Source organism: Triticum urartu, chromosome 5, assembly GCF_003073215.2.
Source record: "Triticum urartu cultivar G1812 chromosome 5, Tu2.1, whole genome shotgun sequence".
NCBI classification, from domain to species: domain Eukaryota; kingdom Viridiplantae; phylum Streptophyta; class Magnoliopsida; order Poales; family Poaceae; genus Triticum; species Triticum urartu.
The window spans coordinates 173,337,414-173,481,592 of NC_053026.1; positions in this window are offsets into that span (position 1 = coordinate 173,337,414).

A 144,179-nucleotide genomic window follows, 5' to 3' on the forward strand; every position below is an offset into this window, starting at 1 on the left:
ACCGATCGGTTTTCATCGGTTTTCGCTGGTTTATTAGTTTTGGTTTTTTTTTAAAAAAGATCGGTTACCCGGTTTTTTTTGCGAGCGTTCGTCGTTTTCCTTTTTCTCGGATTAAATCCGCGATTTTTCTGATCGCGATTCCTGATCCGATTTTCGTTTTGGTATAACTTTTCGCTCGTTTATCGGAATCAGGCGATTCAAGCGCCTAGAGTTTCGTCTCAAAACTCTCTATCCGTTTAATCAACTTAAACAAGATTTTGCTACTGTAAAATTTGCCCTAGATCCAGATTACTAGAACGAAGTTGTTTTCTTTCGCCGTTTGACTTTCGTTGCTTCGTTCGATTTGATTCTTTTTGCCAAATGGAGTTCTTAAGTTGAACCTTCTGGTTAGATCTCTTATTTGAGTTTTACATGTGCATTAGCTGAGTACTTATTGCATGCTCGTTTGTTTGTTTGCGATAGAGTATCCGGAGTGCGCCGCCTGTTACTTCGAATCGCTAGGTTTCCCGGATCATCAACAAGGCAAGTAACACTTTGATCATACCTTTTCTACTACCTAGTTTTATTGCATTAGATCAAACCTCTCACATTGCATGATTAGGATCTAATTAAATTGTGGGATGGGAAATAGATGAGGTAGTACCTATTACCAGTTTATTTTTCAAACCTTTGGGAGTTACTTCTACGTTTGCTTATCATGCCATGCTATGCTAGTAGACGTGGATTGGGTGAGTGAAATCCATGACAGATGTGAGATTGTTAATTAACGGTTTATCTAAGGTGGCAACTTAAACACACATCCGGGTGGATTGATGCACCTGGGTATTCTTGGACTTGCCTGTTTTCTTTTGGACCGCCACCCAGGCTCAAAGGGATCATGAGACTATTCATACTAGAAACTTCCGTGTGCAGCCACAAGCTATTATGGGCTCTAGCATAGTTGACTGAGTTGTGCGAACTCTTACAGTGGTAGACTAGAAGATGTAGGGGATGTACGTGGTACGGTCTACCCGATCGTAAGGTGCTAGCGCTTCTAAAAGACTATGTCTCAATCATCTGTCTTCTCAAACACCATGTAGTGCGACAAACCAAACGGAGGCAATCGAGTCTTGTGGGGAAAAGTGCGCAAACCTCTACAGAGTGTAATAAACTAATCATGGTTAGCTGTGTCCCCGATTATGGACATCTTGAGTATCTAGTACCTGGATTTTCATGTGAATCTCAACATGTTACTCTAAATTAATTTTGTTGGGTTATGTTTAATAACGATGCTTAATAGGGATTGAGAATGCTGTCAACCATTCTCAATGTTTAACAACTACCATGATAGTTAAATAAATTTATTCCTTTGAAGTAGGGAAAAATTGGCTTTACGCAAAAACTATAACCATAGAGCTTTCCACCAGCCAAATATGCATATAGTATAGCTGTTTCATTCCATTACTCTCTATGTGTTACATTGCCAACATATTCCATGTGCTGACCCGTTTCGGGCTGCAACGTTAATGTTGCATACTTTTCAGACGACGATTAAGGAGTTTTTAGGTCATGGTTCTATACTCAGTGATGCCGTTGGAGTTGATGGACTCATTTATCTTCCAAGCCTTCCGCTGTTATCGCTATTAGATGGCCTTAAGCCATATTTATTGTAATAAGTTCTCTTTTGAGACACTCGATGTAATAAGTGTGTGATTGCTATTCTGCTATAAATCCTCCGAGTACTGTGTGGTGTCAGCATTACTAATCCAGGGATGACACCCGAGCACAGAGATCAGACTGTTTGAGGTCTGGTCGCTACAGAGATGGTATCAGAGCACATGCTGACTGTAGGACACGACCACTAAGCTAAAAGCCATAGATCACTATTCACTCTCTTGTTTTCTGACTTCTCATATTTTCTACTCTTTAGTATGGCGGATGCAAGGAACAACTTCACACAACCGGATGAAGATACACCCTTTGGACGACACTTGAAGGAAGTCACTAGATACCTGAACATAGGAGTACCAAGCTTCACGGGAACCTACAACGGCACTTTACCTGAAGAAGAGCGCTGGATGATTCAAGTTCAAGTTCCAGGAAGGACGTTCATGCCAGTCACTGAGCCCATAGAGTTTTCTTTTGATGCACCAACTTGGAGTCTAGGAAAGAGCATGACAGCTCACATCGCCATGGGACGCATTGGAGAAGTCTACCGCAAGGATCTCAAGGATACTATCTACCAGATTTGTGGGCGCCGAGATGAACACTGGGAGATGATCAGCACCAGGAAGGATAGATCAATTGCAACTTTTATCCAGGAATTAAACCAACACATTCGACGCCAGGAGAACCAGATGTGTGCCGACATGACAGATCTGAAGAAGGCTAAGACTAGAATCAAGGAACTGGAGGAAGAACTCAAGGCTACACGTGAAGATTATGAAGAGGAAATTGAAGTATTGGTGGAGAAGAATGATGACCTGATCAAGAAGATTGGAATATTTATGGGAGGCCCGAAACCAGTAGATGAAGACGAAGAACCCAAGGAGATTAGCCCGGAAGACTACATTATCATCGACGGCACCGTCTCGGAACCAGACAGTAGCGATGATGACTATGTTGATGAAGCAGGAGCAGATATCATGGAGTCTGCAACCGAAGAATATTTCTAGTAGACCACCTCATCAGTAGTAGTAGTCCACCATGTAAATATAGTAGTCCGAGCACTTTTGCAATAGATAGATCGATTGTATGCCCTTGTTTGATTGATTGAAGTGAATTGTTTGCTTTTGCCTCATGTGCATATGGGTAGTGTTTTCTCTTTAGACCCCCTCTATTCTTATATCTCATCTTTTCTGAACCCACAGATGACTCCGAGACGTGACCCCGGGTTTGCTTTCCCACCGGAGCTCACCCAGTTGATCCAGCAGCAGAACACATTGATGTAGTTGCTAGTCCAGAATCAGAATCAGGGGAACAACAACAACAACAACCCACCACCACCACCACCTGTTGACCACTTAGCCCGTTTCCTTAGGCTGAATCCGCCGGTGTTTTCCAGTAGCACCGAGCCGATAGTAGCAGATGATTGGCTCCGCAAGACAGTTAGGGAGTTGACCACAGCAGGATGCACAGATGCAGAGAAGGTGAAGTTTGCCGCACATCAGTTAGAAGGACCCGCAGCATCATGGTGGGAGAATTTCACAGCCACCTTCCCAATCGACACTGTCACATGGGACCAGTTTCAGTAGGCTTTTCGTACTGCCCATGTTTCAGCAGGAGCTATGGCCATGAAGCGTGAGTTTCGTAACTTGCGCCAAGGAGGACGGACAGTTGGCCAGTATGTGGAGGAATTTAGTAAGTTAGCACGTTATGCCCCAGATGACGTCGCTACGGATGCAACTAAGCAAGAGAAGTTTCTGGAAGGACCGAATGATGAGTTGAGCATGCAGTTGATGGTAGCCACCTTCAACAACTACCAGGAGTTGGTTGATCATTCTCGTATGATTGAAGGGAAGCAACAGCAAATTGAAAATCACAAGAGGAAATATGGACAAGGAAAGTACAATTCAGGAGCTCAGCAGAAGCCACGTTTTACCCCTAGACCGGGAGGACATTTTCAGCATACCCATGGAGGAGGTAGCTCGCACAATCACAATGGCACCAAAAATGGTAATGGCAATGGAGGAAGCAACGGCCAGAACCGCACCAACCCCTCAACCCCAGCCAAAAAGGACTTGAGCCAAGTCACTTGCTATAAGTGTTAGAAGACCGGACATTATGCCAATGAATGTCCTGAAGGCCAAAATGGCAATGGAAGTTTTGGGAAGAAGCCGAACCCTTTCAACAGGGGACAGGTGAACCACGTTAGCGTGGAGGAGGTTGAAGCTCAGCCCGATGCAGTAATAGGTAAGTTTTTGGTTAAGTCATTTACTGCACTCGTTCTTTTTGATACTGGTGCATCGCATTCATACATCTCAAGGGGATTTGTGGATAAGTATAGCCTACCAACCCAAGCCCTTAGGTCACCCATGTTAGTAACCTCGCCCGGAGCAGAGTATGTGGCTAGTCTATGGTGTGATCGGTTACCATTAAGGATTGGTAACTATGTTTTTCCCTCAGACATAATAGTATTGGAATCTCAAGAATTGGATGTGATATTAGGCATGGATTGGTTATCAAAGTATGAAGGGAATATTGAATGTGCTAGTAAGTCAATTTTGCTTACCACCCCAGAAGGGAGAAGGATCAAGTATGTATCCTGACATGTGCCAAAGAGGACCCAGGTAAATTGCCTAACAGGAGTTGTGCAGGAGGAAGTACCAGTGGTAAGGGATTTCCCTGATGTATTTCCAGAAGAGTTGTCAGGCATGCCACCGGATAGATATATTGAGTTCTTGATTGAGCTATTGCCAGGCACAGGGCCAATATCAAAGAGACCATATAGGATGCCAGCAAAGGATTTGGTGGAAATTAAGAAGCAGATTAAGGAGTTACTGGATAAGGGATATATCCGCCCAAGTTCTTCACCTTGGTTATTGCCAGTACTTCTAGTGGAGAAGAAGGATGGATCGTTAATGATGGTTGTTGATTATCGAGGATTGAATGAAGTAACGATCAAGAATAAGTACCCATTACCAATGATAAACGATCTGTTTGATCGATTGCAAGGAGCTAAGGTATTTTCCAAGATCGATCTGCGATCAGGATACCACCAGTTGAAGATTCGAGAACAGGATATTCCGAAGACAGCTTTTACCACCAGGTATGGGCTGTATGAGTATACCGTTATGTCATTTGGTCTGACTAACGCACCTGCCTATTTTATGAACATGATGAACAAAGTGTTATGGAGTTTTTGGATAAGTTCGTCGTAGTGTTCATTGATGATATCCTAGTTTATTCGAAGAATGAAGAGGAGCATAAGGAGCATTTGCGTTTGGTACTTGGAAAGCTCAGAGAACATCAATTATATGCCAAGTTCGGCAAATGTGAGTTTTGGTTGAAGGAAGTAGGATTCCTTGGACATGTTATATCTGGTGAAGGTATAGCAGTAGATCCCGCTAAAGTTGAAACCGTGACCAAGTGGGAAGCCCCAACAACAGTTGGAGAGATCCGGAGTTTTCTTGGACTCGCAGGATACTACCGGAGATTTATTGAGAATTTCTCAAAGATTGCGAAGCCTATGACAGAGTTATTAAAGAAGGATACCAAGTTCATATGGAAAGAGGAGTGTGAGGCTAGTTTCCAGGAGTTGAAGAAACGTTTGGTTACCTCACCAGTGTTGATTTTGCCAGACCAGACCAAAGATTATGAGGTGTACTGCAATGCTTCACGTCGAGGACTTGGAGCAGTGCTTATGCAGGAAGGGAGAGTTGTTTCATATGCCTCAAGACAACTGAAGCCCCATGAGTTGAATTATGCTACGCATGATTTGGAGTTAGCAGCCGTAGTGCATGCCTTGAAAACATGGAGACATTTTCTCATTGGTAATCATTGTGAGGTGTACACGGATCATAAAAGTTTGAAGTACATTTTCACCCAGAAGGAATTGAATCTCAGACAAAGGAGATGGTTGGAGCTTATCAAAGATTATGATATGAAATTGCATTATCACCCCGGAAAGGCTAATGTAGTAGCTGACGCATTAAGCCGCAAGAGCCATGTCAATACATTAATGATGGGAGAAATACCCAAGGAGTTAGCAGAAAATCTTCGTGAACTATGTTTGGAAATAGTTTCGAGAGGCTATGTAGCAGCATTGGAGATTCAGTCAACTTTGATGGATAGAATCAGAGAAGCTCAGAAAGCTGACAAAGAGATTGCTGCTATAAAGGAGAAACTGAGCAAAGGAAAAGCTAAAGGATTTCGTGAGGATGAGCATGACACCCTATGGTTTGAAGACCGCGTATATGTGCCCAATGACCCGGAGACAGGAAGTTGATTTTGCAACAGGCACACGATTCACCATATTCAATTCATCCAGGAAATAGCAAGATGTATCTGGATTTGAAGGATATTTTCTGGTGGACCGGAATGAAGAAGGATATAGCGGAGTATGTAGCCGTTTGTGATGTATGTCAGAGAGTAAATGCAGTGCATCAGAAGCCAGCAGGATTGTTACAACCATTGCCGATACCCGAATGGAAGTGGGATAAGCTAGGCATGGATTTTATCATGAGATTTCCCAGGACTCATTCAGGCTATGACTCAATTTGGGTTGTAGTTGATCGATTGACGAAAGTAGCTCATTTCATCCCAGTAAAGACCACTTACACTAGTGCTAAGTTGGCAAAGATATACATGACCAGGATCGTATGTCTGCATGGAGTTCCAAGGAGTATCATATCAGATAGAGGAACCCAGTTTACCTCAAAGTTCTGGAAGCAGTTGCACGAAACTTTGGGTACCAGGATAGAATTCAGTACAGCTTTTCATCCATAGACAGATGGACAGACCGAGAGGGTAAATCAGATTTTGGAGGATATGCTGAGAGCTTGTGCGCTAGATTATGGATCTAGTTGGGACGACAATTTGCCATATGCAGAGTTCTCTTACAACAACAGTTACCAAACCAGTTTAAAGATGGCCCCTTTCGAAGCCTTGTACGGAAGGAGGTGTAGGACACTGTTGTCATGGGACGAAGTTGGAGACCACCAGTTGTTTGGACCTGACTTGATTAAGGAGTCTGAACAGAAGGTGAAATTGATTCGCGATAGGCTCAAGGTAGCCCAGTCCAGACAGAAAATTTATGCAGATTCTAAACGCAAGGAGACAGTATACGAAGTTGGAGATAGAGCTTATCTTCGAGTATCTCCACTTCGGGGAACAAAGCGTTTTGGAGTTAAAGGGAAGTTAGCACCACGCTTTGTAGGACCATATCGAGTTTTGGAACGTATGGGGGAAGTGGCCTACAAGCTGGAATTGCCCGAAGGATTGTCAGGAGTTCATGATGTGCTCCACGTTTCTCAGCTGAAGAAGTGTCATGCGGAGATGGCTGACATACCGTTGAGAGATACAGTGCCTTTGGAAACTATTCAGTTGGATAACGATTTGACCTACGAGGAGAAGCCAGTCAAGATTCTTGAGTTTGCCAACCGAGTTACTCGCAGCAAGGTTATCAAGTTTTGCAAAGTTCAGTGGAGCCACCACTCAGAGGATGAAGCCACCTGGGAGCGAGAGGAAGATTTGTTCAAGGACCACCCTCACCTATTTTCTAGCCAACCCGAATCTCTAGGGCGAGATTCATCTTAAGGGGGGCAGGTTTGTAACATCCCAAATTTTCAATTTGGAATGTTATACATTAGATCATCAATGCATATCATATTTTATTTGCATTTTGGTTGATCCTAGAAATTCTACGCAACTCAATGACCCACGGAGAGAGTTGGGGATTTCGTTCTTTTCATATTTGAGTCTTCTCAAATTTTGAGAAAAGGATCATTTGATTTTATTTATTTTATCATCAATTATTTCTATTACAAAAATATGAGAGAGGGAATAAAATGACTTTCCCAAAATAAAGAAATATTGAGGATTTAATAATAAAATCACATAGGATTTTATTCCGGAATTTTTCGGTGTTTTATTTGAATTTAGGAAAAAAGTGCGTTTTTCAAAATTGCATTTAGGTCCCAAATAAATGTTCACCTTGTGAGGCTTGATTTTAGAAGCCCGTGAAAATTTATTTCGGAATTTTTGGAGTCCGTTTAATATTTCTTTTTATTTTTCTTCCGAGCAGAATAATTTAAGAAAAAAACGAACCGACCTAACGGGCCGTGTCTGACTAGGAGTCTGGCCCGGCTAGGCAATATAAGCCGGCCCAGCCCCCCCCGGGAGGAAACCCTAGCCGCCAGCCCCACCCGCCCTCGATCCCCGCGCCGTCGCCCCACGCGCCGCCGCCGCCGCTATGCGCCGCCGCCGCCGCCCCGCCGAAGACGCCCGCTGGACGCCGTCGCCGCCGCCGAGGTTCGCCGCCGCCTTGTTTTCCGTGCCATCTTTTAAAAAAACAAAAACCGATCGGTTTTCGCCGGTTTTCGCCGGTTTATTAGTTTTGGTTTTTTTAAAAAGATTGGTTTTCCGGTTTTTTTGCGAGTGTTCGTCGTTTTCCTTTTTCTCGGATTAAATCCGCGATTTTTGTGATCGGGATTCCTGATCCGATTTTCGTTTTAGTATAACTTTTCGCTCGTTTATCGGAATCAGGCGATTCAAGCGCCTAGAGTTTCGTATCGAAACCCTCTATCCGTTTAACCAACTTAAACAAGATTTTGCTACTGTAAAATTTGCCCTAGATCCAGATTACTAGAACGAAGTTGTTTTCTTTCGCCGTTTGACTTTCCTTGCTTCGTTCGATTTGATTCTTTTTGCCAACCGGAGTTCTTAAGTTGAACCTTCTAGTTAGATCTCTTATTTGAGTTTTACCTGTGCATTAGATGAGTAATTATTGCATGCTCGTTTGTTTGTTTGCGGTAGAGTATCCGGAGTGCGCCGCCTGTTACTTCGAATCGCTAGGTTTCCCAGATTATCAGCAAGGCAAGTAACACTTTGATCATACCTTTTCTACTACGCAGTTTTATTGCATTAGATCAAACCTCTCACATTGCATGATTAGGATCTAATTAAATTGTGGGATGGGAAGTAGATGAGGTAGTACCTATTACCAGTTTATTTTTCAAACCTTTGGGAGTTACTTCTACGTTTGCTTATCATGCCATGCTATGCTAGTAGACGTGGATTGGGTGAGTGAAATCCATGACAGATGTGAGATTGTTAATTAATGGTTTATCTAAGGTGCCAACTTAAACACACATCTAGGTGGATTGAGGCACCTGGGTATTCCAGGACTTGCCTGTTTTCTTTTGGACCGCCACCCAGGCTCAAAGGGATCATGAGACTATTCATACTAGAAACTTCCGTGTGCAGCCACAAGCTATTATGGGCTCTAGCATAGTTGACTAAGTTGTGCGAACTCTTACAGTGATAGACTAGCAGATGTAGGGGATGTAGGTGGTACGGTCTACCCGATCGTAAGGTGCTAGCGCTTCTGAAAGACTATGTCTCGGTCATCCGTCTTCTCAAACACCATGTAGTGCGAGAAACCAAACAGAGGCGATCGAGTCGTGTGGGGAAAAGTGCACTAACCTCTGCAGAGTGTAATAAACTAATCATGGTTAGCCATGTCCCCGGTTATGGACATCTTGAGTATCTAGTACCTGGACTTTCATGTGAATCTCAACATGTTACTCTAAATTAATTTTGTTGGGTTATGTTTAATGACGATGCTTAATTGGGATTGAGAATGCTATCAACCATTCTCAATGTTTAACAACTACCATGATAGTTAAATAAATTTATTCCTTTGAAGTAGGGAAAAATTGGCTTTACGCAAAAACTGTAACCGTACAGCTTTCCACCAGCCAAATATGCATATAGTATAGCTGTTTCATTCCGTTACTCTCTATGTGTTACATTGCCATCATATTCCATGTGCTGGCCCGTTTCGGGCTGCAACATTAATGTTGCAGACTTTTCGGACGACGATTAAGGAGTTTTTAGGTCATGGTTCTATACTCAGTGATGCCATTGGAGTTGATGGACTCACTTATCTTCCAAGCCTTCCGCTGTTATTGCTATTAGATGGCCTTAAGCCATATTATTGTAATAAGTTCTCTTTTGAGACACTCGATGTAATAATTGTGTGATTGCTACTCTGCTATAAATCCTCCGAGTACTGTGTGGTGTCAGCATTACTGATCCAGGGATGACACCGGAGCACAGAGATCAGACTGTTTGAGGTCTGGTCGCTACAACATGTGATTTTTCAATCAACTTTGGTGCACGGGAGCATGTCCTTGTAGTTCAAATTTGAATTATGCACATTAAATGAACAGAAACTCAATTAATGTATAAAAAGGCCAAACGAACCCGGAATAATTCCAAAATTTAACAGGTCACTCATATAGTTCTATGTTGCCTCTGTAAAGAAAATCTGGTGGAAGGCAGCGTATATTAGAAATGCCATTAGACATTGTTATTTTCTTGTCAAACCTATTGACCATGTTACATGACAAAAATAAGAAGATTCTCACAAAGATAAGTTAATGGTCTCTAGCACAACACACCCCTCAAATAGGACTAAGAACCCTAGAATTCTTTGACAAAACTAAGCACCCTGAAATTCTTTGACAACTAAACTGCTGGCTATATGATGTTGGCCATATATATTGTACGTATATAATGTGAAGAAATTAGTGGTAGTACTATACCAACTAAAAGATGAAATGTATGAAATATAACAAGAAGAAACATAACATAGTTCTGCTAGGGGCTCAGCACAACACACCCCTCAAATAAAACTAAGCACACCTGAAATAAAACTAAGCAACTAATCTGGTAGACACTGCATCAGAACCACCATGAGCAACGACGCTGCCACCTTACTCGGACTCCTCATCCACGTCCTCGACTTCGTCCTTGTCCCTCTTCCTCTTGGTCGATACTTCTTTGCTTGAACCGCACACTTCCCTCTTGCTCTTCATCCAACCCTTGTAGATATTGAAACAAAGGTAGCCATCCATTGCAACATAGTGGATGTGGTCTATATCTAGTACATTCCACTCCCATGCATGATGAAACCTGAACAGAGGTTTCTTCTGTGTACCGTACGAAGGATGAACCATGGCTCCTGCCATGGTCAGCATTGAAGGCTGATCATAGGAGGGCACCAGCCGTTTCTTCTGGAGGTCGATGTTGGGGAACGTAGCAGAAATTCAAAATTTTCTACGCAACACCAAGATCAATCTATGGAGTAATCTAGCAATGAGGAAAGCGGAGTGCATCTACATACCCTTGTAGATCGCTAAGCGGAAGCGTTCAAGTGAACGGGGTTGATGGAGTCGTACTCATCGTGATTCAAATCACCGGAGATCCTAGTGCCGAACGGACGACACCTCCGCGTTCAACACACGTGCAGCCCAGTGACGTCTCCCATGCCTTGATCCAGCAAGGGGAGAGGGAGAGGTTGGGGAAGACTCCGTCCAGCAGCAACACGACGCGCGTGGTGGTGGAGGAGGAGCGTGGCAATCCTGCACGGCTTCGCCAAGCACCGTGGGAGAGGAGGAGGGAGAGAGGCAGGGCTGCGCCATGGAGAGGTCAAAACTCATCTGTTGGCAGCCCCAAAGTCCTCAAATATATATAGGGGAGAGGGAGGGGGGTGCGCCCCCTTTAGGGTTTTCACCCCAAGGGGTGCAGCAGCCCCAAACCCATCTAGGGTGGCGGCCAAGGGGGGGAGAGGGGGAAACTTGCCCCCCAAGCTAGGTGGAGGCGCCACCTCCCCAAACCCTAGGCGCCTTTGGCCCTTGTGGGGGGGCGCACCAGCCCACCTGGGGCTGGTCCCCTCCCATACTTGGCCCATGCAGCCCTCCGGGGCTGGTGGCCCCACTTGGTGGACCACCGGGACCCTCCCGGTGGTCCCGGTACATTACCGATAAAACCCGAAACTTTTCCGGCGACCAAAACAGGACTTCCCATATATAATTCTTTACCTCTGGACCATTTCGTAACTCCTCGTAACATCCGGGATCTCATCTGGGACTCCGAACAACACTCGTTAACCACATACAAACTTCCTTTATAACCCTAGCGTCATCGAACCTTAAGTGTGTAGACCCTATGGGTTCGGGAACCATGCAGACATGACTGAGACGTTCTCCGGTCAATAACCAATAGCGGGATCTGGATACCCATGTTGGTTCCCACATGTTCCACAATGATCTCATCGGATGAACCACGATGTCGAGGATTCGATCAATCCTGTTTGCAATTCCCTTTGTCTAGCGGTATTGTACTTGCCTGAGATTCGATCGTCGATATCCGATACCTTGTTCAATCTCGTTACCGGCAAGTCTCTTTACTCGTTCCGTAACAAATCATCCCGTGATCAACTCCTTGGTCACATTGCGCATATGATGATGTCCTACCGAGTGGGCCCAGAGATACCTCTCCGTCACACGGAGTGACAAATCCCAGTCTCGATTCGTGCCAACCCAACAGACACTTTTGGAGATACCCGTAGTGTACCTTTATAGCCACCCAGTTACGTTGTGACGTTTGGCACACCCAATGCATTCCTACGGTATCTGGGAGTTGCACAATCTCATGGTCTAAGGAAATGATACTTGTCATTAGAAAAGCTTTAGCATACGAACTACACGATCTTTGTGCTAGGCTTAGGATTGGGTCTTGTCCATCACATCATTCTCCTAATGATGTGATCCCGTTATCAACGACATCCAATGTCCATGGTCAGGAAACCGTAACCATCTATTGATCAACGAGCTAGTCAACTAGAGGCTTACTTGGGACATGGTGTTGTCTATGTATCCACACATGTATCTGAGTTTCCTACAATAAAATTCTAGCATGGATAATAAACGATTATCATGAACAAGGAAATATGATAATAACTAATTTATTATTGCCTCTAGGGCATATTTCCAACAGTCGAAGGGGTCACCTACAACGAGGCCTATCCGACCCAAGATTTCCTTGTCGTTCCTAAAGTCTACAATAATGAATTTGACTCGGCCGTCCTTGAGGAAATTCTTAAAATCTTAGCACTCAACATCAGCATGGCATATGTGGTAGACCAAGAATAATTCATGCATGCAAACCTGAATCATGGTAGGCTTCTTCTTGTCTGCCTCCTTTAGATTCTTCTCGCTTCCCAGGACTATGGTGTACTCGACATCTAGCACAGCGGCCCATTCATCATTTGAGTTTTCGAACATGAGTTTGAAGCGAGCAAGGCATTCTTTCACTATTGTGGAAGAACAGGTGTAGAATGATGTCGAACTCATCGCCGTGATGGTTCTAACCTTGTACTCGCCGCTGATCATGGAGATTTGGGACGCCATGGATTTGGGAGGAGGGTTAGGATTAGTGGAACTGTTGTAATGTGAAAGGCGGGACGACTAGGAGCGGTTTATCGATTGTAAAAATGTCGAGTGGGGGGCACGTGTGAATGGCAGGGTAGTGGCTTGCCTGGTGGACAAATGGATTCATGCATAGTACTATGGGGCGTAACTAGATGGCTTTTGATGTCATGTCATGCGTCGGGAAAATTACAGGTGATACGAAGCTTTCCATTCTCCCATGATACGGGCTTCCGAGAGCCCTTGGATCTAAGATCGAACGGTTGCATGGCGTGATTCTAGACCTGTGGGTGAATATCCAATCTGGAGGGTTATTCTGCAAATTTTCAACAACTTAGCATGCGACTATTCGATCTCAGATCCAAGGGCTGCCAGCAGCCCGTATCATGCTCGCGCCTACAAGGACTGTCGCCTCGCTCGCGCGGCTGCGCCCTTGGAGATTTAACACGGTGCGTTAGGCTATCTGATGTTGGCATGTAATACATAGTCATCACTTAGTTAGTCATACAACAAGGTTACCTATAAGGTTTGCTATAAGAATATTTTTTGTTTACTTCTCTCTATCTCTTTCTTCGTATTATTTATTCCATTTGCCAAGGAGTGAGCTCTTCCAATGAAATGGTGCTTAGATGAGGTGCTATGGGCATTAAATGGCTTAGCAACTCAAGTCCCCAATGCATAGGTGCGTAGTTTTTTGTTGCTAAGTTTGCTTCATCTAGGTACACGCGCTTATCACCATTTCTTCCAGGGGTCACCAAACTAGTCTGTCTCTTTTTAATTAACTTGCCACATCAGACTTTATGCCTATGTGGCAGGCTTAGCACTTGTAGGATCAAGTACAATAGTGGGGTATAAGCCCGCTTTACATGGCATTTTTGCATATCTGGGGGAAAGAGGCAAGGAAAAATTGGAGGAGTGGGCTCTCAAGCAAGAGCCAGCCTCTACATGGTGGAGCATCGGGAGAGGCACCTGTATGGAGGTGGTCAGGAATCAGGAGACTCAAGCCGATCATAGCGCTGCAGTTAAAATGATAATGGCAAGTCAAATCACCGGGCCCCACCTGTCCAACAGTAACTCACTGTCAAATCACACAACCCTACGTTTGCAGCAGCCTACTCCCTCATCTTCTTGCGTCTCTGTCAAACCGACTAGGCAGATGTGCCTCGCCTACCGCACGGGAAAAGCCCCGCCCTCGACTTTTAAATAGTACAGTATACTAATTTTGTATCCAATGATTGCGCCATGGAGAAAGTGTCAAGAAAATGGTGGTACACATGTATGGAGTATATAGCACGCCCATTGCGTTCGCGTCGCACCCCAGACAGTCGGTCGGTCTAGCACGCCGCTCTCCGAATGGAACACGCATCATATTGTGATTGCACACACATGTGGGACTGCAATTGTGAACCGACCATAGGGACACTCCCCGGCCCTGCAAGTCGGGTGAGTTAATAGAAGTAGTACATACGTTGCAACCTGGACGATCCCTGCAAGACACGGAAGATCAGTCCATCCATGCATGTGACCAGACTCCAGCAGACACGCCTGGATTGGCTACCGTCTACATATCATGCAGGCTGTGTTGTACATGGTTGTAGTTCTGGTGAGAAATCTAAAAAAAGTTTCTTGTCATCTCGCAAAATTAGGTGACATGTGCTTCGGATCACTGCGAGGGTTAAACAGCGACAACTGAGTTGGGCTAGTCATTGGGGGCACATGCACGAAGACTACTCAGCTGCCATCTAGGTCAAGCCGGCTGTGTTAATTAGGACATCTATCGACGGACCCCTTTTCTAAGAGTTTATCTTTAATTTGAGGCTGATCCTTGTCTAGTTTGTCCGTCGGGATTCATCTTGTCTCCTTTGGGCAGTGAGGTTATGATTTCTTGTCATGTGGCATATTTTTTGTGTTATATGTTATAATCCGGTGCTTCAGATCAAAATGACGACAACGACACCTCCGGGGCACGTGCATGAAGACTTCTTGACAGTAATTGCCAAGGTCAAGCCAGCTCCGGCCGGTAGAAAAAAGAAAACTAGTACTCCACTATATAGGCAGGAGCCTCCGCGCTTGCTTTCTAGTGTTGCTCTCTTCACACCGTCTCGTCCTCTCCAGATCTAAACACGACAGCCGTGGCCACACACTCTCTCTACTCACCGCTGGTCACAAATCCAGCTGGATCCTCTCCGCCGGGGAAGGTGAGAATGTGCAACGTTCACGCGGTTGTCCTTGGCGACATCTCTTACCCACTTCCGGCGCATCTCGATCAGCGTGCCTTGCCGTTCTCTCCCAGGCATCACTGGCGAGGGAGGGCCTCCCACCCCTTCTTCCTCGCTGTCGTAGTGTGGGCAGATCCGGCCTCCCGCCGCCCACCTAGCGACATCCCGGCGACCCTCAGGTATAACTTCCTTCGAAACCAGTCTTGATCTACTTCCCGAGCTCCTAACGTCGCTGCATTTGTATCTTTTACTATTTGTCAGCCCCCCTCATGTAGATAGGATCGATCGGTTTTTCAAAAACCACCTAATTTTTTACTGTTAACAGGTAAAACTAGTTCATGCACTCGAATCTAGTAGTACTTGGTTCAAATAAGGAAGAAAGGGGGTGAGGGTGGGGGAAGATTTGTTACCTGAATGTAGGACTTGGTCAAAAGAGGAAATAATGGGGGCGACAAGTAGTAGAGAATGGCTATCCAACTGGTCTCTAGGTCTAATACGGAAATAAAGGGAACGCAGTACAAACTCAATATAAACCCGATCTATTGGTTGAAAAAGGAAAGAAAGTGGGGACTGGGAGAAAAGTCAACAGAGTAAGTCCAGCACTAGATTTGCTAGCCTCACACAGTATAAGGTGGCTATATACCCAGCAAAAATGGGACCAACCCAAATATCCTCTTCTGATGTTTGTTGCCCCGAGCCGCTCTTATGTAATGCCACTGGTAAAATGTAGCAGTCGCACTGTTAAAAGTAAGGACACATTAAACCAATGTTGCTTTCCATGTAATGCCTCCAGTAATATGAATCAATGGCACTTTTTTTAATATCCTGCTAAATTTGCCATTAAGATAAGTTGCTTCTTTTCATTAGAGATGCAACTGTCCTGGTCCGCCTACTCTCCAGGAGCTTCACGACCAACCTTGATGTTCCTCAATTTTATTGCAACTAATGAAGAAGAAGCCCTGTGGGTTTCATTTTCTGATGGAAATGGAACCAGGGCTGGAGCCCTTTTCTTAAAAAAAGAAGAAGACGAAGCTGCTAGCTCATGGGACATTGCTTCATTTTAGGTGAACTGCACCAAAAGGTCCCATGAATTGAATCATCCATTTGGTGACTGGTGTCATCCCTTCTACGATGTCATTGACTGTAGATATGGTTCCCATCACGAGGTATGTTCCTTTTTGGTCTGACCGTTTGCCAAAGATCATGCATGTTGATCCTGCTCTTGTGCTACTGTTTTGGCACTGCCATGATAAAGCAGTAATGTTATTATTTTGCACCTTAATCTAGTGGCACTATTAATTTGAGGCAATGTTTTGGCACCGCTAGTGCCACTGTTTTTTATATATCGAAAGAGGGGCTTCCCTCCAATTTCATTAAATAAACCCAACCATAGAGAACCATTATCCGACAACATCGTAGTGTAAACGGGCAGTTATGCAACTACTACTAGAACAGACTGAGTACTAGGAGGAGACAAGTTCACCACATAAGCTAGGAAGGTAGGGGGATGCAGCACCAGCTCTACCAAGTTTCGATTACAACCCAAAGTCTACCATAGAAACATCAGGGGGAAGATAGGGACTGAAAGAGCCAGCTTCAGCATCCCAGTCTAAGCACCCCCAGCCTTCATCCTTGCGACGCACGGTACACCTCGTTTGCCACCTGCTCGACCCTAGTGTCACTGATAAAATGAAGTAATAATACAGTTAAAATAGAGCGAGTGTCCTCTCTATCATTTCATTTCCAATGTAGATAAAGAAAGTGCTTCTCTTTGTTAATTTATGTTTCATCAACTAGTCCCATTGTTAATGTTTAAGCATTTTTCCAAATCTGGGGTGCTTAATTTTAGTTGATGTGCACAAAAATAGAGATTTGAATGTCTCAATGCCCCTCCTTGTACTACCGCTGTACACTGATGTTCATCACTGGCAGAAGGTGTATAGGGGATACTTGGGTCGATTTCCAGTATGATGTAATATTTTCTTCTATTTATTAGTGTATGTTTCATCAACTAGTGCCACTATAATGTAATCAGACCTTTTCATTATCTCTGCAAACAGGGATATTCAGCTGCATTTTGGTGGAACTGCACAAATGTACGGATGGAACCGGCATATATGCAAAGTACGAGGTGCCAACTAAAAATTACCAACACCAACCCTGCTCCATCTAAGCATTGGCATCCACCACCATTAGTGGGATGTGCGGCGCTCACTATGGACGGATCTTTCTCCGCAGCAAATCCTCTAACCAAATACTAGTAGCTTAGACTTAAAAAATACTAGTAGCTTATATTGGTAGTTTTCTAGGGGTGTATTCTTTTCTGAAAGAAGCACCAATCTATTTTTCTTTATCTATACACAGTGTCACAACTTTGACCCAAAGGTCCAGAGCTATTTTAGGGTGATTGGCGTAGTACTCGGAGACAGATTGTAAGCATGATTTTTATTAGTTGTCACACTGATTGTAAGCATGAGCAAATGGAAGATTAGGTTAGTGCAAAGCTTACCTTAAACCCTACTAACACTGTTGAAATGAGGCGAGCATCGAGGGAACCATGGAGAATGGTGGGGAAGCGACGTCGCGCCATCCGGCCTCCTCTTGCGGTAGGAGAACGAATACTCCTATGGCTCCGGCTGGCTCTGCACCCTCACGAACGGCACACCGTACTCGATCGATTCGTTATCCTCTGGGTGCTCGACATTTGACCTGTATGCCCACCACCTCTTCCTGACTTTCACGTCGGGAGAATCTGTCCGCTCCATCGCCTAGAGGAGATACTTGATGAACTCGAAGGACTGCGACATGACTACGCCGAGGAGTACATCGCCGCCATCATCGCCATCATCTCGCTCTTTCGCATACATTGCCACATGGCCCTCACCGTCCTCGAAATCTCCCACTCATTGTAAAACCAAGTAAGGATCTCCTTCAACCTGGCTAACTTTGCTTGGTCACCGCCGGCGATCTGCCTGATTCGCTGCTGCATCCCCTCCATAGATGTCCTTCTGAGTGGTCCGTTGCTAGCTTTGGAAGATGGGAGGAGAGACGATGGTCTTGCAATAGAGAAGAGGGAGAGGCGAGACGGTGGTTTTGGAATGGAGATGATGGACATGAGAGGGGTGGTTTTGAAATGGGGAAGAGGGAGAGGCGAGACAGTGGTTTTGGAATGGAGATGATGGAGAGGAGAGGTTCCCCTGCCTTTCGGTCGCTGACAGGTGATTATGAGAGAAGAAACTGCAAGTTTCAGTTTCAGATAAGAAACTCCAAGTTCAGTTTCAGATAAGAAACTGCAACTTTCAGAGGCAGAGCATTTATATTAACACGGCCTTTTCAAACAGTGTTAACATCATGCTGGAAGTTTTATTCATGGTCGAAACTAGAACTACCAGCCAGTTAACATCATGCTGATCAACGTTCATGCATAGCACATCTTTATATGATGCACAGTCAAAAAGATATGCTATTTTCCAGATGCCCACACAATGTCGAGTGTACGAAAAACAGAGAAAACGAGGGACGAAGTTTTGGAAAGTGTTGGACGTGGTGTGCCTAGATGACAATTGGGACCCACGTGTCAATAAAGGCAGAGGCAAAAAATTTGGAGATATTTTCTATGCACAGGTGGAATCGAACCCGGGCGAAACAGCTGTCAGGTAGTGTCACTCGGCCACTAGGCTAGTTCAATTGTTTCGTTACTAATAAGGCATTTCCTCAGGTGGTCGGATCTTCTCCTGCGCCTTTGTGCGCTCGCCGCGATGCCGCTATCTGCCGTTGTGAACATGCTAAACAAAAGAGAGGAATCTGGAGAGGACAGTACGTGGAGAGGCAGACAGTCGGGACCCACCAGGTATATGGCCGTACGCAAGCAAGTGCCTCATCGAAAAAATACTTCCTCCTAATGCTATACTGATGTTGGGGCCCATGGGTTTGTCAACATAGTTACATTTTTTAGGTGCTTCAACGTAGTTACTATAGGAGATAAATTCACAACGAAGCCGGGGAGCTGGCAGGTATCATTTATCATCACTAGGGCAGCAAGTATCAGCTGGGTTTTGGGCTGCCTTGTCTAGGCTATCTTTTTTAGCATGTGCAGCCCACGACCTCGGATTGGAGGTCCATATGCCTGTTTGTATTTTCTTGAGGGCCGTCATGTATCAACCGGCCTATGGACCTCCCTTCCGAGGTTTTATTTTTCCTGTAACATCGGCAGCCCAATTTATGTATTTTTTTGAAGAAAACGCAGAGGTATGTTATATTTTTCTATATAAGAATAGGAACGCCTGGTCCAACTTATGTTCCCCTTCTAACTATCTTATATATATTTAAATTATTTTATATGTTATTATATATTATTGTTATTTTCATCATATATTTAATAGATACTTACATATGTAAGAAAACAATCTCCCACATCTAATTAACTTATAAAAATAATTTCTTAACAATAAAATCCTGGATTTTTTTTTGGCAACGAAAATCCTGGTGATTGTGTACAAAAGCTTGGTAAGATTTAAGGACCAATGTAATAATAAATCACATATTATTTATATATATATAATGAAATTCTCAGCCCCTGTTTATTTTTTGATAACATTGCTGCGCCCACCCCAACATTATAATTATAATAAGCCCAGCAAAATCGTGTATTTCGAGAAAGTGCAAATGGCCTATATTTTTTTAGCAAAAACATAAATGGGCCGCATGGACGCTACATTATTTGTTCACCCAGCCCAGCTAATTGACTATAATTCAAAAAAAAGATCAAATGGACTGTAAATTCTACCTCACAAAAAAAGACTATAAATTCTGAAAAATGGGTTGAATACGTGCCACATTTTTGGAGGCTGAATGTAACGCCCCGGATGTAACTTACCATATTTGTACACCAACTCTTGCCATTTTCGGCTCTAAGTTATGAGATTCGTGGTTGGGTTTTGTCTTCATTTTGCATTTTGTTCATGTCATGCATCTCAAATCATGTCATCATAAGCATCGCATTTGCATAGGTTTTCATCCCATGCATTCGAGCATTTTCCCCGTTGTCCGTTTTGCAATCCGACACTCCTACGTCCTCCGCGCCCCCTTTTGTCTCTTTTCGTGTGCGGGTGTTAGACTTTCTTGGCATGGACCAAGATTTGCCACGCGGCCTTGGTACTCCACCGGTAGGCTGCCTGTCAAGTTTCGTGCCATTTGGAGTCCATTTGATACTCCAACGGTTAATCAGGGAACCATAAAGGCCTTGTGTGTGTTGCAGCCCAAAAGCCCTCCAAAGTGACCGAAAATCCATCCAAGCCCCCTCCGTCCCCTCGGCCATTTGATCACGATCGCGTGGCCGAAAACCACACTCCATTTGGACTCTCTAACCTAGTCCCTCTCCATGTGCCCCTTCCAAAATTTTCACGTAGTCCAACCCTAACCTAGTCCCTCTCCGCCATCGGACACGTCCGGGCACAGCCGGACGCGTCCGCCGCCGCCGCCTGGCCAACCACGGGCTGCCACATGTCCTCCACGCCGCCCCCGTGCCGGCGGCCCGCGCAGGCCCGGGTCGGGCCCCCGAGGCCCGGTCGCCTCCACCGCCGCCTGCTCAGTGCCCGCGCGCCCGCGCCCGCGATGGCCGCCGCCAAGCTCGCCGGTGCGCCGTGCCCGCCGCCAACACTGGCCGCCATCGCCTCACCAGCCTCCTCCGCCATGCCCTCACCGTCCTCGTCTTCCACGCCGCGGTGCCGCCTCCACCAACACTGGCCCCGTCCTCCTTGTCGGATCCAGCTCCGACGAACGTCCTCCCCATCTCCGGCCACCGCTGCGCTCTTCGGCGAGTTCTCCGGCGGGATCCGCCGCCGCATCGGTCCCCGTGCTATAGTGAAACCCTAGATCTGGAGGTTGAAGTTTTGCCTAAGTCTTTTTCGTGTAACATTTTCAAGCACTATTCATCATGCCATAACTCTGTGCCCGTAGTTCCGTTTTTAGCATGCCATATATCAAATTGTTCATCTGTATGTGCTCTTTATTTTGTTCCATTGTGCCATGCTTGTTTGAGTCCATCTTGATGCCCAAATTGTTGATGCAAGAGTGCTATAAAATGTTAGGTGATGATTCTTAACAGATCATGTGCATTTGTCATTTTTGCCATGATTATTGTGTGATGCATATGAGCATGAGCTCTACATGTGTTTTGGGCTATGCCATGCCATCTTTACAGGGGTGTATGCCGTGTATTTTTGTGATCAATGTGGTGACTAGCACATGCATGCAAAGTAGCTCTCGTGATATTGCTGATTTCAGAGACTTAGAATTTCACTAAGCTTTGATCTGCTGTTATTTTTATGCTATGTATTCATGTTGCTACACAGAGATCCATGCTTCTTTTGAGTATGTTCAGTAAGGATAATTTGGACATATGGTTGTGATCTATCCGCCCATGCCCCTATTTGAATTTATGGAGTGCCCTAGCATGACTCAATCTTGCTCTACTTTTGCTATAAAATGTTCCTGGCAGGTTGTTTACGTGTTAATCAATTTTGCCAAGGTTGTTGTAGTTGATCCATGCATGCTATGATCTTGTTCTTGCCATGTTTAGCTTCGTGAACATGTCTTCTTGCTGGTAGTATGCTTATCTTGTCATGAAATGCCTTGTGTTGAGTGAATCAAGCTCACAAAATGCCTTCATAATTCTGTTGATGCCATGTCCAGTTTTCTGTTAAGTCTGAATCTGTTAACAAAACTTGCTATGTTTATATGGGTGCTATCACATCTTCTGATCCTTTTTGGCTTATGGTCAGTAAGGGACTTTTGTTATATGCTTTGAGTAGATTCATGCCATGTCTTTGTTTGATATGTTATGTTTCTTAAGCATGTTGTTATATTGCTCTAAACATTGCTTCCTGATGTTAATTCCTGACATCTTGCATTTTCACTATGTCTGTGATGCTGATATCTTTTGCCCATTTGCCATGCTTGTTTGTACCTGCTATTGTGTGATTTAGCCATAGCTCAGTGTTCATATTTTGTCAAGCATCTTGAGTAGATCACTGCCATGTGCTTTGTTGCTATGTTAGAGTGCAGTAGCTTAGTTTCTTGTTGCATTTTAGATGGCATCGTGCTGTTAATCGCAGAATTGTGTCATTCTTGTTTTGCTTGCCATTTGCAAACCGTGCATCCGATTCCGGTGATCTTTATATCGATTTTGACCGAAATCATCTCATGTTTACAGCAGCACACTTGGTTTGCCAAGTTGAGGCCTGTTACAATCTTTTCCTTCCGGAGCTCGCATATGCATTGCATATCACTTCACGCATGTCATGCCATGTTTTGCATCATGTTGCTTGCGCATTGCGCTGTGGTTGATCGTGTTTTCCTTTGCTTGTGTTCTTGCCTTGGGTAGAGCCGGAAGACGAGTTCGTGATCGATGAACCCATTGAGTACTCTTACGAGGATCAAGCTTACGTCAACTTGGAGAACTTTGCAGGTAAGATGACCATACCCTCGAAATCACTTCTATCTTTGCTTGCTAGTTGCTCGCTCTTTTGCTATGCCGCAATACCTACCACTTGCTATATCATGCCTCCCATATTGCCATGTCAAGCCTCTAACCCACCTTTCCTAGCAAACCATTGTTTGGCTATGTTACCGCTTTGCTCAGCCCCTCTTATAGCGTTGCTAGTTGCAGGTGAAGATGGCGTTTGTTCCTTGTTGGAACATGTTTATTTGTTGGGATATCATTATTATATCTTGTTTACTTTAATGCATATATATACTTGGTAAAGGGTGGAAGGCTCGGCCTTATTCCTGGTGTTTTGTTCCACTCTTGCCACCCTAGTCTCCGTCATACCGGTGTTATGTTCCTTAATTTTGCGTTCCTTATGCGGTTGGGTTATAATGGGAACCCCCTGAAGGTTCGCATTGAATAAAACTCCTCCAGCAAGGCCCAACCTCGGTTTTACCATTTGTCAGCTAAGCCTTTTTCCCTTGGGTTCTGTAGACTCAAGGGTCATCTTTATTTTAAACCCCCGGGTCACTGATCCTCTGAGTGTTGGTCCAACCTGTCAGCAGCCGGTAGCCACCAGGGGCAACTCTGGGTTGGCCTACCGGAATCTTGGACAATCCGGTGTGCCCTGAGAACGAGATATGTGCAGCTCCAATTGGGATTTGTCGGCACATTCGGGCGGCTTTGCTAGTCTTGTTTTACCATTTTTGAAATGTCTTGTAACTGGGATTCCGAGTCTGATCGGTTCGTCCTGGGAGAAGGAATATCCTTCGTTGACCGTGACATCTTGTGATGGGCTAAGTTGGGACACCCCTGCGAGGTTTTGAACTTTCTAAAGCCGTGCCCATGGCTATGGGCAGATGGGAATTTGTTAATATCCGGTTGTAGAAAACCTGACACTTAACTTGATTAAAATGAATCAACCGCGTGTGTAGCCGTGATGGTCTCTTTTCGGCGGAGTCCGGGAAGAGAACACGGCCTTGTGTTATGCTTGAACTTAAGTAGTTTCAGGATCACTTCTTGATCATGATAGCTTATCGACCGTGCTTTGCTTCTCTTCTCTCTATCATTTGCGTAAGTTAGCCACCATATATGCTAGTGCTTGCTGTAGATCCACCTCACTACCTTTTCCGACCGATAGGCTTAAATAGTCTTGATCGCGAGGGTGTGAGATTGCTGAGTCCCCATGACTCACAGATTACTTCAAAAACCTAATGCAGGTGCCGATGATGCCAGTACAGGGGACACGACCGAACTCAAGTGGGAGTTCGATGAAGATTCTGGCCGTTACTATGTGTCTTTTCCGGACGATCAGCAGAGGAGCCCAGTTGGGGCGATCGGGGATCTTTTGCATTAGGGGTTGTCTTTATTTATGTTGGTTCCATAGCCGGACCTTGATTGTATATGGATGATGTAATGCTATATTTACGTATTGTGTGAAGTGGCGATTGTAAGCCAAGTCTTTATCTCTTTCTTATTCAGTACATGGGAGGTGTAAAGACTACCCCTCTTGCGACATGCCTACTATGCGGTTATGCCTCTAAGTCGTGCTCCGACACGTGGGAGATATAGCCGCATCGTGGGTGTTACACTGAAATGTGGTCCAATAGGTCGTAGCCAATGCAAGTCATTGTCAACTTAGTCAACAAATGATTCTGACATCGTTAGCCGTTGGATTTACATCCAACGACCGGCATCCATCTTCAATCTCTCGTCTTCTTCCTCCAGCGCTACCGGGACCACCTGCTCCCGCCTCCACCCCTGCACACCTCCTGTTCTTCTCCACCGACAACTGAACCACACCGCACCAGAACCAGTTAACCCTCGTACACCTCTCCGTCTGCGACTCTACTCCCGCGTATTCCCATCTCCGGCTCATTGCTGTCTGGGGCCTCACCTCGTCCACCACCTTGGATGCGCTCGGCGCGGAGTGGTCAACGTGGTCAATGAACGAAACCATCGGAAGTAGACTGTGCGTGGAGAGGCTGACAGCTGGGTCCACGGCCGCACGCAAGGAAATGCCTCCTTATTACGCGCAAAATAATGATTCCTCCACCTGATAGATGGGACCCACCGGAAGGGCCTCTGTATTTCGTGAAAAACATTCCCACCGCTGACAGGTTGGACCCACCAGCTATATCTTTGCACGCAAGGAAGTGCCTCCTTATTATTCACACAAAAATGAATACCCCCCTGCTAGCTGGGACCCATAATAGTGGGAGGCTGACTTGTGGGCCAACTAAGTTGACGGGGACGGAGGGCTTTGTCAACTTAGTCAATATGAACGATTATATCTCCAGTGACCGTACGATGTCCATCCAACGGCCGTAGTGCTTCTTCAACCTCTGGTCTTCTTGCTCCAGCCGCCCAAAGCAGCGCCGGTCGTGCCTTGTGCTCCTGCCTCCCGTGGCCGGTTGCGATTCCGTGGAGGCCTCACCGCCCCCTACTACTCCCACCGCTGGCTAGGCCATCCCTCTACTCAGCCACACACCCTGTTATTCTGCGGCGACGGCAGCCTCACCCTGCAGCGAACAAGTGAACCCTCATACTCCTCTATGCGTGGGCATCCACTGCCGCGTCTTCCCTGGCTCCATGTCATCCCCTTCCTAGGCCTCACCGTCGTCCATCGCCCTGGTGCTCTCGGCGCAGCGTGGTCAATGTGGTCAAGGAACGACTTCCATCGGAAGAGTACTGTACACGGAGAGGCTGACAGCTGGGTCCACGGCAGCCGCAAGGAAGTGCCTCCTTATTACGCGGAAAATAATTATTCCTCCACCTGACAGCAGGGACCCACCGGACGGGCCACCGTATTTGGCGAAAAAAATGTTTCCCCCCTGACTACTGGGACCCACAGGACGGGCCACCGTATTTCATGAAAAAACGTTCCCCCCGCTATCAGCTCGGACCCACCGGAAGTGCCTCCTTATTACGCACAAAAAAATGAATACTCCCCCTGCTAGTTGGGACCCATCTTGGTGGGTGGCTGACTTGTGGGCCTACTAAGTTGACGGGGGTGGAGTGCTTTGTCAACTTAGTCAATATGAACGATTCTAGCTCCAGTGACCGTAGTGCTTCTTCAACCTCTAGTCTTCTTGCTGCAGCCGCCCAAAGCAGCGCCGGTCGTGACGCATACTCCTGCCTCCCGTGGCCGGCTGTGCTGCCGCAGAGGCCTCACCGCCCCTACTATTCCCACCACTGGCCAGGCCCTGTGGCGACGGCAGCCTCACACCATAGCCGAACCAGTGAACCCTCATACTCCTCTTCGCACGGACTACCACTGCCGCGTCTTCCCCGGCTCCGCGTCGTCCCCTTCCTAGGCCTTGCCGTCTTCCACTACCCTGGTGCTCTTGGCGCGGTATGGTCAACGTGGTCAAGGAACGGCTTCCATCAGACCTAGACTGTACGTGGAGAGGTTGACAGCTGGGTCCACGGCCGCCGCAAGGAAGTGCCTCCTTATTACGCGCAAAATAATTATTCCTCCACCTGACAGCGGGGACCCACCGAACGGGCCACCATATTTCGCGAAAAAATGTTTCCCCCTGACTGCTGGGACCGACCAGCTACATCTTCGCACGCAAGGAAGAGCGTCCGGCAAAAAAAAACGATCCGCCCCCCTGACTGCTGGGACCCACTAGCTACATCTTCACACGCAAGGAAGTGCCTGACAGTCGGGACCCACCTGGTCGAAGCATATGTAGCCTTGTCATTCTGGTCGCGAACGTGTACATACATACTGGTCGATGTAGAGGCACACACGTGTCATAGCAGAGGCACACACGTAGCATGTACACGTACATACAGCGGCCAGGGTGCAAGAAACTAATTACGACCATGTACGTACATACGGGCGGGGTCTCGAATGCCTACTCGCGTGTACGTACGGCCAGGGCTCGTGTAAATGGCTGGGTCAGAACAGAGAAACAGCGTCGTCGTCGTGTTCATGGGGAGCCAACCGGCTAGGTCGGAACGGAATGCGTCGTCGTGTTCATCAGGAGGGCTTGGACAGAACAGTCGATGGAAATGAGGCCTGGCATACCGCAGAACAGAGGAAACGACCTTGTGTTCGACCGGCCACGGTCGAAACAGGATCAGGTTCATCGGGAGGGGTTTGGCGTACCGCAAAACGGAGGAAACGGACCTCCAACGGTTGAAATTGGGGTCCTGTTGATCGGGAGAGGTGTGGCGTACCGCAAAACGGAGGAAACAGACTTGTGTTGGAGTGCTATGGTCGAAACGAGGGTCCTGTTCATTGGGAGGGGTGTGGCGTACCGCAAAACGGGAGTCCACGGGATACTGTTCATCTCCACCGTCGACCCTCCTCCAGCCTCCACAGGCTACTGTTCATCCACCGTCGACCTCCTCCAGCCTCCACCTACAACTGTTCATCCACGGGCTCCTGTTCATCCAGCCTCCACCGCGCTACTCCACCGGTGTCAGTGTACAAAAAGAGGGGTACACTTTTTGTACCCCTATAACTATGCACGGGCAGTCTGAGCCGCGGGCACCACCACACCAAGCAAGGCAAGGGAGGTGAGCCAGGGTAAGACCGAAGCTCAAGAGAACTGCGATGCCAAGACCAAGACCACAAAGAACTAAGAGGATGAAGCGGACTCCCCCGGCAAGATCCTTGCCGGGAGACAGTTCTAGCAGCCCCGGCAAGACCCTTGCTGCGGCGACTCATCCCGCGCCTACGGAGCAAATCACCCTTGAGTCCACTACCCCCAAAGGGCAAGGATTCGGGAGACATCCCCGTGGCGACATGCAGATCTTTGTGAAGACGTTCAAGACCGGATACGCACTAAGGAGACGACAACCCTTGGCGGGATCCCGGCCGAGGAAGACCACAAGGCCCCCGGCAAGCGCCTTGCCGGGGATGACAGCAGGCGCCTCGGCAAGGCCCTCGCTGAGGACACCCGCAGGTCCACAGTCAGGCCCACGCCGACTGGGCCTCCACCACCGCATGCATGCAGCTACCGACCCAACCAGCTGGGCAGGCAACTGCGTGACGGCATGCAGATCTTCGTGAAGACCCCCCACTGCGCCACCCCAGCTGCCTGCCTACCTACATGGCATCGCAAACGTCGCTGGCTAGTGCGCGTGTCGACACAAGAAGAAACGGCGACGACGGACGAGGCAGATCTCTCCCCCGTCCCCGATAAAGCAAGGACACCTAAGCAAGATGCATTAAATGCGCCTTGTCATGTAATGCGAGGGATAACCTCGCATCACTGTTCCCTTTCCACCTCCTGTGTGCCACTGTGGCCACCCCTTTTCCTATAAAAGGAGGCCCGAGGCGACCAGGAGAGGGATTCGGCTATTTGGAGCTCCTCACGCCCCATAGCTAGCTCAAGAACACATATACACAATCCACCAAAGCAGGAGTAGGGTTTTACGTATCCTTGCGGCCCGAACCTGGATAAACGAACCGTGTGCTACCTGCTTGATCCGCTCTTCTCACGACCCCATGCCCCGCTAACCGTAGTAGGGATTCTCGTGATCCCATAGGTGTCGTTCCCACTGACATCTTTGGCGCGCCAGGTAGGGGAAGCAGTTGTGAGAATCGGCTCTAGCAGTTAGTTCGGCGCTTCTTCATCATCATGGCGCCCAAGAAGAAGATGGCGGTGGCGGTTGGCCAGTCGGAAGCCGGAAAGCCCGTCCCGACACGGGCGAGCAGCGGACCGGTCGCAGAGAGGACCCTGGGCGCTGCTCGCGAACACCAACACCATCCCAGCAACCGGAGATTGGGAGGCGGCGATGTTTGTGTGCCTGGTAATGGGCCACATGTCGCCAAATCCAAAGGAGGAGCCAAGTACTTCGCGGGTGGAGCGGGGCCTTCCAAGGTCATCGCCGCCCCGCCCGAAGGCGACGCGAGGGCCTCCAAGACTCCCATGCCGGCGTCAACAGCACGCTCCTCCCAGGCAGCGCGCGATGAATGGCGTAATCACACCGAAGACCCCGGGCGTCGCCGCGAGAAGAGCCCCGAGCGTCACTCCCGGGATGTAGAAGACCTGCCCACTTGCCGAGGCGCTGGTGAAAGCGGCATGCGACCGTGGGGTCGTGATAGAGCTCCTTCTGACATGGTCAGAAGTCGAAGGGCGTCGCGATCCGTGCAGGTTTCGCTGCCGCCGACGCCAGTAGAGGCCCTGGCCCGCGCAGTTGCTCCTCGATTTTCCTCCCACTACGGGGAAACTCGATGAATGGAGAGCCACTATCCGAAGCCTTGTTGCGATGGCCAACAAAGACGAACCTTGTCCGATGAGGCCCCCAGGTCAACGCTCCGATGGAGTCCCGCGGACCACTGGCAGAAAAGCTGGCGGCGCCGCGACCATGGTGCATTCACCTCTTCCCCATCCGGTACCGCGGGTGCCGGCTCATCACGACGTCGCTGGCGACGCCATCTCCATAGCATCGTCTGACCCGCGGACCCACTGTGACCAGCGCCATGTTCTTTGGGAACGAGCCCATGAAGACGCTCGAACCACTATCGAGCACCGGCTCAGAGCGCGTCACCAGTCAGACATGACAGCAGGGCCTGCTGTGAACCACCCGGCCCTGGAGAGCCCTGGAGGCCTACCTTATGAGATAGGCTGTCCGGCTTTTACCTGTGAGCTGCGGCAGTTCTAGTGTCCCACTCACCACACCTTCAAACCTGACGTTGGCGAAAAGTACAGCGGCAAGACTCACTCGTCTAAGTTCCTCAGCATCTACACCATCGCAATGCAAGTCGCCGGAGCCCGCGATGATAAGGTGCTTGCGAATTACTTTCCATTGGCTCTTAAACCTAACGCCATGTCGTGGTTGATGCACTTGTCGGTAGACTCTATTTCCTCCTGGTCAGATTTGTGCCATGAGTTTTTGGGCGCCTTTATTGGGGGTCACCAAGCCCACGGCCAAGCAAGCGACCTACATGTCATTACCCAGAAGGGAGGTGAGAGTCTGCACAAGTATATACAGAGGTTCAGCTGGGTACAGTACAATATCCCTGATGTTCACCCTGCCGCCATCATCAGCGTGTTCCACCTGAACGTGCGTAACCGCAAGATGCGCGAAGAACTGGCGATGAACAAGGTGAAAGATGTGGCAGAACTCTATGTTCTTGCTGACAAATGTGCCCGGGCTGAAGAGGGAAGGAAGTACCCCGGCGAAGATGCCGGTGTGGAAACCGACTCCTCAGATGAGGATACTGCCGCCCCGGCGAAGAAAGGCCGGCGCCGCAACAGGAAGCGGAAAGGTAAAGTTGTGCTTGCTGTCGAGGGATCTGGCGACTCTGGCTCCGCCAAGAAAACCAAGGCAGATGACCCCGACAAGGAAATTGCCGGATGTGTCGCCTGCCGGGCCTTGGCGGCTACCGAGAAGCCAGGAAACTCCGACAAGCAATAATGCAAGATCCATCGCACCAAAGGCCATGATCTCCAGAACTGCCGAATGGTTGAGATCCTTGCTGAGAAGCAGAGGGCTGAATATGAGAGGCGAGACAAGGAGAAAGGCCAGGACGGTGCTGAGGGGTCCGGCAAGAAGCGTGACGGCCAGGCGGGCCGTCGCGGCAAAGATAAATAGCGGGAGAGGCCCGCCCGGGGCCGTGACAAAAAGCCAGAAGACGATGATCACGAAGAGGACGATGAGTCTAGTGACCAAGGATTTCAGAAAGCTACAGAGGCCATGTGCGTCCATGGTGGCGCCTCGCTGCATACCTCTCACTGCCAGCTTAAACAGTGGGCGCGTGAGATTACAGCGGCGGAACCGTCGTTTGATGCCCAAAGGCCGCTGAAGTGGTCCAGCACACCTATCATTTTTGACACTGAGGATCACCCTAATTGCACTACTGCAGTCGGGTGCTTGCCATTGTTGGTTTCACCAACAATACGCAACCTCAAGGTGACAAAGGTGCTAGTCGATGGCGGGGCCTGTCTGAACTTAATCTCGCCTGCCGTGATCGAGAAATTGCAGATTCCTGATGAAGACCTCGAAGAGACGGGCACATTTCAGGGTCAACCCGGGAAGAAGTCAACCTAAGGGAAAGGTCACGTTTCCTGTGACTTTTGGGAGCGATCTGAACTACAGGACAGAAAGGGTTGTGTTTGACGTTGCCAAGATCCCCTTGCCTTACAACGGGATCCTTGGCCGCCCAGCGCTGGCCAAGTTCATGGCGGCGTCACATTATGCATACAACACCCTGAAGATGCCGGGGCCTGTGACGATCATCACTGTCCCGTCGGACAAGAAGGATGCGCTAATTTGCGCTGACCAACTCTATCAACAAGCAGTTGCAGCAGCCGCCACTGCCAAGGCGCTTTCTCCTGCCGTTGGAGCCCCGGGAAGGCAAAAGAAGAAGACCGGTGAGACCTCAGGCACCCACTCCGGCAAGCGCACCTCTTCGGAGTGTAGCGCTCCCATCGAGGACGTGCCAGAGAGCTCCGTCGACAGAAACAAGAAGTCCAGGGCCAGACCGCCGGGAACCAAGAAGGTTTCTGTCAAGGAGGACGACACGGGAGGAGCTTTTACCGTAAGCTCCACCCTTGACGACAAATAGGAAGACGCGCTCATCGCCTTCCTGCGGGCGAATGACGATGTGTTTGGCTGGCAAGCATCCGACATCCCCGGCGTTCCCAGGAAGGTGATTGAGCACCACCTTGCTGTCTGTCCTCATGCGCGGCCCGTCAAGCAGAAGGTCAGAAAGCAAGCTTTGGAACGACAAGAGTTCATCACAGGGGAGATCCGGAAACTGGAAGGAGCGGGTTTGGTAAGAGGAGTGCTCCATCCAACGTGGTTGGCCAATCCGGTGGTAGTGCGCAAGGCAAATGGGAAGTGGAGGCTGTGTATTGATTACACATATATTAATAAGGCTTGTGCCAAAGACCCCTTCCCATTGCCGCACATCGACCAGATTGTTGACTCCACAGCTGGGTGTCATCTGTTGTCATTCCTCGATGCCTACTCCGGCTACCACCAGATCTTCATGGCAAGGGAAGATCAAGAGAAAACGACATTCATCACCCCATGTGGTACGTATTGGTTTATACGGATGCCTTTCGGGTTGAAGAGTGCTGGTTCAATGTTTGCAAGGGCGGTCCAGATTGGTTTTGAACCCCAGCTCCATAGAAATATGGAAGCCTATATGGATGATATAGTGGTCAAAACCAAGAACAGGGCAACCCTCATATCAGATTTACAAGAAACATTTGCAAACCTACGCAAGATCAATCTCAAGCTGAACCCTGAGAAGTGCGTCTTCGGCGTCCCGTCTGGAAAGCTTCTCGGGTTCTTTGTGTCACAGCGTGGGATAGAGGCCGATCCGGACAATATCAAAGCTATAGAGCGGATTGAAGCGCCCAAGTGAGTCAAGGATGTGCGTCGGCTTGCCGGTTGCATTGCCGCCATGAGCAGCTTCATCTCCAAGTCCGCCGAGCGCGCCCTTCCCTTTTTCAAGATTTTGAAAAAGGTGGGCCCGATGGAGTGGACACCAGAAGCCGAAGCAGCATTGCAAGATTTGAAGAGGTGCCTCTCCACCACGCCAATACTAGTTGCGCCTAGGCCACAAGAACAGTTGCTGCTGTACCTGGCGGCAACGAACCAGGTGGTCAGCGCCACACTAGTGGCGCAGAGAGAAATTGATGATGAGGTAATAGCAGCGACGGAGCCCGATGCCACCGATGCTGAGACGACGCAACCCGTTGGAGTGCCGCCAAGGAAGAAGATGATGCAGCACCCGGTCTACTTTGTTAGCTCCCTTCTGCAGGGGGCTAGATCAAGATACTCCAGTGTGCAGAAACTGCTCTTCGGCCTTCTTATGGCCTCGAGGAAGCTGCGTCACTACTTCCAGGCGCACGAAGTCACTGTCGTCACTCGCCTCCCTCTGCAACGGATATTGCACAATCCAGACACAACGGGAAGGATCGTAGAGTGGGCACTAGAACTGTCCAGCTTTGGCCTCAAGTTTGAGAGTACCTCGACGATTCAAAGCCGAGTCGTGGCGGAGTTCGTTGCAGAATGGACCGCGACGCCTGACGAAGAAGCCCAAGAGACTGCTCTCCCCGGCAAGGACGCAAGTTGCGACTGGATCATGTACTTTGACGGAGCTTTCTCCTTACAGGGCACCGGGGCTGGCGTACTGCTTGTCGCGCCCACCGGAGAGCACCTGAAGTACGTGATCCAGATGCACTTCCCCAGGGAGGTGTCAACAAACAATACGGCTGAGTATGAAGGGCTGCTTGCCGGTCTTAGGATCACGGCGGACATCGGAATCAAGAAACTCGTCGTCAAAGGCGACTCGCAACTTGTCGTTAAGCAAGTCAACAAGGATTACCAGAGCCCGTTGATGAAGGCCTACGTCGATGAAGTGAGAAAGCTGGAAGAGCGTTTTGACGGTATACAGGCAGAATACGTTCCCCGAGCGGAGAATGATATCGCCGATTACCTGTTAAAACGCGCTGCCCTCAAGCTACCTGTGGAACCAGGTACCTTTGTGCTTCAGCTAACTCAGCCATCCGTTGATCCATCAACAGAGCAAAAAAAGAGGAGGAAATCAGGGCCCGGCAAGTACTTTCCCGCCGAGCTCCCCGGAGCCGCCGGCAAGGATGTTGCCACAGATACTGAGCCCGCCACGGGACGGCCAGCTCCGGCGGAGCATCAAGCTCTTGCCGTCGAGACAGCCGCTCCTGTAGCGGAGGAAACACCTTTAGTCCTTGTCGTCGAGCCCTAGGCTCTAGCATGGGCACAGCATACCATCTGATTCCTCCAAATAGGGGACCTTCCTGAGGAGCAGGAAGAAGCAGAAAAAGTAGCCCGTCGCTCTACTATGTACCAGTTCGTCGATGACGTCCTGTACAGAAAGAGGCCGAACGGCATGAAATTGAAGTGTATCCCTCGAGAGGAAGGACTCGGGCTGTTGGTGGAGATACATGGAGGCATATGTGGATCCCACATCGGGTCAAGGGCCCTTGCCGGCAAAGCGTTTTGGCAAGGCTTCTTCTGGCCCACCGCCCTCCAGGATGCGACGACAATAGTCACCAGGTGTGAAGCATGTCAGTTCCATTCAAAGAAGCTTCATCAGCCAGCTCAAGCCCTTCAAACCATTCCTCTCTCCTGGCCCTTCTCGGTCTGGGGGCTCGACATACTGGGCCCTTTCCCCCGCGCTGCCGGGGGCTTTGAGTACTTGTATGTCACAATCGACAAGTTCACAAAGTGGCCAGCAGTGGAAGCAGTGAGGAAGGTCACAGCTCAGTCAGCCGTCAAATTCTTCAAGGGACTAGTGTGTCGTTTTGGTGTACCCAACAGGGTCATCACCGACAATGGTACACAGTTCACAAGCCGCACCTTCATGCAATATACCCAAGACCTCGACAGCAAAGTCTGTTTCGCTTCCGTTGCTCACCCATGAAGCAATGGTCAAGCTGAGAGGGCAAACGCTGAAGTACTGCGGGGATTAAGGACAAAGACCTTTGATAGGCTGCACAAGAGTGGAAGGCGCTGGATTGATGAATTACCGGCGGTTCTTTGGTCAATCAAAACGACACCAAATCGAGCCACCGGCCAGACACCCTTTGCCCTAGTATACGGGGCAGAAGCAGTTCTCCCCATTGAACTCATATACGGGTCACCTCGAGTACTCGCTTATGATGAGTTTGAGAAAGAGCAACTATGCCAAGGTGACGCAACGCTCCTTGAGGAAGATCGTCTTCGGGCGGCTATGAGAGCAGCGGCTACCAGCAAGCCTTGCGCTGCTACCATAGCCGCAAGGTTCAGGCCCGAAGCTTTGAGGAAGGCAACCTTGTTCTTCGGCATGTTCAATCGGCCAAAAATTCCAACAAGTTGACGCAGAAGTGGGAAGGCCCTTATCGGGTAATACGAGTCACCAGGCCCGGCGCAGTCCACCTGGAGACCGAAGATGCCGTTCCGGTGAGTAACTCCTGGAACATTGAGCATCTTTGAAAGTTTTACCCGTAAGGCGCAGCTTGCTGGGCCCCCCGGCAAGCCACCTTTTGTACAAGCATTGCCGATGATGCATGTAACCCTTTGTACAAAGCCAGGCGCAAACCCTGAGCATAAGTAAATGAAGCGCTGGCGCCCTGAGTTATACCATGCATGCTAGGTCGAGTCTCGTCCTTGGTCAGGGTTGATAGTGCTTAGCATCGACTAACCCCTAGCTTAGAGGTCGAGTGTGTGTCTCCTTGTCTTTCTGTCGTCTTCTTTGGTTCACAGGACACACGGATATCCGTGCTGAACCACTTGGAGAGGAAAAGGAGATGAACCGACTAGCATCTAGCCCCTGGCAAGCCAGTATTGCCGGGGGGCTGCAAGAGCAAAGATTCACCCACAGCAAACCAGGGTTGCCGGGGGCTGCAGCTTCAGATAAGTTCTTCATCCCTTATCATGCATTCCATTATGGACTGAGGTATGTGAAACCTCGTTTCCCCTAAGCTACCGTGCTCCCATAACTATAGGCCCTAGGGCTCGTTCCTGGGGCCAAGCTTGGTCGTAGTCGTGGCAGCGAAAGGATGAAACAAGGAGCCTGAACCCGCCTCATCCCTGCCTCCGCCAAAGGCGTGAGGAAGGTCGAGCGGAGTGGGGAGACGGCATGGCCTGTTGCCGGGCAAGGAAATGTTTATCTTGAAGATATCAAGGATTTACTCCTTGTCGTGGGTTCCACCCGCAAACAAATGACCCGGCAAGCATCCCTTTTTCATTAAAAACATTCCACTCAGGTATAGTCCATAGGGAATGAAAAACATGAATGATGGGATTACAAGTTTTAAATTCAACACAGGCCCGAAGGCTTACAAACTAAAAAGATATAAGGTGCCTGTAATGCCTTTCTTGTCCCTCTCCTCAGGAGGCAGGTCAAGGAGGCGAAAGAGACAAAAGGAGCGCCTAGGCGAGCTACGGGTGGCAGAAGACACCAAGAGAACATCTTGGTGGCCATCCAAAGGCTGGATGGTGATGGCGCCGCCAGAAGCAAAGCTCGAAGACGAGGCGGCAGGACGTTAGCACGCGTCGAAGGCGTCGGTGCCCGCGTACTCTGACTTGACGGCCTTGCCGCCCGCGCTCTTCCTCTTCCGCAGCCTCCCAACGCCAGCCACCCAAGGAGATGGCCCCGAGAAGTTGCAGCATCCGCCGACGACGCGGATGATGGGGTCGCCGGCGACGCGGATGATGGGGTCGCCGGTGCTGCACGGAGCGGCACCCGACACCTAATCGGACCCGTCATCCTGCCGCCTACTACCCTCGTCGTCGTTGCCGCTGTCCTCCTCGTCACTCCCGCCCGAGGACGAGTCTTCACTATCAGAATAGCTCTCCACGCAGCAACTTGCATGGGTCCCAAAGCACCCAAAGACCTTGACGGAGAGAAGGCCACCCTCCATCAGCTTAAAATGGAGAGTGAGCCCCTCCATCAAGTGGTGGATATGGGCAAACGTCTTCCATCCCCGACGGAGATACATCACGTGAGGGGCGGGGAAGTCGAGAGATGAATGCGACAGCGCGGAAGCCGGCGCAGCCTGACGAAGAACTCACAAGAGTCATCCCCAACATGGCCCTCCATTGGAGGAGGAGCTACTGGCGGAGGCGAGGCTGGAAAGCCACCCCGTCCTCCTCTTCCCCGAGTGCCCCGGCCTCGCCCCCTCCCCCTTCCCCTCGTGGCTTGCTCTGCCACCGCAGGCGCAGGAGAAGGAGGGGCGCGTTGTCGAGCGGCGACCCTCGCCGCCACTATTGAAGGACCGGGGTTCCCTTTCTCCATGAAGGATAGAAGGGAGGAGAAGAAGCTGAAGAAAGAAGAAGATGAAAGAATGCGGGATGACATCCCCCCTCCCGCTCTTCGTAAAGGATCGGGGTTGGGGCTTGGCCGCCCCGCTCAGCCGATCAAGACACGGGAGGCGCAGGGAGCCAGGGCCGACCCGCTGCCCCAACCAGCGACGACCCGGTTTCCCGCCTCCACCATTTGCCACCCCAAGTGCATGGGAGACACGTGGCGAACATGCAGAACCGAAGGGACGGGTGAGGCGGTCTCTCCCCACCCCGTGATCGTGGGAGTGGACGCCTTGAGGACCGCGCCTTGGCCCCATTCAGTAAATGGGCCACGCCTCCACGCCTCCCTCCGTTTATGGGGAAGGCGCGAACCGCCCCCCTTTACTACGAAGTGACGCATGCCTTCGGGAACCAACTCCACGCATGCCGCCCACGTCACATGCGCCTCCCCACGCCGCGCCACATGCAGGAATCGTGGGAAGTGCAGCACGTGAAGAATCTTACCACGGTAAAAACTGCCCCGCTTGCCCGCGCACCGTTTTTGGGCCTAGCCCAACAACGCGTTGTGCTTATGTATGGCCTAGGCCCGGGGGCTCCTGTCGATGTACAAAAAGAGGGGTACACTTTTTGTACCCCTATAATTGTGCACGGGCAGTCTGAGCCGCAGGCACCACCACACCAAGCAAGGCAAGGGAGGTGAGCCAGGGTAAGACCGAAGCTCAAGAGAACTGCGACACCAAGACCAAGACCACAAAGAACAAAGAGGACGAAGCGGACTCCCCCGGCAAGATCCTTGCCCGGAGACAGTTCTAGCAGCCCCGGCAAGACCCTTGCCGCAACGACTCGTCCCGCGCCTTCGGAGCGAATCACCCTTGAGTCCACTGCCCCCAAAGGGCAAGTATTCGGGAGACATCCCCGTGGCGACATGCAGATCTTTGTGAAGACGTTAAAGACCGGATACGCACTAAGGAGACGACAACCCTTGGCGGGATCCCGGCCGAGGAAGACCACAAGGACCCTGGCAAGCGCCTTGCCTGGGATGACAGCAGGCGCTTCGGCAAGGCCCTTGCCGAGGACACCCGCAGGGCCACTGTCGGGCCCACGCCGACTAAGCCTCCACCACCGCATGCATGCAGCTGCCGACCCAACCAGCTGGGAAGGCACCTGCGTGGCGGCATGCAGATCTTCGTGAAGACCCAACACTGCGCCACCTCAGCTGCCTGCCTACCTACATGGCATCGCAGGCGTCGCTGGCCAGGGCGCATGTCGACACAAGAAGGAGCAGCAACGACGGACGAGGGAGATCTCTCCCCCATCCCTGATAAAGCAAGGACACCTAAGCAAGACGCATTAAATGCGCCTTGTCATGTAATGCGAGGGATAACCTCTCATCACTGTTCCCTTTCCACCTCCTGTGTGCCACTGTGGCCACCCCTTTTCCTATAAAAGGAGGCCCATGGCGACCAGGATAGGGATTCGGCTATTTGGAGCTCCTCACGCCCCATAGCTAGCTCAAGAACAGAAATACACAATCCACCAAAGCAGGAGTAGGGTTTTACGCATCCTTGCGGCACAAACCTGGATAAACGAACCATGTGCTACCTGCTTGATCCGCTCTTCTCACGACCCCGCGCCCCGCTAACCGTAGTAGGGATTCTCGTGATCCCATAGGTGTCGTTCCCACCGACAACCGGCTACTGTTCAACCAACCCTCTCCACGGGCTCCTGTTCAACCACCCTCCACGGGCTACTGTTCATCCTACCCTCCACCGTTTATTGTTCATCCTGCCCTCCACGGGGTGGTCCTGGTCATCCATCCCTCCACGGGGTCCTGTTCATCCATCCCCAACCGGCTCGATCGATTGTGGTCCTGTTCATCCAGAGGCAACACCACGGGGTCCTATTCATCCACCCCTACCTGGAACTGTTCATCCAAACCCCCCCAGCAATGCTCACTATTCATCCATAGGCAGCATGGATCGGCTTCAGTTAGCAACAGTAGCGAAGGAATCGCTCGATCGGGTTCAGTTAACAGCCATCGATCGACCGCTCGGGTTTAGTAACGCGTAGGATGCAGTGCAATCGCTCGTGTTCAGTTAGAGTCCAACGCCTCGCTCGAGTTCAGTTAGAGCCCAACGCCTCGCACCCACGTGTGTGCGTGTACGAGAGAAACGCGCATCGCTCGGCCCCGACCACCCACCGTAACCGGGAACACTCTGATATTTTCCTCGCCCTCGCTTCTACCACGGTTTTTTCCGTCATGGACGGCCCAAAGAATGTCATGCAGCTGCGTCTCCGGATCGCCCAGGACGAAAAACCCATTTTCTATCATGATTTTTTGTCATAGAAGTAGGACCCCACCAAATCTATGATGATACCGTGTTTTGTCACAATTATTGTCATAGAAGTGTCATAAGTATGACAAAAAGATTTCGTTCGGCCCAAAATGTCACGGATGTGTCTTTTTTTTGTAGTGCCTCAACGGTCTCCTCGATCGTCGCCCCGAGTGTAGGGACCGGGGCTACGGCCATGGAGGTGGTAGAAGTGGAGGACGTTGGGACGACCGTGGTCTCCGCCACGAATGGCGCGACCAGCCTCGTGAGGATCGCTGGCAAGGCCAGCCTCGCGAGGGCGCCTAGAGAGACCAGTCTCGTGAGGACCGACCTCGGGGCAATGCTGGCCTCCCTCAGCTGCCACCACTGCCAGGAAGGAACGACTACCACCACCCGGATGAGGGGGCTGTCGGCTTCCAAGATCCTTGTGCCATCGCCTGCATCTTGGGTGGCGCTCAGGCCCCAGCCTCCCAGCGCATCTTCAAGCAGTTCGCTCCTGAGGTGAATGCGGCCTTCCCCAGGCTCGAGGACACATGTCTGCTCAGGTGGTCCAAGTGCACCATCACCTTCAACTCGTCCGACCAGCTCAAGTGTGCGGCAACTGTCAGCGCCTTCCCGATGCTTCGCTCGCCCGTCATCAGCAATGTCCTTGTCACCAAGATCCTCATCGATGGTGGTGCGGGGCTCAATGTTCTTTCCATCGAGACGTCCAACCACCTCCAAGTGCCATATGATCAGTTGCAGCCCACCAAGACCTTCTCAGGAGTGACCGACGACTCCACCACCACGATAGTTTAGATCTGCCTCTCAGTCACCTTTGGCCAACACGACAACTACCGCACCGAGCTCATCGACTTTGAGGTTGCTCACATCTACCTCCCGTACGACACCATCCTTGGATATCCGGCCCTGGCCAAATTCATGGCGATGACCCATCATGGCTACAACATCCTCAAGATGTTAGGGAACTGCTACATCATCACGATCGCCTGCGAGGAGAAGGACGCGATGTGCACTCTCGTGCACGCCTGCCAGGCTGCAGCGGTCAAAGACCCAGACAACGAAGGCCCTGCCTACCCTCATGAGACTATACCCAAGAAGAAGAAGCAGCTGCTCTAGCAAGAGCCTCAGGAGAGCGGAGTCTCCAGCAGCACCACCTCAGATCTGCTCCCGTGGACGGGGCGCCTCCCTCTCGTGCAGAGGAAGGCGTGCCCAATGCCCTCCTCGGGCTAGGCTCGGGGGCTCTCTTCTAGAGGGCCTTTGAATTAGCCAACGTCACGAGGGAGGCGCTCGGGCACCACATGGAGGCGCACTTCCCCCAGAAGGGCACGAGGCACGGGGCGCCAGTTGCTCAGGAGTTCATCACCAAGGTGACCAGGGAGCTTCAGGAAGCGAGAGCCATGCGCGGTGACCATCGCTCACCACCTGGCGCGGCTCCTTGTCCCGGCGAGGACAATGAGTTGCGCGTCTGCGTCAACATCCCAGGGCTCAACAGAGCCACATCCCATGAGCGCTTCTGTCCTTCGCACACTATTCGGTGTGAAGGCCCGCCTCATAGCTACGTTCTAATGCCTTTTGGCTTGCTGAACGTGGCTGCCACCTTCCAGCATCGCCTGTGAAGCATCATTGCTGCTCAGGAGGCCAAGCACCACACGGTCCTGGTGGAGATGGCGATGGTCCTTCACGAGCCTCCCGAGCCTCCAGAGGTTCAGGACCCTGGCGGCTCGTGAGGAGCAACCTCTTGAGCACGCATCTACAGCTACTTCGACATCTCTTCAGCAATGGTGCCAGGTGACATTTTCCAGTTTGCTCTGTTGGGGGCACCGCTCGGGCCACATCATCCCCACACCGCGTGGGCCTGTCCCTATGGCATGTATATTTCTTGCATCTTCTAGTCATTCTTGTGGGAGGCTCCCCTCGGGCTGCATCATCCCCAGGTCGCATGGGTCTGTCCCTGCAGCATGTGTCGTTCTTGAATTTATCTGAACTAGCTTTACCTCCTCCCATAGGTTGACTTATGATTATCGCCTGCTCACCTGATTGATTATTATCCTTCGCGGCCTCCTGCATTGCTGACCAGCCTCCTGCTCATCCCACAATGGGGGCTACACATGCTGGCACGACGCTTATGCTCGGGTCCATCCCTGCTACGCTAGCAAATCTGCGAGATCGAACTCTGGCTCGTCGCCTGCCCCGCGCACGTTACCTCACCAGGCCTTCCGTGCCTTCATCCTCTTGCGGAAGTATCAGCGGTAGGATAGCACGCGCGATTATGGGTTATACTCTCCCCCGGACTAACTCGCGGGAATCTACAAAGCTTAACTATGGGTGGCCCCCACCGGCTGTCTCATTTCTGTGTGATTTGCTTGCGCATTAAAGGGGGTGTCGGTGTCAAAACCGGCGGATCTTGGGTAGGGGTTCCCGAACTGTGCGTCTAAGGCGGATGGTAACAGGAGGCAGGGGACACGATGTTTACCCAGGTTCGGGCCCTCTTGATGGAGGTAATACCCTACGTCCTGCTTGATTGTTTTTGATGATATGAGTATTACAAGAGTTGATCTACCACGAGATCGTAGAGGCTAAACCATAGAAGCTAGCCTATGGTATGATTGTATGTTGTCCTACGGACTAAAACCCTCTGGTGTATATAGACACCGGAGGGGGCTAGGGTTAAACAAGGTTGGTTACGAGGGAGGAGATCTACATATCCGTATTGCCTAGCTTGCCTTCCACGCCAAGGAGAGTTCCATCCGGACATGGGACGAAGTCTTCAATCTTGTATCTTCATAGTCCAACAGTCCGGCCAAAGGATATAGTCCGGCTGTCTAGAGACCCCGTAACCCAGGACTCCCTCAGTAGCCCCTGAACCAGGCTTCAATGACGATGAGTCCGGCACGCAGTATTGTCTTCGGCATTGCAAGGCGGGTTCCTCCTCCGAATACTCCATAGAAGATTTCGAGCACCAGAATAGTGTCCGGTTCTGCAAAACAAGTTCCACATACTACCGCAGAGAGAATAATATTTCCACAAATCTAATCTGCTGACACGTTTTGACAACATGCCATCACGCCATGGCCCGGTCATTATTTGAACCGTTTTTCTCAACCAGCACTGCACATATCACGAGGTGGTTTTCTTGACACATCTTGTCAAAGCATAGATCATGTTCCCCTTATTATGGGATTGTCATCAATACGGACATGGGTAACCCAACCGCGCCATCAATTACCAGGCAAGTGGGGAGGCACATCGCCTCCTCCGCCCTTATAAAGGGATGAAGATTCACTCTTTTCACCCACGCCTTCTTCCTCCTTGCTTACCCATTCCCGCACACTCGAGCTCTAGCGCCCAAGCTCGTGTTCTTCTTCTCAAACCACTCCAAGCATGCCCGGAGCAGGAGGCAAGTGGATGGTCTCCTCTGTCATGGAGGAGAACATCAAAAAGTTACGGGAAGCCGGATATCTGGCCGCAGATATCACGCACCGACTGCCAGATGCGGGGCAGATCATCCCAATGCCAAAACCCCATGAGAGGGTAGTTTTTCTTACCCGTTTTGCCCGTGGAATGGGATTTCCCCTCCACCCGGTTACCCGTTCTGACATGAGTGATCCAATATGCGATCCATACTGGACGGAGCCGGAGTACTTCTTTTAAATGGTTTTTTCCACTGACTGGATTTAGAGCCTTTGAATCCGGCATTGACTGTCGTATCCTCGGTGTTATCGTCGTTATTACGGTGCTTTGGTCTGTTACGACGTTGTCTGCCGTTGGCATCTTTGGTATCCGAAGTGCCCGGATTCCTTGATGAGTTATTGCTGGGAGCTAGCCAGCTATCCTCACCCGCCTAAAAGCGGGTCATGAGTGTCGTGAGGGCTGCCATAGACTTCGGCTTCTCCTGGCCAACGTGGCGGGCAAGCCACTCGTCACGGATGTTGTGCTTGAATGCCGCGAGGGCCTCTGCGTCCGGACAGTCGACAATTTGGTTTTTCTTAGTCAGGAACCGAGTCCAGAATTGTCTGGCCAATTCCCCTGGCTGCTGAGTTATATGTCTCAAGTCATCAGCATCCGGTGGTCGCACATAAGTGCCCTGGAAGTTGTCCAGGAATGCGTCTTCCAGATCCTCCCAACTGCCGACAGAGTCTGCTGGCAAGCTATTCAGCCAATGCCGAGTTGGTCCTTTGAGTTTTAGTGGGAGGTACTTGATGGCATGTAGATCATCACCGCGAGCCATGTGGATGTGAAGGAGGAAATCCTCAATCCATACAGCGTGATCTGTTGTACCATCTTATGATTCGATATTTACGGGTTTGAAACCCTCTGGGAATTCGTGATCCATAACTTCATCAGTGAAGCATAGGGGGTGTGCGGCGCCTCTGTGCCGGGATATATCCCGACGCAGTTCATATGAGTCTTGTCTGCTGTATTCGGCCCGACTGGATTTGCTTTTGGCGTATCCGGTGCAACGATCATCGTCCCATGTTGGCGCACGTGCCCGTGACCCGTATATTGACCTTGCAAGATTTGCCTTACTGTCCAATACGTCTCGCAGGTCTCGTGTGGTGCCCCGAGCCTTGGTATTTTGGATTGAGTGGCGGCGGGGTGCAGGCTGAACTTCAGGCTGAAACGGCTCTTTGGCTCAGCCACGCAGTGGCCGGTCAGCCGCATTGCACACTGGTGCATGAGGTTTCAATGCTTCCTCCTCGAGGTGAGGTAGCAACCTGCGTTTTGGGTAACTCTTGGAGGGGCGCTCGAGTTCGTATTCCTCGGCCGCAAGGACTTCGGTCCATTTGTCTGCTAGCGAGTCTTGATCAGCTTGAAGCTGTTGTTGCTTTTTCTTCGGGCTATTTGCTGTGGCCATAAGACGGCGCTTGAAGCGCTCCTATGCAACGGAGTCCTCAGGCACGATAAATTCTTCGTCGCCGAGGCTCGCCTCGTCTTCGGAGAGAGGCATGTAATTGTCCTCCTCTGGTTCTCCATCTGCTGCCTGCTCTGGAGGGCTGGCTTGTTCATCCTCCGGCTCTACATCATGCTGGAGGGGATTGTGGTTGTCTTCGGCGCTATCCGGAGTGTTATTATCTCCTGTGCCGATATCACTACTTTTGCTGTGGCGGGTCTTAGAGCGGCGCTGCTAACCTCGGTGCTTGGGTTGCTTCTTGGAGTGGTCATCCTCTGCTGTCTTGTCTCCATTGCCTTCTTTCGGGGGTGTCCACCATGTATATATCATATGATGAGGTAGCGGCCCAGCGCCTTGTGGGCGGTGCTTCCTGCTCGTCTCCTGGATCATCGTCCATACCGTCTATGTCTTCGGAGTCAAAGTTGAGCATGTCGGTTAAATCGTCGACAGTAGTTACTAAGTGGATGGTGGGTGGGCAGCGAATTTCTTCATCATCCGCATCCCATTTTAGCCGGTCATAGTTCGTCCAAGGTTCTCCTGATAGGGAGAGATACTTTAATGAATTTAGCACATCGCCGGAAGGTGAGTGCTGAAAGATATCCGCGGAGGTGAACTCCATGATCGGCGCCTAGTCGGATTCGACTGGCACGGATGTAAGTGGCTCGGAGTCTGTGTCCGGAGATGAATCCAGGGGTTCGGCGACACGGCTCTATCGCCACTGAGAGCGCGACCTTCATGGCGGGGTCTATCCCTCCGCTCTCGGATGGCGCGATTTCCTTCGGATTAACGGCTGGAGTAGTTGCAGATGCGATCTCCCGAATATTGTCTAACGGCAGAGTTACGTCATGCTCGTCGTGACTATGCGGCACACCTGACATTGGCTCGAATCCATTGAAGATTAAGTCTCCGCGGATGTCAGTAGTGTAGTTTAAGTTTCCGAACCTGACTTGATGGCCAGGGGTGTAGCTCTCGATCTGCTCCAGGTGGCCAAGCGAATTGGCCCACTGTGCGAAGCCGCCGAATACGAAGACCTTTCCGGGGAGGAAAACCTCACCCTCGACCGCATCGTTACCGATGATCGAAGGAGCCATCAAACCTTATGGCGACGGCACAGTGGAACTCTCAACGAAAGCACCTATGTTAGTGTGAAAACCGCCGGATCTCGGGTAGGGGGTCCCAAACTGTGCGTCTAAGGCAGATGGTAACAGGAGGCAGGGGACACGATGTTTACCCAGGTTCGGGCCCTCTTAATGGAGGTAATACCCTACGTCATGCTTGATTGTTCCTGATATGAGTATTACAAGAGTTGATCTACCACGAGATCGTAGAGGCTAAACCCTCGAAGCTAGCCTATGGTATGATTGTATGTTATCCTACGGACTAAAACCCTCCGGTTTATATAGACACCGGAGGGGGCTAGGGTTACACAAGGTCTATTACAAGGGAGGAGATCTACATATCCGTATTGCCTAGCTTGCCATCCATTCCAAGGAGAATTCCATCCGGACATGGGATAAAGTCTTCAATCTTGTATCTTCATAGTCCAATAGTCCGGCCAAAGGATATAGTCTAGGTGCCCGGAGACCCCCTAACCCAGGACTCCCTCAAGGGGGCTCCCGAGCATCGTGCTTCGGGAGATCTTATTGACTCTCTAGCCCTCACCCCTTGGCCTTGACCACGGCATCGCGACCTGGCACACCAGCGGCTACTGAGCCTCGCTCGAGTGTCAGGACCCGAGGATGCAAAGCATTCAGATGAGCGATGAAAGGGAAGACCGGCATGGACCTACCTAGTAGCATCGCCGCTGAAGCATGAATCGGGTGTTGCACAAGGAATCAACACAGGCTTGCCAAAGATAAGTCACCCATGCATAGTGAAGTGAATCTCTCCGTCCGGAGTCCTTTGCTCTCATAAACTCGCTCTGGCAGTGCTGCTTTCCTTTACGGCCTCCAGGAAGCTGCTTGCACGCCAAAGGGGACCTCTTGAGCATCACTCCTCGGGAGCTCTTACTGGACCTCGGGCCGCTCACCTCCTGGCCTTGACCACGGCATCATGACCTAGCATACCAGCAACGGCTGAAGCCAGCCTGGGGACTGGGACCTGACGGCATAGAGCGCTAAAGCTACCGCAAGAACGAAAAGGGGGAGTGATGCCACAGCGAGACACGCAACCGCAATCTCATCTTAAGAACATTAAACATTGGAACAAAAGCATTACATGTTTTTTACGTACCCTCACGGGGTTCGTTTCGATACCTCTTAGGGAACAAAAGGAGAACAACTTCAAGAATCCTCGACCACGGGCACTGCCGCCGATGCCATCATCAACAGTGGGCCACGTGAGGCCGAGGCCAACCCCATCCAGATCACCATTGACACCGGGCGGAGATTGCTGCCATGTTCCAGGCAGGGCGAGAGCTTGGGGGCACGTAGCTATCGTCGCTTGACTCCGGAGACTCGCTAGGCTCGGGAGAGTCGATGGAGCTGCTGCCGGAGGAGCTGTCGGTAGGACCAACGGCAGGCCCTGCGGTCTCCTCTAGGGCAGCACTCCAGGAGGCGACCTTCCTCATCGAAGACCTTGAAGAGCAGTGTGGAGGCGTCATCATAATCAAAATGGATGGCGAGGGGCCCCTCCACTTGGCAGGCACGGGCGACCTCGCCCCATCCACGAGTCATGAAGATCTTGCCAGGGGAGACGACCTCAACCTCTGCCCCCGTGGCCAGACTACATCACCCGGCGTGCTGCATCCATAGCTCAAGCGGCCCCCTCGGCGGCATCTCTTCAGCGAAGAACTGCGGGAACTAGATCCACATGTGCGGTGGCATCGCCGCCCACATCACGAACTCACGCAAAGAGCCTTCGGCGTGGGTTGGCAGGTCGGTCGGCCGTGCAGCCCCAGCCTGATCCCCATGGCTGCGGCTCGCACGGTGTGGAGCACTGCCGCCTTCTCCCGAGCCTTGCACCCGGGCATACAGAGGAAGTGGGAAGCCAGGTGGTGGCCACTCGAACCAGGGCCGCATCACTTCCTGCCTCTCCTCGATGTCGTGGGGACACCTGGACCTCTTCTTTCGCAGGATCAGTGCAGGCTCCCTGAGGGGGGCTTTCCTTTTTCTGCTATGGAAAACCTCCTAAATGGCACCATGTATGCTACAGCATGTTAGCAAGACGGAGGGACCAGGAAGAAGAAGAAGCCGACTACGAGAAGACAGAGATAAGGTCTCATCAAGTCGAACAGTTATCGAGGCAGCATGGGGAAGCGGAGGCACCCACGCCCCATTGAACACCATGCGTCGACCAAGACCGCAAGCGGTTGAGGCCCGCAGGGACTCTGGCCGGAACGCTTATCCTAGCTCGCAAACAAGGAATCCACGACAAACAAGCAATCAAATCTAGCATAACCTGCAAACTGGCATGACACGCCATGTCAATGCATTGAATGTACTTGCAAGCTCACGGCAACCAAAGCAATCAAGACAAACAATAGCATGGCATTTAAAGGTTTCTTGGCAATGATGAACATCATACTATTAGAACAACATGGCATGTACAGCATGATACAACTAGAACAATATGAGCATGGGATGAACATATGAACATGATGATACTAGCATGCAACATGATAACGCTATCATGCACCAACTTACTCTGCTCGGGTTACGTCATAACCATTGCATACATCACTTACCTTCACGAACATCACACGATCATCTCAAGATCCAATCAAGCTTGGTATTACAATACCATAGTAATCATGAATGACCATAACGAGCTTGACCTTACCCCTTCACTCTCGCATAACATCACAAATATCCAACAACTTGGTATCCTCGGTACCACTGTGATCATCTCATGATCACAACCAACCTCTTTCTCATCATCGAACCAGGTTTGTTATTAAGCACATTATTATTATTACTGTTGACCCATAGTGTGACCAACTACGAACTGGACCCTTATCAGTGGGCGCGGCTATCGATAGATTTAACACACAATTTGCAAAGGTTAGCACACTATACCCACACCACGGAACACATGGACTCTCACTCCCATTCGGGTGGACCAATGGTGTTCCGACAAAACCGATCTACTGCCATGACACTCTCCCGGCAACTCCGAACAACTCCCCTTTGGGATAAGTCATGGGTGGCCCCGTGCCTACCAAAGGCATCAACGGCCAACATTGTGGCAAAACAATAAATGGTCCCAAACTGGGACATGAGCTCAAAACCAACCATGGGCACACAAGGCTTATGCCATCCTACCCGGCCAAGGTAGCGCCCACACATAACCTTCCCTCATTGGAGGCACCGGCGAGAGGCATGACAATAGACCCAGTTAGGACCTTCCCATAAAAGGTAAATTTGGCTACACTGGTTAGCTCGGTGTGGTGGCACCATGACTCAGCCAATAGTTGTTCAAGTTCATTTAGGCCCGGTTAAACTTGAATGCAAATGATGCTGAGTCATACAATATAACATGATGCAACTATAATGCACGAGCATGATATCAACATAAGCATGGAGGTGCAACAAAAACATCGAGCATAACAACAACAATACATCATATATCCACATGTACATGGCATACGGATGAGCATGAATATCACAAGTATAATAGTACTCATAGCATAACATGACTACTAGCATCGGAAATAACCATCATGCAAGAACATAACAGCAATACTACCAGGTAAGCATATAACCAGCTAGATGCAAAGGAAACATGCATGACCACGGTAATCGGTAACAGGCGATAGTCATGCATCAAAGAACATGACCAACACCAACAGGTACTGCTATCGAGCATGTCATATGAAAGTAATACTAGCATGATAACTAGATGCATCAAAGCCTGAAGGTGAACATGGAACTATAAGCAGTACCGAAACAACGATAACAGTTGCAGACAAACAAGCAGAGATTTGTTAAATATTCAAGTTGAAAACGATGGCTACTGCATGCAATCATGTGAGTGGTTGTCATGGCTTGCCTGGGGTGACAGAGACTCTGAGAACAAGTGCGGTGAAACCGTGGAACAAAGCGTTGGACCATTCTCTCCCGGAGGGGCTGATTAGAGGCATGGGCATAATGGTCATTTTCATTGTGGGACCACCTAGTGAAATTGTTACCAATAGAAAGATCTTGATGAGATGAAGAAGTGAGCGTTGGTTTCAGCTCAATCAGAGTTACGGCCGCGAAGTTATGACGTGTAAAAGATCAGGGACCAATCTATGAATATTTTCATTACCAACAGGTCCCTGGCGGTTGAAACAGAAAGCACCTACGGCCTGAATACATTTTCTGCAAACAGAAACGTATTTTGAGCCGAGGCGCAAAGTGAATATGCTTTCAGAACTGGGAAAACGTATTTTCGATAAAAGATGAAGGAAATATGCTTTCATATACTGAAAATGCATTTCAAGAAAACGTTCCACTTATCCGAGTGGATAAGGTGGTGGCTCACTTACAGGTGGGGTCCGTTGGAGGGGGGCCCGCCTAGCTAGCAGGCAAGGCATCGTCTTCCTCCTCCCCTCGCTCATGTTCTTCCCCCGAGCAGAATAGAGGAGGAGAACAGAGGAGCGGGGGCGAGGGGGCCAGCCTGCTTCGACCGTCTCCCGCTCGGCCGAGGCCACCGGCGGGTGCAATGGCGCCTAGTGCACTAATACAGAGGAAGGGTGGACGCCGGGGAGGCACATGAAGGAGGGGAGAGGCGGCGCCATGGGAGGGCAGAGGCGGCGGTGGTGGTGATGGTCCCCGGTGAAGCGGGCAGCTCCATCGAGAGATGAGGGGGTGGGGTGGATCGCCAGGAGGTGAGGAAGCTAGTGGAGGTGTTGGGAGGAGGAGAGGAGGCTCGGTTTGGTCGAAACTAAGCCAAGGCCGAGGCGGCCATGGAGGACAGAGGCGAACTTCAGCGAGATGTGGCGACCCTAGTGACCAAATGAGGCGAGGGAGAGATGGGTGAGGTGCGGGAGAGGCCAGGCATGCCTTATATAGGCGCGAGGAAGGCTCTGGAGCGTCACAAGCAAGCGTCAACAGGTCTATAATGGTGGACAGTGGCTAGGCATGGCACGGACATGACTCTAGCAACGCAGTTATGGCGAAACAGGGGGGCCCGAGCACGGGGTGATGAAGTCGAGCATGGGGAAGCTCATGGACAATGTTTGAGGTCGAGATGAGGAGGGAGATGATGGGAATAGCGGCCAGAATGAGCCAGAGCACGAGTTTGCCATGACGCAAGCTTGATCACCGTGTGCACTGGAGCAAATGGCTCGTTTTGGCTGGAACGACCATGTCCACTAGATAGTCCTTAGTGCCCTTATTCAAAATGAAGAGAGAAATCGGTCCAGGGGCAAAGAAGAGATTGGCACCTAGCTCCCAAACTTTGCAACAACAAGGTGTTTGTGCTAAGGTAAGGAAGATATAGGAGGGCATAGACTCGGGGCTTTGGCATGGTGTGATCAAACACTAAGATAATCACCTCTGCAAGTTTGCAGCTCATTGGGATGAAGATTCATGGTACCTGCTGTAGAAACCACCCTAATGGCCAGAGTTAGAGATGATGATGTTGCACTGACATGAAGATTCAAGTTGAGCTGAAATTGGGCATGGCCCAAGGATTTGATGATATCAAGATGCACAAAACGTTTTAGGCCATTTGGACGAACCAAAGTGGTACTTGCTTCACAATACTTTATTCTAACCAGAAACTTGGCAACTTTGCACAAGGAAAATGGATTAATAAATAGAGCCAACTTTTAGTGGAGATAGTTTATATAGATAGGAGAATGTCCAGTTAAATGTTCATCTTAATTGAAGCAAGATAAAATATGGTTTCTTCACAAACTGAAAATCTAACCAGAAACTAAGATTTGGGGCTGGGCTGACATAGATGAGTTACATGAGCTCATATTTGGTGGAGAGTCATGATTCGATCATATGAAGGACCTTGCAAAATTTCAAATCATTTGTATGTGCCTAGCTAGTACTTCCTTCACAATGACTTCCCTTAGACAAGAACTTTGAAAAATTGCCCAGGAATATTCACTAGGAAAATTAAGCTGAATTTTGGCATTAGCCAATGATATGGACATGAAAATGTTTCCAAAAAGTTTGGGCTCAATTGGACAAAGGTAAATGGCAACTGCTTCACAAACTGCCATTCAAGACAGAATAGGAAAGGAATTAATTTAGCATGATGAAGAACATGGCAAATGAAATATTTTGCCACATTTGAGGAATATATTACGCAAACAATTTATGACTATTATTTAGGAATTTTAGGAGTGATGGAAATATAGGTTGCTTCACAACCTAGGGCAAATTGGGTTATTCCTTTAATAGAGAAAAGGAATATTCCCAAGGAAAAGAATAGTGGGGTTGGTCCAAGATGGAAACGGCAAGGTCTAGGAAGAGTTTTGGGGATTACAAGCCACTCTTGGAAGAAAGAAGAGGTCATCTTCTTCAGTTTCCAGACCACATAGCCACGGAAAAATAAAACTCAAGCAAAAATATCAGAAAATGAAAAGAGAAAGAAACGGCCAAAAATCAGGCTATGACAACTCTTTCCCCCTTAAAGAAATCTTGTCCTCGAGATTTCGTTGCTCAGGGAACAAGTATGCATATACTGACTTAAGGAAACCGTTTCCAACTCGGGTATCTTTTTTTCCTTTATTGATTGTTCCCACTGAAATCTTCATATGACTTGACTGTCTATCTCTGGGGTGGTTTGCTTCACTGTATCCACATTCTGACAGATCTTACCTTACCTGTCATGATTACACTAGCTCCAATTCTTTTCCGATCTGTTGACTTAGCTGAGATCACCATCACTGAAATATATGCCCGCCTCACAAGTCCAAGAGTGTTTTTCGATGGATGTGTCATCCAGCACTGACAATCTTCCATGAATTTGTGAACAGATTATTCCTGGTGGACACCCAACCTTTTTACTCCTTGCATTTGGTTTCTCAACTAACTGTAGGTCCTCCAGGTTCAAAATAGTAAGGTGGGTCATAACCATTCTCCTGACGGATTATGACTTCTCGCATGAGTTTCTGAATCATCTTGACTTCAACTGTCTTGAGTGTCAGATCGGTACCAAATATTTGACTATCTCCTATCGTGGCCATCATAAAGGGGTATGGCCTTATATGATAGTATCCACAAACTTGGCTGACGGTGGTTCTGGCAGAAGAATTTTTTTCACGACAAGCTATCCTTTGATGATTCTCATAAGTGAGGGCACATGCTTCAAGACTGTTATTCATGCTTCTGATTATTCATTTTGTCGGTATGTCCATGGGTATAGTAGGTTGTGTGGTCCTTTACCATGGATGACGGGGTCAGACTATTTAATGGCCCCTTGGTTTGACTTGATAGACTCAAATATTTGATACTGACAAATCAGAGCACATTTTATTGACTGAGCGGGTTGTCTGGATATGGGGTCCTTATGAAAATTGAGTAGACCCCTTTGGTGAATATTCATTGTGATCAATACTGACTCAGACTGTCCGAGGTATCTACACCATGTGGCTCATGCAACAATTTTTATACCTACATCACCGGTCTTGCTCCTTCATTATTGTTTTCCTGGGTTGGATCCTTTGCTGAAAGAGCTTGGTCATATTGCTTCTTCGTGTGACCATTGGTACGGTCGGGTGCAATATTCTGGCAGGAGTACTTTTATCCTCATCTCCTGACATGGTAGCATCATTCAAAGTGCAGGTTCATCTCCTCTCGAGTTCTGATCGTAGGGAAATGATCATCCGAACCTATTGTCATCAACTTTCGTAGTCCTTTGTCCCATAGAGCTGTATATCTGGCAACCTCCTTTTAAGAATACTCCCGTGGTTGTTAGATTCAACATTGTTCGAGTGACTTGCAAGATCTTGGTTGTATGCTCACAATGAAAGCATGTATAGTTGAGCATTTGGTTTTTGAGGGAGACACTTGTGTCCAAACTGGCTCATGTTCCTGACCAAACTGTTGTGCATCTGATTTCTGAGGTGCACTGCCATGTGCGGTCAATTCACAGTGTAATATCTTTCACCAATGCCGTACTGAGGATGATTGAATGGCTTATGCTGGAAACCATCGACAGTATCTTGCTGAGGAAGACTTGGCATTGTGTTGCAGAAGCTTCCCCCCTTAAAGACATGCTGTGGAAAGACTCGGTACCTTATGCCGGAAGCTTTTGCGATTTCCTATCGAAGAAGACATGGTGTCTTGCATGGGAAGTCGTCCATATACCGTACTGAGGAAGATAGAGGAATCCTGCAGTGGAAGCTTCTTTGGTAGCTTGTGAGGAAAGACTAGTTGCATTAAACCAGAAGCTTCTCATTGTGATATGCAGACCTATTACCACATATACATACCATCTTAATAATTCTACTATTGATTACTGGTAAGAAATGAGGTTTGATGTGCTATCCTTCTTTCTGAGCATTACACACATCGCACATTCTCTCTTGCATCCAGGTATGTCGTTATTCAAAATCATCCTCATTGAAGAATCAAACCTTGCATCTAAACCATACCACTGACCGATGATATACTGTCGATCTTGCACACCATTTATCTCCTTGCTGATTTGATCATTACTGCTATGAGGAGTGCATACTGAGGTAGACTCGATTTTCAGTACTATTTTGAGAAGGGAACACTAATGCAAACTTGATTATCAGCATCAAGATCAGATATTCCCCAATTCACTGTAGTCGGCTGAGAATTCCATTCTGTTTAGCTGAGTTTCCAAATACTTGAATTCCTTGTTCATTTTTCGAGTCAGTGTCGTCGGTTGGCCAGCAACTTTAATAAGGGAAAAATATATAACACCGAAGGCCCAAAGAAAGAAGCAAAAGAAACGATGAAAATAAAAGCACACAAGCATACAAATAATAAAAATAATTAATCAAGCAACATCACATATTACTGCTACTCACAACAATTATATGCATGCACACCTAAGCACACAAATCTCACGAAAGCTCTGGGATTATGATCTAATATGTTGTGGCGGTGTGCACGAAAGTGAATCCACATGTGGAAGGAGTTGATGTAACCAAGGCTACACCAAGCGTTGGTTGAACACCGGTTGCACTGGATGGATAAAAAGGAGAGGATGGACATGGTGGTCATGGGGAAAAACACGGAGGTCACGACCACATCATCATCAAGCGTACGGAAGGGAACCACACACGTCCAAAGAATGAGAGGACAGAGTAGGGTGGCGTTGGAAACCTAGACTCGCTGGTATTGCCCTTTTGTAATAAGCAAGATTAGTAAGGGTTGCAAAAAGGGGCAAGATGGAAGGCACAATTCGGGATAGAGACGAGTCTACCACCGAAATGATATGGGGCATTACTCTGCTGGGACAGAGGTGACGCCAAACACTAAAGAGCAGGTATGCAAAAAAGAAAGGTGCAGGCAGTGGATCAAAACCGATACCACCTACACTCACAAGATCACTATCAACGACCAGATAATAATCTATATGCATGCTATGCAACAAACAAATGCAGCAATCAAGTGCAACAAACCAACTGGTCTCCGTACTACCGTTTTCTAACGCTCGCACGGGCTAGGGCATCCTACAGCCAGACCTGCTCTGATACAAAGCATGTGACACCCCGGCTCAAAGAAACCGGAACTCCCCGTATTCCAGCCCAGAGGTCGAGGAGAAGTCTTCCGAAATACGGCACTACTTAGCATAGAACTAATCAACTCTTTACTACAATCTATGTGGATAGAAGGGTTACATTGGTATGGCGAAACTACGCCTGCCACGGTTGCTCCATGCAAGCAGCAGAACAACACGATGCAGCGGACATACTCTAGTAGAGGAACAACGACGATGGTGATGAACTCCACTCCACAGCGACTCTGGTTGGAACGCTTATCCTAGCTCACGAACAAGGAATCCACGACAAACAAGCAATCACATCCGGCATGACCGGCAAACTGGCATGATACGCCAGGTCAGTAAATTGAATGTACTTGCAAGCTCACAGCAACCAAAGCAATCAAGACAAACAACATCTTGGCATTTACATGTTTCTTAGCAATGATGAACATCATACTATCAGAACAACATGGCATGTACAACATGATACAGCTAGAACAATATGAGCATGGCCTGAACATATGAACATGATGATACTAGCATGCAACATGATAACGCTATCATGCACCAAATTACTCTGCTCGGGTTACCTCGTAACCATTGCATACATCACTTACTATCACGGACATCACACGATCATCTCAGGATCCAATCAAGCTGGGTATTACAATACCATAGTAAGCATTAATGATCACAAGGAGCTTCACCTTAACCCTTGACTCTCGCATAACACCATAAATATCCAACAACTCAGTATCCTCGATACCACGGCGATCATCTCACAATCACAATCAACCTCTTTATCATCATCAAACTAGGTTTGTTATTAAGCACGTTATTATTATTATTATTATTGTTGTTGTTGTTGTTGTTGTTGTTGTTATTATTGACCCATAGTGTGACCAACTATGAACTGGGCCCTTATCCGCGGGCGCGGCTATCGATAGATTAACACATACTCTGCAGAGGTTAGCACACTGTACCCACACCATGGAACCCATGGCCTCGCACTCCCATTCGGGTGGACCAATGGCGTTCCAACAAAACCGATCTACTACCATGACACTCTCCCGGCCACTCGGACCAACTCCCCTTTGAGCTAAGTCATGGGTGGCCCCGTGCCTACCAAAGGTATCAATGGCCACCGTCGTGCCAAAACAATAAACAGTCCCAAACAGGGACATGAGCTCAAAACCAACCATGGGCACACAAGGCTTATGCTGTCCTACCCGGCCAAGGTAGCGCCCGCGCATAACCTTCCCTCTTTGGAGGCACCAGCGAGAGGCATGAGAATAGACCAAGTTAGGACTTTCCCATAAAAGGTAAATGTGGCTGCATTGGTTAGCTCGATGTGGTGGCACCATGACTCAGCCAACAGTTGTCCAAGATCATTTAGGTCTGGTTAAACTTGAATGAAAATGATGCTGAGTCATACAATATAACATGATGCAATTATAAATCATGAGCATGATATCAATATAAGCATGGAGGTGCAACAAAATCATCAAGCATAACAACAACAATACATCATATATCCGCATGAACATGGCATACTGACGAGCATGAATATCACAAGTATAACACTACTCATAGCATAACATGACTACTAGCATTGGAAATAACCATCATGCAAGAACATAACCGCAATACTACTAGGTAAGCATATAACCAGCTAGAAGCAAAGGAAACATGCATAATGACGATACTCAATAACATGCGATAGTCATGCATCGAAGAACATGACCAACACCAACAGGTACTGCTACCGAGCATGTCATATGAAAGTAATACTAGCATGATTACCAGATGCATCAAAGCCTGAAGGTGAACATGGAACAATAAATAGTACCGAAACAACGATAACAGTTGTAGACAAACAAACAGAGATTTGTTAAATATTCAAGTTGAAAACCATGGGTTCTGCATGCAATCATGCAAGTCGTTGTCGTGGCTTGCCTGGGGGTGATAGAGACTCCGGGAAGAAGTGCAGTGAAGCCGCGGAACGAAACATCGGACGGTTCTCTCTCGGAGTGGCTGATTAGAGGCAAGGGCAAAATGGTCATTTTCACTATGGGACCACCTAGTGAACATCTTACCAACAGAAATATCTCGACGAGACGAAGAAGAGAGCATTGGTTTCACCTCAATCGGAGTTACGGTCGCAAAGTTATGAGGTTAGAAGATCAGGGACTAATTTGTGAATATTTTCATCACCAACGGGTCCCTGGCGGCTGAAACAGAAAGTGCCTTCGGGCTGATTACGTTTTCTGCACAGAGAAACATATTTTGAGCCGAAGTGCAAACTGAATACGCTTTCAGAACTAGGAAAACATATTTTCGATAAAAAGAGGATGGAAATACACTTTCATATACCGAAAACGCATTTCAAGAAAACATTTCCACTTATCCGAGTGGATAAGGTGATGGCTCACTTACAGGTGGGGTTCGTTGGAGGTGGGACCACCTGGCCAGCTGGCAGGGTGTCGTCTTCCTCCTCCCCTTACTCTTTTTCTTCCCGAGCGGAACAGAGGAGCAGGGGCGAGGGGGTTGGCCGGCTTCGGCCGTGTCCCGCCCGGCCGAGGCCACAAGCGGGTGTAGCGGCGCCTGGCGCACCCATACAGAGGAAGGGCGGCATACGAGGAGGCACGGGAATGAGGGGAGAGGCGGCGCCATGGGAGGAGAGAGGTGGCGGTGGTGGTGATGGTTCTCGATGAAACGAGCGGCTCTAGCAAGAGATGAGGGGGTGGGCGGCTCGCTAGGAGGTGAGGAAGCTAGTGGAGGTGTTGGGAGGAGGAGAGGAGGCTCGGTTTGGTTGGAACCAAGCCGAGGCCGAGGCAGCCATGGAGGACAGAGGCGAACTCCGGCGAGATATGGCGATCCAGGTGACCAAATGAGGTGATGGAGAGATGGGTGAGGCATGGGAGAGGTTGGGCACGCCTTATATAGCCGCGGGGAAGGCTCTCGAGCATCACAAGCAAGCTTCAACAGGTCTCTAATGGTGGACAGTGGCTGGGCATGGCACGGGCACGACTCTAGCGACACATGTATGGTGAAACAGGAGGGGGCCTGAGCACGAGATTACGAAGTCAAGCACAGGGAAGCTCCTGGACAAGGTTTGAGGTCGAGACAAGGAGGGAGATGACGATAACAGCGGCCGGAACGAGCCAGAGCGCGAGTTTGCTATGACGCAAGTTTGATCACTGTGTGCACTGGACCAAATGGCTCGTTTTGCCCAGAACGATCATGTCCATTAGATAGTCCTTAGTGCCCTTAGTCGAAATGAAGAAAGAAATCGGTCCAGGGGCAAAGAAGAGATTGGCACCTACCTCCAAAACTTTGCAACAGCAAGGTTTTTGTGCTGAGGTGAGGAAGATACAAGAGGGCATAGCCTCGGGGCTTTCGCATGGTGTGATCAAACACTAAGATAATCACCTCTACAAATTTGCAGCTCATTAGGATGAAAATTCATGGTACTTGCTGTAGAAACATTTCAAGCCATTCAGATGAACCAAAATTGGGCATGGCCAGAGTTAGAGATGATGAAGTTGCACTCACATGAAGATTCAAGTTGATCTGAAATTGGGCATGGCCCAAGGATTTGATGATATGAAGATGCTCAAAACGTTTCAAGCCATTCGGATGAACCAAAATGGTACTTGCTTCACAATGCTTTATTCTGACCAGAAACTTGGAAAATTTGCACAAGGCAAATGGATTAATAAATTGAGCCAAATTTTGGTGGAGGCAATTTATATAGATAGGAGAATGTCCTAGTAAAGGTTCAGCTTAATTGAAGCAAGATAAAATATGGTTGCTTCACAAACTAAAAATTGGACCAGAAACTAACATTTGGGGCTGGGCTCACATAGATGAGTTACAAGAGCTTATGTTTTGTGCAGGGTCGTGATTTTATCATATGAAAGACCTTGCAAAATTTCAACTCATTTGGATATGCCTAGATAGTACATCCTTCACAATGACTTCCCTCAGACAGGAACTTTGAAAAATTGCTCAGGAATATTCACTAGGCAAATTAAGTTAATATTTTGGCATTAGCCAATGATATGGACATGAAAAGGTCTCCAAAATTTTGGGCTCAATTGGGCAAAGGTAAATGGCACATGCTTCACAAACTTCCATTCAGGACAGAAGAGGAAAGGAATTAATTGAGCATGATGAAGAACATCACAAATGAAATATCTTGCCACATTTGAGGAAGATATGACCCAAACAATTTATGAGAATTATTTGGGAATTTTAGGAGTGGTGTAAATATAGGTTGCTTCACAACCTAGGGCAATGTCGTGGTATTTCTCATGGGGGGCTTGCGAGTCGACAGATGCCACAAGGGCTTAGTGTGTGGGTAAGACTGCTGCTGATAGGCCCGGGAGCGGGTATGCGAGTAGCACGCGGTGGTTTACCCAGGCTTCGGAGCTCTCCGTAGAGATAATACTCCTACCGCTGCATTGTCTGAGTGTATCTGGTATATATGGTACAGAGTTGCTCCTGGAGCTGTATCTGAGATTAGTGCCAAGGGCATCTGATCTCGTATATGCATGCGCATGGCCGGCTCTAGTGTCCAAGTATGGCCGTGGCTCTTGGCCATGTGTGGCCTTGTGGCCAAAATGGATGTGGCGCGTGTGAGTGTGGGGGTGTGTGCTCATCTTGGATGGATGGATGCTCATATATATAGTGTGGCTAGCTTATCATCTAAGCTAAGTGGTGGCATGGGCAAGGCATGGTGGGGTGTCATGCTTGTCCCTTGTGTCACTTCATAAATAGTGCCAGGGGACAAGTGACACTATACATGATCACTGAGATGACGCGTGAATAGTGCTCGGGTACATCCGTCTCGTCGGTGTCTTGTCGGTGCCGGGTCGGGCTACAGTCGGCAGCCAGCTGGTTGGCGCAGTCGGCAGCCGGCAGGCAGACTGAGGGGCTTTGCTAGCCCTGATGTCTTGAAATATCGTCTTGCCGTCTTCGGGGTATCCGTGTCCAATTACTCCGACAGTAGCCCCCAAGCCTCCGGGCAACTTGGCAAAGTTGGGCGGAGGTTTTTTGGCGAGTGTTCATGGAAATGATCATAAAAAAGACAAAGTTAGTCCACGCAGAATATATCATAATGCTTGCTTTTAGCATTGCAAGTTTTATGCGGAGGGTGCCGACTCGGTTTCGTCCGAGCCCCCTTACATCTTTTTCATGTTCCCTCCACGCTCTTGCTTGCCGGACAGCCGCTCTGCAGTCTGTGGCTGAGAGTGGGCCGCGAAGTGGAGTGTACAGTACTCAGAGTCTGGGAGCAGATTCAACCGAGTAGATACTTGTAAAGGAAACGGTCGGGTCGCCCGAACGTTTTTCTTCCCAGGCGTTTTCGCGTGGGTGGCCTCCAGCGTTCATCTTGCTAGTCGGACAGCCGCTCTGCGGTCTGTGACTAAGAGTGGGCCTTTGGTACCGCGCACGGTACTAAGCCGTCTGCGGGAACTAACGTCTCAGGCCAAGCGGCCAGCCCCCGGGCCAACTCTGGCTGGCGCCGGGCGAACAGTGATGCTACTGTCATAAAAAATGCGGAGATAGCACCCGAGCATCGCTCAGGGTTATCCGTGCTTGCGTGATGCAAAAATATGCGGGCGAGGAGCTCACATTGATTTTCGTGTAGTCGCGGTCGTCGAAAATAGCCGGCGCGACTCGGCGCTCGCGGAGCGCGTCGGCGCACCCGCTGGGTGAAGCCTTCGAGCCTCCGAGTGCTCCAAGGGGGGTCCCGGCCGGTCAGGCTCGACCGGCCAAGCGGCGAGGCGTCTTGCAATGGCCCTTTATTCTTCTCTTCTACCGGCTACTGGGAGCTGGACAAAACTCTTCTCTTGTCTGCAATCTTCCGTGGGGGCGCGCCAGCGCACCCACTGGGTGTAGCCCCCGAGATTCGGGCCGACTACTGAGCAGTCGGGCCGGATCTCCCGGCAACTACTTTGTCTTCTTCCTCGCGGGGGCGCGTCAGCGCACCCGCTGGGTGTAGCCCCCGAGATCTGGGCCGAGTGCTGAGCAGTCGGGCCGGATCTCCCGGCAACTACTTTGTCTTCTTCGCGTGGGCGCATCAGCGCACCCGCTGGGTGTAGCCCCCGAGATTCGGGCCGACTGCTGAGCAGTCGGGCCGGATCTCCCGGCAACTACTTTCTCTTCTTCTTTTTCTTCTTCAGCCGGCTGGACAGGCGGACTCCGACACAGCAGTCGGGATTTTTGCAGTCGGCCTAGGCAGCCAGCGGTTGGACGCACATCTGGCAGTCGGACGCACATTTCTTTCTTGTGCTTCGTTTCTCGGACGTCCACTATTTTTTTAGCCGGCTTTTCTTCTCGTTTCTTTCTAACCGGCTTCACACGGGGAGCCGGACCCTTCTTTCTCTCTTTTTTCTTTTTTTGATGGGGAGCCGGCCTTGACTTTTCTAGCTAGCCCGTACACGCGCAGCTGCCTCCACCTCTTTTCATCAAGCCAGCCTTGTCTTTCTCTTCCAACCGGCTTTGAGTAGTCAGACACAGCTCTTCATTTTATTTTTTATTTTGCACAACCGGCGCATTGTGTTTACCCAGCCGGCTCTTTCTTTCTTTTCTCCCCTTCCCTGAGCAGTCGGCAGGAGCGGGGCGGCAGCAGCCAGCGTCCGGGTCGCGGCAGAAGCCAGCAGGCCGGGAAGCGGGCGGAAGCCGGCTGCTGGTAGAAGCAGCAAGCCGGCAGGCGCGGGGGCCGGATCCGGTGTGGGAGGCCAGCAGCCGGCGGGCGCGGAGGCCAGAGCTGGGCGCGGCGCAGGCATAATTAGACGGGCCGGGTGCTGGAGAGGCTGGCGACAAGGTGGCGACGCGAGGCGCGCAGGGCAGGAGGCGGCTTGTAGCAGCGGCCGGCTGGGGGCGATGCAGGGTGGGCGCAGCCAGCGGAGCTGGAAGGCCACCAAGCGCGGGACTCGGTGTCCTGGTGCGGGAGCGGAGCAGCCGGCGGGGGAGGCAGCCGGTGCGGCGCGTGGCGGACATGGCCGGGGCCAGGAGATGGGCAGTCGGCCGCGGGGCGAGCAACGTGGGCTAGCGCGGGGCCCGACCATGGGTCGGGCGCGCGACACGGGCGAAGCCGGCGCGCAGGGGCGGCTGGAGTGGCGCAGAAGAGCGCGCGAGAGTGCCTGTGGCGGCGAGGAGGCAGAGGCGGGTTGCGGAGGCGGTCGGGTTGCGGAGGCGCACGCGGAGATGACAGAGGAGGCCGGGCGAGTGGGCGGAGCCGGAGGAGGCCGGACCCGGCAGCCGGCGCCTGGGAGGCGTCGAACCGGACGGGAGCAGGGACGCCGCGGGAGGAGGCCCAGCGCGCGGGACGCAGGCGTGGAGTAGCAGCCCGGCCCTGCACATGGGCGCAGCAGTCCAGTCATGCTGGGGACGGAGCAAGCGGCCGCCGCTGCTGCTCAAAGCTCGAGCATTGTCTGGGCATAGTCTGAGTAATATCTGACTATTGTCTGTCTCGTGTATGAGAATGGTCTGGGTAGTATCTGTGTAGTGTATGGCCAATGGTTTGACCATTGGTGACTAGCATCTAGCTAGCAAGCATAGATGATATATGGAGGAGTGAGCGTGTGTTTTGGCCGGAGCAAGCCGCAACGCGGAGGGAAGCAAACGCGAGCAGCGCGTGGATGGCCACGGCTGACCGAAACGAAGCCCGCGCGCGGCGCGCGCGTGGACTGACGGCCGACGTTGCGGTGGTGATGACGAAGGCGCGGCCGACGGCGAGGACGCGCCGCCCCTCGCGGCCATTCCGAGGGTGTGTCGATGTCGAGCCCCAGACCGCTATCAGAGAGACGGCGCGACGCCGCAGTGGTGAAGACGAAGAGGCCGACGGCGAGGACGCGCAACCCCTCGCGGCCGCTCCGGGGGTGGGTCAATGTCGAGCCCCCGAGCGCTACCGGAGAGACGGCGCGACGCCGCGGCGGAGGCGATGAAGAAAAAAGGGTCCCGCCCGGACAGCGAAACCAGCAGCAGCGTGGTAGCATAGTAGTAGTACCGCCCCATGGTGGGCGCCAACTGTCGTGGTATTTCTCACGGGGGGCTTGCGAGTCGACAGATGCCACAAGGGCTTAGTGTGTGGGTAAGACTGCTGCTGATAGGCCCGGGAGCGGGTATCCGAGTAGCACGCGGTGGTTTACCCAGCTTCGGAGCTCTCCGTAGAGATAATACTCCTACTGCTGCATGTCTGAGTGTATCTGGTATATCTGGTACAGAGTTTCTCCTGGAGCTGTATCTGAGATCAGTGCCAAGGGCATCTGATCTCGTATATGCATGCGCATGGCCGGCTCTAGTGGCCAAGTATGGCCGTGGCTCTTGGCCGTGAGTGGCCTTGTGGCCAAAATGGATGTGGCGCGTGTGAGTGTGGGGGTGTGTGCTCATCCTGGATGGATGGATGGATGCTCATATATATAGTGTGGCTAGCTTATCATCTAAGCTAAGTGGTGGCATGGGCAAGGCATGGTGGGGTGTCATGCTTGTCCCCTGTGTCACTTCATAAATAGTGGCACGGGACAAGTGACACTATACGTGATGACTGAGATGACGCGTGAATAGTGCTCGGGTACATCTATCTCGTCGGTGTCTTGTCGGTGCCGGGTCGGGCTGCAGTCGGCAGCCGGCTGGTTGGCGCAGTCGGCAGCCGGCAGGTTGGCGCAGTCGGCAACCGGCTGGTTGGCGTAGTCGGCAGCCGGCAGGCAGACTGAGGGGCTTTGTTAGCCCCGATGTCTTGAAATATCATCTTGCCGACTTCGGGGTATCCGTGTCCAATTACTCCGACAAGCAAATTGGGTTATTCTTTAATAGGAAAAAGGAATATTCCCAATGAAAAGAATATTGGGGTTGGTCTAAGATGGAGATGGCAAGGTCTAGGAAGAGTTTTGAGGATGATAAGCCACTCTGGAAAGAAAGAAGAGGTCATCTTCTTCATTTTCCAGACCACGTAGCCACGAAGAAAGAAAACTCAAGCAAAAATTTCAGAAAATCAAAAGAAAAAGAAAGGGCCAAAAACCAGGCTGTGATAGTGTGGCTCCATCGACGGCCCGGTATGGCCCAGTTTCAGCATCAATGACCCAAGACCCTCGCGAGGAGCCAAGCCTCATGAGGCAGATGACACCAAGACCTCCCTGGGGGGGCCTCACTAGGCTGGCTCCTGAGGAGCGGAGATATCAAGGCAAGGTGCACCTCACGAGGTTCATGTGACGTGAGCCATGACGACCAAGGCCAGGCGGGCACCAGCAGGCACAGTGTACCAGTTTCCTCTTTGGTGCCAAGGAGGAAAGCACAGGCGTGGAGTCCTGAGGCATCAAGCAAAGGTTTCCATATTGGTGCAACGAGACCAAGACAGCCCGTACGACAAGACGGAGGTCATCGCGGAGCCCACTGCAGCGTCACTATCAGAGCCTTTCCAGGTGAAGATTATTTTGTCTGAATAACTTGTACTACTTGTCCCCCTTTGAATTTGGTCGTTGTGGGATCCCTTCCCGCCTACATCTGGGAAGAGTTCCAAGGCCACTATAAATAGGACTTAGCCACCACAATAGAAGGGGAGATCGGTTCCACCCTGACCACCTCACTAGCTCATCGATCTCAAGAACACCTGACCTCCTGAGTGAAGGAAATATGCTCTAGAGGCAATAATAAAGTTGTTATTTATATTTCCTTATATCATGATAAATGTTTATTATTCATGCTAGAATTGTATTAACCGGAAACTTAGTACATGTGTGAATCCATACAGAAACAGAGTGTCCCTAGTATGCCTCTACTTGACTAGCTCGTTAATCAAAGATGGTTAAGTTTCCTAGCCATGGACATGTGTTGTTATTTGATGAACTGGATCACATCATTAGAGAATGATGTGATGGACTAGACCCATCCACTAGCTTAGCACTATGATCATTTAGTTTATTGCTATTGCTTTCTTCATGACATATACATGTTCCTATGACTATGAGATTATGAAACTCCCGAATACTGGAGGAAAACCTTGTGTGCTATCAAACGTCACAATGTAACTGGGTGATTATAAAGATTCTCTACAAGTGTCACCGATGGTGTTTGCTGAGTTGGCATAGATCGAGATTAGGATTTTTCACTCTGTGTGTCGGAGAGGTATCTCTGGGCCCTCTCGGTAATGCACATCACATATGCCTTGCAAGCAATGAGACTAATGAGTTAGTTGCAGGATGATGCATTACGTAACGAGTAAAGAGACTTGTCGGTAACGAGATTGAACTAGGTATGATGATACCGACGATCGAATCTCGGGCAAGTAACATACCGATGACAAAGGGAACAACATATGTTGGTATGTGGTTTGACCGATAAAGATCTTCGTAGAATATGTAGGAACCAATATGAGCATCCAGGTTCTGCTATTGGTTATTGACCAGAGATGTGTCTTGGTCATGTCTACATAGTTCTCGAACCCGTAGGGTCCACACGCTTATCGTTCGATGACGATATGTATTACGAGTTATGTGAGTTGATGTACCAAAGGTTGTTCGGAGTCTCGGATGTGATCACGGACATGACGAGGAGTCTCGTAATGGTCGAGAGATAAAGATTCATATATAGGAAGGCTACATTAGGACACCGGAATCATTCGGGTCATTTCGGATAAGTTTTGGAGTACTGGGGGTTACCGGAACCCCCTCCTGGAAGTTATTGGGCCTTATGGGCCTAGTGGTGGAAGATAGGAGGCAGGCCAAGAGGTGGCGCGCGCCCTCTCTAGCCCAAACCTAATTGGACTAGGGTTAGGCCCCCCTCCTTTCCTTCTCTTCTTCCTCTCCTTCCTTCTTCTCATACTTGGACTAGGATAGGGGGAAACCTACTCCTACTAGGAGTAGGAATCCCACCCTTGGGCGCGCCCCTTGAGGCCGGCCCTCCTCCTCCTCCCCTCCTTTATATACGGGGGAGGGGGCACCCCATAGATGCACAAGTTGACCTTTAGCCGTGTGCGGTGCCCCCTCCACAGATTTCCACCTCGGTCATATTGTCATAGTGCTTAGGCGAAGCCCTGCGTTGGTAACTTCATCATCACCGTAAACACGCCGTCATGCTGACGGAACTCACCCTCGGCCTTAGCTGGATCGAGAGTACGAGGGACGTCACCGAGCTGAACATGTGCAGATCACGGAGGTGCCATGCATTCGGTACTTGATCGGTTGGATCGTGAAGACGTTCGAGTACATCAACCGCGTTACTAAACGCTTCCGCTTTCGGTCTACAAGGGTACGTAGACACACTCTCCCCTCTCATTGCGATGCATCTCCTAGATAGATATTGCGTGATTGTAGGAATTTTTTTGAAATACTGTGTTCCCCAACAGTGGCATCCGAGCCAGGTCTATGCGTAGATGTTATATGCATGAGTAGAACACAAAGAGTTGTGGGCGATAATAGTCATACTTCTTACCAGCATGTCGTACTTTGATTCGGCGGTATTGTCGGATGAAGCGGCCCAGACCGACATTACATGACCGCGTTCATGAGACTGGTTCTACCGACGTGCTTCGCACACAGGTGGCTAGTGGGTGTCTATTTCTCCAGCTTTAGTTGAATCGAGTGTGACTACGCCCAGTCCTTGTTGAAGGTTAAAACGGCACACTTGACGATAAATCGTTGTGGTTTTGATGCGTAGATAAGAACGGTTCTTGCTAGAAGCCCGTAGCAGCCATGTAAAACTTGGAACAACAAAGTAGAGGACGTCTAACTTGTTTTTGCAGGGCATGTTGTGATGTGATATGGTCAAGACAGGGATTATATGAATTGTTGTATGAGATGATCATGTTTTGTACAGTTATCAGCAACTGGCAGGAGCCATATGGTTGTCGCTTTACTGTATGAAATGCAATCTCCATGTAATTGTTTTACTTTATCACTAAGCAGTAGCGATAGTCGTAGAAGAAATTGTTGGCGAGATGACAACGATGCTACGATGGTGATCAAGGCGTCAAGCCAGTGAAGATGGTGATCATGACGGTGCTTTGGATATGGAGATCGAAGGCACAAGATGGTGATGGCCATATCATATCACTTATATTGATTGCATGTGATATTTATCCTTTATGCATCTTATTTTGCTTAGTACGACGGTAGCATTAAAAGATGATCTCTCACTAAATTTCAATGTATAAATGTTCTCCCCGAGTATGCACCGTTGCTACAGTTTGTCGTACCGAGACACCAAGTGATGATCGGGTGTGATAAGCTCTATGTTCACATACAACGGGTGCAAGCTAGTTTTGCACAAGGAAAATACTCAAGTTAAACTTGACGAGCCTAGCATATGCAAATATGGCCTCGGAACACTGATACCGAAAGGTCGAGCGTGAATCATATAGTAGATATGGTCAACATAGTGATGTTCACCATTGAAAACTACTCCATCTCACGTGATGATCGGACATGGTTTAGTTGATATGGATCACGTGATCACTTAGATGATTAGAGGGATGTCTATGTAAGTGGGTGTTCTTAAGTAATATGATTAATTGAACTTTAATTTATCATGAACTTAGTACCTGATAGTATTTTGCATGTCTACGTTGTTGTAGATAAATGGCTCGTGCTACTGTTACATTGAATTCTAATGTGTTCCTATAGAATGCTAAGTTGAAAGATGATGATAGCAACTACACGGACTAGGTCCGTAACTTGAGGATTATCCTCATTGCTGCACAGAAGAATTATGTCCTGGAAGCACCTCTAAGTGTACCACCCGCGCCAGCAACTGCAGACATTGTGAATGCCTGGCAAACGCGTGTTGATGACTACTCGATATTTCAGTGTGCCATGCTTTATGGCTTAGAATCTGGACTTCAACGACCTTTTGAGCGTCATGAAACATATGAGATGTTCCAGGAGTTGGTGTTAATATTTCAAGAAAATGCCCGAATTCATAGATATGAAGTCTCCAATAAGTTCTATAGCTGCAAGATGGAGGAGAATAGTTCTGTCAGTGAACATATACTCAGAATGTCTGGGTAACACAACCACTTGACTCAACTGGGAGTTAATCTTCCTGATGATAGTGTCATTGACAGAGTTGTTCAATCACTGCCACCAAGCTACAAAAGCTTCAAGATGAACTATAATATGCAAGGGATGGATAAGACAATTCCCGAACTCTTCGCGATGCTAAAAGCTGCGGAGGTAGAAATCAAGAAGGAGCATCAAGTGTTGATGGTTAACAAGACCACTAGTTCCAAGAAAAAGGGCAAAGGGAAGAAGGGGAACTTCAAGAAGAACGGCAAGCCAGTTGCTGATCAAGTGAAGAAGCCCAAATCTGGACCTAAGCCTGAGACTGAGTGCTTCTACTACAAAGGGACTGGTCACTGGAAGCGGAACTGCCCGAAGTATTTGGCGAATAAGAAGGATGGCAAAGTGAAAGGTATATCTGATATACATGTTATTGATGTGTACCTTACAAATGCTCACAGTAGCGCCTGGGTATTTGATACTGGTTTTGTTGCTCATATTTGCAACTCGAAACAGGGGCTACAGATTAACCGAAGATTGGCTAAGGACGAGGTGACGATGCGTGTGGGAAATGGTTCCAAAGTTGATGTGATCGCGGTCGGCACGCTACCTCTACATCTACCTTCGGGGTTAGTATTAGACATGAATAATTGTTATTTGGTGCCAGCGTTAAGCATGAACATTATATCTGGATCTTGTTTGATGCGAGACAGTTATTCATTTAAATCAGAGAATAATGGTTGTTCTATTTACATGAGTAATATCTTTTATGGTCATGCACCCTTATTGAGTGGTCTATTTTTATTGAATATCGATAGTAGTGATACACATATTCATAGTATTGAAGCCAAAAGATATAAGTTTAATAATGATAGTGAAACTTATTTGTGGCACTGCCATTTAGGTCATATTGGTGTAAAGCGCATGAAGAAACTCCATGCTGATGTGCTTTTGGAATCACTTGATGCTTGCGAACCATGCCTCATGGGCAAAATGACTAAGACTTTGTTCTCCGGAATAATGGAACGAGCAACAGACATATTGGAAATAATACATACTGATGTATGCGGTCCGTTGAGCGTTGATGCTCGTCGGGGGTATCGTTATTTTCTGACCTTCACAGATGATTTGAGCAGATATAGATATGTCTTTGATGACCCACAAGTATAGGGTATCTATCCTAGTCCTTTCTATATGTAAGAGTGTCGAACCCAACGAGGAGCAGAAGGAAATGATAAGCAGTTTTCCGTAAGGTATTCTGTGCAAGCACTGAAATTATTGGTAACATATTGTTTTCTGATAAGGTAATTAGTAATGGATAACAAGTAATAAAAGTAAATAAGGTGCACCAAGATGGCCCAGTCCTTTTTGTAGCAAAGGACAAGCCTGGACAAACTCTTATACAAAGAAAAATGCTCCCGAGGACACATGGGAATTATCGTCAAGCTAGTTTTCATCATGCTCATATGATTCACGTTCGTTACTTTAATAATTTGATATGTGGGTGGACCAGTGCTTGGGTACTGCCCTTACTTGGACAAGAATCCCACTTATGATTAACCCCTCTTGCAAGCATCCGCAACTACAAAAGAAGTATTAAGGTAAACCTAACAATAGCATGAAACATATGGATCCAAATCAGCCCCTTACCAAGAAACACATAAACTAGGGTTTAAGCTTCTGTCACTCTAGCAACCCATCATCTACTTATTACTTCCCAATGGCTTCCCCTAGGCCCAAACAATGGTGAACTTTCATGTAGTCGATGTTCACATGACACCACTAGAGGAAAGACAACATACATCTCATCAAAATATCGAACGAATACCAAATTCACATGACTACTTATAGCAAGACTTCTCCCATGTCCCCTGGAACAAACGTAACTACTCACAAATCATATTCATGTTCATAATCAGAGGGGTACTAATATGCATAAAGGATCTGAACATATGATGTTCAACCAAGTAAACCAACTAGCATCAACTACAAGGAGTAATCAACACTACTAGCAACCCACAGGTACCAATGTGAGGTTTTGGGACAAAGAGATGAACTAGGGTTTGAGATGAGATGGTGCTGGTGAAGATGTTGATGGAGATTGACCCCCTCCCAATGAGAGGATCGATGGTGATGATTTCCCCCTCCCGGAAGGATGTTTCCCCAGCAGAACAACTCCATCGGAGCCCTAGATTGGTTCCGCCTCGTGGCGGCGGTGTTTCGTCCCAAGAGCTTGCTTATGATTTTTTCCAATGCGAAAGACTTCAAATGGCAAAAGATGGGCACCGGAGGCCTGCTAGGGAGCCCACGAGACAGGGGGGCGCGCCCCCCACCCTCGTGGATGGTGGGTGGCCCCCCTCTAGTGCTTTCTTCGCCCAATCTTTTTTATATATTCTGAAACTAACTCCCGTGGAGTTTTAGGACATTTGGAGTTGTGCAGAATAGGTCTCTAATAGTTGCTCTTTTTCCAGTCCAGAATTCCAACTGTCGGCATTCCCCCACTTCATGTAAACCTTGTAAAATAAGAGAGAATAGGCATGAGTATTGTGACATAATGTGTAATAACAGCCCATAATGCAATAAATATTGATATAAAAGCATGATGCAAAATGGATGTATTAACTCCCACAAGCTTAGATCTCGCTTATCCTCAAGCGGAAGCCGATATCGAAAAATATGTCCACATGTTTAGAGATAGAGGTGTCGATAAAATAAAATACCGACATGAGGGCATCATGATAATTCTTATAACATCAACATATATATATTGCCATATGCTTTCTTATGCCAAAGTAATAATTCATTCACAATTTCAAGTATGAATCAGAAACTTCATTGAAAACTAACAAACGATAATCTCAGTCATTGAAGCAATTGCAATTTATCATAACATCGAAAAGAGTCAATATGAGAGCTTTTCAGCAAGTCCACATACTCAACTATCATTTAGTCTTTCACAATTGCTAACACTCATGCAATACTTATGGGTATGAAGTTTTATCGGACACAGAGAAAGATAGGGGCTTATAGTCTTGCCTCCTGACCTTTTACCTCAAGGGTAATGTCAACAATAATAGTTTATGAAAAATCACATCCAATTAGCTATATATATCAGGATCTTTCCAACACACAGTGCTTGTAAAAGGATAAAATGTAAAAAGGAAAGGTGAAGATCACCATGACTCTTGTATGAAGTATAAGAAAAGAATAAAAGATAGGCCCTTCGCAGAGGGAAGCAAAGGTTCTCATGTGTTTTTATGGTTGGATGGACAAAATATTAATGCAAAAGAATGTCACTTCATATTGCCACTTGTGATATGGACCTTTACTATGCAGTCTGTCACTTTTATTTCTTCCACGTCACAAGATCGTATAAAGCTTATTTTCTCCACACTAATAAATCATACATATTTAGAGAGCAATTTTTATTGCTTGCAACAATGACAACTTACTTGTAGGATCTTACTCAATCCATAGGTAGATATGGTGGACTCTCATGGCAAAACTGTGTTTAAGGATATTTGGAAGCACAAGTAGTATCTCTACTTGGTGCAAACAGTTTGGCTAGCATGAGGAGGAAAGGCAAGCTCAACATGTTGGATGATCCATGACAATATAATTTATTTTGGATGTAAGAAAGCATAACCCATTACATTGTCTTCCTTGTCCAGCATCAACTTTTTAGCATCTCATATTTTAATGAGTTCTCTCAATCATAAAAGATGTCCAGGATAGTATATTTATATGTGAAAACCTCTCTTTCTTTATTACTTCCTATTAATTACAATGATGACCAAAACTATGTTTGTCAACTCTCAACAACTTTTATTCATCATACTCTTTATATGTGAAGTCATTACTCTCCGTAAGATCCATATGATCTCTTTATTTCTTTTTATTCTTACTCTTATTCCCTCAAGACCATAGCAAGATAACCAAGCCCTTGACTCAAAACTAATATTTATTATATATATAGCTCAAGGACTCGATTACATAGAAGGATCATAAAGCAACACTCAAAACTAAATCATACTAAAATTTTATTCTACTAGATCAAGATATTAGGAAAAGGATCAAACTAAGAAAAATGGTAAAGATAAAAGTGTGATGGTGATACGATACCGGGGCACTCCTCCAAGCTTGGCAGTTGCCAAGGGGAGTGCCCATACCCATGTGTTTATGTCTCTTTCTTCGGAGGTGGTGATGTGATATTCTTGGCGATGATGCCCCTCAGGATACGAGTCTCTTCCTCGAGCTTATTGACTTGCTGCTTGAGGTCCATTATTTCCTTACAGAGCTTGCCCGTGGTGTCTAAAGCTCCTTTCACCCATGGATGTTGCATACCTGCGGGAGAACAAGTAACACTCTTTTTCATATTTTCATAAGAAAGAAATCTAACATTGGAGGGGATGACCAAGTTTGGAATAGTTGAGCTCTGTAGTTCCCCCATTGTGAATCCAGCTCAGAAACGGGAAGTAACTTCTTGATCCTCTTCCATGGCATCTATCCTTTTCAAGTCGGTCTCCATCTCTTCCTACATTGATGGCCCAAAGTGGTCAGCATCACTGTTTGCTCCTGGTCCCGTTATCGGATGAGACACCCGGCTCCACCCGACTGACTCTTGAGAATACATCTTGGTCTATATCTGCACAGAACAGCTCGAAACAAAAATAGAGGATAATTGCGTGGTACGGTGGTCAAAACCTTCGGGAGATTATATAATGTTTTTTTACCGATTGAAAGAAGTATCGTGCAACAGAACGGAGTCCGGAGGGCACACGAGGTGCCCACGAGGCAGGGGGCGTCCTCCACCCTCGTGGACGCCTCGTGTCCTTTCCGGACTGCTTCTTATTTTCCTATTTTCTTAAATATTCCAAAACGGAGAAAATTGCTATTAGAACTGTTTTGGAGTCGGTTTACTTACCATACCACATACCTCTTCCTTTTCGGGGGCTGAAACGTTCTGGAAGGTGTCCCTTATATACTCCTCTGGGGTTATGGTTTCAATAACATTAGTTTGAACATTTATAGGATTACGTGAGATACAATGTTTGATTCTTTGACCATTCACCACCCTCGGATTTGTGCCTTCGAAGTTGTTGATTTTTATGGCACCGGAACTATAAACCTCCTCGATAACATAAGGACCTTCCCATTTAGAGAGGAGTTTTCCTGCAAAAAATCTTAAACAAGAGTTGTATAACAATACATAATCACCTACATTAAACTCACGTTTTTGTATCCTTTGGTCATGCCATCTTTTAACTTTTTCCTAAAACAGTTTGGCATTCTCATAAGCCTGGGTTCTCCACTCATCAAGTGAGCTAATGTCAAATAGCCTCTTCTCACCAGCAAGTTTGAAGTCATAGTTGAGCTCTTTAATGGCCCAATATGCCTTATTTTCTAGTCCGAGAGGTAAGTGACATGCTTTACCATAAACCATTTTATATGGAGACATACCCATATGATTTTTATATGTAGTTCTATAAGCCCATAATGCATCATCAAGATTCTTGGACCAATTATTTCTAGATCTATTAACAATCTTTTGCAAAATTAATTTAAGCTCTCTATTACTCAGTTCTACTTAACCACTGGTCTGTGGATGATATGGCGATGCAATTCTATGATTAACACCATACTTAGCAAGCATTTTACGAAAAGCACCATGAATAAAATGTGAACCACCATTAGTCATTAAATATATAGGGACTCCAAACCTCGGAAAAATAACTTCTTCAAGCATCTTAATAGAGGTGTTATGATCAGCACTACTAGCTGGAATAGCTTCTACCCACTTAGTAACATAATCAACAACAACTAAAATATGTGTATACCCATTAGAGGAAGGAAACGGTCCCATATAATCAAAGCCCCAAACATCAAATGGTTCAATAACAAGTGAATAATTCATAGGAATTTCTTGACGTCTACTAATATTACCAATTCTTTGACATTCATCATAGGACAAGACAAACTTATAGGCGTCTTTGAAGAGAGTAGGCCAATAAAAACCAGATTGCAATACCTTATGTGCAGTTCTATCTCCAGCTTGGTGTCTTCCATAAGCCTCGGAGTGACACTTGCGTAGGATTTGTTCCTGCTCATGCTCAGATACACATCGTCTAATAACACCATCTACTCCTTCTTTATAAAGGTGTGGGTCATCCCATAAGTAATGTCTTAAATCATAGAAAAACTTTTTGTTTTGCTGATATGTGAAACTAGGTGGTATAAATTTAGCAACAATGTAATGGCATAATCAGCATAGCATGGAGCAGTACGAGAAGCATTTATGACAACTAATTGTTCATTAGGAAAGCTATCATCAATAGGTAGTGGGTCATCAAGCACATTCTCTAACCTAGACAAGTTGTCTGCAATGGGGTTCTCAGCTGTTTTTCTATCAATAATATGCAAATCAAATTCTTGTAGTAGGAGAACCCATCAAATAAGTCTAGGTTTAGCATCTTTCTTTTCCATAAGATATTTAATAGCAGCATGATCAGTGTGAACAGTTACTTTAGAATCAACAATATATGGTCTGAACTTATCACAAGCAAATACAACTGCTAAGAATTCCTTTTCAGTAGTAGCATAATTTCTCTAGGAACTGTCTAGAGTTTTACTAGCATATTGGATAACATTTAATTTCTTATCAACTCTTTGTCCTACAATAGCACCTACAGCATAATCACTAGCATCACACATAATTTCAAAGGGTAAATTCCAATCAGGCGGCTGAACAATAGGTGCAGAAATCAAGCCTTTCTTATGTATTTCAAATGCTTCTACACAATCATCATCAAAGACAAAAAGAACATCTTTTTTGTAAGAGATTAGTCAGAGGCCTAGAAATTTTTGAGAAGTCCTTAATGAAGCTCCTATAAAAACCGGCATGACCAACGAAACTTCTTATACCTTTAATATCTTTAGGACACGGCATCTTTTCAATAGCATCAACTTTAGCTTTATCAACTTCAATACCTCTTTCAGAAATTTTATGCCCCAAGACAATGCCTTCATTAACCATAAAGTGGCACTTCTCCCAATTCAAGACAAGATTAGTTTCTTCACATCTCTGCAAAACTCAACATTCATGAAAATCATCCATGAAAATATCAACATTCTTTTCACAAAAGTCAGAGAATATAGCAGTCATGCATCTTTGAAAGGTAGCAGGAGCATTAGATAAACCAAAAGGCATATGTCTACAAGAAAAGGTACCGAAAGGGCATGTAAAAGTGGTCTTTTCCTGATCCTCTTTTGACACGAGTATTTGAGAGAAACTAGAATAACCGTCTAGAAAGCAAAAATGTGTATGTTTGGATAATCTTTCTAGCATTTGATCAATGAAAGGTAGAGGGTAATGATCCTTTTTAGTCGCTTTATTTAATTTGCGGAAGTCAATTACCATTCTATAACCTGTAACAATTCTTTGTGGAATCAATTCATCTTTATCATTTGGAACAATAGTAATACCCCCTTTCTTAGGGACACAATGGACATGACTTACCCACTGACTATCAGCAACAGGATAAATTATACCTGCCTCCAGAAGCTTTAGTATTTCTTTTCTTACCTCTTCTTTCATCTTAGGATTTAACCGTCGTTGGTGATCAACAACCGGTTTAGCATCTTTTTCCAATTTAATTTTGTGCTGGAATAGAGTGGGACTAATGCCCTTAAGATCATCAAGTGTATATCCAATAGCAGCACAGTGCTTCCTCAGAGTTTGCAATAATTTCTCTTCTTCCTTCTCTGAAAGGTTAGCACTAATAATAACAGGATATATCTTCTTTTCATCAAGATAAGCATATTTAAGAGTATCAAGTAATGGTTTAAGCTCAAACATGGGATCACCCTTGGGTGGAGGAGGATCCCCTAGAATTGCGACAATCAAGTTATGTTTCAAAATAGGTCCCTATTTGAGGAATACTTCATCTATTTCTCTTCTTTCATTCATAAACATATCATTTTCATGGTCTAGCAAATATTCTTCTAAAGGATCATTAGAAGGCACGTCAATAGAAGCAAGACCAATAATTTCATCTTTACTAGGCAATTCTTTATCATGGGGTTTTCTACGAAATTTAGAAAAATTAAAATCATGCGACATATCCCATAAACCAACAGAAAAAATTATCCTTTTTGCAATTTATCTTAGCATTAACAGTATTCAAGAAGGGCCTACCAAATATAATGGGACAAAAGTCATCTTGTGGTGAACCAAGAACAAGAAAATCAGCAGGATATTTAAATTTCCAACAAAAGACTTCAACATCTCTAAAAATCCCAACTGGTGAAATAGTATCTCTATTGGCAAGCCTAATTGTAACATCAATACCTTCTAACTTAGCAGGTGCAATATCATGCATAATTTCTTCGTATAAAGAATGAGGTATTGCGCTCACAATAGAACCCATATCTCCTATTTTAACAGAAATAATAGGCATGCCTACAATAGGTCTATGTTTATTTTTAGTATCGGGTCTAGCAATTCTAGCAGCTTCATCACAAAAGTAAATAACATGCCCATCAATATTATCAACCAATAGATCTTTAACTATAGCAATACTAGGTTGAACTTTAATTTGCTCAGAGGGTGTAGGTGTTCTAGTACTACTCTTACGAAACATAGTTGAAACTTTAGCATGATCCTTTATTCTAGAAGGGAATGGTGGTTTCTCAATATAAGCGGTAGGCACAATAGGATCAACATTATAAGTGATAGTCTTTTCTTCAACTTTAATAGGTTCAACTACTTTTACTTCAATGGGAGGATGACATTTAATCTACTTCTCCTTAGGTAGATCAACATGAGTAGCAAATGATTCATAGAAAGAAGCTACTATCTTAGAGTCAAGTCCATATTTAGTGATAAATTCACTGAAGGCATCGGTATCCATAAAAGATTTAACACAATCAAACTTAGGTTTTATACCTGACTCCTTACCTTCATTGAGTTCCCAATCTTCAGAGTTGAGTTTAATTATTTCCAATAAATCCCATTTGAATTCAATAGTCTTAATCATAAAAGATCCAGTAGAAGAAGTATCGAGCATGGAGCGATTATTGAGACAAAGCCGACCATAAATTTTTTGAATAATAATTTCTCTTGAGAGCTCATGATTGGAGCATGAATAGAACATTGAGTTAAGCCTCCCCCAAGATTGAGTGATGCTTTCTCCTTTGAGAGGCCAATATATATATATATAATTACAATCACGATGAACTAGATGCATAGGATAAAACTTCTGATGAAATTCCAATTTCAATCGGTTGTAGTTCCATGATACAATATTATCACATAGCCTAAACCATGTCAATGCCTTTCCCTTCAAATATAAAGGGAATACCTTCTTCTTGATTACATCCTAGGGCATACCTGCAAGCTTAAATAATCCAGAAACTTCGTCCACATAGATTAGGTGCAAATCGGGATGCAATGTTCTATCTCTTGTAAAAGGATTAGCTAGCAGTTTCTCTATCATAACCGAAGGAATTTCAAAGTAAACATTTTTAGTAGGTTCAATAGGTTGAGGGGAAACTCTTTTCTCTATTGGTCGGAGTGAAGATACCCGAACAAGCCCCTCAAAGGATTACTTTCCATAGTAACAAATGACAGTAAATTCCAGCACACTATATAATTTTTTCCTTACCATATTCCACCTACCAAAGGTGCTTCAATCCTTGGCAACGGCCGCCGGAAAAGAGTCTTGATGACCCACAAGTATAGGGGATCTATCTAGTCCTTCCGATAAGTAAGAGTGTCGAACCCAAATAGGAGCAGAAGGGAATGATAAGCAGTTTTCAATAAGGTATTCTCTGCAAGCACTGAAATTATCGGTAACAGATAGTTTTTTGATAAGGTAATTTGTGATGGGTAACAAGAAATAAAAGTAAATAAGGTGCAGCAAGATGGCCCAATCCTTTTTGTAGAAAAGGACAATCCTGGACGAACTCTTATATAAGGAAAACGCTCCCGAGGACACATGGGAATTATCGTCAAGCTAGTTTTCATCACGCTCATATGATTCGCGTTCGGTACTTTGATAATTTGATATGTGGGTGGACCGGTGCTTGGGTACTGCCCTTACTTGGACAAGCATCCCACTTATGATTAACCCCTCTTGCAAGCATCCGCAACTACAAAAAAGTATTAAGGTAAACCTAACCATAGCATGAAACATATGGATCCAAATCAGCCCCTTACGAAGCAACGCATAAACTAGGGTTTAAACTTCTATCACTCTAGCAACCAATCATCTACTTATTACTTCCCAATGCCTTCCCCTAGGCCCAAAAATGGTGAAGTGTCATGTAGTCGACGTTCACATGACACCACTAGAGGAAGACAGCATACATCTCATCAAAATATCGAACGAATACCAAATTCACATGACTACTTATAGCAAGACTTCTCCCATGTCCTCAGGAACAAACGTAACTACTCACAAACATATTCATGTTCATAATCAGAGGGGTATTAATATGCATAAAGGTCTGAACATATGATCTTCCACCAAGTAAACCAACTAGCATCAACTACAAGGAGTAATCAACACTACTAGCAACCCACAGGTACCAATCTGAGGTTTTGGGACAAGGATTGGATACAAGAGATGAACTAGGGTTTGAGAATGAGATGTTGCTGGTGAAGATGTTGATGGAGATTGACCCCCTCCCAATGAGAGGATCGATGGTGATGATTTCCCCCTCCCGGAGGGATGTTTCCCCGGTAGAACAGCTCCGCCGGAGCCCTAGATTGGTTCCGCCAATGTTCCGCCTCATGGGGCGGTGTTTCGTCCCGAGAGCTTGCTTATGACTTTTTGCGGGCCGAAAGACTTCATATAGCAAAAGATGGGCACCGGAGGCCTGCCAGGGGGCCCATGAGACAGGGGGCGCGCCCCCCACCCTTGTGGATGGTGGGTGGGCCCCCTCTGGTGCTTTCTTCGCCCAATATTTTTTATATATTTTGAAACTGACTCCCGTGGAGTTTCAGGACTTTTGGAGTTGTGCGGAATAGGTCTTTAATATTTGCTCCTTTTCCAGCCCAGAATCCCAGTTGCCGGCATTCTCCCTCTTCATGTAAACCTTGTAAAATAAGAGAGAATAGGCATAAGTATTGTGACATAATGTGTAATAACTTCCCATAATGCAATAAACATCGATATAAAAGCATGATGCAAAATGGATGTATCAGTCTTCTTGATGAAACATAAATTTAAAACATTTGAGAAGTTAAAAGAATTTCAGAGTGAAGTGGAAAATCATTATAACAAGAAAATTAAGTTTCTATGATCTGATCGTGTAGGTGAATATTTGAGTTATGAGTTTGGTATTCATTTGAAACAATGCGGAATATCTTCGCAACTCACGCCACCTGGAACACCACAGCGTAATTGTGTGTCCAAACGTCGTAACCGCACTTTATTAGATATGGTGCAATCTATGATGTCTCTTACTGATTTACCGCTATCATTTTGGGGTTATGCTTTAGAGACGGCTGCATTCACGTTAAATAGGGCACCATCAAAATCCATTGAGACGACACCATATGAACTGTGGTTTGGCAAGAAACCCAAGTTGTCATTTCTTAAAGTTTGGGGCTGCGATGCTTATGTGAAAAAGCTTCAACCTGATAAGTTCGAACCCAAATCGGAGAAATGTGTCTTCATAGGATACCCAAAGGAAACAGTTGGGTACACCTTCTATCACAGATCCGAAGGCAAGATATTTGTTGCCAAAGAATGGATCCTTTCTAGAGAAGTAGTTTCTCTTGAAAGAAGTGAGTGGGAGGAAACTAGAAACTTGATGAGGTAAGTGTACCTTCTCCCTTATTGGAAAGTAGTCCATCACAGAAATCAGTTCAAGTGATTCCTACACCAATTAGTGAGGAAGTTACTCATGTTGATCATGAAACTTCTGATCAAGTTTCTACCAAACCTCGTAGGTCAACCAGAGCAAGATCTGCACCACTGTGGTACGGTAATCCTGTTCTGGAGATCATGTTACTTGACCATGACAAACCTACGAACTATGAGGAAGCGATGATGAGCCCTGATTCTGCAAAATGTCTTGAAGCCATGAAATCTGAGATGGGATCCATGTATGAGAACGAAGTGTGGACTTTGGTTGACTTGCCTGATGATTGGCAAGCCATAGAGAATAAATCGATCTTCAAGAAGAAGACTAACGCTGACGGTAATGTTACTATCTACAAAGCTCGACTTGTTGAGAAAGGTTTTCGACAAGTTCAAGGAGTTGACTACGATGAGACCTTCTCAACCGTAGTGATGCCTAAGTCTGTCCGAATCACATAATCAATTACCGCATTTTATGATTATGAAATTTGGCAAATGGATGTCAAAACTGCATTCCTTAATGGATATCTTGAAGAAGAGTTGTATATGATGCAACTTGAAGGTTTTGTCGATCCAAAAGGTGCTAACAAAGTGTGCAAGCTCCAGCGATCATTTATGGACTAGTGCAAGCATCTCGGAGTTGGAATATACACTTTGATAGTGTGATAAAAGCATATGGTTTTATACAGAATTTTGGAGAAGCATGTATTTACAAGAAAGTGAGTGGGAGCTCTGTAGCATTTCTGATATTATATGTGGATGACATATTGTTAATCAGAAATGATACTGAATTTCTGCATAGCATAAAAGGATACTTGATTAAGAATTTTTCAATGAAAGACCTCGGTGAAGCTGCTTATATATTGGGCATCAAGATTTATACAGATAGATCAAGACACTTAATTGGACTTTCACAAAGCACATACCTTGATAAAGTTTTGAAGAAGTTCAAAATGTCTCAAGCAAAGAAAGGGTTCTTGCCTGGGTTACAAGGTGTGAAGTTGAGTCAGACTCAATGCCCGACCAATGCAGAAGATAGAGAGAAAATGAAAGTCATTCCCTATGCTTCAGCCATAGGTTCTATCATGTATGCAATGCTGTGTACCAGACCTGATGTGTGCCTTGCTATTAGTTTAGCAGGGAGGTACCAAACTAATCCAGGAGTGGATCACTTGACAGCGGTCAAGAACATCCTGAAATACCTGAAAAGGACTAAGGATATGTTTCTCGTTTATGGAGGTGACAAAGAGCTCGTCGTAAATGGTTATGTTGATGCAAGCTTTGCCACTTATACGAGTGACTCTAAGTCACAAACCGTATACTTATTTTTATTAAATGGTGGAGCTGTCAGTTGGTGCAGTTCTATGTAGAGCGTCATGGCAGGATCTACGTGTGAAGCGGAATACATAGCTGCTTCAGAAGCAGCAAATGAAGGAGTCTGGATGAAGGAGTTCATATCCGATCTAGGTGTAATACCTAGTGCATCAGGTCCAATGAAAATCTTTTGTGAAAATACTGGTGCAGTTGCCTTGGCAAAGGAATCCAGATTTCACAAGAGAACCAAGCACATAAAGAGACGCTTCAATTCCATCCGCGATCAAGTCAAGGAGGGAGACATAGTGATTTGGAAGATACATACGGATCTGAATGTTGCAGACCCGTTGACTAAGCCTCTCTCATGAGCAAAACATGATCAGCACCAAGACTCCATGGGTGTTAGAATCATTACTGTGTAATCTAGATTATTGACTCTAGTGCAAGTGGGAGACTGAAGGAAGTATGCCCTAGAGGCAATAATAAAGTTGTTATTTATATTTCCTTATATCATGATAAATGTTTATTAGTCATGCTATAATTGTATTAGCCGGAAACTTAGTACATGTGTGAATACATAGACAAACAGAGGGTCCCTAGTATGCCTCTACTTAACTAGCTCGTTAATCAAAGATGGTTAAGTTTCCTAGCCATGGACATGTGTTGTCATTTGATGAACGAGATCACATCATTAGAGAATGATGTGATGGACTAGACCGATCCCTTAGCTTAGCACTATGATTGTTTAGTTTATTGCTATTTCTTTCTTCATGACTTCTACATGTTCTTAAGACTATGAGATTATGCAACTCCCGAATACCGGAGGAACACCTTGTGTGCTATAAAACGTCACAACACAACTGGGTGATTATAAGGATGCTCCACAGGTGTCTCCGATGGTGTTTGTTGAGTTGGCTTAGATTGAGATTAGGATTTGTCACTCCGTGTATCGGAGAGGTATCTCTGGGCCCTCTCGGTAATGCACATCACTATAAGCCTTGCAAGCAATGTGGCTAATGAGTTAGTTGCGGGATGATGCATTACAGAATGAGTAAAAAGACTTGCCGGTAATGAGAATGAACTAGGTATGATGATACCGACGATCGAATATCGGGCAAGTAACTAAAGGAAATATGCCCTAGAGGCAATAATAAAGTCGTAATTTATATTTCCTTATATCATTATAAATGTTTGTTATTCATGCTAGAATTGTATTAGCCGGAAACTTAGTACATGTGTTAATACATACACAAACAGAGTGTCACTAGTTTGCCTCTACTTGACTAGCTCGTTGAATCAATGATGGTTATGTTTCCTAACCATAGACATGAGTTGTTATTTGATTAATGGGATCACATCATTAGAGAATGATGTGATTGACATGACCCATCCATTAGCTTAGCACGATGATCGTTTAGTTTGTTGCTATTGCTTTCTTCATGACTTATACATGTTCATATGACTATGAGATTATGCAACTCCCGAGTACCGGAGGAACACTTAGTGAGCTACCAAACGTCACTACATAACTGGGTGATTATAAAGGAGCTCTACAGGTGTCTCCGATGGTGGTTGTTGAGTTGGCATAGATCGAGATTAGCATTTGTCACTCCGATTGTCGGAGAGGTATCTCAGGGCCCTCTCGGTAATGCACATCACTATAAGCCTTGCAAGAATTGTGACTAATGAGTTAGTTGTGGGATGATGCATTACAGAACAAGTAAAGAGACTTGCCAGTAACGAGATTGAACTACGTATGAGGATACCGACGATCGAATCTCGGGCAAGTAACATACCGATGACAAAGGGAACAACGTATGTTGTTATGCGGTTTGACCAATAAAGATCTTCGTACACAAACCGATATTACTTGTACGTGTAACATCCCAAAATTCTAAATTTTGGAATGTTATAATAAATAGATAGATTTGATTGATTGTTTGATTGATTGTCTGAAAGTGAGTGAAATTCGAAACTTTTTGAAAGGTAAATGAGAGGGAATAAAAGGACTTTCCCAAACTTTTATTTTTGCATTTTGCTCTCCATGAATTCAAATTCTTTTCACCACAAAACCCTGGAGAGAAGATGACATGACTTCTTCCATTTATTTAAATGACAAGGGGTGTTGAAAATATTTGAATTTCATTTGGAAAATATTTCCAATTCTGAAACTTTATGCAACTCAATGATTTTCATGAGAGAAGATAAAATGACTTCTTCAAAGTATAAGGAATATGAGTTGGGAGTTTCAAAGAACTCAAATCTAAAATCCATTTGAAATTATTTTTTTAATTTGGGTTATTTGAGTTTTATTCAAATTATTTTTCTCCAAAAATAAAATATATGGAAATTAGGGTAACATGATTCCCTACAATAGAAAATTGGATAAAAAATTAATTTGAAATCATTTTGGTATTTTAAAAATGTTTTTTTGTTGGATTTTAATAGACCAGTAGCACTCTTTGATTTATCTGAATTTGTGTGGATTTTATTTGAAGTTACAAAAATGTTCATGTTGTAGATATTCTTTTTCTGAAAATTTTGATATATTATATGCCTATATAATATATTTTTTTTGCTTTTATTATTTTTAATTTTCTGGAAAATGTTAAAAAAAACTCTCCCCGCCGCCGACTGGGCCGGCCCAAGGCCAACCACAGCCGCGGCCCAGCACACTAGCGCGCCCCGCTCGTCTCCGACTCCCGCAGGGGAGCGCCGCTGCCGGAGTCCGGTCGGACTCCGCGTCCTCCTCGCCTGACCCCTCCTCCACGCCAGCTCCTCCCCCCCCCCTTAAATAACGAGGCCCCGGGCCCCGTTCCTCTCCTCCCCGCTGCTCGCAGCCGCGCCTCGCGCCGCATCTCTCGCCGCCGGCGAGATCCGCCGAGCTCCGCCCGAGGCCGCCTCTGTCGCCGCAGACGACCACCGCCGTCACCACCACCGCACCCGCCACCCAGCGTCGCCCCTCCCCGTCCACTCCTCCCTCGCCGTAGGCCACCAGAGCTGCCGCTCCGGTCAAGCCCGAGCCGCCGCCGCCATCTTCTCGGACACCGACGAACGCCGCCGCCGCCGTCGGGTTTTCTTCCCCCGAACAGGTAATAACCGCCCCTGTTCGCCGGTTTTGTCTAGGGTTTTTTGTTCTTTGGTTTTCCGTTTAAAAACCGGTTTTTCTTTTAAAACTAGTTACTTAGTAAACGTTCGCTGGTTAGGTATAGAAAACGAACATTCGCCTTTTAGTTTTTTTTTCTTTTTCTGTAATTTCGGCCAGGGACCTGGATGTGAATACTTTATTTACAGAATAGTCCATGTTCTTCAAACAAGCACAATTTCTTACCCGTTTATCCAAATCCAACGAAACCAACGCTCACGTCTTCGTTATGATCTCCTCTATCCAGTAATCCAACTCAAACATGTTTTTGAAAAGTTTAAAATTTGAATTAGATCAGATTTGAATTCAAACTTCGTTTGATCATAACTTGAGTTTCGTAGCTCCGTTTGAGTTGATTCTTTTTGCAAATCGAAGCTCTTGACCTAAACTTTCTGATAAGGCCAAATTCATATAATTTTGGTACTGTTAGAAATTGTTTTTTGTTGCAAGAGCTATTTGCTTGGTTTTGATGTTTCTGAATCATCTTCTTCGTTCTTTCTGATCTTTTGAGTGATTGCTTATATGTGGTTACTATTGCTTGCTTACCATAGATTGACCGGAGTGTGACGAGTAGAGCTATCAAGAGTTTTGAGTGCGAATCATCTTCATCAACATTGCAGGCAAGTTCACACTTTGATCGTATCCCCTTCCATACCCAGTCTTTATGCATTAGCTTCACCCTCAAACATTGCATGAGTAGGATTGATAACATGTGGGTATTGGGAAGTAGTTGATGAGGTAGGAACCTATTGCCCTGCATTCAAACCTTGGGAGTTACTTTTATGTTATGCTTACATGGCCATGCTATGCTCGTAGACGTGGATTGGGTTTTGAGAGTATCCATGACAGATGTGAGATTTAATTAATGGTTTACTTAAGGTGGCAACTTAAACACACATCTGGGTGGATTGAGGCACCTGGTTATTCTAGGATTGCCTGTCTAGGCACCTGGGTAATCCAGGACTTGCCTGTTTTCTTTTGGACCGCCACCCAGGGTCAAAGGGATCATGAGATTATTCATACTAGAAACTTCCGTGTGCAGCCACAAGCCATTATGGGCTCTGGCATAGTTGATTAAGTCGTGCGAACTCTTACAGGGTAGACTAGCAGATGTAGGGGAAAGTAGGTGTACAGGTCTATCCATCGTAAGGTGCTAGCTCTTCTGAAAGACTATGTCTCGGTCATCCGTTTCTCAAACACCATGTAGTGCGAGAAATCAAACGGAGGCGATCGAGTCTTGTGGCGAAAAGTGCGCAAACCTCTGCAGAGTGTATAAACTAATCATGATTAGCCGTGTCCCCGGTTATGGACATCTTGAGTATCTAGTTCTTGGATTATCCTGGTGATCTCATCACGTTACTTTAAATGAATATTGTTAAGTTTTAATGATGATGCTTAATTGGGATTGAGAATGCTGTCAACCATTCTCAATGTTCAACAACCACCATGATAGTTAATTAAAATGTATTCCTTTGCAGTAGGGAAAAATTGGCTTTTCGCAAAAACCTTATAACCATAGAGCTTTTCCACCAGCCAAATATGCATGTAGTGATAGCCTTTATTCATCATTCTGTATGGTGTGAATTTGCCAGTACATTCAATGTACTAACCCTCTGTGGCTGCAACGTCTCATGTTGCAGGATTATCATACGACGAGTAAGTGATACGTTAGGGTTACGATTTCTACACTCAACTTTGCCGTTGGTGTTGATGGGAATCCACAACCTTGTTACTTCCGCTATTTTGGATTTGAGGTAATAGTATTTACGTTACTTTTACATGTGATTTACCTCTGTTATAAATCCTCGAGTAATGTGTGTGTCAGCATACCGATCCAGGGATGACACTTACGCACAGAGACTTGACCCATTCGAGTCGGATCGCTACAGTACGCTTACGCGAGACTGGTTCTACTAACGTGCTTCGCACACAGGTGGCTAGTGGGTGTCTGTTTCTCCAGCTTTAGATGAATCGGATTCAATGAATAGGGTTCTTTCTGAAGATCAAAAGCAATCACTATACTGCGTTGTGGTTTTTGATGCGTAGGTAAGAACGGTTCTTGCTCAGCCCATAGCAGCCACATAAAACTTGCACCAACAAAGTAGAGGACGTCTAACTTGTTTTTGCAGGGCATGTTGTGATGTGATATGGTCAAGACATGATGCTAAATTTTTGTAGCGACCAGACCTCAAACGGTCCAATCTCTGTGCTCCGGTGTCATCCCTGGATCAGTAATGCTGACACCACACAGTACTTGACGGATTTATAGCAGAGTAGCAATCACACACTTATTACATCAAGTGTCTCAAAAAAGAACTTATTACAATAAATATGGCTTAAGGCCATCTAATAATGATAACAGCGGAAGGCTTGGAAGATAAGTGAGTCCATCAACTCCAACGGCATCACCGAGTATAAAGGTGTGGGTCATCCCATAAGTAATGTCTTAAATCATAGAAAAACTTTTTGTTTTGCTGATATGTGAAACTAGGTGGTATAAATTTAGCAACAATGTAATTGGCATAATCAGCATACCCTGGAGCAGTACGAGAAGCATTTATGACAACTAATTGTCCATTAGGAAAGCTATCATCAATAGGTAGTGGGTCATCAAGCACATTCTCTAACCTAGACAAGTTGTCTGCAATGGGGTTCTCAGCTGTTTTTCTATCAATAATATGCAAATCAAATTCTTGTAGTAGGAGAACCCATCTAATAAGTCTAGGTTTAGCATCTTTCTTTTCCATAAGATATTTAATAGCAGCATGATCAGTGTGAACAGTTACTTTAGACTCAACAATATATGGTCTGAACTTATCACAAGCAAATACAACTGCTAAGAATTCCTTTTCAGTAGTAGCATAATTTCTCTAGGCACTGTCTAGAGTTTTACTAGCATATTGGATAACATTTAATTTCTTATCAACTCTTTGTCCTACAATAGCACCTACAGCATAATCACTAGCATCACACATAATTTCAAAGGGTAAATTCCAATCAAGCGGCTGAACAATTGGTGCAGAAATCAAGCCTTTCTTATGTATTTCAAATGCTTCTACACAATCATCATCAAAGACAAAAAGAACATCTTTTTTGTAAGAGATTAGTCAGAGGCCTAGAAATTTTTGAGAAGTCCTTAATGAAGCTCCTATAAAAACCGGCATTACCAACGGAACTTCTTATACCTTTAATATCTTTAGGACACGGCATCTTTTCAATAGCATCAACTTTAGCTTTATCAACCTCAATACCTCTTTCAGAAATTTTATGCCCCAAGACAATGCCTTCATTAACCATAAAGTGGCACTTCTCCTAATTCAAGACAAGATTAGTTTCTTCACATCTCTGCAAAACTCGATCAAAGTTACCTAAGCAATCATCCAAAGAAGTTGCATATACAGAAAAATCATCCATGAAAATCTCAACAATCTTTTCACAAAAGTCAGAGAATATAGCAGTCATGCATCTTTGAAAGGTAGCAGGCACATTACATAAACCAAACGGCATATGTCTACAAGAAAAGGTACCGAAAGGGCATGTAAAAGTGGACTTTTCCTGATCCTCTTTTGACACGAGTATTTGAGAGAAACTAGAATAACCGTCTAGAAAGCAAAAATGTGTATGTTTGGATAGTCTTTCTAGCATTTGATCAATGAAAGGTAGATGGTAATGATCCTTTTTAGTAGCTTTATTTAATTTGAGGAAGTCAATTACCATTCTATAACCTGTAACAATTCTTTGTGGGATCAATTCATCTTTATCATTTGGAACAAGAGTAATACCTCCTTTCTTAGGGACACAATGGACATGACTTACCCACTGACTATCAGCAACAGGATAAATTATACCTGTCTCCAGAAGCTTTAGTATTTCTTTTCTTACCTCTTCTTTCATCTTAGGATTTAACCGTCGTTGGTGATCAACAACCGGTTTAGCATCTTTTTCCAATTTAATTTTGTGCTGGAATAGTGTGGGACTAATGCCCTTAAGATCATCAACTGTATATCCAATAGCAACACAGTGCTTGTTCAGAGTTTGCAATAATTTCTCTTCTTCCTTCTCTGAAAGGTTAGCACTAATAATAACAGGATATATCTTGTTTTCATCAAGATAAGCATATTTAAGAGTATCAGGTAATGTTTTAAGCTCCAACATGGGATCACCCTTGGGTGGAGGAGGATCCCCTAGAATTTCGACAGGCAAGTTATGTTTCAAAATAGGTCCCTATTTGAGGAATACTTCATCTATTTCTCTTCTTTCATTCATAAACATATCATTTTCATGGTCTAGCAAATATTGTTCTAAAGGATCATTAGGAGGCACGTCAATAGAAGCAAGACCAATAATTTCATCTTTACTAGGAAATTCTTTATCATGGGGTTTTCTACGAAATCTAGAAAAATTAAAATCATGCGACATATCCCATAAACCAACAGAAAAAATTATCCATTTTATAATTTATCTTAGCATTAACAGTATTCAAGAAGGGTCTACCAAATATAATGGGAAAAAAGTCATCTTGTGGTGAACCAAAAACAAGAAAATCAGCAGGATATTTAACTTTCCAACAGAAGACTTCAACATCTCTAAAAATCCCAACTGGTGAAATAGTATCTCTATTGGCAAGCTTAATTGTAACATCAATACCTTCTAACTTAGCAGGTGCAATATCATGCATAATTTCTTTGTATAAAGAATGAGGTATTGCGCTCAGACTAGCACCCATATCACATAAGCCATGATAGAAATGATCTCCTATTTTAACAGAAATAACAGGCATGCCTACAATAGGTCTATGTTTATTTTTAGTATCGGGTCTAGCAATTCTAGCAGCTTCATCACAAAAGTAAATAACATGCCCATCAATATTATCAACCAAGAGATCTTTAACTATAGCAATACTAGGTTCAACTTTAATTTTCTCAGAGGGTGTAGGTGTTCTAGTACTACTCTTACGAAACATAGTTGAAACTTTAGCATGATCCTTTATTCTAGAAGGGAATGGTGGTTTCTCAATATAAGCGGTAGGAACAATAGGATCAACATTATAAGTGATAGTCTTTTCTTCAACTTTAATAGGTTCAACTACTTTTACTTCAATGGGAGGATGACATTTAATCTACTTCTCCTTAGGTAGATCAACATGAGTAGCAAATGATTCACAGAAAGAAGCTACTATCTTAGAGTCAAGTCCATATTTAGTGCTAAATTCACTGAAGGCATCGGTATCCATAAAAGATATAACACAATCAAACTTAGGTTTTATACCTGACTCCTTACCTTCATCGAGTTCCCAATCTTCAGAGTTGAGTTTAATTATTTCCAATAAATCCCATTTGAATTCAATAGTCTTAATCATAAAAGATCCAGTACAAGAAGTATCGAGCATGGAGCGATTATTGAGACAAAGGCGAGCATAAATTTTTTGAATAATAATTTCTCTTGAGAGCTCATGATTGGGGCATGAATAGAACATTGAGTTAAGCCTCCCCCAAGATTGAGTGATGCTTTCTCCTTTGCGAGGCCAATATATATATATATATATAATTACAATCACGATGAACTAGATGCATAGGATAAAACTTCTGATGAAATTCCAATTTCAATCGGTTGTAGTTCCATGATACAATATTATCACATAGCCTAAACCATGCCAATGCCTTTCCCTTCAAATATAAAGGGAAGACCTTCTTCTTGATTACATCCTCAGGCATACCTGCAAGCTTAAATAATCCAGAAACTTCGTCCAAATAGATTAGGTGCAAATCGGGATGCAATGTTCTATCTCTTGTAAAAGGATTAGCTTGCAGTTTCTCTATCATAACCGAAGGAATTTCAAAGTAAACATTTTTAGTAGGTTCAATAGGTTGAGGGGAAACTCTTTTCTCTATTGGTCGGAGTGAAGATACCCGAACAAGCCCCTCAAAGGATTACTTTCCATAGTAACAAATGACAGTAAATTCCAGCACACTATATAATTTTTTCCTTACCATATTCCACCTACCAAAGGTGCTTCAATCCTTGGCAACGGCCGCCGGAAAAGAGTCTTGATGACCACAAGTATAGGGGAATCTATTCTTAGTCCTTCCGATAAGTAAGAGTGGTCGAACCCAAATAGGAGCAGAAGGGAATGATAAGCAGTTTTCACATAAGGTATTCTCTGCAAGCACTGAAATTATCGGTAACATATGTTTTGTGATAAGGTAATTTGTAATGGTACAAAGAAATAAAAGTAAATAAGGTGCAGCAAGATGGCCCAATCCTTTTTGTAGAAAAGGACAAGCCTGGACAACTCTTATATAAAGGAAACGCTCCCGAGGACACATGGGAATTATCGTCAAGCTAGTTTTCATCACGCTCATATGATTCGCGTTCGGTACTTTGATAATTTGATATGTGGGTGGACCGGTGCTTGGGTACTGCCCTTACTTGGACAAGCATCCCACTTATGATTAACCCTCTTGCAAGCATCCGCAACTACAAAAAAGTATTAAGGTCAACCTAACCATAGCATGAAACATATGGATCCAAATCAGCCCCTTACGAAGCAACGCATAAACTAGGGTTTACTTCTATCACTCTAGCAACCAATCATCTACTTATTACTTCCCAATTGCCTTCCCCTAGGCCCAAAAAATTGGTGAAGTGTCATGTAGTCGAATGTTCACATGACACCACTAGAGGAAAGACAGCAATACATCTCATCAAAATATCTACAAATTCACATGAACTTACTTAATAGCAAGACCTTCTCCATGTCCTCAGGAACAAACGAAACTACTCACAAATCATATTCATGTTCATAATAAGAGGGGTATTAATATGCATAAAGGATCTGAACATATGATCTTCCACCAAGTAAACCAACTAGCATCAACTACAAGGAGTAATCAACACTACTAGCAACCCACAGGTACCAATCTGAGGTTTTGGGACAAGGATTGGATACAAGAGATGAACTAGGGTTTGAGAATGAGATGTTGCTGGTGAAGATGTTGATGGAGATTGACCCCCTCCCAATGAGAGGATCGATGGTGATGATTTCCCCCTCCCGGAGGGATGTTTCCCCGGTAGAACAGCTCCGCCGGAGCCCTAGATTGGTTCCGCCAATGTTCCGCCTCATGGGGCGGTGTTTCGTCCCGAGAGCTTGCTTATGACTTTTTGCGGGCCGAAAGACTTCATATAGCAAAAGATGGGCACCGGAGGCCTGCCAGGGGGCCCATGAGACAGGGGGCGCGCCCCCCACCCTTGTGGATGGTGGGTGGGCCCCCTCTGGTGCTTTCTTCGCCCAATATTTTTTATATATTTTGAAACTGACTCCCGTGGAGTTTCAGGACTTTTGGAGTTGTGCGGAATAGGTCTTTAATATTTGCTCCTTTTCCAGCCCAGAATCCCAGTTGCCGGCATTCTCCCTCTTCATGTAAACCTTGTAAAATAAGAGAGAATAGGCATAAGTATTGTGACATAATGTGTAATAACTTCCCATAATGCAATAAACATCGATATAAAAGCATGATGCAAAATGGATGTATCAGTCTTCTTGATGAAACATAAATTTAAAACATTTGAGAAGTTAAAAGAATTTCAGAGTGAAGTGGAAAATCATTATAACAAGAAAATTAAGTTTCTATGATCTGATCGTGTAGGTGAATATTTGAGTTATGAGTTTGGTATTCATTTGAAACAATGCGGAATATCTTCGCAACTCACGCCACCTGGAACACCACAGCGTAATTGTGTGTCCAAACGTCGTAACCGCACTTTATTAGATATGGTGCAATCTATGATGTCTCTTACTGATTTACCGCTATCATTTTGGGGTTATGCTTTAGAGACGGCTGCATTCACGTTAAATAGGGCACCATCAAAATCCATTGAGACGACACCATATGAACTGTGGTTTGGCAAGAAACCCAAGTTGTCATTTCTTAAAGTTTGGGGCTGCGATGCTTATGTGAAAAAGCTTCAACCTGATAAGTTCGAACCCAAATCGGAGAAATGTGTCTTCATAGGATACCCAAAGGAAACAGTTGGGTACACCTTCTATCACAGATCCGAAGGCAAGATATTTGTTGCCAAAGAATGGATCCTTTCTAGAGAAGTAGTTTCTCTTGAAAGAAGTGAGTGGGAGGAAACTAGAAACTTGATGAGGTAAGTGTACCTTCTCCCTTATTGGAAAGTAGTCCATCACAGAAATCAGTTCAAGTGATTCCTACACCAATTAGTGAGGAAGTTACTCATGTTGATCATGAAACTTCTGATCAAGTTTCTACCAAACCTCGTAGGTCAACCAGAGCAAGATCTGCACCACTGTGGTACGGTAATCCTGTTCTGGAGATCATGTTACTTGACCATGACAAACCTACGAACTATGAGGAAGCGATGATGAGCCCTGATTCTGCAAAATGTCTTGAAGCCATGAAATCTGAGATGGGATCCATGTATGAGAACGAAGTGTGGACTTTGGTTGACTTGCCTGATGATTGGCAAGCCATAGAGAATAAATCGATCTTCAAGAAGAAGACTAACGCTGACGGTAATGTTACTATCTACAAAGCTCGACTTGTTGAGAAAGGTTTTCGACAAGTTCAAGGAGTTGACTACGATGAGACCTTCTCAACCGTAGTGATGCCTAAGTCTGTCCGAATCACATAATCAATTACCGCATTTTATGATTATGAAATTTGGCAAATGGATGTCAAAACTGCATTCCTTAATGGATATCTTGAAGAAGAGTTGTATATGATGCAACTTGAAGGTTTTGTCGATCCAAAAGGTGCTAACAAAGTGTGCAAGCTCCAGCGATCATTTATGGACTAGTGCAAGCATCTCGGAGTTGGAATATACACTTTGATAGTGTGATAAAAGCATATGGTTTTATACAGAATTTTGGAGAAGCATGTATTTACAAGAAAGTGAGTGGGAGCTCTGTAGCATTTCTGATATTATATGTGGATGACATATTGTTAATCAGAAATGATACTGAATTTCTGCATAGCATAAAAGGATACTTGATTAAGAATTTTTCAATGAAAGACCTCGGTGAAGCTGCTTATATATTGGGCATCAAGATTTATACAGATAGATCAAGACACTTAATTGGACTTTCACAAAGCACATACCTTGATAAAGTTTTGAAGAAGTTCAAAATGTCTCAAGCAAAGAAAGGGTTCTTGCCTGGGTTACAAGGTGTGAAGTTGAGTCAGACTCAATGCCCGACCAATGCAGAAGATAGAGAGAAAATGAAAGTCATTCCCTATGCTTCAGCCATAGGTTCTATCATGTATGCAATGCTGTGTACCAGACCTGATGTGTGCCTTGCTATTAGTTTAGCAGGGAGGTACCAAACTAATCCAGGAGTGGATCACTTGACAGCGGTCAAGAACATCCTGAAATACCTGAAAAGGACTAAGGATATGTTTCTCGTTTATGGAGGTGACAAAGAGCTCGTCGTAAATGGTTATGTTGATGCAAGCTTTGCCACTTATACGAGTGACTCTAAGTCACAAACCGTATACTTATTTTTATTAAATGGTGGAGCTGTCAGTTGGTGCAGTTCTATGTAGAGCGTCATGGCAGGATCTACGTGTGAAGCGGAATACATAGCTGCTTCAGAAGCAGCAAATGAAGGAGTCTGGATGAAGGAGTTCATATCCGATCTAGGTGTAATACCTAGTGCATCAGGTCCAATGAAAATCTTTTGTGACAATACTGGTGCAGTTGCCTTGGCAAAGGAATCCAGATTTCACAAGAGAACCAAGCACATCAAGAGACGCTTCAATTCCATCCGCGATCAAGTCAAGGAGGGAGACATAGTGATTTGGAAGATACATACGGATCTGAATGTTGCAGACCCGTTGACTAAGCCTCTCTCATGAGCAAAACATGATCAGCACCAAGACTCCATGGGTGTTAGAATCATTACTGTGTAATCTAGATTATTAACTCTAGTGCAACTGGGAGACTGAAGGAAGTATGCCCTAGAGGCAATAATAAAGTTGTTATTTATATTTCCTTATATCATGATAAATGTTTATTAGTCATGCTATAATTGTATTAGCCAGAAACTTAGTACATGTGTGAATACATAGACAAACAGAGTGTCCCTAGTATGCCTCTACTTAACTAGCTCGTTAATCAAAGATGGTTAAGTTTCCTAGCCATGGACATGTGTTGTCATTTGATGAACGAGATCACATCATTAGAGAATGATGTGATGGACTAGACCGATCCTTTAGCTTAGCACTATGATCGTTTAGTTTATTGCTATTGCTTTCTTCATGACTTCTACATGTTCTTATGACTATGAGATTATGCAACTCCCGAATACCGGAGGAACACCTTGTGTGCTATAAAACGTCACAACACAACTGGGTGATTATAAAGATGCTCCACAGGTGTCTCCGATGGTGTTTGTTGAGTTGGCATAGATTGAGATTAGGATTTGTCACTCCGTGTATCGGAGAGGTATCTCTGGGCCCTCTCGGTAATGCACATCACTATAAGCCTTGCAAGCAATGTGGCTAATGAGTTAGTTGCGGGATGATGCATTACAGAACGAGTAAAGGGACTTGCCGGTAATGAGAATGAACTAGGTATGATGATACCGACGATCGAATATCAGGCAAGTAACTAAAGGAAATATGCCCTAGAGGCAATAATAAAGTCGTAATTTATATTTCCTTATATCATTATAAATGTTTGTTATTCATGCTAGAATTGTAATAACCGGAAACTTAGTACATGTGTCAATACATACACAAACAGAGTGTCACTAGTTTGCCTCTACTTGACTAGCTCGTTGAATCAATGATGGTTATGTTTCCTAACCATAGACATGAGTTGTTATTTGATTAATGGGATCACATCATTAGAGAATGATGTGATTGACATGACCCATCCATTAGCTTAGCATGATGATCGTTTAGTTTGTTGCTATTGCTTTCTTCATGACTTATACATGTTCATATGACTATGAGATTATGCAACTCCCGAGTACCGGAGGAACACTTAGTGAGCTACCAAACGTCACTACGTAATTGGGTGATTATAAAGGTGCTCTACAGGTGTCTCCGATGGTGCTTGTTGAGTTGGAATAGATCGAGATTAGGATTTGTCACTCCGATTGTCGGAGAGGTATCTCAGGGCCTTCTCGGTAATGCACATCACTATAAGCCTTGCAAGCATTGTGACTAATGAGTTAGTTGTGGGATGATGCATTACAGAACGAGTAAAGAGACTTGCCGGTAACGAGATTGAACTACGTATGAGGATACCGACGATCGAATCTCGGGCAAGTAACATACCAATGACAAAGGGAACAACGTATCTTGTTATGCGGTTTGACCAATAAAGATCTTTGTACACAAACCGATATTACTTGTACGCTTACGCGAGACTGGTTCTACTGACGTGCTTCGCACACAGGTGGCTAGTGGGTGTCTGTTTCTCTAGCTTTAGTTGAATCGGATTCAATGAATAGGGTTCTTTCTGAAGATCAAAATCAATCACTATATTGCGTTGTGGTTTTTGATGCGTAGGTAAGAACGGTTCTTGCTCAGCCCATAGCAGCCACATAAAACTTGCACCAACAAAGTAGAGGACGTCTAACTTCTTTTTGCAGGGCATGTTGTGATGTGATATGGTCAAGACATGATGCTAAATTTTTGTAGCGACCAGACCTCAAACGGTCCAATCTCTGTGCTCCGGTGTCATCCCTGGATCAGTAATGCTGACACCACACAGTACTTGACGGATTTATAGCAGAGTAGCAATCACACACTTATTACATCGAGTGTCTCAAAAAAGAACTTATTACAATAAATATGGCTTAAGGCCATCTAATAACGATTACAGCGGAAGGCTTGGAAGATAAGTGAGTCCATCAACTCCAACGGCATCACTGAGTATAACGGTGTGGGTCATCCCATAAGTAATGTCTTAAATCATAGAAAAACTTTTTGTTTTGCTGATATGTGAAACTAGGTGATATAAATTTAGCAACAATGTAATTGGCATAATCATCATACCATGGAGCAGTACGAGAAGCATTTATGACAACTAATTGTTCAATAGGAAAGCTATCATCAATAGGTAGTGGGACATCAAGCACATTCTCTAACCTAGACAAGTTGTTTGCAATGGGGTTCTCAGCTGTTTTTCTATCAATAATATGCAAATCAAATTCTTGTAGTAGGAGAACCCATCTAATAAGTCTAGGTTTAGCATCTTTCTTTTCCATAAGATATTTAATAGCAGCATGATCAGTGTGAACAGTTACTTTAGACTCAACAATATATGGTCTGAACTTATCACAAGCAAATACAACTGCTAAGAATTCCTTTTCTGTAGTAGCATAATTTCTCTAGGCACTCTCTAGAGTTTTACTAGCATACTGGATGACATTTAATTTCTTATCAACTCTTTGTCCTACAATAGCACCTACAGCATAATCACTAGCATCACACATAATTTCGAAGGGTAAATTCCAATCAGGCGGCTGAACAATAGGTGCAGAAATCAAGCCTTTCTTATGTATTTCAAACGCTTCTACACAATCATCATCAAAGACAAAAAGAACATCTTTTTTGTAAGAGATTAGTCAGAGGCCTAGAAATTTTTGAGAAGTCCTTAGTGAAGCTCCTATAAAAACTGGCATGACCAACGGAACTTCTTATACCTTTAATATCTTTAGGACATGGCATCTTTTCAATAGCATCAACTTTAGCTTTATCAACCTCAATACCTCTTTCAAAAATTTTATGCCCCAAGACAATGCCTTCATTAACCATAAAGTGGCACTTCTCCCAATTCAAGACAAGATTAGATTCTTCATATCTCTGCAAAACTCAATCAAGGTTACCTAAGCAATCATCCAAAGAAGTTGCATATATAGAAAAATCATCCATGAAAATCTCAACAATCTTTTCACAAAAGTCAGAGAATATAGCAGTCATGCATCTTTGAAAGGTAGCAGGCGCATTACATAAACCAAAAGGCATATGTCTACAAGAAAAGGTACCGAAAGGGCATGTAAAAGTGGTCTTTTCCTGATCCTCTTTTGACACGAGTATTTGAGAGAAACTAGAATAACCGTCTAGAAAGCAAAAATGTGTATGTTTGGATAGTCTTTCTAGCATTTGATCAATGAAAGGTAGAGGGTAATGATCCTTTTTAGTAGCTTTATTTAATTTGCGGAAGTCAATTACCATTCTATAACCTGTAACAATTCTTTGTGGGATCAATTCATCTTTATCATTTGGAACAAGAGTAATACCTCCTTTCTTAGGGACACAATGGACATGACTTACCCACTGACTATCAGCAACAGGATAAATTATACCTGCCTCCAGAAGCTTTAGTATTTCTTTTCTTACCTCTTCTTTCATCTTAGGATTTAACCATCGTTGGTGATCAACAACCGGTTTAGCATCTTTTTCCAATTTAATTTTGTGCTGGAATAGAGTGGGACTAATGCCCTTAAGATCATCAACTGTATATCCAATAGCAGCACAGTGCTTCTTCAGAGTTTGCAATAATTTCTCTTCTTCCTTCTCTGAAAGGTTAGCACTAATAATAACAGGATATATCTTCTTTTCATCAAGATAAGCATATTTAAGAGTATCAGGTAAAGGTTTAAGCTCAAACATGGGATCACCCTTGGGTGGAGGAGGATCCCCTAGAATTTCAACAGGCAAGTTATGTTTCAAAATAGGTCCCTATTTGAGGAATACTTCATCTATTTCTCTTCTTTCATTCATAAACATATCATTTTCATGGTCTAGCAAATATTGTTCTAAAGGATCATTAGGAGGCACGTCAATAGAAGCAAGACCAATAATTTCATCTTTACTAGGCAATTCTTTATCATGGGGTTTTCTACGAAATTTAGAAAAATTAAAATCATGCGATATATCCCCTAAACCAACAGAAAAAATTATCCTTTTTGCAATTTATCTTAGCATTAACAGTATTCAAGAAGGGTCTACCAAATATAATGGGACAAAAGTCATCTTGTGGTGAACCAAGAACAAGAAAATCAGCAGGATATTTAACTTTCCAACAAAAGACTTCAACATCTCTAAAAATCCCAACTGGTGAAATAGTATCTCTATTGGCAAGCTTAATTGTAACATCAATACCTTCTAACTTAGCATGTGCAATATCATGCATAATTTCTTCGTATAAAGAATGAGGTATTGCGCTCACACTAGCACCCATATCACATAAGCCATGATAGAAATGATCTCCTATTTTAACAGAAATAACAGGCATGCCTACAATAGGTCTATGTTTATTTTTAGTATCGGGTCTAGCAATTCTAGCAGCTTCATCACAAAAGTAAATAACATGCCCATCAATATTATCAACCAAGAGATCTTTAACTATAGCAATACTAGGTTCAACTTTAATTTTCTCAGAGGGTGTAGGTGTTCTAGTACTACTCTTACGAAACATAGTTGAAACTTTAGCATGATGCTTTATTCTAGAAGGGAATGGTGGTTTCTCAATATAAGCGGTAGGCACAATAGGATCAACATTATAAGTGATAGTCTATTCTTCAAATTTAATAGGTTCAACTACTTTTACTTCAATGGGAGGATGACATTTAATCTACTTCTCCTTAGGTAGATCAACATGAGTAGAAATCATTCACAGAAAGAAGCTACTATCTTACAGTCAAGTCCATATTTAGTGCTAAATTCACTGAAGGCATCGGTATCCATAAAAGATATAACACAATCAAACTTAGGTTTTATACCTGACTCCTTACCTTCATCGAGTTCCCAATCTTCAGAGTTGAGTTTAAGTATTTCCAATAAATCCCATTTGAATTCAATAGTCTTAATCATAAAAGATCCAGTACAAGAAGTATCGAGCATGGAGCGATTATTGAGACAAAGCCGAGCATAAATTTTTTGAATAATAATTTCTCTTGAGAGCTCATGATTGGGGCATGAATAGAGCATTGAGTTAAGCCTCCCCCAAGATTGAGTGATGCTTTCTCCTTTGCGAGGCCAATATATATATATATATAATTACAATCACGATGAACTAGATGCATAGGATAAAACTTCTGATGAAATTCCAATTTCAATCGGTTGTAGTTCCATGATACAATATTATCACATAGCCTAAACCATGTCAATGCCTTTCCCTTCAAAGATAAAGGGAAGACCTTCTTCTTGATTACATCCTCGAGCATACCTGCAAGCTTAAATAATCTAGAAACTTCGTCCACATAGATTAGGTGCAAATCAGGATGCAATGTTCTATCTCTTGTAGAAGAATTAGCTAGCAGTTTCTCTATCATAACAGAAGGAATTTCAAAGTAAACATTTTTAGTAGATTCAATAGGTTGAGGGGAAACTCTTTTCTCTATTGGTCGGAGTGAAGATACCCGAACAAGCCCCTCAAAGGATTACTTTCCATAGTAACAAATGACAGTAAATTTCAGCACACTATATAATTTTTTCCTTACCATATTCCACCAACCAAAGGTGCTTCAATCCTTGGCAACGGCGCCGGAAAAGAGTCTTGATGACCCACAAGTATAGGGGATCTATCTAGTCCTTCCGATAAGTAAGAGTGTCGAACCCAAATAGGAGCAGAAGGGAATGATAAGCAGTTTTCAATAAGGTATTCTCTGCAAGCACTGAAATTATCGGTAACAGATAGTTTTTTGATAAGGTAATTTGTGATGGGTAACAAGAAATAAAAGTAAATAAGGTGCAGCAAGATGGCCCAATCCTTTTTGTAGAAAAGGACAATCCTGGACGAACTCTTATATAAAGGAAAACGCTCCCGAGGACACATGGGAATTTTCGTCAAGCTAGTTTTCATCACACTCATATGATTCGCGTTCATTACTTCGATAATTTGATATGTGGGTGGACCGGTGCTTGGGTACTGCCCTTACTTGGACAAGCATCCCACTTATGATTAACCCCTCTCGCAAGCATCCGCAACTACAAAAAAAGTATTAAGGTCAACCTAACCATAGCATGAAACATATGGATCCAAATCAGCCCCTTACGAAGCAACGCATAAACTAGGGTTTAACTTCTATCACTCTAGCAACCAATCATCTACTTATTACTTCCCAATGCCTTCCCCTAGGCCCAAAAAATGGTGAAGTGTCATGTAGTCGATGTTCACATGACACCACTAGAGGAAAGACAGCATACATCTCATCAAAATATCTACCAAATTCACATGACTACTTATAGAAAGACTTCTCCCATGTCCTCAGGAACAAACGAAACTACTCACAAATCATATTCATGTTCATAATAAGAGGGGTATTAATATGCATAAAGGATCTGAACATATGATCTTCCACCAAGTAAACCAACTAGCATCAACTACAAGGAGTAATCAACACTACTAGCAACCCACAGGTACCAATCTGAGGTTTTGGGACAAGGATTGGATACAAGAGATGAACTAGGGTTTGAGAATGAGATGTTGCTGGTGAAGATGTTGATGGAGATTGACCCCCTCCCAATGAGAGGATCGATGGTGATGATTTCCCCCTCCCGGAGGGATGTTTCCCCGGTAGAACAGCTGCGCCGGAGCCCTGGATTGGTTCCGCCAAGGTTCTGCCTCATGGCGGCGGTGTTTCGTCCCGAGAGCTTGCTTATGATTTTTTCTGGGTCGAAAGACTACATATAGCAAAAGATGGGCACCGGAGGCCTGCCAGGGGGCCCATGAGACAGGGGGCGCGCCCCCCACCCACGTGGATGGTGGGTGGGCCCCCTCTGGTGCTTTCTTCGCCCAATATTTTTTATATATTTTGAAACTGACTCCCCTGGAGTTTCAGGACTTTTGGAGTTGTGCAGAATAGGTCTTTAATATTTTCTCCTTTTCCATCCCAGAATCCCAGTTGCCGGCATTCTCCCTCTTCATGTAAACCTTGTAAAATAAGAGAGAATAGGCATAAGTATTGTGACATAATGTGTAATAACTTCCCATAATGCAATAAATATCGATATAAAAGCATGATCCAAAATGGATGTATCAGTCTTCTTGATGAAACATAAATTTAAAACATTTGAAAAGTTAAAAGAATTTCAGGGTGATGTGGAAAATCATTGTAACAAGAAAATTAAGTTTGTATGATATGATCCTGGAGGTGAATATTTGAGTTATGAGTTTGGTCTTCATTTGAAACAATGCGGAATATCTTCGCAACTCACGCCACCTGGAACACCACAGCGTAATTGTGTGTCCGAACGTCGTAACCCCACTTTATTAGATATGGTGCAATCTATGATGTCTCTTACTGATTTACCACTATCATTTTGGGGTTATCCTTTAGAGACGGCTGCATTCACGTTAAATAGGGCACCATCAAAATCCATTGAGACGACACCATATGAACTGTGGTTTGGCAAGAAACCCAAGTTGTCATGTCTTAAAGTTTGGGGCTGCGATGCTTATGTGAAAAAGCTTCAACCTGATAAGCTCGAACCCAAATCGGAGAAATGTGTCTTCATAGGATACCCAAAGGAAATAGTTGGGTACACCTTCTATCATAGATCCGAAGGCAAGATATTTGTTGCCAAAGAATGGATCCTTTCTAGAGAAGTAGTTTGTCTTGAAAGAAGTGAGTGGGAGGAAACTAGAAACTTGATGATGAGCCAGAAATCAGTTATTGGAAAGTAGTCCATCACAGAAATCAGTTCCAGTGATTCCTACACCAATTAGTGAGGAAGTTACTCATGTTGATCATGAAACTTCTGATCAAGTTACTACCAAACCTCGTAGGTCAACCAGAGAAAGATCTGCACCACTGTGGTACGGTAATCATGTTCTGGAGATCATGTTACTTGACCATGACAAACCTACGAACTATGAGGAAGCGATGATGAGCCCTGATTCCGCAAAATGTCTTGAAGCCATGAAATCTGAGATGGGATCCATGTATGAGAACGAAGTGTGTACTTTGGTTGACTTGCCTGATGATCGGCAAGCCATAGAGAATAAATCGATCTTCAAGAAGAAGACTAACGCTGATGGTAATGTTACTGTCTACAAAGCTCGACTTGTTGAGAAAGGTTTTCGACAAGTTCAAGGAGTTGACTACGATGAGACCTTCTCACCCGTAGTGATGCCTAAGTCCGTCCGAATCATGTAATCAATTACCGCATTTTATGATTATGAAATTTGGCAAATGGATGTCAAAACTGCATTCCTTAATGGATATCTTGAAGAAGAGTTGTATATGATGACATATTGTTAATGTGGATTTCTGATATTATATGTCGGAGCTCTATAGCATTTCTGATATTATATGTGGATGACATATTGTTAATCGGAAATGATACTGAATTTCTGCATAGCATAAAAGGATACTTGATTAAGAATTTTTAAATGAAAGACCTCGGTGAAGCTGCTTATATATTGGGCATCAAGATCTATAGAGATAGACCAAGACACTTAATTGGACTTTCACCTTGATAAAGTTTTGAAGAAGTTCAAAATGTCTCAAGCAAAGAAAGGGTTCTTGCCTGTGTTACAAGGTGTGAAGTTGAGTCAGACTCAATGCCCGACCAATGCAGAAGATAGAGAGAAAATGAAAGTCATTCCCTATGCTTCTGCCATAGGTTCTATCATGTATGCAATGCTTTGTACCAGACCTGATGTGTGCCTTGCTATTAGTTTAGCAGGGAGGTACCAAACTAATCCAGGAGTGGATCACTTGACAGTGGTCAAGAACATCGTGGAATACCTGAAAAGGACTAAGGATATGTTTCTCGTTTATGGAGGTGACAAAGAGCCCGTCGTAAATGGTTACGTTGATGCAAGCTTTGCCACTGATCCGGATGACTCTAAGGCACAAACCGGATACTTATTTTTATTAAATGCTGGAGCTGTCAGTTGGTGCAGTTCTATGTAGAGCGTCATGGCAGGATCTACGTGTGAAGCGGAATACATAGATACTTCAGAAGCAGCAAATGAAGGAGTTTGGATGAAGGAGTTCATATCCGATCTAGGTGTAATACCTAGTGCATCAAGTCCAATGAAAATCTTTTGTGACAATACTGGTGCAGTTGCCTTGGCAAAGGAATCTAGATTTCACAAGAGAACCAAGCACATCAAGAGACGCTTAGATTCCATCCGCGATCAAGTCAAGGAGGGAGACATAGTGATTTGGAAGATACATACGGATCTGAATGTTGCAGACCCGTTGACTAAGCCTCTCTCATGAGCAAAACATGATCAGCAGCAAGACTCCATGGGTGTTAGAATCATTACTGTGTAATCTAGATTATTGACTCTAGTGCAATTGGGAGACTGAAGGAAGTATGCCCTAGAGGCAATAATAAAGTTGTTATTTATATTTCCTTATATCATGATAAATGTTTATTAGTCATGCTATAATTGTATTAGCCAGAAACTTAGTACATGTGTGAATACATAGACAAACAGAGTGTCCCTAGTATGCCTCTACTTAACTAGCTCGTTAATCAAAGATGGTTAAGTTTCCTAGCCATGGACATGTGTTGTCATTTGATGAACGAGATCACATCATTAGAGAATGATGTGATGGACTAGACCGATCCCTTAGCTTAGCACTATGATCGTTTAGTTTATTGCTATTGCTTTCTTCATGACTTCTACATGTTCTTACGACTATGAGATTTTGCAACTCCCGAATAACGGAGGAACACCTTGTGTGCTATAAAACGTCACAACACAACTGGGTGATTATAAAGATGCTCCACAGGTGTCTCCGATGGTGTTTGTTGAGTTGGCATAGATTGGATTAGGATTTGTCACTCCATGTATCGGAGAGGTATCTCTGGGCCCTCTCGGTAATGCACATCACTATAAGCCTTGCAAGCAATGTGGCTAATGAGTTAGTTGCGGGATGATGCATTACAGAATGAGTAAAGAGACTTGCCGGTAATGAGAATGAACTAGGTATGATGATACCGACGATCGAATATCGGGCAAGTAACTAAAGCAAATATGCCCTACAGGCAATAATAAAGTCGTAATTTATATTTCCTTATATCATTATAAATGTTTGTTATTCATGCTAGAATTGTATTAACCGGAAACTTATTACATGTGTCAATACATACACAAACAGAGTGTCACTAGTTTGCCTCTACTTGACTAGCTCATTGAATCAATGATGGTTATGTTTCCTAACCATAGACATGAGTTGTTATTTGATTAATGGGATCACATCATTAGAGAATGATGTGATTGACTTGACCCATCCATTAGCTTAGCACGATGATCGTTTAGTTTGTTGCTATTGCTTTCTTCATGACTTATACATGTTCCTATGACTATGAGATTATGCAACTCCCGAGTACCGGAGGAACACTTAGTGAGCTACCAAACGTCACTAGGTAACTGGGTGATTATAAAGGTGCTCTACAGGTGTCTCCGATGGTGCTTGTTGAGTTGGCATAGATCGAGATTAGGATTTGTCACTCCGATTGTCGGAGAGGTATCTCAGGGCCCTCTCGGTAATGCACATCACTATAAGCCTTGCAAGCATTGTGAATAATGAGTTAGTTGTGGGATGATGCATTACAGAACGAGTAAAGAGACTTGCCGGTAACGAGATTGAACAACGTATGAGGATACCGACGATCGAATCTTGGGCAAGTAACATACCGATGACAAAGGGAACAACGTATGTTGTTATGCGGTTTGACCAATAAAGATCTTCGTACACAAACCGATATTACTTGTACTCTTACGCGAGACTGGTTCTACTGACGTGCTTCACACACAGGTGGCTAGTGGGTGTCTGTTTCTCCAGCTTTAGTTGAATCGGATTCAATGAATAGGGTTCTTTCTGAAGATCAAAAGCAATCACTATACTGCGTTGTGGTTTTTGATGCGTAGGTAAGAACGGTTCTTGCTCAGCCCATAGCAGCCACATAAAACTTGCACCAACAAAGTAGAGGACGTCTAACTTGTTTTTGCAGGGCATGTTGTGATGTGATATGGTCAAGACATGATGCTAAATTTTTATAGCAACCAGACCTCAAACTGTCCAATCCTTATGCTCCGGTGTCATCTCTGGATCAGTAATGCTGACACCACACAGTACTTGACGGATTTATAGCAGAGTAGCAATCACACACTTATCACATCGGGTGTCTCAAAAGAGAACTTATTACAATAAATATGGCTTAAGGCCATCTAATAACGATAACAGCGGAAGGCTTGGAAGATAAGTGAGTCCATCAACTCCAATGGCATCACTGAGTATAGAACCACGACCTAAAACTCCTTAATCGTCGTCTGAAAAGTCTGCAACATTAACGTTGCAGCCCGAAATGGGTCAGCACATGGAATATGCTGGCAATGTAACACATAGAGGGTAATGGAATGAAACAGCTATTCTATATGCATATTTGGCTGGTGGAAAGCTCTATGGTTACAATTTTGTGAAAAGCTAATTTTTCCCTACTGCAAAGGAATAAATTTATTTAACTATCAGGGTGGTTGTTAAACATTGAGAATGGTTAACAGCATTCTCAATCCCAATTAAGCATCATCATTAAACAAAACCCAACAAAATTAATTTTAGAGTAACATGTTGAGATTCACATGATAATCCAGGTACTAGATACTCAAGATGTCCATAACCGGGGACTCGGCTAACCATGATTAGTTTATACACTCTGCAGAGGTTTGTGCACTTTTACCCACAAGACTCGTTCGCCTCCGTTTGGTTTCTCGCACTACAAGGTGTTTGAGAAACGGATGACCGAGACATAGCACCTTACGATGAGTAGACCGTACCACCTACATCCCCTACATCTGCTAGTCTACCACTGTAAGAGTTCGCATGACTTAGTCAACTATGCTAGAGCCCATAATAGCTTGTGGCTGCACACGGAAGTTTCTAGCATGAATAATCTCATGATCCCTTTGAGCCTAGGTGGCGGTCCATAAAGAAAAACAGGCAATCCTGGAATACCCAGATACCTCAATCCACCCAGATGTGTGTTTAAGTTGCCACCTTAAATAAACCATTAATTAACAATCTCACATCTGTCATGGATACACTCACCCAATCCACGTCTAGTAGCATAGCATGGTATAATAAGCAACGTAGAAGTAACTCCCAAAGGTTTGATAATAAACAGGTAATAGGTACTACCTCAACTACTTCCCAAACCCACAATTTAATTAGATCCTAATCATGCAATGTGTAAGGATTGATCTAATGCAATAAAACTGGGTAGTAGGAGGTATGATCAAAGTGTTACTTGCCTTGCTGATGATCTGGAAAACCTAGCGATTCGAAGTAACAAGCGGCGCACTCCGGGTACTCTGTCACAAACAAACAAGCACACACTAAGTACTCATCTAATGCACAGGTAAAACTCGAATAAGAGATCTAACTAGAAGGTTCGACTTAATAACTCTGGTTGGCAAAAAGAATCAAAACAAACGAAGCAACAAAGACAAACAACAAAAGAAATAGGCTTCATTTACTATTCTGGATCTAAGGAAATTTTTACAGAAGCAAAAACTTGTTTAAGTTGGTTAAACAGAAAGAGGGTTTCGAGAGGAACCTCCATGCGCTTGAATCGCCTCATTCCGATAAACGAGCGAAAAGTTATACTAAAACGAAAATCGTATCAGAAATCGTGATCAAAAATAATCATGGAAAATCCAAGAAAAAGAAAAACGACGAACAGATTATCGAACGAACGTTCGTTATCTGGATCTAACCGATGAACACGTTCGTTAAAACGAACGAACGACCGAACGCTCGCTAAATAACTAAACCGTAAAAAAACCGTTCTAATAAAAAAACGGATCTAAAAAAACCGGGCGGTTTTTTGAGGAAAACCTCCGGCGATGGCGGCTACCTCGGGCAGCAGGGCGGTGGGGCGGCGGCGAGGCGGCGCGGCGCGGTGGCGAGGCGGCCGCGAGGCCGCGGCGAGGCTGCGCGGCGCGGGCGGCACGGGGCGGTGGCGGGGCGGCGGCTAGGCCGCACGGCGCGGGCGGCACGGGGCGGCGGCGGCGAGGCAGCGCGGCACGGGCTGGTGGGCTTCGGCGGCTCGGCGGGGTCGGCTTAAAAAGGCCCCCCGGCCGGAGTCCCACTCGGGTACGGCCCGGAGTCGGTTCGGATTTTTTTTAATAATTCCGCGCAGAAAGACTAACGAAAGAAATACTAAACTGACTCCAAAAATCCCGAAATTAAATTTCCCTGGCTTCTAAAATCAAGCCGCGAAGGATGAACATTTATTTGGGGCCTATATGCAATTTTGAAAAACGCACATTTTTCCTAAATTCAAATAAAATAGCAAATAAAACCAAATAAAATCTTGTTTGATTTTTTTATTAAATCCTCAATATTTCTTTATTTTGGGAAGTCATTTTATTCCCTCTCTCATATTTTTTTATATTAGAAATAATTGAAGATAAAATAAATAAAATCAAATGATCCTATTCTCACAATTTGAGACAACTCAAACATGAAAATAACGAAATCCCCAACTCTCTCCGAGGGTCCTTGAGTTGCGAAAATTTCTAGGATCAACCAAAATGCAATAATAATGATATGCAATGATGATCTAGTGTATAACATTCCAAATTGAAAATTTGGGATGTTACAAACCTACCCCCATTAAGATGAATCTCGCCCTCGAGATTCGGGTTGGCTAGAAAATCGGTGAGGGTGGTCTTTCAGCAATTCTTCCTCTCGTTCCCAGGTGGTTTCATCCTCCGTGTGGTGGCTCCACTGAACCTTGCAAAACATGATAACCTTGCTGCGGGTGACTCGACTGGCATATTCTAGAATCTTAACTTGTTTCTCCTAATAGGTCAAATCGCTGTCCAACTGAATTGCTTCCAGTGGTACCGTATCTCTCAGCGGTATGTCAGCCATCTCTGCGTGGCACTTCTTCAACTGGGATACATGAAACATGTCGTGAACTCCTAATAGTCCTTCAGGTAATTCCAACTTGTAGGCTACTTCTCCCATACGCTCCAAAACTTTGTATGGGCCTACAAAACGTGGCGCTAGTTTTCCCTTAACTCCAAAGCGCTTAACTCCTCGAAGTGGGGATACTCGAAGATAAACTTAGTTCCTGACTTTGTAAACTGTCTCCTTGCATTTAGAATCTGCATAACTCTTCTTCCTGGACTGAGCTACCTTGAGCCTATCGCGAATCAATTTCACTTTCTGTTCAGACTCCTTTATCAGATCTGGTCCAAACAACTGGCGGTCTCCAACTTCATCCCAAGACAATGGGGTCCTGCACCTCCTTCCGTACAAGACTTCTAAAGGGGGCATCTTCTGCCTGGATTGATATCCTCCAAAATCTGATTGACTCTCTCGGTCTGTCCATCTGTCTGCGGGTGAAAAGCTGTGCTAAACTCTAGTCTGGTTCCCATAGTCTCATGCAACTGATTCCAGAACTTTGAAGTAAACTGGGTTCCTCTATCTGATACAATGATCCTTGGAACTCCATGCAGACATACGATCCTAGTCATGTATATCTTTCCCAACTTTGCACTGGTATAGGTAGTCTTCACTGGAATGAAATGAGCTACCTTTGTCAAGTGATCGACTACAACCCATATTGAGTCATAGCCTGAACGGGTTCTGGGCAATCCTGTAATAAAATCCATGCCTAGCTTATCCCACTTCCATTCGGGTATCGACAATGGTTGTAGCAATCCTGCTGGTTTCTGATGCTCTGCCTTCACTCTCTGACATACATCACAAACTGCTACATACTCCGCAATATCCTTCTTCATTCCGGTCCACCAGAAAATATCCTTCAAATCCAAATACATCTTGGTATTTCCTAGGTGAATCGAGTATGGTGAGTCATGGCCTCTTGCAGAATTAGCTTCCTGATCTCCGGATCATTTGGCACATAAACACGGTCTTCAAACCATATGGTATCGTCCTCATCCTCACGAAATTCCTTACCTTTTCCTTTGCTAATTTTCTCCTTAATAGAAGCAATCTCCTTGTCAATCTTTTGGGCTTCTCTGATTTTATCCATCAACATAGACTGAATCTCCAATGCTGCTACATAGCCTCTTGGAACTATTTTCAAACATAGCTCTCGAAGATTTTCGACTAACTCACTTGGTAAATCTCCCGTCATTAGGGTGTTGACATGGCTCTTACGCCTCAACGCGTCAGATACTATGTTAGCCCTTCCAGGGTGATAATGCAATCTCATATCATAATCCTTGATGAGCTCCAACCATCTCCTTTGTCTGAGGTTCAACTCTTTCTGTGTGAAAATATACTTCAAACTCTTGTGATCCATGTACACCTCGCAATGGTTTCCAATCAGAATATGTCTCCAAGTCTTCAATGCATGCACTACGGCTGCTAACTCCAAATCATGCATAGCATAATTCAACTTATGAGGCTTAAGCTGTCGTGAGGCATATGAAACAACTCTCCCTTCCTGCATAAGCACTGCTCCAAGTCCTCGGCGTGAAGCGTCACAATACACCTCATAATCCTTGGTCTGATCCGGTAAAATCAACACTGGTGAGGTAACCAAACGTTTCTTCAACTGCAGAAAACTAGCCTCACATTCCTCCGTCCATATGAACTTGGTATCCTTCTTCAACAACTCCGTCATAGGCTTCGCAATCTTTGAGGAATTCTCAATAAACCTCCGGTAGTATCCTGCGAGTCCAAGAAAACTCCGGATCTCTCCCACGGTGGTTGGTGCTTCCCACTTAGTCACGGTATCAACTTTAGTGGGATCTACTGCTATACCTTCTCCGGATATAATGTGTCCAAGAAATCCAACTTCCTTCAACCAAAACTCACATTTGCTAAACTTGGCATATAATTGATGTTCTCTGAGCTTTCCAAGAACCAAACGCAAATGTTCCTTATGCTCCTCTTCATTCTTCGAGTAAACCAGGATATCATCAATGAACACTATGACGAACTTATCCAAGAACTCCATAAACACTTTGTTCATCATGTTCATAAAATATGCAGGTGCGTTAGTCAGACCAAATGACATAATGGTATACTCGTACAGCCCATACCTGGTGGTAAAAGCCGTCTTGGGTATATCATGTTCCCGAATCTTCAACTGGTGGTATCCTGATTGCAGATTGATCTTGGAAAATACCTTAGCTCCTTGCAATCGATCAAACAGATCATTGATCATCGGTAGGGGGTACTTGTTCTTGATGGTTACTTCATTCAATCCTCGATAATCGACAACCATCCTTAACGATCGATCCTTCTTTTCTACTAGAAGTACTGGCGATCCCCAAGGTAAAGAACTTGGGCGAATATAACCTTTATCCAGTAACTACTTAATTTGCTTCTTAATCTCCACCAAATCCTTTGCAGGCATCCTATATGGTCTCTTAGATATTGGCCCTGTGCCTGGCAAAAGCTCAATCAAAAACTCAATATCTCTATCCAGTGGCATGCCTGGCAACTCTTCTGGAAATACTTTGGGGAAATCCTTCACTACTGGTACTTCCTCCTGCACAACTCCAGTTAAACAATTTACTTGAGTCCTCTTTGGCACATGTCGAGATACATACTTGATCCTTCTCCCTTCTGGGGTGGTAAGAAAAATTGACTTACTGGCACATTCAATATTCCCTTCATACTTTGACAACCTATCCATGCCTAATATCACATCCAATCCTTGGGATTCCAACACTATTAGGTCTGAGGGAAAAACATAGTTACCAATTCTTAATGGTAACCGATCACACCATAGACTAGCCATATATTCTGCTCCAGGCGAGGTTACTAACATGGGTGACCTAAGGGCTTGGGTTGGCAGTTTATACTTATCCACAAATCCCCTTGATATGTATGAATGCGATGCACCAGTATCGAAAAGAACGAGTGCAGTAAATGACTTAACCAAAAACTTACCGATTACTGCATCCGGCTGCTCTTCAACCTCCTCCATGTTAGCGTGGTTCACCTGTCCCCTGTTGAAAGGGTTCGGCTTCTTCCTAGAGCTTCCATTGCTATTTCCATTCTGTGATTCAGGACATCCATTGGCATAATGTCCGGTCTTCTGGCACTTAAAACAAGTGACTTGGCTCAGGTCTTTCTTGGCTAGGGTTGATGGGTTGGTACGGTTCTGGCCGTTGCTTCCTCCATTCCCATTACCATTCTTGGGGCCATTGTGATTGTGCGAGCTACCTCCTCCATGGGTATGCTGAAAATGTCCTCCCGGCCTAGGGGTAAATCGTGGCTTCTGCTGAGCTCCTGAATTGTACTTTCCTTGTGCATACTTCCTCTTGCGATTCTCAATTCGCTGCTGCTTCCTTCAATCATGAGAGCACGATCTACCAACTCCTGGTAGTTGTTGAAGGTTGCTACCATCAACTGCATGCTCAACTCATCATTCAGTCCTTCCAGAAATTTATCCTCCTTTGCTGCATCCGTAGCAACGTCATCTAGGGCATAACATGCTAATTTACTAAAGTCTTCCACATACTGGCCAACTATCCGTCCTCCTTGGCGCAAGTTGCGAAACTCTCGCTTCTTCATGGCCATAGCTCCTGCTGAAACATGGGCAGTTCAAAAAGCCTACTGAAACTGGTCCCATGTGATAGTATCGACAGGGAAAGTGGCTGTGAAATTCTCCCGCCATGATGCTGCGGGTCCTTCAAGCTGATGTGCGGCAAACTTCACCTTCTCCGCATCCATGCGTCCTGCTGTGGTCAACTCTCTTGCTGTCTTGCGGAGCCAATCATCTGCTACTATCGGCTCGGTGCTACTGGAAAACACTGACGGATTCAGCCTAAGAAAACGGGCTAAGTGATCAACAGGTGGTGGTGGTGGTGGGTTGTTGCTGTTGTTGTTGTTCCCCTGGTTCTGATTCTAGACTAGCAACTGCATCAATGTGTTCTGCTGCTGGATTAACTGAGTGAGCTCCGGTGGAAAGGTAAATCCGGGGTCACGTCTCGGAGGCAACTGAGGGTTTAGAAAAGATGAGATTTAAGAATAGAGGGGGTCTAAAGAGAAAACACTACCCATATGCACATGAGGCAAAAGCAAACAATTCACTTCATTCATTCAATCAAACAAGGGCATACAATCGATCTAACTATCACAAAAGTGCTCGGACTATAATATTTACATGGTGGACTACTACTACTGATGAGGTGGTCTACTAGAAATATTCTTCGGTTGCAGACTCCATGATATCTGCTTCGGATTTATCAACATAGTCATCATCGCTATCGTCGGGATCCGAGTCGGTGTCGTCGATGATGATGTAGTCTTCCGGGCGAATCTCCTTGGGTTCTTCGTCTTCTTCTACCGGTGTAGGGCCTCCCATAAATATTCCGATCTTCATTGTTAGGGCGGCATTCTTATCCACTAATACTTCAATTTCTTCTTCATAATCTTCACGAGTAGCCTTGAGTTCTTCCTCCAGTTCCTTGATTCTTGTCTTTGCCTTCTTCAGGTCTATCATGTCGGCGCACATCTGATTCTCCTGACGTCTAATGTGATGGTTTAACTCTTGGATGAAATCTGCAATCGATCTATCCTTTCTGGTGCTGATCATCTCCCAGTGCTCATCTCGGCGCCCACAAATCTGGTAGATAGTATCCTTGAGATCGTTGCGGTAGACTTCTCCAATGCGTCCCACGGCGATGTGAGCTGCCTTGCTCTTTCCTAGACTCCATGTTGGTGCATCAAAAGAAAACTCTATGGGCTCAGTGACTGGCATGAACGTCCTTCCTGGAACTTGAACTTGAATCATCCAGCGCTCTTCTTCAAGTAAAGTGGCGTTTTAGGTTCCGGTGAAGCTTGGTACTCCTATGTTCAGGTCTCTAGTGACTTCCTTCAAGTGACGTCCAAAGGGTGTGTCTTCATCCGGTTGAGTGAACTTGTTCCTTGCATCCACCATCCTAAAAGAGTAGAAAAGATGAGGAGTCAGAAAGAGAAGATCTAGGTCTTTAGCTTAGTGGTCGTGTCCTACAGTCAGCATGTGCTGTGATACCATCTTGTAGCGACCAGACCTCAAACAGTCCAATCTCTATGCTCCGGTGTCATCCCTAGATCAGTAATGCCGACACCACACCGTACTTGACGGATTTATAGCAGAGTAGAAATCACAAACTTATTACATCGAGTGTCTCAAAAGAGAACTTATTACAATAAATATGGCTTAAGGCCATCTAATAACGATAACAGCGGAAAGCTTGGAAGATAAGTGAGTCCATCAACTCCAACGGCATCACTGAGTATAGAACCACGACCTAAAACTCCTTAATCGTCGTTTGAAAATTCTGCAACATTAACGTTGCAGCCCGAAACGGGTCAGCACATGGAATATGCTGGCAATGTAACACATAGAGAGTAATGGAATGAAACAGCTATTCTATATGCATATTTGGCTGGTGGAAAGCTCTATGGTTACAGTTTTGCGAAAAGCTAATTTTTCCCTCCTGCAAAGGAATAAATTTATTTAACTATCAGGGTGGTTGTTAAACATTGAGAATGGTTGACAGCATTCTCAATCCCAATTAAGCATCATCATTAAACAAAACCCAACAAAATTAATTTTAGAGTAACATGTTGAGATTCACATGATAATCCAGGTACTAGATACTTAAGATGTCCATAACCGGGGACTCGGCTAACCATGATTAGTTTATACACTCTGCAAAGGTTTGCACACTTTTCCCCACAAGACTCGATCACCTCCGTTTGGTTTCTCGCACTACAAGGTGTTTGAGAAATGGATGGCCGAGACATAGTCTTTCAGAAGCGCTAGCACCTTATGATGAGTAGACCGTACCACCTACATCCCCTACATCTGCTAGTCTACCACTGTAAGAGTTCGCACGACTTAGTCAACTATGCTAGAGCCCATAATAGCTTGTGGCTGCACATGGAAGTTTCTAGCATGAATAATCTCATGATCCCTTTGAGCCTGGGTGGCGGTCCATAAAGAAAAATAGGCAATCCTGGAATACCCAGGTACCTCAATCCACCCAGATGTGTGTTTAAGTTGCCACCTTAAATAAACCATTAATTAACAATCTCACATCTGTCATGGATACACTCACCCAATCCACATCTACTAGCATAGCATGGCATAATAAGCAACGTAGAAGTAACTCCCAAAGGTTTGATAATAAACAGGTAATAGGTACTACCTCAACTACTTCCCAATCCCACATTTTAATTAGATACTAATCATGCAATGTGTAAGGATTGATCTAATGCAATTTAACTTGGTAGTAGGAGGTATGATCAAAGTGTTACTTGCCTTGCTGATGATCCGGGAAACCTAGCGATTCGAAATAACAAGCGGCGCACTCCGGGTACTATATCACAAACAAACAAGCACAAAATAATTACTCATCTAATGCACAGGTAAAGCTTGAATAAGAGATCTAACAAGAAGGTTCACTTAAGAACTCCGGTTGGCAAAAAGAATCAAAACAAACGAAGCAACGAAAGACAAACAACAAAAGAAACAGGCTTCGTTTACTATTCCGGATCTAAGGCAATTTTTATAGAAGCAAAAACTTGTTTAAGTTGGTTAAACGGAAAGAGGGTTTCGAGACAAAACTCCAGGCGCTTGAATCGCCTGATTCCGATAAACGAGCGAAAAGTTATACTAAAACGAAAATTGGATCAGAAATCGCGATCAGAAATAATCGCGGAAAATCCGAGAAAAAGAAAAACGACGAACGGATTATCGAATGAACGTTCGTTATCTGGATCTAACCGACGAACACGTTCGTTAAAACGAACGAACGAGCGAATGCTCGCTAAATAACTAAACCGTAAAAAAACCGTTCTAATAAAAAATGGATCTAAAAAAAATAGGCGGTTTTCTAAGGAAAACCGCCAGCGATGGTGGCTACCTCGGGTAGCGGGGCAGCGGCGAGGCGGCGGCAGGGCGGCGGCGAGGCGGCGCGGTGGCGGGGCGGCGGTGAGACGGCGACGCGGGCGGCGGCGAGGCGGCGCGGCGCGGCGCGGGCTGGTGGGCTTCGGCGGCTCAGCGAGGTCGGCTTAAAAAGGCCCCCCGGGCGGAGTCCCGCTCGGGTACGGCCCGGAGTCGGTTCGGATTTTTTTTAATAATTTCACGCAGAAAAACTAACGAAAGAAATACTAAACGGACTCCAAAAATCCCGAAATAAATTTTCCCCGCCTTCTAAAATCAAGCCGCACAGGATGAACATTTATTTGGGACCTAAATGCAATTTTGAAAAACGCACATTTTTCCTAAATTCAAATAAAATAGCAGATAAAACCAAATAAAATCTTGTTTGATTTTTGTATTAAATCCACAATATTTCTTTATTTTGGGAAAGTCATTTTATTCCCTCTCTCATATTTTTTATATTAGAAATAATTGAATATAAAATAAATAAAATTAAATGATCCTATTCTCACAATTTGAGACAACTCAAACATGTAAATAATGAAATCCCCAACTCTCTCCGAGGGTCCTTGAGTTGCGAAAATTTCTAGGATCAACCAAAATGCAATAATCATGATATGCAATGATGATCTAGTGTATAACATTCAAAATTGAAAATTAGGGATGTTACAATTTTATTGTATGAAATGATCATGTTTTGTAACACAGTTATCAGCAACTGGCAGGAGCCATATGCAATGCAATCGCCATGTAATTGCTTCACTTTATCACTAAGCGGTAGCAATAGTCGTAGTAGTAATAGTTGGCGAGATGACAACGATGCTTGGATGGAGATCAAGGTGTCAAGCCGGTGACGATGGTGATCATGACAGTGCTTTGGAGATGGAGATCAAAGGCACAAGATGATGATGGCCATATCATATCACTTATATTGATTGCATGTGATGTTTATCGTTTATGCATCTTATTCTGCTTAGTTCAGCGGTAGCATTATAAGTTGATCTCTCACTAAATTTCAAGGTACAAGTGTTCTCCCTGAGTATGCACCATTGCTACAGTTCGTCGTGCCGAGACACCACGTGATGATCGGGTGTGATAAGCTCTACGTTCACATACAACGGGTGCAAGCCAGTTTTGCACACGCAGCATACTCGGGTCAAACTTGATGAGCCTAGCATATGCAGATATGGCCTCGGAACACTGGAGACCAAAAGGTTAAGCGTGAATCATATAGTAGATATGATCAACATAGTGATGTTCACCATTGAAAACTACTCCATCTCACGTGATGATCAGACATGGTTTACTTGATATGGATCATGTGATCACTTAGATGATTAGTGGGATGTCTGTCTAAGTGGGAGTTCATAAGTAATATGATTAATTGAACTTTAATTTATCATGAACTTATACCTGATAGTATTTTGCATGTGTATGTTGTTGTAGATAGATGGCCCGTGCTGTTGTTCCGTTGAATTTTAATACGTTCCTTGAGAAAGCAATGTTGAAAGATGATGGTAGCAATTACATGGACTGGGTCCGTAACTTGAGGATTATCCTCATTGCTGCACAGAAGAATTACGTCCTGGAAGCACCGCTGGTGTACCACCCGCGCCAGCAACTGTAGACATGGTGAATACATGGTAGTCGCCTGTTGATGACTACTTGATAGTTCAGTGTGCCATGCTTTACGGCTTAGAACCAGGACTTCAACGACGTTTTGAACGTCATGGTGGATATGAGATGTTATAGGAATTGAAGTTAATATGTCAAGAAAATGCTCGGATTGATACATATGAAGTCTCCAATAAGTTCTACAGCTGCAAGATGGAGCAGAATAGTTGTGTCAGTGAACATATACTCAGAATGTCTGGGTACCACAACCACTTGACTCAATTGGGAGTTAATCTTCCTGATGATAGTGTCATTAACAGAGTTCTTCAATCACCGCCACCAAGCTACAAGAGCTTCATGATGAACTATAATATGCAAGGGATGGATAAGACGATTCCCGAGCTCTTCGCAATGCTAAAGGATGGGGATGTAGAAATCAAGAAGGAGCATCAAGTTTTGATGGTCAACAAGACCACCAGTTTCAAGAAAAAGGGTAAAGGGAAGAAGGGGAAATTCAAGAAGAACTACAAGCCAATTTCTACTCAAGTGAAGAAACCCAAGTCTGGACCTAAGCCTGAGACTGAGTGCTTCTACTGCAAATGGACTGGTCACTGGAAGCGGAACTGCCCCAAGTATTTGGCGGATAAGAAGGATGGCAAGGTGAACAAAGGTATATGTGATATACATGTTATTGATGTGTACCTTACTAATGCTCGCAGTAGTGCCTCCGTATTTGATACTGGTTCAGTTGCTAACATTTGCAACTTGAAATAGGGACTACGGATTAAGTGAAGATTGGCTAAGGACGAGGTGACGATGTGCGTGGGAAATGGTTCCAAAGTCGATGTGTTCGCGGTCGGCATGCTACCTCTACATATACCTTCGGTATTAGTTTTAGACCTAAATAATTTTTTATTTGGTGCCAGCATTGAGCATGAACATTATATCTGGATCTTGTTTGATTTGAGACGGTTATTCATTTAAATCTGAGAATAATGGTTGTTCTATTTATATGATTAATATATTTTATGGTCATGCACCCCGTAAGAGTGGTCTATTTTTGATGAATCTCGATAGTAGTGATACACATATTCATAATATTGAAGCCAAAAGATGCAGAGTTGATAATGATAGTGCAAATTATTTCTGGCACTGTCGTTTAGGTCATATTGGTGCAAAGCGCGTGAAGAAACTCCATTCTGATGGACTTTTGGAATCACTTGATTATGAATCACTTGGTACTTGCGAACCATGCCTCATGGGCAAGATGACTAAAACGCCATTCTTGGGAGGAACATATTTGTTGGAAATCATACATACTGATGTATGTGGTCTGATGAATGTTGAGGCTCGCGGCGGGTATTGTTATTTTCTCACCTTCATAGATGATTTGAGAAGATATGGGTATCTGTACTTGACGAAACATAAGTCTGAAACATTTGCAAAGTTCAAAGAATTTTAGAGTGAAGTGGAAAATCATCCTAACAAGAAAATAAAGTTTCTACGATCTGATCGTGGAGGAGAATATTTGAGTTACGAGCTTGGTCTTCATTTGAAACAATGCGGAATAGTTTCGCAACTCACGCCACCCGGAACACCACAGCGTAATGGTGTGTCCGAATGTCGTAATTGTAGTTTACTAGATATGGTACGATCTATGATGTCTCTTACTGATTTACCGTTATCGTTTTGGAGTTATGCTTTAGAGACGGCTGCATTCACGTTAAATAGCGCACCATCTAAATCCGTTGAGACGACGCCTTATGAACTGTGGTTTGGCAAGAAACCAAAGTTGTCGTTTCTTAAAGTTTGGGGCTGCGATGCTTATGTGAAAAAGCTTCAAACTGATAAGCTCGAACCCAAATCGGAGAAATGTGTCTTCATAGGATACCCAAAGGAGACTATTGGGTACACCTTCTATCACAGATCCGAAGGCAAGACATTTGTTGCTAAGAATGGATCCTTTCTAGAGAAGGGGTTTCTGTCGAAAGAAGTGAGTGCAAGGAAAGTAGAACTTGATGAGGTAACTGTACCTCCTCCCTTATTGGAAAGTAGTTCATCACAGAAATCTGTTCCTGTGACTCCTACACCAATTAGTGAGTAAGCTAATGATTGATGTCTACTACACAACCTTCTTCTTGTAGATGTTGTTGGGCCTCCAAGTGCAGAGGTTTGTAGGACAGTAGCAAATTTCCCTCAAGTGGATGACCTAAGGTTTATCAATTCATGGAAGGCGTACGATGAAGATGGTCTCTCTGAAACAACGCTGCAACCAAATAACAAAGAGTCTCTTGTGTCCCCAACAAACCCAATACAATGGTAAATTGTATACGTGCACTAGTTCTGCGAAGAGATGGTGATACAAGTGCAATATGGATGGGAGATATACGTTTTTGTAATCTGAAAAGATAAAAACAGCAAGGTAACTAATGATAAAAGTGAGCATAAATGGTATTGCAATGTGTTGAAACAATGCCTAGGGTTCATACTTTCATTAGTGCAAGTTCTCTCAACAATAATAACATAATTGGATCATATAACTATCCCTCAACATGCAACAAAGAGTCACTCCAAAGTCACTAATAGCGGAGAACAAACGAAGAGATTTTGGTAGGGTATGAAACCACCTCAAAGTTATCCTTTCTGATCGATCTATTCAAGAGTCCGTAGTAAAATAACATGAAGCTATTCTTTCCGTTCAATCTATCCTAGAGTTCATATTAGAATAACACCTTAAGAAACAAATCAACCAAAACCCTAATGTCACCTAGATACTCCAATGTCACCTCAAGTATCTGTGGGTATGATTATACGATATGCATCACACAATCTCAGATTCATCTATTCAACCAATACAAAGAACTTGAAAGAGTGCCCCAAAGTTTCTACCGGAGAGTCAATACGAAAATGTGTGCCAACCCCTATGCATAAGTTCATGAGGTCATGGAACTCGCAAGTTGATCACCAAAACATACATCAAGTGGATCACGTGATATCCCATTGTCACCAAAGATAAGCACATGCAAGACATACATCAAGTGTTCTCAAGTCCTTAAAGACTCAATCTGATAAGATAACTTCAAAGGGAAAACTCAATACATTACAAGAGAGTAGATGGGGAGAAAAATCATAAGATCCAACTATAATAGCGAAGCTCGCGATACATCAAGATCGTACCACCTCAAGAACACGAGAGAGAGAGATCAAAAACATAACTACTGATACATACCGTCAGCCCCGAGGGTGAACAACTCCCTCCTCGTCATGGAGAGCGCCGGGATGATGAAGATGGGCACCGGACAGGGATTCCCCCCTCCGGCAGGGTGCCGGAACGGGTCTAGATTGGTTTTCGGTGGCTACGGAGGCTTCTGGTGGCGGAACTCCCGATCTATTCTGCTCTCCGATGTTTTTAGGGTATCTGGACATATATAGGCAAAAGAAGTTGGACAGGGGAGCCACGGGGGACCCACGAGGGTGGGGGCGCGCCCAGGGTGTAAGGCGCGCCTCCCTGCCTCGTGGCTTCCTCGAAGCTTCCCTGACGTCTACTCTAAGTCTCCTGGATTGCTTTCGTTCAAAAAATTACTCTCCCGAAGGTTTCATTTAGTTTGGACTCTGTTTGATATTACATTTCTTCGAAACACTGAAATAGGCAAGAAAGCAGCAATTTGGGCTGGGCCTCCGGTTAATAGGTTAGTCCCAAAAATAATATACAAGTGTTTAGTAAAGCCCATAAACATCCAAAACAGATAATATAATAGCATGAATACTTCATAAATTATAGATACGTTGGAGACGTATCAGCATCCGCAAGCTTAATTCCTGCTCGTCCTCGAGTAGGTATATGATAAAAGAAATAATTTATGAAGTGTGAATGCTAGCAGGTGCACAAGTTTGATCAATGATAATTTCAATCACCTTTTCTAGCATCATCATATATCATAACAGTAGCTCAACTCATAAGACTTTTCATGATCAAGCAACAAACTATTCACATGTTAAAGTATAGATCATAAACTTTCTTGAGAACTAACAAACCATGTTATTCGTCATCAAACAATTACAATTCATCTTATTTTCAGGAAGAGTTTATGTCAGATCTTTGATTCAGCAAACTTCACATACTCAACTATCATTTAGTCTTTCACAATTGCTAACACTCACGCGATATTTATAGGTTCAAAGTTTTAATCAGACACAGAGAAAGATAGGGGCTTATAGATTCTCCTCCCAACCTTTTACCTCAAGGGTAATGTCAAGAATAATAGTTCATGATGCCTTACATCCAATTGGATATATATATATATATATCAGGATCTTTCCAACACAATGCGCTTGCCAAAGGATAAAATGTAAAAAGAAAAGGTGAAGATCACCACGACTCTTGCATAAGGTATAAGACAAGAATAAAAGATAGGCCCTTCGCAGAGGGAAGCAGAGGTTGTCATGCGCTTTTATAGTTGGATGTACAAAATCTTAATGCGAAAGAACGTCACTTTATACTGCCACTTGTGATAGGGACCTGTATTATGTAGTCCGTCTCTTTTATTGCTTCCACATCAAAAGATCATATAAAGCTTATTTTCTCCACACTAATAGATCATACATATTTAGAGAGAAATTTTTATTGCATGCACCGATGACAACTTACTTGAAGGATCTTACTCAATCCATAGGTGGGTATGGTGGACTCTCATGGTAATACTGGTTTAAGGGATGTTTGGAAGCACAAGTAGTATCTCTACTTCGTGCAAAGAATTTGGCTAGCATGAGGGGAAAGGCAAGCTCAACAAGTTGGATGATCCATGACAATATACTTTATTTCAGATATAAGAAAACATAACCCATTACGTTGACTTCCTTGTCCAACATCAACATTTTAGCATGTCATATTTTAATGATCACTCACAATTACAAAAGATGTCCAAGATAGTATATTTATATGTGAAATCTCTCCTCCCTCAATATTCTTTCATTAATTGTTCAAGTGACCAATACAATGTTTGCTAACATTCAATAAATTTACCAGCTCTACTTCTTATATGTGAAGTCATCACTCCTCATGGGATAAGCATATGAAACATCTATAATTTGAGATTTATGATATTCGCTCATTCAACTATTTACCCATAGGATATAAGTGAAGCAGACGAGTAAATGACAAACTACTCCAAAAAGATATAAGTGAAGATCAATGAGTAGTTAAATAATTATTTAGCTACGTGAAGACTCTCCCATTTAATAATTTCAGATATTGATATTTTATTCAAAAAACAAGCAAAAAAAATAAAATGACATTCTAAGAATAGCAAACAACACGTGAAGAAGCAAATACTTAGGATCAACCGATAATAACCGATAGTTGTCGAAGAAGAAATGTGGGATGCCAACCGGGGTATCCCCAAGCTTAGACGCTTGAGACTTCTTGAAATATTATCTTGGGATGCCTTGGGCATCCCCAATCTTGAGATTTTGTGTCTCCTTAATTCCTCTCATATCACGGTCTCCCTAAATGTCAAAAGTTTCATCTACACAAAACTCAACAAGGACTCGTGAGATAAGTTAGTATAAACCAATGCAAAAACCTTATGATACTCTACCGTAGAAAATCACTAAAATTATTAGTCAACATTGCATACTAAATGCCTCTGCATATTTAATAGTCCTATCCTCAAATAGAATCATTAAAGAAGCAAACATATGCAAACATAACAGCAATCTGCCTAAATAGGACCATTTGTGAAGAATGCTGCAAGATCCATACTTGCATAGCTCCAAAAATTATAAAAGAAAATTCCCACTGTAGTAAATTTATCAGAGCTTAATATGCAAAAGGTTTCAACATTTAAGCACATTCTGACTTTTCTAGGGAAATTTTGCAACAGCGGTAAACTTTCTGTTTTCAAACAGCAACATGAAGACTTGTAAAATAGGCATAGTAAAGGATATCAATGCCACTTTTATTGAAATAAAAGATGCAAAACATTGTTATAATTAACAGCAAGAAAATCCTAATAAAATAAATTGACACTCCAAGAAAAACACATATCATGTGGTGAATAAAAATATAGCTCCAAGTAAAGTTACCGGTGAACAAAGACGAAAGAGGGGATGCCTTCCGACAAGCGCTATCGTTTAATGCCCCTAGCTAGGCATGATGATTTCAATGATGATCACATAAAAGATAAGAATTGAAACATAAAGAGAGCATCATGATTAATATTACTAGAACATTTAAGTCTAACCCACTTCATATGCATCGGGATTTTGTGAGCAAACAACTTGTGGGAACAAGAATCAACTTGCATACGAAGGTAAAACAAGCAAATCTTCAAGATTTTCAACACATAGAGAGGAAACTTGTTATTATTGAAATTCCTACAAGCATATGTTCCTCCCTCATAATAATTTTCAGTAGCATCATGAATGAATTCAACAATATAACTATCACACAAAGCACTATTTTCATGATGCACAAGCATATAAATTTTATTACTCTCCACATAAGCAAAATTCTTCTCATTCGGAATAGTGGGAGTAAACTCAACGAAATAACTATCATGTGAGGCATAATCCAACTGAAAGTTAAAATCAACATGACAAGTTTCATGGTTATCATTGTTCTTTATAGCATACATGTCATCACAATAATCATCATAGATAGCAACTTTGTTCTCATAATCAATTGGAACCTCTTCCAAAATAGTGGATTCATCATTAAATAAAGTCATGACCTCTCCAAATACACTTTCATAATAATCATAATAAGATTCAACACCCACCAAAATAGTGGGCTCATTACTTCCTAAAGTTCACACTCTTCCAAACCCACTTTCATCAATATAATCATCATAAACAGGAGGCATGCTATCATCAAAATAAATTTGCTCATAAAAACTTAGGGGGCAAAAAATATCATCTTCACCAAACATAGCATCCCCAAACTTGTGGCTTTGCATATCATTAGCATCATGGATATTCAAAGAATTCATACTAACAACATTGCAATCATGCTCATCATCCAAAGATTTAGTGCCAAACATTTTAATACATTCTTCTTCTAACACTTTGGCACAATTATCGGAATCCTTATTTTCACGAAAGATATTAAAAAGGTGAAGCATATGAGGTACCGTCAATTCCATTTTATTTTCTTCTATAAAATAAACTAGTGATAAAACAAGAAACAAAAAGATTCAATTGCATGATCTAAAGATATACCTTCAAGCACTCACCTCCCTGGAAACGGCGCCAGAAAAGAGCTTGATGTCTACTACACAACCTTTTTATTGTAGATGTTGTTGGGCCTCCAAGTGCAGAGGTTTGTAGGACAGTAGCAAATTTCCCTCAAGTGGATGATCTATGGTTTAGTAATCTATGGGAGGCGTAGGATGAAGATGGTCTCTCTCAAACAACCCTGCAACCAAATAACAAAGAGTCTCTTGTGTCCCCAACACACCCAATACAATGGTAAATTGTATAAGTGCACTAGTTCAGTGAAGAGATGGTGATACAAGTGCAATATGGATGGTAGATATATGTTTTTGTAATCTGAAAATATAAAAACAGCATGGTAACCAATGATAAAAGTGAGCATAAACGGTATTGCAATGTGTTGAAACAAGGCCTAGGGTTCATACTTTCATTAGTGCAGGTTCTCTCAACAATAATAACATAATTGGATCATATAACTATCCCTCAACATGCAACAAAGAGTCACTCCGAAGTCACTAATAGCGGAGAACAAACGAAGAGATTATGGTAGGGTACGAAACCACCACAAAGTTATCCTTTCTGATCGATTTATTCAAGAGTCCGTAGTAAAATAACACGAAGCTATTATCTATGTTCAATCTATCCTAGAGTTCATGCTAGAATAACACCTTAAGACACAAATCAACCAAAACCCTAATGTCACCTAGATACTCCAATCTCACCTCAAGTATCCGTGGGTATGATTATACGATATGAATCACACAATCTCAGATTCATCGATTCAACCAACACAAAGAACTTCAAAGAGTGCCCCAAAGTTTCTACCAGAGAGTCAAGAGGAAAATGTGTGCCAACCCCTATGCATAAGTTCCCGAGGTCACGGAACTCGCAAGTTGATCACCAAAACATACATCAAGTGGATCATGTGATATCCCATTGTCACCACAGATAAGCACATGCAAGACATACAACAAGTGTTCTCAAATCCTTAAAGACTCAATCTGATAAGATAACTTCAAAGGGAAAACTCAATCCATTACAAGAGAGTAGAGGGGGAGAAACATCATAAGATCCAACTATAATAGCAAAGCTCACGATACATCAAGATCGTACCACCTCAAGAACAAGAGAGAGAGAGAGATCAAACACATAGCTTCTGGTACATACCATCAGCCCCGAGGGTGAACTATTCCCTCCTCGTAGTGGAGAGCACCGGCATGATGAAGATGGCCACCGGAGAGGGATTCCCCCCTCCGGCAGGGTGCCGAAACGGATCTAGATTGGTTTTCGGTGGCTACAGAGGCTTCTGGCGGCAGAACTCCCGATCTATTCTGCTCTCCGATGTTTTAGGGTATATGGACATATATAGGCGAAAGAAGTCGGTCAGGGGAGCCATGAGGGGCCCACGAGGGTGGTGGGCGCGCTACTCTGCCTCGTGGCTTCCTCGAAGCTTCCCTGACGTCTACTCCAAGTCTCCTGGATTGCTTCCGTTCCAAAAATAACTCTCCCGAAGGTTTCATTCCGTTTGGACTCCATTTGATATTCCTTTTCTTCGAAACACTAAAATAGGCAAGGAAACAACAATTTGGGTTGGGCCTCCGGTTAATAGGTTAGTCGCAAAAATAATATGAAAGTGTTTAGTAAAGCCCATAAACATCCAAAACAGATAATATAATAGCATGAATTCTTCATAAATTATAGATACGTTGGAGACGTATCAATGATGAAGATCATGTAACTTCAGATCAAGTTACTACCGAACCTCGTAGGTCAACCAGAGTAAGATCCGCACCAGAGTGGTACGGTAATCCTGTTCTGGAGGTCATGTTACTTGACCATGACGAACCTACGAACTATGAGGAAGCGATGATGAGCCCAGATTCCGCAAAATGGCTTGAGGCCATGAAATCTGAGATGGGATCCATGTATGAGAACAAAGTGTGGACTTTGGTTGACTTGCCCAATGACCAGCAAGCCATCGATAATAAATGGATCTTCAAGAAGAAGACTGACGCTGACGGTAATGTTACTGTCTACAAAGCTCGATTTGTTGCGAAAGGTTTTCGACAAGTTCAAGGAGTTGACTATGATGAGACTTTCTCACCCATAGTGATGCTTAAGTCTGTCCGAATCATGTTAGCAATTGCCACATTTTATGACTATGAAATTTGGCAAATGGATGTAAAGACTGCATTCCTGAATGGATTTCTGGAAGAAGAGTTGTATATGATGCAACCGGAAGGTTTTATCAATCCAAAGGGTGCTAACAAAGTGTGCATGCTCCAGCGATCTATCTAGGGACTGGTGCAAGCATCTCGGAGTTGGAATAAATATTTTCATAGTGTGATCAAAGCATATGGTTTGATACAGACATTTGGAGAAGCCTGTATTTGCAAGAAAGTGAATGGGAGCTCTGTAGCATTTCTAATATTATATGTGGATGACATATTGCTGATGGGAAATGATATAGAATTTCTGGATAGCATAATTGGATACTTGAATAAGTGTTTTTCAATGAAAGACCTCGGTGAAGCTGCTTATATATTGGGCATCATGATCTATAGAGATAGATCAAGACACTTAATTGGACTTTCACAAAGCACATACCTTGATAAAGTTTTGAAGAAGTTCAAAATGTCTCAAGCAAAGAAAGAGTTCTTGCTTGTGTTACAAGGTGTGAAATTGAGTCAGGCTCAATGCCCGACCACAGCAGAAGATAGAGAGAAAATCAAAGATGTTCCCTATGCTTCAGCCATAGGCTCTATCATGTATGAAATGCTATGTACCAGACCTGTTGTGTGCCTTGCTATTAGTTTAGCAGGGAGGTACCAAAGTAATCCAGGAGTGGATCACTGGACAGCGGTCAAGAACATCTAAAATGGCCTAAAAGGACTAAGGACATGTTTCTCGTTTATGGAGCTGACAAAGAGCTCGTCGTAAATGGTTACGTTGATGCAAGCTTTGGCACTGATCTGGATGACTCTAAGTCACAAACAGGATACGTGTTTTTATTGAACGGTGGAGCTGTCACTTGGTGCAGTTCTAAGCAAAGCGTTGTGGCGGGATCTACGTGTGAAGCGTAATACATAGCAGCTTCGGAAGCAGCAAATGAAGGAGTCTGGATGAAGGAGTTCATATCTGATCTAGGTGTCATACCTAGTGCATTGGGTCCATTGAAAATCTTTTCGGACAATACTGGTGCAATTGCCTTTGGCAAAGGAATCCAGGTTTCACAAAAGAACCAAGCACATCAAGAGATGCTTCAATTCCATCCGCGATCAAGTCAATGAGGGAGACATAGAGATTTGCAAGATACATACGGATCTGAATGTTGCAGACCCGTTGATTAAGCCTCTCTCACGAGCAAAACACGATCAGCACCAAGACTCCATGGGTGTTAGAATCATTATTGTGTAATCTAGAATATTGACTCTAGTCCAAGTGGGAGACTGAAGAAAATATGTTCTAGACGCAATAATAAAGTTATTATTTATATTTCCTTATATCATGATAAATGTTTATTATTCATGCTAGAAATGTATTAACCGGAAACTTAGTACAGGTGTGAATACATAGACAAACAGAGTGTCACTAGTTTGCCTCTACTTGACTAGCTCGTTGAATCAATGATGGTTATGTTTCCTAACCATAGACATGAGTTGTCATTTCATTAACGGGATCACATCATTAGAGAATGATGTGATTGACTTGACCCATCCATTAGCTTATCATGATGATCATTTAGTTTGTTGCTACTGCTTTCTTGAAGACTTATAATGTTCCTATGACTATGAGAATATGAAACTCCCGAGTACCGGAGGAACACTTTGTGTGCTACCAAACATCACAACGTAACTGGGTGATTATAAAGGTGCTCTATAGGTGTCTCTGATGGTGCTTGTTGAGTTGGCATAGATCGAGAGTAGGATTTGTCACTCCAATTGTCGGAGAGGTATCTCTGGGCCCTCTCGGTAATGCAGATCACTATATGCCTTGCAAGCATTATGAATAATGAGTTAGTTGCAGGATGATGCATTACGGAACGAGTAAAGAGACTTGCTGGTAACGAAATTAAACTAGGTATGAGGATACCGAAGATCGAATCTCGGGCAAGTAACATACCGATGACAAAGGGAACAACATATGTTGTTATGCGGTTTGACCGATAAAGATCTTCGTAGAATATGTAGGAGCCAATATGAGCATCCAGGTTCCGCTATTGGTTATTGACCGGAGACGAGTCTCGGTCTTGTCTACATAGTTCTCGAACCCGTAGGGTCCGCATGCTTAATGTTCGGTGACGATCGGTATTATGAGTTTATGTGTTTTGATGTGCCGAAGGTAGTTCGGAGTCTCAGATATTATCGCGGACATGACAAGTAGTCTCGAAATGGTCGAGACATAAAGATCGATATATTCGATGACTATGTTTGGACTTCGGAAGGGTTCTGGGCAAGTTCGGACAAATACCGGAGTACCAGGGGGTTACCGGAACCCCCCGAGGAGTGTAATGGGCCTATTCGGCCTTAGTGGAGAAGAGGAGGGGCGGCCAGGGTAGGCCGCGCGCCCCCTCTCCCTCTAGTACGAATTGGACAAGGAGGGGGTGGCGCCCCCCTTTCCTTCCCCCTCTCTCCTCCTTCCCTCTCTCCTACTCCTACTCTTGGAAGGGTTTGAGTCCTACTCCCGGTGGGAGTAGGACTCCCCTTGGGGCGCGCCTAGGAGGGTCGGCATCTCCCCCTCCTCCACTCCTTTATATACGGGGGAGGGGGCACCCCATAGACACACAAGTTGATCAGTTGATCGATTAGCCCTGTGCGGTGCCCCCCTCCACCATATTCCACCTCGGTCATATCGTAGCGGTGCTTAGGCGAAGCCCTGCGTCGGTAGCATCATCATAATCGTCATCACGCCGTCGTGCTGATGGAACTCTCCCCCGAAGCTTTGCTGGATCGGAGATCGTGGGACGTCACCGAGCTGAAGGTGTGCTGAACTCAGAGGTGTCGTACGTTCGGTACTTGGATCGGTCGGATCATGAAGACGTACAACTACATCAACCGCGTTCTCATAATGCTTCTGGTTATGGTCTACGAGGGTACGTGGACGACACTCTCCTCTCTCGTTGCTATGCATCACCATGATCTTGCGTGTGCGTAGGAAATTTTTTAAAATTACTATGTTACCCAACAGTAACATACCGATGACAAAGGGAACAACGTATGGTGTTATGTAGTATGACCGATAGAGATCTTCGTAGAATATTTAGGAACCAATATGAGCATCCAAGCTCCGCTACTGGTTATTGACCAAAGATGTGTCTCGGTCATGTCTACATAGTTCTCAGACCCATAGGGTCCGCACGCTTAATGTTCGATGACGATATGTATTATGAGTTATGTGATTTGATGTACTGAAGGTTGTTCGGAGTCCCGGATGTGATCACGGACATGACGAGGTGTCTTCAAATGGTCGAGACATAAGGATTCATATATTGGAAGGATACATTCGGACACCGGAATGGTTTTGGTCATTTCGGATAAGTTTCGGAGTACCGGGGGTTACAGGAACCCCCTTCGGGAAGTTATTAGGCCTTATGGGCCTAGTGGTTGAAGAGAGGAGGCAGGCCAAGAGGTGGCACGCGCCCCCCTAGCCCAAACCGAATTGTACTAGGGTTAGGGGGCCGGCCCCCCTTTCCTTCTCTTCTTCCTCTCCTTCCTCCATCTCCTACTTGGACTAGGAAATGGGGAAACCTACTCCTACTAGGAGTAGGAATCCCCCCTTGGGCACACCCCTTGAGGCCGGCCCTCCTCCAACTCCCCTCCTTTATATACGGGGGAGACGAGCACCCCATAGACACACAATTTGATCTTTAGCCATGTGCAGTGCCCCCCTCCACAGTTTTCCACCTCGGTCATATTGTCGTAGTGCTTAGGCGAAGCCCTGCGTCGGTAACCTCATCATCACCGTCAACACGCCATCATGCTGACAGAACTCACCCTTAGCCTCAGCTGGATCAAGAGTATGAGGGACGTCACCGAGCTGAACGTGGGCAGATCACGGAGGTGTCATGCGTTCGGTACTTGATCAGTTGGATCATGAAGAAGTTCGACTACATCAACCGCATTACTAAACGCTTCCGCTTTCGGTCTACGAGGGTACGTAGACACACTCTCCCCTCTTGTTGCTATGCCTATCCTAGATAGATCTTGGGTGATCGTAGGAAATTTTTTGAAATACTGCGTTCCCCAACACTGAGGTTGTTCAACCACTGTACTAGTTGATCCTCAGCCCCTCGAGGCAATCCACCACAAAGCTGGAGTAGGGTATTACACCGCAAGGTGGCCCAAACCAGGATAAACTCCTGTGTCCCTTGTCCCTCGGGTTCGTTGAGCTAGACTGTGGATTCGTTGGGCTGGCAGGTCAGGAAGAGGGAGTTCTTCGTACACACCCCAATGTTCGAACCTCTCAAGGGTCTGCGGAGCCCCAAATCTAGCAATCATACTACATCACAATCACTGTAACAGGATGTAATATCAAATTACACATGGCATGAGACGCTATAACCATTTTAACGGGTTGATATCGAAGATAAATCATTAGCCAGTCCTAGCTACTTATGCATGGCATGAGAAGTTATAATCTCTAATTGTCATTGCAAAAATGTTTAGCCATAATGGGCTGAATCATGGATACTAGGTTAAACATATTTACACAAATAGAACAAGTCGAGTTCATACCTGTTTCTCTCTGCCACGGCTAGTTCATCGAATATCGTCTTTATTGCCTTTCACTTGCGCCACCGAATGATATGAAAATAATAATAGTACAGAAGTGCCGTGGACTAAGCTGGAATCTGCAAACATTTTATTCAATAGGAGAAGACAAGGTAAAATGGGCTCTTTATTAGATCAACAATTATTCATATGAGAGTCACTCAACATTTTCATCGTGGTCTTCTTCTTGATTCAACTCGAATAAACGGAAAAGAAGTTCAGAGAAACACACTGGAATATTTTTGGAGTTTTTGGTTTTCTTGAAAAAGCAAATAAAAGGGAAAAGCAAAACGAGAAAACTATTTACACGGGAAAGCTCCCAACAAACAAAAGAAGAACAAGGAATTTTTTTGGGGTTTTCTTTTCGATGCTACAGCTAAGCATGCATAAAAGTAAACTAACTACAACTAATATTTTTTTTCGTTTGTCTAAGGTTTTTCAAACACACAAGAAGAAAGCGAGAAAATAAATTAAGCATGGATGATACAATGAAAAAGTGTGGACACCGACAAATGAAATAAGTGCACAGGAATGTAATGTCAGTGGGAAACATGTACTCCCCCAAGCTTAGGCTTTTGGCCTAACTTGGTAATAAATTAGAAGCCAAGATAGTAGTTGGGGTATTGAGGAGCGGGCATCCACTGATCCCACTGTTGAGGCTCTTCCTCCTCCTCTACAGTCTGGTCATTATGGCAGGCGATGATGTCCGCGGGCATAATCCTATATCCGCCCCTGGCAATAGGATCAAAAAAAGCAGGCGCAGGCAATGAAATAATATCACGAGTTTCAATGCTAAAAACTAAGTTATAAGGAATAGGGATGTCAGGGTAATCTCGTGCAATAAAATGGTGGTGTTCCATGGTTGCGCGGTCTAGGTAAACCTTGGTCAAAGGGTAATGATGAAGGCCTATCTCAACATTGAAGTGAGCCACCAAACGAGTAGCGCAAATCCCACCATGTATTTTACCATTGGACTTATTAATGTGGAGGCGACATGCCATAATAGATCCCAAGCTATAAGTGTTGTCGCCCTCTAGTGCATGATGCAAAACAGCAAGGTCTGGTGAGCTGAGCACACCCATCTTCTCTCTAGCAAGCAAGCATTTTGCAATGAAAAGAACAAAGTAGTGAACAGCGGGAAAATGCAAGCCAGCGGCAGTGATAGCAGACACCCCCTCTCATCTCCCACTCTCAAGGTACGATGAAAGGCCTCAAACTCTGCTGACCTAGGCTCGGCTAAGCTCCCGTCAGAAGGGATCATGCATATGTTATAAAATTCAGTGAGTGGTATCTGATGGGTTTCAACATATAAATTAAACTACACCTCAGGAGGAACATTCCTAGGAAGGAAATTAAACCTTTGAACAAAGATGTTTGTGACGAGATGATACTATTCACATTCAGCTGCGATCAAGTCAGTGAGGCCAGCATTAGAAGCATATTGTGTGAACTCTTGAAGGATTCGAGCCTCTTCCATGAACTGGGTGTGCGGCCATTCGCACGGCCGTACTTCCGCCAACCTCCAAGGATGGAGATTACTGTCAGACAACTCCCCAATAACACCCGTGGAATTCTTGTTAGAAGCAAACTATTGGAAATATGCCCTAGAGGCAATAATAAAATGGTTATTATTGTATTTCCTTGTTCATGATAATTGTCTATTGTTCATGCTATAATTGTATTAACCGGAAACCGTAATACATGTGTGAATACATAGACCACAACATGTCCCTAGTAAGCCTCTAGTTGACTAGCTCGTTGATCAATAGATGGTCTTGGTTTCCTGACCATGGACATTGGATGTCATTGATAACGGGATCACATCATTAGGAGAATGATGTGATGGACAAGACCCAATCCTTAGCCTAGCACAATATCGTATAGTTCGTCTGCTAAAGCTTTTCTAATGTCAGGTATCATTTCCTTAGACCATGAGATCGTGCAACTCCCGGATATTGTAGGAATGCTTTGGGTGTACCAAACGCCACAACGTAACTTGGTGGCTATAAAGGTGCACTACGGGTATCTGCGAAAGTGTCTGTTGGGTTGGCACGAATCGAGACTGGGATTTGTCACTCCGTGTAAACAGAGAGGTATCTCTGGGCCCACTCAGTAGGACATCATCATAATGTGCACAATGTGACCAAGGAGTTGATCACGGGATGATGTGTTACGGAATGAGTAAAGAGACTTGCCGGTAACGAGATTGAACAAGGTATCGGGATACCGACGATCGAATCTCGGGCAAGTACTATACCGGTAGACAAAGGGAATTGTATACGGGATTGAATGAATCCTTGACATCGTGGTTCATCCGATGAGATCATCGTGGAACATGTGGGAGCCAACTTGGGTATCCAGATCCTGCTGTTGGTTATTGTCCAGAGAGATGTCTCAGTCATGTCTGCATGATTCCCGAGCCCGTAGGGTCTACACACTTAAGGTTCGATGACGCAAGGGTTATAGGGAAAGTATGTATGCGGTTACCGAATGTTGTTCGGAGTCCAGGATGAGATCCCGGATGTCACGAGGAGTTCCGGAATGGTCCGGAGGTGAAGATTGATATATTGGACGAAGGGTTTTGGAGTCCGGAAGTATTCCGGAGGTATCGGGTGATGACCAGCATGACCGAAAGGTGTTTCGGGAGCCCCGGCAAGTGTTGGGGGGCTTCATGGGCCAAGGGAAGGGGGCAAACCAGCCCACTAAGGGGCTGTGCGCCTCCTCACCTAATCCCACGTGACAAGGGGGTTTGGGGCACCCCATCTAGGGTTCCCACCTCCTGGCTTGGGGGCTGTCGTGGTTTTATCACGGCAGATGTCCTAGAGAAAGGACTCAATCATGGAGCCATCGCGACGGGTTAGCTTGAAGGGGTTAAAGCGGACACAGGGACGCAAGAGAATTCATACTAGTTCGGCCACTTCAATGAAGGTAAAAGCCCACGTCTAGTTGTGATGGAATTGATGGGGTTTCGATGACTAGGGAGCAAACAAGCTTAGCCTATGTCTCGAGTTGTTGTCTGTTGTCCTTGAACCGCTGCCGGGTCGTCCCCTTATATACATGGGTGACACCCGTCGGTTCACAGAGTCCTAACACTGGTTGATATTCGTATCCGGGTTGGTCTCTCCTTATTCCTAACTTACAATACAAGTTTATATACAAATTCCGGTTTACAGCTACAAGTCTTGAGCCGGCTACGGGCCTTAGGCCCTCATCTGCCTTCTTGGGTTTTATCACTTCTGAAACTACTGATGAAGTTGACCCGGCCCAGATAGGCCGGTTTACGCCCAGCAGTAATATCCCCAACATTAGGCCCCAGATTGATTTGAACGGGTTCATGTCAATCCTTTAACAAAAACTTCATCTTCAACGTCTTATCATAAATTGGTAAACCACCATGATGTCATCTTCTCTGATTACTGTAAACCGGAGTGATGTCACCTGTCATAACGAAGATATCCATTATGCTTCTTTATTTAATATATATGCGGAAATCGAGGCGACAGCTCCGTTTCGTGGCCCCTTGATTGTCGTGCCTGACACATGTCTTTTTGCCTTATAAATAGGACCGAAGGGTCATTTCCTTTCTCTTTCCCTTCTTCCCCTTCTGCTTCGTCTTCCTCGCATCGCCCGGCTTCAGAGCTCCACCGCCACCGTCGACCTCTGCCTCAACCTTGGCCGCTGCATCAACCTGGGCGCACCAGAGCATCGCGACAACCTTCCGCGTCTTCCTCAGCTCCGGTAAACCTTCTATACTTTCCCCTGCAGATCTGTTTTAGGGTTTCACAGTTCTTCAGTATTCATCGTCTGCCTCTTGCTCATACGATAGATCTTTAGATGAATCCGCAAATCTTTACTCTGTGCAATGATAGTTGTTTGACTTTCGCCTTCACTTATGCATCTCAAAACCATAGATCTATATGAACGTTTTGCTCATTGATTCGGTACTGCTCCTTTGAACCTCTAAGTATTTATCTCTTTTCTGAACTTGCTTCAGATCTAATGCTATAAGGAAATCTTGTGAAACCTGTTTCTACGTACTTGTCCATCCGCAATGCTTAGATCAGGTGGTTTAACCTTATAGAAAATTTTTCCAAACCGGTATATGCCATTAGTCCCCTTATTGAACCGCTTGTTGCTTCATAAAACTCCGGTTCAGATAGTTCTGACTCCGGTTTAACAGTGCCCATACCAATGTATCTTGATCAAATGCATTTTTGAACTAGGATCTTCTACCTTGTAGATTCCAACATGGCCAAGCAAGTGTATGAGTGCAATTGGGTTCCTTCTCGCGTCACAGAGGCTCAACTGGACGATTTAGTCCTGATTGGCGCTTTAGGCAGCAAAGATACCATCCGTTGGAGGGCTCCTGGCAAAGAATGCCCTCCCACACCTCGAGAAGGAGAGGTTGTTGTTTTCGTAGATCACTTAGCCCGGGGCTTTAAGCCGCCCGGTTCTAAATTTTACCGGGATGTTTTTGCCGATTTCTAGCTCCATCCACAAGATACTGGCCCCAACTCTGTTACAAATATGTGTCACTTCCAAGTGCTCTGTGAAGCGTTCTTTCAAGAGGAGCCCATAGTGGAATTGTTCAGAGACCTTTTCCATCTAAACCGCCATACTGAGTTTACTGACGGCTCCAATACGGAGTTGGGTGGCGTGGAAATTCAGAAAAGGAAAGAGGTCACATACCCTCACGCCAAACTGCATAGCCACCCCAAAGAATGGAATCAGACATGGTTCTACTGCAAAGACACCTCCCCTGCTGGTGAGAATCCCTTGCCTGGCTTTCGTCCAGAGCGGCTCAGCAATACACACCCTTTTCCACAAAGATTGACTGCACAGGAGAGAAGCAAATATGCTCCTCAACTGTCAAAGCTCAGAGCCTTTATGGCCAATGGTTTAACAGGGGTTGATCTCGCTCGCTGTTGGATATCATGGAGCATACTGCCCCTTAGTCAGCGCTCCGGTTTGATGTGCGAGTATACTGGCAGTGTTGATGACCCACTACGACATTCCAAAATCCAGCTCACCGATGAAGAAATCACAGAGGCTATGAATAAGATGCTGAATGAACCAGAACACGTCTGTGCTAGTAACGGCCTGCTTCCCTTCTGTGCCACCAACAAACCGCCAGCTGTAAGACTTTGATTTTTCTTTTTGCTGAATCTCTTAATGATATATCTGGTCTTTGTTTAATATCAGTGTCTGTGTAATCAGGGCAATGATCCGTTTTGGAGCAAGAAACTGCCGTAGGAGAAATCACAAAAACAAGACAAACCGGAAAGAGCAACTCGGCAAAAGACTAAAGCTGTGAAGAAGACTGCCCACAGGAAAAGAACCACTGCATCTTCTAATCCGGCCCCTGATGATGATGTGGATAATCCGGACTTTGACGTAGAGCTTGACTCACTTGGTTTATTTTTCATGCGTCTTATTGATGATGATATTTGTCAGGATGATGCCGAAGCCAGCCACGCGGATGTTGCAGAGGTAATTATTCTCTCTTCCGATTCAGAAACTTTGCCTTCACAAAAAATCCGTCAGGCAAACCGGAAAGTTAAATTTTCTCATCCTCTTGCTTATTTGGATCCTAAATTTCTTATGAAGACCCAACAACACGAAGCTCGTCGCACAACCCAGCACAGCGGCCAGGTAGTTACCTCCGCCGATTTACCGAAAAGTCCGGTTTGGAAACGCCATTCAGAGGTCTCTAATTTGCTTGTCAGTGCTTGTCCTAAAGCGGGCTGCTTTCGTCAACCTCTTAATCCATCTGACTCCGATTACCAGGTTACTTCCCACTCATCTTCTCGCGAGTCATCGGCTACTCAGCTCCCACCGCTCAAAATGGTGCTTGGGTAAGCTATACTTATTGTGATGTTTGCAGTACATCGCCTTAGAACATATGCTATATTTGATTTTGTTATTCTTCTCAGGGCCAAACCTAGGCCAAGCAAGAAGGCCCGCCTGGACAAAGCGGCCGAAGAAGATGTCGTTCTTGAACCAGGAAAGACACCCAATCTTGAAGCGGCTATTCCTGAGGATATACCCAACGATCCACCGCAGCAAGACGACGATCTTATTGCTGAAGAGAGACCTACTGATGCCTCTGGTCCTGTCAATCAACCCACAGGTTCCATACGGATTGAAAGCTCCACCGGTCCAGCAAAACCTACTAGCAAGCCAACAGCCCCAGTGCAAACCAGCGGTACCTAGGATGATGAGGTTCTCATTACTGGCACTGGCCACACTGAGCCAAGCAATCCTGTCGCTTTATCCAAACATTCTGCCAAGGAAGAATTTGCTGCCTTTGGCAAAGGCAAGTGGAACGCTGATCTGACGACTTATGCTGCTCTGAACGCCCAAGATATCCATTCCGGCTATCTGAACCGGTTGTATACCAGTCGCGACTATGAAGCTGGTCTGGTTAATATGATGAAAGATAAATATGAGGTAACTTCCATATGCTCCTTCCTGCTTGTATGCTTCCATTCTTGCTGACTCTCCTAGCCCCCAAGGGCCGGTTTGTAATATTCTTTCAAACCGGGACTTACTAATATAAATCTTGATGCTTTGAAATTCGCTGATGTAGCCCCCAAGGGCCGGTTCAACTTAGCGTAGTTAAACCGGTACTTTAAGTAATTGAAATTGCCGCATCAGAATATATACGAGCAAATAGCCATTAGCCCCCAAGTGCCAAGTTGAATACTTGTATTGATCTTGGGACTTTGTAAGCAATTGAAAGATGAAGATCGAATATGCATTAGCCCCCAAGTGCCAGGTGCATAACTTGTTATGTGGTTGGTACTTCAATCCTTGTACTGTTTTGTTGAAGCATATAACTATCTGCATGCAGGCTGAGCTGAAGACGAAAGAAAACCAAATCGCCGACCTCCAAGAAAACCTGAAAACCCAACAAGCCGAAACCTCCAAAGCAAAAGAGGAATTAGCCAACGCTTTAAGCGCCATGGAGCAGCTTAAGGAGAGCTTCAAGAAGAAACAGGCGGATTGGGCCACTGAAAAGTCCAATTTAATCAAACGAGCAGAGGATGCCGAGGCTGCACTAAAACCGGTGGCGGATGAATTGACCAGTATAAAGCGGCACGTGCATACTATGACCACTGCTATCTTTGGTAAGCCAGTTTGACTTCTGAATTGACTCGGCCTTCTTATAGAGCTGCCGGTTTAACCCTTATGATATTTCAGGGACACGCACTGGTCATTTGGGTTCAGATGTGCGGAAAAAATTGAAGGCCATCTACACGTTGGTCGAACAGCTGTATACTAGCGCACAGCGGATCATCTGTACCGCATCTCACAACAAACCAGCACCCACTTTGATTCAAGATACCCTGATGAAACTGTCGGTGCTTCCCGCCCAGGTTGAAGAGCTGAAGAAATCTGCTGCTCGAACCGGTGCGATCAATGCCTTAATGCGGGCAAAAGCCTGGGTGCCGGATTTTGATCCTATTGAAGCGGCTCAGGGCTATCCCACCTTGAAAGAAGATGGGTCAGAATTTAGTGAAGCGAATCAGCGAGCCATAAACTAGGAGGTGCATCCGCTAGCTTGTCAACTGGCTGAAGAAGCAGACTTGTCTCATTATCTAGCTCAATATGATAATCAGAACAAGCGAATAGCTGCCCCAATTCATGAGTCGGAATATCTTATCCCTCCAATCCGTAAGCACACTTATGCTCCCGATATTGACCCGTCATTGCTGATCCATGATGAAGCTGTTTTTCAAGCATTAATGGGAATAGACTGGACAACTGTTGTTTTCCAGCCACTTGGTAGAGAAACGGAGGCTGAAGCGGCGCAGGGTGACCCACAACCATCAGGCCAGGCTGGTGACCAAGCTTGAACCGGAAGCCGGTTTTGAAACTGCCTCTCCTTTGCGAAAAACAATGATATTATTATGGGCACCATGTTGCCTTGTAATAGGCTAGCTAATACTTTTGATGTTGATATGCCTTCGTGCATAATTTTTTCTTCCTGTGGTGATGAACTTTCCAAAGCACCTTCTGCAAGAAAAAACTCTTCAAGTGCCACCGCGGTTGTACCGTCCGGCGGAATATGATGTCTGCATATATGAAGTCAAAACATCCAAAAAAATTCTTAAGTATATGACCAAATTTTTGTGATACATAATACCTGCCCTCGTTGAGCATGAAGTTGGCTTGGCCAATCTTGAAGCGGAGTTTTGCAAACACACACTGTTGGAGGAGCTAACAGCTCCTGTATATATATGATGCTGGTTTACCATGTAAACCATGCCGGGTTATAATAAACACCGTGTTACTCCATAAGAGGATGTTAACAACAAGGATCAAACCGGGCAAATAGTCTCCGGATTGACGTGAACTGTGTTCCGTCAATTGATTGGTTAAAAAACTTTGTCGGTTTAAAAAACGCAATAAAAAGCAAAACCCCCCCTTCAAAGAAAAGTGTAAATCATGTGCAATGACAAAACATTGCAAAAAAAGGTTTATTTGAGCTGATCAGTTGGTGTTACCATGGCCGAACACGACCAAGCTCCCGTTAGGTGTAACTATGGTTCTAGTCAGCCAGGTCTCCAAATGAAACCGTGGCATTTATGCCGATCAAGTGGCATGGTCATGGTTCGGGTTCGACCAAGCCCCCAAGTGATTCTGTGGCCTTAAGCCAATCAAGAGGCATGACTGGTTCAGACATGACCAAGTCCCCAAGTGATCTGGTGGCTCTCGCCTATCAAGAGGCATGGTATTGGTTCGGACACGACCAAACCCCCAAGTGATATAACATGATGCTTTTAAAAAGCGAACTCAAGGGGTAAACCGGAGGCTGCTTTAGAGCAACTCCGTGTAACCTCACATGATGTAAAAGAACAGATACCCCGCTTTAGCTGAGGTTCCGGTTTATTATATTTAATCATAATATATACATTGTCGTAATATGTACATCAGTATAGCCAATGGCTCAGGTATAGTAAGGCCGAAGATGAGCTATGTTCCACGGCCTGTTAGTCTCCTCCTCTGATGTACGTGAGTCTTTATTCTCTCGAATATCGATCAGATAGTACGACCCGTTGTGCAGATTCTTGCTAACCACGAAAGGCCCTCCCAAGGTGGGGATAACTTATGCATATCAGTCTGATCTTGGATGAGCCGAAGCACCAAATCTCCTTCCTGAAAGGTTCTGGTTCTGACTCGGCGACTGTGATAAAGACGAAGATCCTGCTGGTAAATCGCCGATCGAGCAGCTGCGATGTCACGCTCTTCATCCAACCGGTCCAAAGCATCTTGCCGTGCTGTCTTGTTGTCCGCTTCAATATAAGTCGTTACACGAGGTGAATCATGACGGATATCACTAGGGAGAACCGCCTCCGCTCCATAAACCATGAAGAACGGTGTGTATCCTGTTGATCTGTTGGGTGTTGTATTGATGGTCCATAACACAGATGGTAATTCTTCTACCCAACAACCCGGCGTTCTCTGCAAAGGAACCATGAGCCGGGGCTTGATGCCTCTCAAGATCTCTTGATTAGCTCTTTCTGCTTGACCATTGGACTGTGGATGTGCCACTGATGAAACGTCGAGCCGGATGTGCTCCTGTTCGCAGAACTCCTTCATAGCACCTTTGGACAAATTGGTACCATTATCTGTGATAATACTATGCGGAAAGCCAAACCGGAAAATCACCTTTTTGATGAACTGAACCGCCGTGGCCGTATCACACTTGCTAACAGGTTCTGCCTCCACCCACTTTGTAAACTTGTCAACCGCCACCAGGAGGTGGGTCTTCTTATCTTTGGACCTTTTGAAAGGCCCAACCATATCCAACCCCCAAGTCGCAAACGGCCAAGTAATTGGAATCATTCTCAATTCTTGAGCCGGTACATGAGCATGTCTTGAAAACCTTTGGCAACCATCAAATCGTCTGACCAGATCCTCCACATCAGCATGAGCAGTTAACCAATAGAAGCCATGGCGAAACGCTTTAGCCACCAGAGACTTTGAACCGGCGTGGTGACCACAATCTCCTTCGTGGATCTCACGCAAAATTTCACGGCCTTCTTCAGGAGACACGCAGCGTTGAAAAGCTCCTGATACACTGCAATGATGCAACTCGCCGTTGATTATAGCCATGGACTTGGATCGCCGGATTATCTGTCTGGCCAGAATCTCATCCTCTGGCAACTCGCCCCAGTTCTTGTACGCCAGGTAAGGAAGCGTCCAATCCGGAATAACATGAAGAGCCGCCACCAATTGAGCCTCTGGATCAGGAATAGCCAAATCCTCTTCACCAGGGATCTTGACCGACGGGTTGTGCAGCACATCCAGAAAAACATTGGGCGGGACCGGTTTGCGCTGAGAGCCCAGCCAGCTTAAAGCGTCCGCCGCTTCATTTTTCTGCCGGTCCACGTGGTCCACCTGATAGCCTTTGAAATAACCTGCAACAGTATCCACCTCCCGACGATATGCTGCCATGAGTGGGTCCTTGGAGTCCCAAGTGCCAGACACTTGCTAAGCCACAAGGTCCGAGTCACCGAAGCACTTAACTCGACATAGATTCATCTCCTTAGCCATCCAGAGACAATGGAGCAAGGCTTCATACTCAGCTGCGTTTTTAGTACAAGGGAACATTAAGCGGAGAACATAACAAAACTTATCACCTCGTGGGGAAGTTAATACGACTCCAGCCCCCGAGCCTTCCAACTGCCTGGATCTGTCAAAATGGATGGTCCAATACATGTGATCCGGCTTTTCTTCAGGTGCTTGCATTTCCGTCCAATCATTGATGAAATCAACAAGTGCTTGAGACTTAACCATTGTCCAAGGCACATACTTCAAACCGTACGGCCCCAGCTCTATGGCCCACTTTGCAATCCGGCCAGTTGCTTCCCGGTTCTGGATGATATCTCCCAAAGGAGCAGAACTGACCACCATAATTGGGTGCCCTTGGAAATATTGTTTAAGCTTCCGGCTTGCCATAAAAACTCCATACACCAGCTTCTGCCAATGCGGATACCTTTGCTTGGACTCGATTAGCACCTCGCTGATATAATAGACCGGTCGTTGAACCGGATGCTCCTTGCCTGCCTCCTCTTGCTGCACCACAATAGCCACGCTGACCGCCCGAGCATTTGCAGCAACATATAGCAGTAATGGCTCTTTGTCAATGGGTGCGGTGAGCACAGGTGGATTGGCCAACTGCCGCTTTAAGTCCTCAAATGCTTCATTAGCGGCGGAGCTCCAAACAAACTGATCCGCTTTTTTAACATCTGATACAAAGGGATTGCCTTCTCACCAAGACGACTGACAAACCGGCTTAACGCAGCAATCCAGCCTGCCAGGCGTTGAACATCGTTGATACACTTCGGTTTAGCCAGGGAGGTGATAGCCGTGATCTTCTCCGGATTAGCCTCAATTCCCCTGTTAGACACCAGAAAACCCAATTGCTTGCCTGCCGGTACACCAAAGACACACTTGTCCGGATTAAGCATCATCTTATATGTTCTCAGGTTATCAAAGGTTTCCTTCAAATCATCAATCAGAGTCTCCTTCTCCCTGGACTTAACCACGATATCATCCACGTAAGCATGTACATTATGGCCAATCTGCTTGTGAAGAAAATTTTGTACACACCGTTGGTAAGTTGCCTGGGCCCTCTTGAGCCCGAAGGGCATAGACACATAGCAGAAGGCTCCAAAGGGAGTTATAAATTTTGTCTTCTCCTGGTCCTTAACTGCCATTTTGATCTGATGATAGCCAGAATACACATCCAAAAAACTTAAACGCTCACAACCCGACGTAGCATCAATAATTTGATCAATACGGGGGAGGGCAAAACAATATGCTGGACAAGCCTTACTAAGATCTGTGTAATCCACACACATGCGCCAGGTGCCGTTTTTCTTGAGGACTAGCACCGGATTGGAAAGCCACTCAGGGTGAAAAACTTCAACAATAAAGCCAGCTGCTAAGAGCCTGGCTACCTCTTCTCCAATCGCCTTGCGTCTTTCTTCATTAAACTGGTGGAGGAACCATTTCACTGGTTTATATTTAGGATCCACATTAAGTGTGTGCTCAGCGAGTTGCCTCGGTACACCTGGCATGTCAGAGGGCTTCCATGCAAAGATGTCCCAATTCTCACGGATGAACTCGATGAGCGCGCTTTCCTATTTCGGATCCAAGTTGGCACTGATGCTGAACTGCTTGGATGAATCGCCAGGTACGAAGTCAACAAGATTAGTTTCTGCTGCCGATTTGAACTTCAGGGCCGGATCATGCTCCGTAGTTGGCTTCTTCAACGGAGTCATGTCCGCCGGATCAACATTGTCTTTATAGTACTTCAACTCCTCGGTGGCACAAACCGACTCTGCATAAGCCGCATCTCCTTCCTCGCATTCCAATGCGATTTTGCGGCTTCCGTGAACCGTTATTGTCCCCGTGTGACCCGGCATCTTGAGCTGCAAATACACATAACAGGGTCGTGCCATAAACTTGGCGTAAGCCAGTCGCCCAAACAGGGCGTGATATGGACTCTGGATTTTCACCACTTCAAACGTCAATGTCTCCGACCTAGAATCATGGTCATCCCCAAAGGCCACTTCTAGAGCTATCTTACCAACGGGATACGCTAATTTGCCTGGCACTACACCATGGAACACTGTATTAGACGGTTTGAGATTTTTATCTGTTAGTTCCATACGACGGACGGTCTCATAATACAGGATGTTAATGCTGCTCCCTCCATCCATGAGCACCTTGGTGAACTTATAACCTCCCACCTGAGGCGCCACCACTAGAGCCAACTGACCCGGATTATCGACCTGGGGAGGGTGATCCTCTCTGCTCCATATGATTGGTTGTTCACACCAACGTAGATACCGGGGTATGGCCGGTTCAACAGAGTTGACCGCCCGCCTCTGAACCTTCCGGTCTCTCTTGTCCAGGCTAGTGGTGAAGACATGGTACTGCCCACTACTCAAATGCTTTGGGTTGCTCTAGTAACCTGACTGTTGCTGCTGTTGGTTGTAACCACCCTGGTTGTTCTGACTATTTTGACCATTATGTCTGCCCGGATTACCATTGAATCCTGAACCGGAACTTCCTCCACCGTAACCCGGCCCGGATCCTGAGCCACCGCCAGATTCGTGATCATACCAGAAATTATTAGAATTCTTGAACTCCTGCATAATAAAGCAATCCTTCCAAAGGTGGTTTGCTGGCGCCTCCTTCGTCCCATGTCTTGGACAGGGCTGGCTTAGCAGATAGTTTAGGCAATTTGGGTTAGGGTTGGGTGTCCAATTACGATTTTTCGGTCTACCCTTGCGTCGCTGGGCATTGTCCTGTGCGTTGGTATTAGCCACAAAGTCCATGTTACCATCCGCTTTACGCTTGCCTCCACCACCATTGCCTGCCCAGTGATGCTGCTGACCTTTGGAGCTGCTGTTCTTCTTCCCTTTCCCTGTCTTGTCATCATCAGATTCGGGATCCTTGGTACTATCAGAATCAGCATATTTCACCAAAGCGGCCATGAGGGTCCCCATGTCGGTGCAATGACGCTTAATCCGTCCCAACTTCAGTTCAGGGGCCCAAACTGGCAGTTGCCTTCTAGGGTTAATACTGCGGTGTCAGCGTTGATGCGGTCTGAGGAGTGCAACACTTGTGAAACCCGGCGCACCTAATGAGTCGTTGATTCTCCTTCCTCCTGGACGCATGCATCTAAGTCCACTATCGACATAGGCTGTTTACAGGTATCCTTGAAATTGCTGATAAACCGGGCTCGTAATTGGGCCCATGAACTGATAGAATTAGCCGGCAAGCTTTTTAACCAAGTACGGGTCGTTCCTTCAAGCATCATGGTGAAGTATTTCGCACACGCCGCGTCATCCACATCAAGCATCTCCATGGCCATCTCATAGCTCTCCACCCATGTCTCTGGAGGTTGATCCGCCGTGTAATTTGGTACCTTGCGCGGGCCTTTGAAATCCTTGGGCAGGCGCACGTTGCGTAAAGCGGGGATAAGGCAAGGCACCCCCAAAGAACTAGAAGTAACACCAGGTTTAGTCAAGGTGGTTGGACAAACCGGCGTGAGCTGCCGAGCCTAATGCTGTGTGGCTAACTCGGCCTCCCTGCGCGTGCGGGCCCGGTCCACCACTCCCTGAGCGTTATCAGCACCACCTGCCGGGTTGT